At 44.0% G+C, this 123,474-nt stretch overlaps 1 protein-coding gene across 2 annotated transcripts; it reads left to right on the top strand.

Moving 5' to 3' along the window:
• The first annotated feature begins 12,546 nt into the window (after positions 1-12,546).
• On the top strand, positions 12,547-62,783 carry TMEM182 (transmembrane protein 182). 2 transcript variants are annotated; one of them, XM_015094483.4, is made up of 5 exons: positions 12,547-12,827; positions 13,065-13,164; positions 14,819-14,917; positions 44,301-44,438; positions 59,918-62,783. In XM_015094483.4, exons 1-5 carry the CDS (start codon positions 12,696-12,698, stop codon positions 60,136-60,138), a joined length of 690 nt encoding a protein of 229 aa, XP_014949969.2. In that variant the 5' UTR covers positions 12,547-12,695; the 3' UTR covers positions 60,139-62,783. The 2 variants fall into 2 exon arrangements, with proteins under 2 accessions (XP_014949969.2, XP_042102292.1); XM_042246358.2 differs by lacking the exon at positions 44,301-44,438.
• The last annotated feature ends 60,691 nt before the right edge of the window (positions 62,784-123,474 follow it).

The following is a 123,474-nucleotide window of genomic DNA, read 5'->3' as shown; positions in this document are numbered from 1 at the left end:
AGTTAGAGCAATTTTATTTTCTTTGTTTAGAACCAACTCCCTGATCTGTATCACATTCCTTCTTCCTGAAGCCTTTAACATTTCTAATCTGTGCTGGCAATGAATTCCCCCTGTTTTTATAGTATGGCTAGGCATGATTTTCCCTTCACTTTTAAAGGATGTAGAATCTGAGATGAAATGTGGGTTTTTAATTCGTTCAGTCCTTAAAAGGATGTCACTCTGTTGTCTTCATATCTGTATATTATCTGATGATGTGTCTGCTGTGTTTTATCTGTGTCTCTTTCTTCTCTGGGCTGTGCTTAGTTGCTCAGTCATGTCCGACTCTTTGCGACCCCATAGACTAGCCTGCCAGGCTCTTCTGTCCATGGGATGCTCCAGGCCAGAATACTGGAGTGGATTGTCATGCCCTCCTCCAGGGGATCTTCCCAACCCAGGATTGAACCCAGGTCTCCCTCTTTGCAGGTGGATTCTTTACCAGCTGATCCACCAGGGAAGCCTAAGAGTACTGGAATGGGTAGCCTATCCCTTCTCCAGGGGAACTTCCTGATGCAGGAATTGAACCGGGGTCTCCTGCATTGCAGTGGGTCCTTTACCAGCTGAGCCAGCAGGGAAGCCCACTTTTTCTTCTCTGGCAGCCTCTAAAGATTTTATCTTTTTCTTTGATACTCAGCAATTTGAATATGATCGGCCTACTTGTATGTTTTTTTCTTTCTTGATTTTAATCCTGCTTTATTTGCACCGAGTTTCTTTGCTCTGTTCTTTGATGTGTCTCTAGTTTAGGAACACTTTCAACCATTATTTCTTCAAATATTTCTTCTGCCCCATGTTCTGTCTTGTACTTCTGGAACTTCAGTGATATGATAACATGATCTAATGCTATTGCCCATTAGACCTTGAATGATGTGTTCTGTGTATTTTTTTCTTTCACCTTTTTTTACTTTTTTGCACTTTAGCTAGGATAATTTCTGTTGATTTGTCTTCATGTTCACTGGTTTGTCCCTTGGCTGTCTTTAGCCTGCTGGTGAAATTGTCAAAGACATTCTCCACCTCTGTGACTATGTTTTGACGTCTAGAATTTGCATTTGATATTTTACTTATAGTTTACATCTCTCTGCTAAAGATGCCTATCTTATCTTACACATTGTCTATCTTTTCCAATATAATCTTTAACATATTTATCAAAATCATTTTAATTCCACTGTGGTGTAGTTTCAGCATCTCTGTCATATCTGGGTTTAATTGTGATGATTGCTTTGTCTCTTCAGCCTGCATTTTTTCTTTCTTTTTTTTTTTTTCCAAAACAATATCGTCGTTTAGTGGCTTAGTCATGTCTGGACTGTAGCCCACCAGGCTCCTTCTGTCCATGGGATTTATTATTAAGATATAATTTGCATGCTACAAAATTGGTAGTTTTGATGGACATTTGGGTTGTTCCCAGGTTTGGATATTATGACTCATTCTGCTATGGACATTTGTGTACAGGTTTTTGTATAAATATATGTTTTCAAAGTGGGGCTTCTGGATCATTTGGTAACTCTGTGTTTAAACATTAGAGGAACTGTCAAACTATTTTCTAGAGTGCCTGCATCATTTTATATTCCTGCTGGCAGCGTATGCTTCTGCCTCTACAAGTCGCTTCAGTCGTGTCCGACTCTGTGTGATCCCATAGATGAAAGCCCACCAGGCTCCCCCATCCCTGGGAGTATATGGAGGCTCTAATGTTTCCACATCCTCTTCAACACTTATTTTCCAATGATGGTGGATTTACATTTCCTTGATGGGAAGAGAGTAGGATTTTGTGTAGCATTTCGTGATCATCTTTTCATGTGTTTATGGGTTATTTGCATATCTTCTCTGAAGAAATGTCTGTTCAGACACTTTGCCCATTTCTAAACTGGTTGTTTATCTTTTTATTACTGAGTTGTTAGACCACTTTGTATATTCTGGATACAAGTCCTTTATCAGATATATAATTTGTAAATATTTCTCCCACCCTGCAGTTATCTTTTCACTTACTTGGTAGTTTCCACTGGTGAACAAAAGTTCATTTCATTATTGTCCAGTTTATCTAATTTTTGTATTGCTTGTGCTTTTCCTGGGTTATGTAAAAAAAATCATTGCCAAATTCATGGTCATGAATGTTTATACCCACGTTTACTTCTAAGAGTTACATGGTTTTTGTTCTTACATTTAGGCCAGTAGTCTGTTGTGAATTATTATTTTTTGTGTATTTTGTGAAATAAGGAGAGAGTGGGTCATGGCTAAAATGTCAAGGACACTTGGTGTGCTTATAAAAATCTAAGTAGTCTTTTTTTTTTTTGACTAATGTTCTATTTGTCTTTAGGACAATTTCCTTAGACTTTAAATGTTCAGATGTTTGAAATAGATTTCATGAGTTACAGAAGTTTCACTGGGGAATGGATCCATGGAGCTGCCCAAGCTACCATTCTGGAAATAGAGCTCAAGCTGGTTTTTCTTGCTTTTTACATGTCCCGTGGTATTTTGTTGAAAGTTTGGCATGCTGTAGAGGACAGTAGGTAGTGAAGTGATGCTATTAAATACTACACGCGCACACACACACACACTCACACACACACACACACACTCACACACACACACACACACACAATTTTCCTTCGGCTAGTCATTCAGTGTGAGGGAGGTATGTGTTAATCGGGTCCAGGGTAGTGTGAGGGTGGTTTGTTGCCGTGGTTACCCCATTGCACCATAGGACTGATGTTTCTCTAGCTAAGTGCTTCTCACCTGAGGGTGACTTTGCTTCCTAGGGATATTTGGCACTGCCTGGGGCATGTTGGAATTCACGGTGTGCTTCTGACATCTAGTGAGTAGAGGCTACAGGTGCTGCTGAATATCCTGCAACTCACAGGGCAGCACCCCAGCTTCCGCAGCAGAGTGATCCAGGGTCTGACGTCCGTGGTGCCGAAGGTGGGAGGCACTGCCCTGGTGCTACCTCATGTTTAAGGTGCGGGCCAGTTTGCTTCACCTTTTACTTGCAGGAAAGGTGGCAGAGTGCTCTTTCCAGCTTTCTAAATTTCAAGATGGAAATGGAAGTCTTACTGATTTTGTCACATTGTGTGATTTATTTGCCAACTGATACTGAGCTGAGCTATGCCCAGACATCTCACTCCTGACTTTGTTTCCCTGTTCCGGGGTGATACATTAGGGCTCCTTCCTTATGACTTCGTTTAACCTTAATTACCTCTTCCACAAGTCCTAAGTCCATGGAGGTTCATGGATCAATAAACCCAAGGCTCCTAGACTAGTGTCTCGGACAAAGAGTGCTCTGTGTGTGCCCAAGGGGTCACTGTTTTGTTGCTGTGGTCACTGTTGTTATTTAGCTTTTGTGCTACTTGAGTATCCTGGTAGGTTCTGACTTTATCCCGTTGGCGTGCATGCCAGTTACTCAGGCATGTCTAACTCAGTCCATGGCGACCCCGTGGACTGTAGCCCGCCAGGCTCCTCTGTCAGTGGGATTCTCCAGGCAAGAATGCTGGAGTGGGTTGTTGTTTCCTCTTCCAGGGGATCTTCCTGACGCAAGGATCGAATCTGTGTCTGCTGCATCGATAGGCAGACAGATACTTTTACTGCTGGGCCACATGGGAAGCCAGCTTTATCCCTTAGCACATGTGTGGTCAGATTAAATAGGACTTAAACAGGGACTTGGCTGAGCAGGACATGAAGAGAAGGCTGAAATACCTGCAGCAGTTCTGACTGTGTTCATGTCAATACACCGCCAGCTGTTTCCCCAGCAGAGACCTGGGGACTCTAAGGTAACAGGGTTGTGTCTCCCCACCCTGCCACTCTCTCCTGAACTGGACTGTCTTTCCTCTGTGGGTCAACTTGAACTGGCTCACAGACCCTGGACTCATCTGAGCCTTCTATAAGTCTCTTCTTGGAAAAGTCTTTGGAATGGAAATTTTAAAAGTCCATCTTCATCTTGATAGGTAAAGAATGACCCAGTGACAAAGGTTTTTAAGGGGAAGGCAACATACCCCAGAGGCAAGGATAAATAAAAATGTCTTTCTCGAAGTTAAGACCCAAATCGTGTATACAAGATTCATGCAAGGCGCTTTCACAGCGTAGGGACCAGAGAGGGGAATCTTCTCATTCACAAGGCTTCTGGTATAGGGAGTATAATGTATTCCTTCAGAAAGAAATACAAGGAAAGAAAGGGATGGGTAAGTTAAAATCAAAATTGCCATCATCAAATCTGTATTTGTTTATATAATACATGCATTCCTATAAGTTACATTTTTTTTCATTTCTGCTTTCATATATCAAAAAATTTCTCCTTTGGTCCCCAGTTTTATTTCTGAAGTGGTGTGTGTGTGTGTGTGTGTGTGTGTGTGTGTGTGTTGATTTTAATCAAAAGCAGGTTTTAAGAAAAATAAGTTCCAAGTTTTTTTCCCCTTTCAAGAGTTAATGCACTTCAGCATACTAATGGAGTTCTTTGGGGAACTCAGCGTGGAGCTGGGCATCAGACCCTTTTTCAAAGTGGAAGATAGTTGTGTAATATAACTCCCTTTGTGTGAGTTCCTTGTGTAAGTAGCTCTCAATTCAGTGGAGTGTAAACTGCCCACATGAATGAGTGAATGAGCCTGTAGATGGATCCTGATTCGCTTACAATCAACGTAAGCTATTTATCAGAGCCTTAGTACTTGGATGGCACCATCTTAGTTAAGGCTGGTCAGCATCAAACTCTGAAAACAGCAAATCCTCGCATTGCAGTGTCTGTGTGATAAAAATCCCAAAGGACCTTGTGTACTGTGGAATGCAAACTTTACGTGCGGCCAGCAGATGGCACTGTTCAACCCAATTTAATTCAACTCTATCAGATGGATCTTTGGTCAGCCACGTTTTTACTGGGAAAGTGAAAGTTGCTCAGTCCTGTCCAACTCTTTGAGATCCCATAGACTATACAGTCCATGGAATTCTCCAGGCCAGAATACTGGAGTGGGTAGCCATTCCCTTCTCCAGAGGATCTTCCCAACCCAGGGATTGAACACAAATATCCCACATTGCAGTCGGCTTCTTTACCAGCTGAGCTACCAGGGAAGCCCAAGAATACTGGAGTGGCTAGTAGTTTATCCCTTCTCCAATGAATCTTCCCGACCCAGGAATTGAACCAGGGTCTGCTGCATTGCAGGCAGATTCCTTACCAGCTGAGCTACCTACTAAGAACCTACATAAAGCATTGTGCTAGAGTTAGGGATGTAGCAGTAAACAAAGACAGAACCTCTATCACTCCCCCCCCCCGCCAGAGTTTATTTGTTGTTCCTATATTATGTGCCTGCCCTCTGATGCCCTCTTGCAACACCTACCATCTTACTTGGGTTTCCCTTACCTTGGGCGTGGGGTATCTCTTCACGGCTGCTCCAGCAAAGCACAGCCGCTGCTCCTTACCTTGGATGAGGGGTATATCCTCCCGCCGCCCTTCCTGACCTTCAATGTAGGATGGCTCCTTTAGTCATTCCCGCGCCCACACAGCCACCACTCCTTGGACGTGGGGTTGTCTAACTCAATGAAACTAAGCCATGCCCTCAGGCCAACCCGAGATGGGCGGGTCATGGTGCAGAGGTCTGACAGAATGTGGTCCACTGGAGAAGGGAATGGCAAACCACTTCAGTATTCTTGCCTTGAGGACCCCATGAACAGTATGAAAAGGCAAAATGATAGGATACTGAAACAGAAACTCCCCAGCTCAGTAGGTGCCCAGTATGCTACTGGAGGTCAGTGGAGAAATAACTCCAGAAAGGATGAAGGGATGGAGCCAAAGCAAAAACAATACCCAGCTGTGGATGTGACTGGTGATAGAAGCAAGGTCTGATGCTGTAAAGAGCAATATTGCATAGGAACCTGGAATGTCAGGTCCATGAATCAAGGCAAATTGGAAGTGGTCAAACAGGAGATGGCAAGAGTGAACGTCGACATTCTAGGAATCAGCGAACTAAAATGGACTGGAATGGGTGAATTTAACTCAGATGACCATTATATCTACTACTGCAGGCAGGAATCCCTCAGAAGAAATGGAGTAGCCATCATGATCAAAAAAAGAGTCCAAAATGCAGTACTTGGATGCATCTCAAAAACGACAGAATGATCTCTGTTTGTTTCCAAGGCAAACCATTCAATATTATAGTAATCCAAGTCTATGCCCCAACCAGTAATGCTGAAGAAGCTGAAGTTGAACAGTTCTATGAAGACCTACAAGACCTTTTAGAACTAACACCCAAAAAGGATGTCCTTTTCATTATAGGGGACTGGAATGCAAAAGTAGGAAGTCAAGAAAAACCTGGAGTAACAGGCAAATTTGGCCTTGGAATGCAGAATGAAGCAGGGCAAAGAGTAATAGAGTTTTGCCAAGAAAATGCACTGGTCATAGCAAACACCCTCTTCCAACAACACAAGAGAAGACTCTACACATGGACATCACCAGATGGTCAACACCGAAATCAGATTGATTATATTCTCTGCAGCAAAAGATGGAGAAGCTCTATATAGTCAACAAAAACAAGACCGGGAGCTGACTATGGCTCAGATCATGAACTCCTTATTACCAAATTCAGACTGAAATTGAAGAAAGTAGGGAAAACCACTAGACCATTCAGGTATGACCTAAATCAAATCCCTTATGATTATACAGTGAAAGTGAGAAATAGATTTAAGGGCCTAGATCTGATAGATAGAGTGCCTGATGAACTATGGAATGAGGTTTGTGACATTGTACAGGAGACAGGGATCAAGACCATCCCCATGGAAAAGAAATGCAAAAAAGCAAAATGGCTGTCTGAGGAGGCCTTACAAATAGCTATGAAAAGAAGAGAGGCGAAAAGCAAAGGAGAAAAGGAAAGATATAAGCATCTGAATGCAGAGTTCCAAAGAATAGCAAGAAGAGATAAGAAAGCCTTCTTCAGCGATCAATGCAAAGAAATAGAGGAAAAGAACAGAATGGGAAAGACTAGACATCTCTTCAAGAAAATTAGAGATACCAAGGGAACATTTCATGCAAAGATGGGCTCAATAAAGGACAGAAATGGTATGGACCTAACAGAAGCAGAAGATATTAAGAAGAGGTGGCAAGAATACACAGAAGAACTGTACAAAAAAGATCTTCACGACCCAGATAATCATGATGGTGTGATCACTAATCTAGAGCCAGACATCCTGGAATGTGAAGTCAAGTGGGCCTTAGAAAGCATCACTACGAACAAAGCTAGTGGAGGTGATGGAATTCCAGTTGAGCTGTTTCAAATCCTGAAAAATGATGCTGTGAAAGTGCTGCACTCAATATGCCAGCAAATGTGGAAAATGCAGCAGTGGTCACAGGACTGGAAAAGGTCAGTTTTCATTCCAATCCCAAAGAAAGGCAGTGCCAAAGAATGCTCAAACTACCACACAATTGCACTCATCTCACACACTAGTAAAGTAATGCTCAAAATTCTCCAAGCCAGACTTCAGCAATACGTGAACCGTGAACTTCCAGATGTTCAAGCTGGTTTTAGAAAAGGCAGAGGAACCAGAGATCAAGTTGCCAACATCCACTGGATCATGGAAAAAGCAAGAGAGTTCCAGAAAAACATCTATTTCTGCTTTATTGACTATGCCAAAGCCTTTGACTGTGTGGATCACAATAAACTGGAAAATTCTGAAAGAGATGGGAATACCAGACCACCTGACTTGCCTCTTGAGAAACCTATATGCAGGCCAGGAAGCAACAGTTAGAACTGGACATGGAACAACAGACTGGTTCCAAATAGGAAAAGGAGTACATCAAGGCTGTATATTGTCACCCTGCTTATTTAACTTATATGCAGAGTACATCATGAGAAATGCTGACCTGGAAGAAACACAAGCTGGAATCAAGATTGCCAGGAGAAATATCAATAACCTCAGATATGCAGATGACACCACCCTTATGGCAGAAAGTGAAGAGGAACTAAAAAGCCTCTTAATGAAAGTAAAGGAGGAGAGTGAAAAAGTTGGCTTAAAGCTCAACATTCAGAAAATGAGGATCATGGCATCTGGTCGCATCACTTCATGGGAAATAGATGGGGAAACAGTAGAAACAGTGTCAGACTTTATTTTGGGGGGCTCCAAAATCACTGCAGATAGTGATTGCAGCCTTGCAATTAAAAGACGCTTACTCGTTGGAAGAAAAGTTATGAGCAGCCTAGATAGCATATTCAGAAGCAGAGATATTACTTTGCCAACTAAGGTCCATCTAGTCTAGGCTATGGTTTTTCCAGTAGTCATGTATGGATGTGAGAGTTGGACTGTGAAGAAGGCTGAACGCCAAAGAATTGATGCTTTTGAACTGTGGTGTTGGAGAAGACTCTTGAGAGTTCCTTGGACTGCAAGGACATCCAACCAGTCCATTCTGAAGGAGATCAACCCTGGTATTTCTTTGGAAGGAATGATGCTAAAGCTGAAACTCCAGTACTTTGGCCACCTCAAGCGAAGAGTTGACTCATTGGAAAAGACTCTGATGCTGGGAGGGATTAGGGGCAGGAGAAGAAGAGAACGACCGAGGATGAGATGGCTGGATGGCATCACTGACTCGATGGATGCAAATCTGAGTGAACTCCAGGAGTTGGTGATGGACAGGGAGGCCTGGCGTGCTGCGATTCATGGGGTCGCAAAGAGTCAGACACAACTGAGCAACTGAACTGATACTATGTACAGGATGAGAATGCTTATAAAAATAATCTCATGAGATTACAGACTGTGGTCCTGTTGTCATAGTGTTGGATGGGGGAGGGAGCAGGGAGGAGGACATACAAGAGACTCAAGAACCACAGCACAAAACAGAAACTTAAAGAGGTCCTTAGAGCCACAGAGACCGGCAGTGACGGTTCATGGGCAGTAAAAATCTGTCTCAGTAGTGATCAAAGGGGAACAATTGATTGTAGGGTCATCATTCAGCCTATTGTCTGTGTCTAGGACTTGGGACCACAAACCTTTATATAGAACCTTTAGGGCCAGGTGTGTTTAGAACTCAGAATTTGGGGGATTTTGAAAAAGTAGCAATATGTGTGTGCTGTACATTACCTGCCACCCCCACCACCACACCCCCGTGGAACCTGGTGAGCACTGTAACCAAACACGTTTGTTCTCGTGCAGTCAAATGTATAAGAACTCACAGTATCGTTTATTTGCATCCTCGTGCCAGTCAGATTTGGTTTGCTAAAAGCTTTTGTTTTTCAGAAATTTTGAATGTTGGAATGGCAGGTAAAGATTGTGGATCTATAACACAATATTCCAGGACAGAAATGAATTTACCCTCAAATCTGCACAGAACCACTTTGGTTTCTGAAAGTTAGACTTCTTTTTTTATTTACACATTTGTTTGCACTTTTGGATGTTAAGCATTGTCATTCCTGTATTTTTTAAGAATAAAGTAAACCAGAATTAATTTTTTTTGTAGAATGTTTAGATAGCTTCAGTAGATATGTTGAGATAATTAAGACTATTGCAATATCAAGATTGGAAACTATGACCTTAAAAAAAATGTTTTGCTCCTTATCACTCACAAACTAAACATGACTTGGGATTTCTGCTAAGTTGTAGTGTGTTTACTGATTAAAAAAAAAAAACACAGTTAAGTAAATAAGAAGACATTTAAACCAGTTAAATAGCTCAGGCTGTGTACTTACATTACAGCCAAGAGTCATAATACAAGTAGATTTTTATTTTACTCTGGTGCTCCATGTATGTCAACCACCATGATAAACACTGAGGATAACGATAACTGAGCTAAAGGAGTTAAGTTTTATGAAATCAGAACTAGTCTCTAGTATTTTTCTCAAATAGTTGCCCATGAATGAATGGTTGAAAACAATTAGATTGGTTAATTAGTAGCTGCTTTGATATACATATACACACTCACACGTGTGTGTGTGTATATATATATACATTTTTATAATGATGCTTATTCACTTTTGGATAAACCAAAAATGGTGAAAAAAATATTAGTTGATGAACCTCTTCCAGAAAGGTGATGTTTTGTGTGTGACAGAGATAAAAATTGAGATGAATTGTAGCAATAACAAAATCCTACACTCTTTTTATACTTATTTTAAAAAATCTAGTTGTTTGTATATATATGTGTGTTTGTGAATGCATATGCTAAAGATTTGGTATTAATGCATAGGTTTTTTATCATAAGCCATTACAATATTAATAAAATAAAGTAAACTTTTCCTATAAAGATTCCTTTTCCTTTCCAAATAACAACATCGTCACCTACAACAAAACTGCATGACCACAACTACTGTTACCTTGGGAGGGGGTGTGGGGTGACCAGAAGCTTATTACTACAACCTCTATGTACCTCATTCCAATGAATCATTTTTTCCCCACTAGCTCATGAACTCCTCATGGTCAGGGCCTGTGTATCTAATAAAATGCCTGGACAGTCACAAGCTCCCAATAAGCACTTCTTGAAGATGCGTTCTTCCTAGCCATCCCCCAAGAAAAACCCCTTAATTTGATCTTACATTGCATTAACTATAGAACAGCATCTTCAATAGTTTCCTACTGCTGCCGTAAAAATGTGACAATACAACGTTAGTGGCTTGAAACAATAAGATTTTCCTCTTCTGCCGTTGCAGAGGTCAGAAATCCCCAAAGTCAAGGTGTTGGTAGGCAGCATTCCTTCTTGAAGGCTCTTGGGGAGAATCTGGTTTTTTGTTTGTTTTTTGTTTTTACCTCTTCCATGCTCTACAAGCTGCCCACATTCCTTGGCTTGTAGCCTCTCTCCTCCGTCTTGAAACTGGCAAGTCTCTAACTCTTTCTGGAGTCACATTTCTTTCTCTGACCACTGTCAGGAAGGATTCTCTACTTTTCTTTTAAGGGTTCATGTGTGTAGATTGGGTCAACCTGTATAATCTAGGTCATTGCTGTGTAAGGTAATGTATTCATAGATTATGTGGTTATGTTTAGGATTAGGGTGTGGACATCTTTGGGAACCCATTATTCTGCCTGTCGGGGGCTTCTCAAGGGGCTCAGTGGTAAAGAATCCACCTAGGAGACACAGGAGACGCAGGTTCGATCCCTGGGCCAGGAAGATGAGTAGAGGAGGAAATGGCTACCTGTTCCAATATTCATGCCTGAAAAATTCCATGGACAAAGGAGCCTGGTGGGCTATAGTCCGTGGGATTGCAAAGAGTCAGACACAACTGAGTGACTGAATGTGCACACAGACACACACACACGCAGACACACACACACACAATTTCGTTTCTAAGGATCCATCCCATGTCAAACAAAAGTGGTGAAGGAAGCTGGCAGAGGTCAGATGCCTCTTCAGAAGATGCAGAAACCCATGTTACAACTGAATACAAAAGACAGTAATCACTAGAGACAGTGAAAGTTTTCAAATATTGCACAAATACTTAAAAAATTCCCTCTGGCATATTTAGACATGGAGTGAAAACAAAGAAATGAGCCAGAGATGCTAGACATGAAGAATGTGTAGACACATTGCTATTCGGTGACTTCTATGGGTGTCAAGTAAGACCCCCTGTTTTAAGGAGGTTGAATATTTAAAATGAAAGAAACAAAAGAAAATGTGGGCTGTATTTTCTTATTTTAATCTAGAAAATAATATACTTTTGAGACTTTTTTCGTGAGTCTACTTTGGGGATGATCATTTGGAATACCTTGTATAGCATCTGGGAACTGCAATTTATGTCATAGCATGTGCTACGTAAAAGTATTTTGTTCTACTTTAAGAGTTTATGTTACCATATTCTTGATCTTTTAAATATACTTATGAATTTCTAGGTTATGAACCTGAACTGTACTTGGTGTTATGTTAGATCAATTGACCCACTATTTTATATTCCAAAAATATCCAAAAAAAACTAATTGCGATCCTCAGAGGACCTCACCAGGCTCCGCTGTCCCTGGGATTCTCCAGTCAAGAACAGTGACTGGAGTGGGTGGCCATTTCCTTCTCCAATGCATGAAAGTGAAAAGTGAAAGTGAAGTCGCTCAGTCCTATCCGACTCTCAGCGACCGCATGGACTGCAGCCTACCAGGCTCCTCCATCCACGGGCTTTTCCAGGCAAGAGTGCTGGAGTGGGGTGCCATTGCCTTCTCCGGTGATTGAACTACTCACGCCTTTCTTCCAGTTAAATCCAAGAGAGGTCTTTGTGGTTCTTTACACCTGTGATTTATCTACCCTTGTAGCGGGTCTTCAGTGTCTCCAGGGTTGTCTCGGTCATTCGGGATCAAGGGGAGCCTGTTCAGACACTTAAGACTTTGGGCCAGTGTGGCCGTGACCTCACACCATTCTGTCATCTTTCCACTCCTCTGGATTGCCCCACAGCAATAAGGATGATTCTGGCCAGTTCCTGATACTACCCCCTCCACCGTCAGGGGAAGGTCAGCTATTTTTTGATCCCCTGGGGAGAGAGGCAACTCCTCAGTCAGTGTCCTAAAATAGCCTGCCATTCTCAGCTGCCGGACTGGAGGCCCTCCAGGGGAACGCAGAGGCAACACGAATCCACTGCCCGTGTGAGTGGGACTCCACTGAAACACCAGCTAAGAGCCGCTTCTCAAGAAGATCCTGCCTGCTCAGAAGTCTTTATTCTTTTTTTTTAACTGAGGATCTGGGTGTCCGCTCTCATTTATTTTCTTATTTTAGTTCAACAGAAACCAGTGAACTGAAAATGAGACTAAATATTGCCATCTTCTTTGGGGCTCTCTTTGGTGCTCTGGGGGTTTTACTCTTTCTGGTGGCTTTTGGATCAGATTACTGGCTTCTCGCGACTGAAGTAGCAAAGTGTTCAGGTGAACAAAATGTGCGTTTCTGCTTCAAAATATTGTTGTACTTGGTGGTAATGAGGATAGCCTCATGTATCTTCTGAGAATCCAAAAATAGGAGTGGAATGTGTACTTCTTCTCAGAAGAGAGATGTAGGAAGCTAATGATCATCATTATTTGGGAAACAATACGTTGCTTAAAAAATTTCCCAGATGTAATTATTCAGATTGTGTTCCTTGTGTTGATACCAGTTACTTCATTTGTGTTCTGTACAGGTAGAAAACGTCACTTTACACCATGAAGGATTCTTCTGGAGATGTTGGTTTAATGGGGTTGTGGAAGAGAATGATTCCAATATCTGGCAGTTCTGGTACAGTAAGTACAATTCAGCCTTATATCCCCCCCACCCCGACCCCTGGCTTGTCAATAAAAAAGAACAGTTTCTTATTTTGGTGCACGTCACTTACAAAACAAGATTGGATTCTTAGCTGTGGAATCTCAATGGGGTATCTTTCAAAGGTTCCTTTCAAAGGTTCCTGATTCTTTTTCAGTAAACAGAATTGGCTATAGAAATAACTATTTTATTTTCTAACATAAAATTGTAGTCCATATTTACGGCAGAATTGGACAATCCACTGTTTCCTTGCTCACATTTAAAATACATCATCCTTAACAAACAAATATTCTCTATAGTGTGTTTTTGGAATGTCTAATTATTGCTATGTTGCAAATAAATGTTTTTATTTTGGGAGCTATGAATCCTTGAAGTCACAAATTTAAAAATTCGGAATTAGAGATGTATTATTTTATAGTAATAGCTTCAAATTTTAAAAAAATCTTTTTTTATAATGGATCAGTTATGAGCAGTGACAGATGAAAGCTTGCTCTATTAAGGCTTAAACCAAGTTTGTGGGCAATATCAAGAAATGCTTTGCTTTTGATGTTTCCATTCTCTCACAGAAACTTTAAAGTTCTTTTTTGAAATAAAATAGCTCCTTAAAAATAGAGTTGCATTCTTTCAACTGTATTTTCTATATTGTTATTAATCTTTGAAAATCAATTCACTGAAAATAGCTAGCCTTTATCTTATTGCATCCAACAATGAAAGAACTGTTTATTACCTTCTGACTTACTGTGGGTTGAAATTATTAGTCTTCTTCTCAAAACTACTCCTGTGATAAATCAAAGTATGGCACTTAAGTCAAGATTATGGAGTATACCGTAAAAATTTGAGATCACAGAAGATAGGCCAATAGTAAATTGGCATATGTTAAAGGAACAAAGTTAAGATGAAATGGCATTTTGAGAGAAATATTTCATAGAGTTTCTGATTGTCATTTGGGGGAGGAGAATAAGCATGTGATCTGCCGATGAAAATTATCTAGGCTTTGGTAAAGTGAAGTAAGTCAGACTTTGCAAGAGGAAGAGTTTGCCAAGACTTAGAGAAGGAAAAAATATTTTACTCCTTAAAGGGTATCTGATGAAATCATCAAGATTTCAAACAACATTAAAGTTCTTTCTCGTGGTTTCTTCAAATACTAAAAATAAACTTTAATCATTAACTTGTATGGTCTATCATCTACATCTTTTCCCTGAAAGTAGAATATAGAAGAAAATTTGCATTAGTTAGAACCAATCATAGTTAGATCTAAATTTATTAGATTTTTAAACAACAACATTGTGTGTGTGTGTGTGTCTGTGTCGGGCATTATGTTGGGAACTGGAGAATACTGTTGTGAAAATGAATGAAATCTGGTGATTTCAACTGTAGGTGATATTAAGGGCATTCTCTCCACTGGATTAGGTCATGAGCTAGACGTTTTAGATGAATCCACTTTCCAGGTCTCCTGTGCTATTCCATGTGAGACTTTTAAGGAAGTTCCTCCCTGTTCAATAATTCTCTGAGCTTGTTGATCTGTAGTTTTATTTTGCTTGTGTACCCCCCACAGCCTGTATTTCTCTTCTACTGGGAACAAATCTTCAGGCAGCCTCTCAGTAACAAATACGTCTGTTTTGCCTTCCTTCCCAGCCAATCAGCCCCTGTGGAAGAACTGCACCCACGCTTACCTGTCACCATACCCCTTCCTGAGAGGCGAGCACAACTCCACCTCCTACGACTCTGCAGTCAGTAAGTACTCAGTCCTCAGGGTGCCTCCGGAAGGGTGGTCTTTCTGAAACACTCCCCCCATATCAGCTTTGTGGGCAATCAAAAAATAATTTATAATTTCAATGTGTTTTTTAATATCAGTCATGTATAAAATAGTAAATAAGATGTCATTTTTATTTATTTATTTATCTTTGATATGGACTTAAAAAAAAATCTTTATTGGATTTGTTGCAGTAGTGCTTCTGTTGTATGTTTGGCCATGGGGCATGTAGGATCTTAGTTCCCTGACCAGGGATTGAACCCACATCCCCTGCATTGAAAGGTGAAGTATTCTCCATTGGACTGCCAGGGAATTCCCAAAATGTCATTTTTTAAAATACCATTTATAATCTTAATAAAATACAACTTTGGTCCGAAATCAAAGCCCATTTGCTTGTTGCTTATCATGATAATTTTTTACAAGTGTGTTTGTTTTCTGATATGAAAATAATGGTATTCATCAGGAAGATGGGTTTCCCAGGTAGTCCAAATGGTAAAGAATCTGCCTGCAATGCGGGAGACCCAGGTTCAGTCCCTGGGTTGGGGAGAACCCCTGGAGAAGGGCATGGCAATCCACTTCAGTATTCTTGCCTGCAGGCTACAATCCATGGGGTCGCTAAGAGTCGGACACGACTGAGACACGCATCAGGAAGAACTGCTCTGGAAGATGTAAAACTTGTCCTACAATGGAAACCACTGTAATATACACCCTGATTTTAGAACATTTTTGCCATTGTCATACATAAGAACATGATTGCGTGCTAAGTCATTTCAGTCATGTCCGACTTTGTGACCCTGTAGACTGTGGCCCACCAGGCTCTTCTGTCCATGGGGATTCTCCAGGCAAGAGCACTGGAGTGGATTGCCATGCCCTGCTCCAGGGCATCTTCCTGACCCAGGGATTGAACCCACGTCTCTTATGTCTCCTGCATTGGTAGGCAGGTTCTTGACCACCAATGCTGCTATTGCTGCTAAGTCGCTTCAGTCGTGTCCACCTCTGTGCGACCCCATAAACAGCAGCCCACCAGGCTCCCCCGTCCCTGTGATTCTCCAGGCAAGAATACTGGAGTGGGTTGCCATTTCCTTCTCCAATGCATGAAAGTGAAAAGTGAAAGTGAAGTCTCTCAGTCAGGTCCGACCCTCAGCGACCCCATGGACTGCAGCCTACCAGACTCCTCCGTCCATGGGGTTTTCCAGGCAAGAGTACTGGAGTGAGGTGCCATTGCCTTCTCCGATGCTGCTATTAGGTTACTGTATTTCTACCAAGTGATGAAACTTCATTGTGTGTGATATTCCGCAGAAGAAGGAGAGCCCTGTGCTGTTAACTAGGAATCATGATTGCCCAGCTTCTTTCGTGTTTTCATACTACTTTTTCTATAGAAACTGTATAAACTTAGTTTCTGTAGAAAGTATACAATATTTAGCACATAAATCTAATTTTTAAAAGTATATAAGCTCAGTATGTCAACTCTATTCTCAGCTGGTTTCATGAAGTTTTTCATAAGAGAGTGCTTATCCTAAGCTTAAAACTAAGGGTTGGTACAGAATTTAGTGGTGTCATTAACAGGGCCAAAAAAAAAAAATCTGTTTTTCAAAGAGAATACGTAACATTTAATATTCTGGATAAATGTATATTAGTCAGGATTCTCCAGAGAATCAATAGGAATTGTATGTGTGTGTACAGAGAGGGAGACTGAGGTTAACTGATTGATTGACTGGGGGAGGGATTTTAAGGAATTGGCTCATGCTGTTGTTTGAAAGGCTGTTACATTTGAAATCTGTGGGGCAAGGCTGCAGCTGGAGATTCAAATAACAGCTGATGTTGAGGCCTTGACTCTGAGTGCTAGAGACTTGGGTAGAATTTCTATGGTACAGTCCAGGGGAGGGTTCTTTCTTCTTCAGGAAGCCCTTTTCTGTTCTTTAAATCCTTCAGCTGATTGCACGAGGCCCAGCCCCTCATGCCGTGGGATAATCTACCTTACTGATAGTCTGCTGATTGTAAACACTGACACATCAGAATGCCTTTATAGCTGTTTTTAGGCTACTGTTTGATCAAGCAGCTGGGCACCATCATCTAACTAAGCTGACACATAAAATTAACAACCACAGAACTCAATGAACTTTTACATCTGTCATCCATTTTTTCGTCTTTATGTACAATATGAATTTCCATACATTTTAATTTTGTTTTGAGTTTGTCAGAGGGGATAGCAGCTGCTTATATCACATTATTAACATGACGTGTTATGGAGCAGGTGTGGATCCGGGTAGGAAAAGGGGTGAAGCTGTGCTTGTCCACCAGACTTGCCTGTGCTCAGAGGGCCTGTGGCTGCTGGTCTTGATAATGAGTGTGGTGCAGATGCTCTTTCCCGTAAAAATCTGCTTGGCTGCAACCAAAAATAGATAAGTACAGTTCCCCCATCGCTTCATCATTGTTTTAAAAGACAGTCGTCTCAGTCACACTTGCCAAACCTCCTCTACACCATTTACGATGTGGACCTTCTCACTGATGATAGAGGACGTGGCGTGGGGAACAGGCAGATACACTGCTTTATGTTATAAAAAGTTACATTACAGAGAGTTACGGAAACGCTATCCCTTGCTTGTCATTCTTTCTAGGACATTAGCTATTTGCATAAATATTTGCATATTGCTGTTGCTGATACTCGTGTGTTGGGGTCCTGTGATAAGATAGGTGCGGTAGGCTCCATATACTTAAAAGTGAATCTGCATATTTGAAAAATTTGCACCTCGAAGAGATAGTGTGTGTGTGCTAAGTTGCTTCAGTTGTGTCGGACTCTTTGCGAGCCCATGGACTGTAGCCTGCCAGGCTCCTCTGTCCATAGGATTTTCCAGGCAAGAATACTGCAGTGGGTTGCCATTTCCTCCTCCAGGGGATCTCCCCAACCCAGGGATCAAACCCAAGTCTCTTAGTCTTCTGCATTGACAGGTGGATTCTTTGCCATTAGCGCCACCTGGGAAGCCCTAAGGAGATGGTGGCGAACTTGCAAAGCAGGGTAACGCTATCTGTGCATAATAATGATGGGGAAGGGGTGAGTGCATGTCAGCGAAATTGCGCTGCAATTATGTTTAGAATTATGCTGCGTTACATATAATTACTGTGTCACTTTTTGGATCAAGTGACAAACCGTGTTCCATTTTTTTTAAGTTGTCACACTCCTCTTTGGCATACATATTGCAACTTCTTACTTTAAGCAAAAACACTAAGGAAAAATGACCGAGGTGAGAAGAGGTATGTCCTATAACAGAAATAGTGTATGCAGGTGATACCTGACATTATATTCGGGTGATTATTTTATTGTTTCTTTTATCCAAGAGAAAGATACAGACTTCATCAAAAAGATTCAATCTGGTTGAAAGTGTGTGTTTCCTACTTGATAAAGCCACGAGATTTCACTAGACTCCAGAACTATCTGTCAACTTCATAGCTTAATAATTATCAGGCATTATACATTTGCTGGGATTTCCTGATGGCTCAGATGGTAAAGAATCCACCTACCGATGTAGGAGTCACAGGTTTGATACCTGAGTTGAGAAGATCCCCTGGAGAAGGAATTGGCACTCCTGTATTCTTCCCTGGGAAACCCCATGGACAGAGGAGCCTGCTGGGCTACAGCCCATGGGGTTGCCAAGAGTCGGACACGACTTAGAAACTAAACAACAACAGCGGTGCCTTTGTCAGCTTATCTTGGGAAAATTCAAAGTATTGTTTGTGAAATCTGATGTATTGTGGCCAGGCAAATTATTGGCAGAATTGCCATTAGCTAGCTACAGTTAGCTAATATTGAAATCACTGAAAATGATACAGTGGTGGATAGCTTTCTGGAAAGACTGTTTTAGAATTATTGGACATTACTGATGAAATTATTTTATTTCACGATAAGGGGGCTGAGACTCAGAGAGACCGTGTGATTTCTGTCTTCACACAGTTGATCACTGGCAGAACTAACCTAAGGTCCAAGCCTCTGGGTTTTGTTTATTGATGATCTTATCAACTACAGTGAATGAAAAAAGGCTGAATGAAAAAAGTTCTTATTATTAAATCTTTTAAAGTAAAGTCTTTTAGTTGGATCTCAATAAAAGAACAAAGTAAACTTATGTTGGCTTTTTTTACCTTTCTGTTTGATCCTGACTTGTATGTATGTACAGTCTGGTCTAATTCACTGTTTCCTTTATTTTTCTTTTAATCTGAAATGCATATTCTAAAATCCATTTATGTTCAAATCTTGTTATTTGGATGGTTGCCCAAGCTTAGAGGGGCTGATCTAATTCTCAGAATTGTTTTCTGAAGTAGGACTGTGTACTTCGAAGTCCATTAAACAATTTCATTACCTCTCGATATCTGTCAGAATTCAGATTTTCTGGTTTGTTTCATGCTTAAATTTAGTCGTAGTCCATTAATTTGCTAACATGGGGTGATGGTGTACTGAACGTAGATTAATTTTCAAGGTAACTCAACCCTTGAGCGACTCAGTCATTTCTGTATGGCGTCCCCTTGGCCTGTAACCACACCCACCAAGGTGCTCCTTGTACCTAACTGCAGCTGTTCATGAATACTCAGCTCTTTCATTGTTTATTGCAGTTCCCCGAAGGCACAGACTGTGACCTAGTCATGTTTGTATCACCAGCACTTAGCATAGTGCTGGATACTTAGAAGATCCTTCAGCGTTTGTATGACATGACAGTGCCAAATTGCAGTTTGTATTTTCAGCGATAAACTATTTTAACTTTATTACTTCCAAGTGGAAAGGGCTTCCTTATGAAGTAGAATATATTGAACATAATTTCTGTTTTTCCCTGATGAGTTGGAACAAATGTGCGGACACAGGCCGGCCACACGGCCTTCTTTGCGCTGCTCAGAACCAGCATTTGTGCTCTCACTGCAGGGCCCCAAGGGTGTCCACCCTTCTCCCCAGGTGCTCCTCCCTTCTCCCACGCCCTCCTCCCCGTTTCCTTGATGAAGCAGGATCACCCACCGAGCCAGTTCAGACTTCAGCTCCTAAGGAAGACGTCCTTGCTGCCCTTGCCCCCTCTAACACGGAGGCTAGACCAGGCTCTCCTTTATAAAACCCAGGCTTTCATTTGATAATTTATAGCGCAGAGTTTAAATATTTACTGCAGAATTATTTTATTCATATATCCCTTCCTGATTTAACTCTAGGCTCCACAACTGTAAGGTCTTTTATGTTTGACTCACCGCTGTTTCCACTCTTGACTGAATATTTTTGTAGAATTAGTTATTTCTTGAGAGTCTGCACTAACTAGACTGGACTGTGTGCTGACACTGATGCCTTGAATAACTACTGACGTGTGTAGGAATTTTTAAACCTTTACTCAGTGGACCTCGTTTACTCTGAAAATGGTTTTTTCATACTTCTGGTAAATTTTTTAGGTCTACACCATTGTTTTCATGAGTCAGCTCTCTTTTACCTTTATTGCCAATATTTATTTACTACTCTTTTCTGGTCTGCTCATTCTTCAGTCTTATAGAAAAAAGGTAGGGTGCTGTGAATGATACAAGACTAGAAGCAGGAAGGCAACTAGGCAAGGTGTTAGTCAGCAGCTCATGAAGCTGGAAGTAGCCAAAAACAAATAGCAACTGGAGAATGAGGGTTACTTTTGTCCCACAGTAAGAAGGTCAGAAGCAGCTGCTGTCGTGATGCTATCAGGGACCCTGGCCTTTCAAAGCCTTTTCTTCCACATCCTTGGCAGATGGACAGCCCCTGTCATCTTCTCCCATCTTTAGGAGAACAGGCGTGTCCCTGGAATTCTCCAGTAGATTGCTGCCGATGCTTCCCTTGTCAGAACCATGTCACATGGCTTTGCTGGGCTGGGGCTTGGGGTTGCTTGCTTTCCAGGCTCTGTGGCAGGGGAGGAGAGGAAGAGGAGAAGGGGAAGGGGGAGAAGAGTTCAGAGGGTTGATGGACCAACCTACAGGATCCTCCTCACAGACCAGCATCTTGGTCCTCCCTGGATATTATCAGGGCAGGACAAGGGATGGGGCAACAAAGGGCAAGAGGAACTTGGGCATAAAGGATATTAAAGAGTTAACATGTAAGTTAAAGAGTTAACATGTAAATTTCAGAACCAAACAGAAGAAATCTAGGGGCGTCTAGGCTGATAAAGAATCTAGGGGCATTTAGGCTGCTCTCTAAATAAGATGTAATTCAGTTTATATAACATCAGTTCAGTTCAGTCCCTCAGTCGTGTTTGACTCTTTGTGACCCCATGGACTACAGCACCCCAGGCCTGCCTGTCCATCACCAGCTCCGGAGTTTACTCAAACTCATGCCCATTGAGTTGGTGATACCATCCAACCATCTCATCCTCTGTCATCCCCTTCTCCCACCTTCAATCTTTCCCAGCATCAGGGTCTTTTCCAGTGAGTCAATTCTTCCCATCAGGTGGCTAAAGTTTTGGAGTTTCAGCTTCAGCATCTGTCCTTCCAATGAATATTCAGGGCTAATTGCCTTTAGGATGGACTGGTTGGATCTCCTTGCAGTCCAAGGGACTCTCAAGAGTCTTCTACAACACCACAGTTCAAAAGCATCAATTCTTCTGTGCTCAGCTTTCTTTATAGTCCAACTCTCACATCCATACATGACTACTGGGAAAACCATAGCTTTGACTAGACTGACCTTTGTTGGCAAAGTAATGTCTCTGCTTTTTAATATGCTGTTTAGATTGGTCATAACTTTTCTTCCAAGGAGCAAGTGTCTTTTAATTTCATGGCTGCAGTCACCATCTGCAGTGAGATTGGAGCCCAAGAAAATAAAATCCGTCACCGTTTCCACTATTTCCTCATCTATTTGTATGAAGTGATGGGACCAGATGCCATGATCTTTGTTTTCTGAATGTTAAGTTTTAAGCCAACTTTTTCACTCTCCTCTTTCACTTTCACTAAGAGGCTCTTCAGTTCCTCTTCACTTTCTGCCGTAAGAGTGGTGTCATTTGCATACCTGAGGTTATTGACATTTCTCCTGGCAATCTTGATTCCAGCTTGTGCTTCATCCAGTCCAGCATTTCTCATGATGTACTCTGCCTGTAAGTTAAATAAGCAGGGTGACAATATACAGCCTTGATGTACTCCTTTCCTGATTTGGAACCAGTCTGTTGTTCCACGTCTGGTTCTGTCTGTTGCTTCTTGACCTGCATACAGGTTTCTCAGGAGGCAGGTCAGGTGGTCTGGTATTCCTATCTGTTTAAGAATTTTTCACAGTTTGTTGTGATCCATACAGTCAAAGGCTTTGACGTAGTCAATAAAGCAGAAGTAGATGTTTTTCTGGAACTCTCTTGCTTTTTCAATGATTCAGTGGATGTTGGCAATTGGTGTCTGGCTCCTGTGCCTTTTCTAAATCCAGCTTGAATATCTGGCAGTTCATGGTTCACGTACTGTTGAAGCCTAGCTTGGAGAATTTTGAGAATTACTTTGCTAGCATGTGAGATGAGTGCAATCGTGTGGTAGTTTGAGCATTCTTTGGCATTGCCTTTCTTTGGGATTTTTAGAATGAAAACTGACCTTTTCTAGTCCTGTGGCCACTGCTGAGTTTTCCAAATTTGCTGGTATATTGAGTGCAGCACTTTCACAGTATCATCTTTTAGGATTTGATATAGCTTAGCTGGAATTCCATCACCTCCACTAGCTTTGTTCATAGCGATGCTTCCTAAGGCCCATTTGACTTTGCATTCCAGGATGTCTGGCTCTAGGTGAGTGATCACACCATCTTGATTATCTGGGTTATGAAGATCTTTTTTGTATAGTTCCTCTGTGTATTCTTGCCACCACTTCTTAATATCTTCTGCTTCTGTTAGGTCCATACCATTTCTGTGCTTTATTGTGCCCATCTTTGCATGAAGTGTTCCCTTGGTATCTCTAATTTTCTTGAAGATATCTCTAGTCTTTCCCATTCTATTGTTTTCCTCTATTTCTTTGCACTGATCACTGAGGAAGGCTTTCTTATCTCTCCTTGCTCTTCTTTGGAACTCTCCATTCAGATGGGTATATCTTTCCTTTTTTCCCTCGCCTTTTGCTTCTCTCCCTTTCATAGCTATTTGTAAGGCCTCCTCAGACAACCGTTTTGCCTTTTTGCATTGGTTTTCCTCGGGGATGGTCTTGATCACTGCCTCCCGTATAATGTCACAAGCCTCTATCCGTAGTTCTTCAGGCACTCAGTCTATCAGATCTGATTCCTTGAACCTATTTGTCACTTCCACTGTATAATCGTAAGGAATTTGATTTAGGTCATACCTGAATGGTCTAGTGGTTTTCTCCACCTTCTTCAATTTAAGTCTGAATTTGGCAATAAGGAGTTCATGATCCTAGCCACAGTCAGCTCCCAGTCTTGTTTTTGCTGACTGTATAGAGCTTCTCCATCTTTGGCTGCAAAGAATATAATCAATCTGATCTCGCTGTCAACCATCTGGTGATGTCCATGTGTAGAGTCTTCTCTTGTGTTGCTGGAAGAGGGTGTTTGCTATGACCAGTGTGTGTTCTCTTGGCAAAACTCTATTAGCCCTTGCCCTGCTTCATTCTGTAATCCAAGGCCAACGTTGCCTGTTACTCCAGGTGTTTGCTGACTTGCTACTTTTACATTCCAGTCCCCTATAATAAAAAGGACATCTTTTTTGGGTGTCAGTTCTAGAAAGTCTTGTAGGTCTTCATAGAACTATTCAACTTCAGCTTCTTCAGCATTACTGGTTGGAGCATAGACTTGGATTACTGTGATACTGAATGGTTTGCCTTGGAAACGAACAGAGATCATTCTGTCATTTTTCAGATTGCCTCCAAGTACTGCATTTAGGACTCTTTTGTTGACTATGATGGCTACTCCATTTCTTCTAAGGGATTCTTGCCCACAGTAGTAGATATAGCTACTAAATAACATACAGTCAAGGTAAAATGGTCACTTTCCTCCAGACAATAAATATTATTTTAGTGTATTTCTTTCCAGTCCTTTTTACATGCATATTGTACTTTGTTTTGATCCTTCTAAATAAAAACGTATATCTCACTTTTTAATTTTTAAGTTAGCTAATATTTCTCCATGTTTGTGCCTAATAGTTTCTCAGATTTTAAATGTTAGCTGCCACCTCCACATTAAAAATACTTTTATGTGTATAACATTTGTCATAATTTGTGTTAGTTCTTTGGATTATATTTGCATAAATGTGAATCAAAAGGTAGGAATAAAATTGCATTTTTATTATTTTGCCAAGGTGCCAAATTGCTTGCCAACCAGTACTGTACCGTGAAGTATTTCAACTAAGAACATGTGGTAGGAAGATGGAAATGAGAATCAGGAGGAGAGGGCCTGTTTTGGAATGAAGACTGGGAATTTAGTTTGGATTTAGACACATTAAATTTGGGTTGAGAGTGGAATACCAGTTTGAAAGAATTCAGCCAGTAGCTTGATGTGCAGGACTGATTTAAAAGACTTTAATTAGCATAACAGATACCAAGAATTGCAGAGATGGTTTTTGATACAATATGATCTTTAAGAGAGGTCATAGTAAAGAAGGTGGTAAAATATCAGTTATCTTTAGAAGGAAAGAAGCAAAGGCAGTCCAGGAAGGAGAAAGAGAGAGAAGCAGGGAGAGGCGAGGCGATGGCTGGCTGGTGTGCTGTCAGAGGGGTCTGCACAGGCAGCAGTCTTGGGAAGGACAATGCTGACCTCAGTGCAGGCGTGGAGTGAATGAGGATGAGAACAGGCAAGAGGGGTTGGCAATACCCTGGTGGTGCAGAGGTTCTGCTGAGCTCTGGCAGCTCCCTCGCCACCAAGGTGAGGCCCGTGAAGCCAGCTCCTTGGAAGTCTAGACCTGTAGGTACTGCTGGCTTGGCCTGAGACCCCAGCCCTTCTGCTCTGTGTCCTCCTTTCTGTGCACGGGCCATCCCTTGGGGCTGAGCCCAGGCCCAGCTCTCTCTCCCTGGCAGTGCTTTTTCTCCATCATTTTCCTGCACATTCTGACACCGGATCCTCCTGGGAGCCAAGCCCTGCCCCAGGCTTCTCCTCCTCTTCTCCTGAGAGAGAGGTCAGAAGGCAGTGATCCTCCTCATGGGGCAGGGCAGCAGAAGGACGGAACGTGAAACCTCACACCGGGTGTCCGGGGAGCCCGGCAGCGAGGAAGTGGAGAGCTTTGCCGTTAGCCAACCCTGGGCCTTGAGAGAGCAACTCAAAGAGCACAGCCTTTTAGAAAGCTGCTGCTGCTAAGTTGCTTCAGTCATGTCCGACTCTGTGCGACCCCATAGACGGCAGCCCATCAGGCTCCGCTGTTCCTGGGATTCTCCAGGCAAGAACACTGGAGTGGGTTGCCATTTCCTTCTCCAGTGCATGAAAGTGAAAAGTGAAAGTGAAGTCGCTCAGTCATGCCTGACTCTTTGTGACCCCATGAACTGCAGCCTACCAGGCTCCTCCATCCATGGGATTTTCCAGGCAAGAGTACTGGAGTGGGATGCCATTGCTTTCTCCTTAGAAAGCTGCAGGTCCCCACAAAACAGCCCCACGCTTTACTCTGCAGGGCAAACTAAACCATAAAAATGCACGCCCTTGTACTGGACAGCTTGAAGCAGTGAACAACTGAATTAAGGTTTCAGTCTAGGGTCAATATAAACGCTTAAACAATTGAGGAGACAGATCAACATGTCAGAGGAAACTAATCTCATTGGAATGTCTCGCCGCCCCCCCCCCCAATTCTAGTTGGAGTTCCAGTATGCTAGTGTAGCGTATCTTATTTGCCAATTCTTTTGTTTGCATACAATGATTCTGGACATTGTCATAAATTTACAAGATAGTTTTAAATACTTCTGCTCTGTGTTAGTTATGTAGGGGAAAAAAAGCATGCTCTGCAAAGTTTAATAGAAAATACAATTCAGTCTTTCTCTCTTTTTTTTCTTTTCTGGTCACAAATGTGAAGCACCTAGTTATTTGGAAATACGTTCTGTGCTCAGTTGCTCGGTCATGTCTGTCTCTCTGTGACCCCATGGACTACAGCCCGCCAGGCTCCTCTGTCCATGGGATTCTCCAGGCAAGAATACTGGAGTGGGTTGCCATGCCCTCCTCCAGGGGATCTTCCCACCCCAGGGATCCAACCCAGCGATAGAATCCGCATCTCCTGCATCGGCAGGTGCGTTCTTCGCCACTGCGCCATGTGGGAGGCCCCTATTAAACAGGACTGCTGGTCATTTACATCAGTGTACCTTGGCCTCCCTTCCCAGAGGACACGCTGCATGCAACCTGGACAGAGGGTGTCGGTCATATCTGTGACGCTGTCAGCTACACGCACAAGTAGAAACCCCCTCTAATGAAAGGGCACCTCCTGGCACCATGGACCAGGGTTTCTCAGCCTTGGCACGTAGACACTGGGGCCAGATGACTGCGGTGGGAGGACGGACCTGTGCATTGTAGGACATTTAGCAGCATCTCTGGTCTGTACCCACTAGATGTCAGAGGTACCTCTTGGTGTGACCATCAAAAACATCTCCAACCATTGCCAAATGTCCTGGGGTATCTGGATGAGCACAGAACCACCTCAGTGAGAACTACTAGGACACTTTAGACATTCATCCCCAAGATTCCGACCCAGGGCCCAAGCTCCTCTTCAGAATTATACCTGTATTATCCACACTCTGTGTCCAATTCCAAGTCTGGACCCCAGATAACGCTTAGTTTCCTCTGTCTTCTTTTGTATTGGATATTTAAGCCAGAAAGGAGCAAGAAGACCACCTTGGCCTCAATTTCATCTTTAACTAGCATCGCTTCTGCCTCAGGCTTCAGACCTTTTTTGAGAAAACAGTATTAAGTAGATTTGATGAAAAAAAAAATTTATTGAGTGTTTGCTGTATGTTGGGCACTGTTCTGGGTGCTCTAGAGCCAGCCCTAAATTTTTGCCCTCATGGGGCTTTCATTGCAGTGGGAGGCAAAAAATAAAGTAGTCACATACTCGGAGAGAAATAGAAGGAGAAAGAGTGTGTGTGGAGGGGACCTCAGTATTAACTACAGTGACGGGGAGTCTGCACAGAAAAGGTGATGTCTGTTTTGAGTTGACAGCTCAGAGTTGGATGGGGCTGCCACCAGCTAAACTGTCAGTTTCCTGACCCCTCTTTTGGGACCTAGGTAAATGCTGTTTGGAGTGCTCAGCACAGGGACTGGCTCTTGGCACAGGGTCTGTGGGCGTGACAAGCTGGGCTTTCGGTCAGCAAGTCTGTGCTCACTGTCTGGAGCCATGACTTCCTGTCTCTGGTCTCCCCCAGATTCACCTCACTTGTCTGTGAAAGGAAGATAAGCTTAATATCAATCTCATGCTGTGGTTAAAATAGAAAGAGAGAATAGTACAAATGCTTAGCATAACGGTTGCCATGTCTTTGGTATTCAATAAATGTCAGTCATTCTTAATATGCTATACTAACTTACAAGACCCTAAAGAAGTCATCCCCAAGGCATGTCAGTTCATCCTAGCTTCTCCCTAGTGGAATGCTCTCTGCTCTCTGAGTGCATGCGTGTGTGTGTGTGTGTGTGTGTGTGTGTTTGTGACCACATCAAGCATTTGGTACAGTTTCTGGTCAAGAATAAGAACTTCATAAATAAAGCTCATTATTAATGTCATGATCCCCATCATCCTAGTACATGAGAGTTAATATTACCACATGTACTGGCCAAGATTGGCTACTATTTATGTGACAATGTTGATTAAAATGGACTCAACAAACACTGTGTATTGACTGTTCTAAGTTCTGGGAAACAACAGTGAACAAAAGAGTTGGAAATCCCTGCCCTCATGGGGTTGCCATTCCAGTGAGGGGAGGCAGAAAAAGTGGCATAAAGGGAACCAATTTTGTAGTATGTTGGGAGATGACAGGTGTCCAGAGAAATGCAAGATAGGGAAGGAACCTGGAGACTAAGGAGCCTGGGGTTGCAGAGGTGGAGGAGATATGAGCTCTGTTATGTGAGGTGTCTATCAAGGTCTTTGGACCATTTTTTTTAAGGTGTTTGTTTTCTTATTGTTGAGTTTTAACAGTTCATAATCTACTTCAGATCAATCAGTGTTTTTATCAGTTGTCTTGTGCAAATATTTTATTCCAAGCTGTAGCTTGTCTTTTCATTCTCTTGCCATTGTCTTTTCCAGAGCAGATGCTTTTAATTTTAATGAAGTCCAGCTTATCAATTATTTCTTTCATGGATTGTTTCTTTGGTGTTGTATCTAAAAAGTCACCACTATACTCAAGGACATCTAAAAAGTCATCACCATACCCAAGGTTCTCCCTGTAATATCTTTTAAAGATTTTATAGTTTTACATTTTACTTTTAGGTCTGTGACCCATTTTTAGTTAATTTTTGTGAAGAGTATAAAGTCTGATCCTAGATTCCTTTTTTCCTGCATGTAGATGTCCACTTGTTTCAGGAGCATTTTCTCTGCTCTGCTCCTTTGCCGGCTGTCAGGTGGTTATACTTCTGTGGGTCTATTTCTAGGCTCTCTGTTTTGTCGTTGATCTGTGTATGTCTACGCCTTTGCCAGTACCACGCTATCTTGATTACTGTAGCTTCACGGTAAGTCTTGAAGCCGGGTAGTGTCAGTCCTCCCACGGTGATTTCCTTCTTCATTGTTGTATTATTCTAGGTCTTTTGCTTCTCCGTATAAACTTTAGTATCAATTGTCTATATCTACAAAATAACCTGCTGGAATTTTGATTGGAGTTGTACTGAATGTCTGCTGCTGCTGCTGCTAAGTCGCTTCAGTCGTGTCTGACTCTGTGCGACCCCATAGACGGCAGCCCACCAGGCTCCCCCGTCCCTGGGATTCTCCAGGCAAGAACACTGAAGTGGGTTGCCATTTCCTTCTCCAATGCATGAAAGTGAAAAGTGAAAGTGAAGTCGCTCAGTCGTGTCCGACTCTTCGCGACCCCATGGACTGCAGCCCACCAGGCTCCTCTGTCCATGGGGCTTTCCAGGCAAGAGTACTGGAGTGGGGCACCTGAATGTCTAGATCAAGTTAAAAAGAACTGACAGCCTGATAATGTTATCTTACTACTCTAGACATGGAGCATCTCTCCATTTATTTAATTCTTTTCTTTTGTTCATCAGATTTATAGTTTTCTTCATATAAATCTGATATATATTTTGTTAGATTTAAACCTAAATATTTATTTTGGAGGGCTCTAATGTAAATGATAAGGTTTTAATTTCAAGTTCCACTTGTTTATTGCTAGAATAAAAAAAATTTTTTTTGTATATTAACCTTATATCCTGCAACCTTGTTATAATCACTCCAACAGTTTTTTTTTTAATGGATTCTTTCAGATTTTCTTCATAGACAATCATATCATCTACAAAGACAGCTTTATTTCTTCCTTCTCCATGTTTACCTTTTGTTTCCTTTTCTTATCTAATAGCATAATTAGGATTTTCAGGGCAGTTGAAATGAGTGGTGAGAGGAGACATCCTTGTCTTATTGCCGAAGTTAGTGGGAAACTTTCCAGTTTCTCGTCATTAAGAATGATATCAGCTGTCTGTGTGTGCTTATAGGGTTTCCTAAATATACATTATCAACTTGAAGAATTTCCCCCTTGTTCCTAGTTCACTGAGAGTTTTTATCATGAACTGGTGTTGGATTTTGTCAAATATTTGTTCTACGTCTACTGATATGATCATGTGGTTTTTCTTTCTTAGCCTTGTTGATGTGGTGGGTGATGGGTCATAGTAACTGATTTCTGTATGGTGAAGGTGTCTTGAATACCTGGGATAAAGTCTACCTGGTCATCATGTATAATCATGCATTGCTGGATTCAGTTAGCTAATATTTTATTGATGATTTATGAGAGATAATGAGTGTAGTTTTCTGCCGGAGCCAGCACAAGGAGTCCCGCCCGTGGCAAAGGTCATGAGGTTAAGGGGCCTGACAGGCAAAGGCGAGTCGGGCCTTAAGGGAGCCTTGCTGGATCTGCTTCTGCATCTGCCCCAAAACCAGAGTCTGCCTGCCTTACTCCATTGTGCTTTTCGCCCACTCTTCTGACATTATACGGGGGGCTATTCCCCACCACCTCTCACTGAAAAGGAGTTAACTTAGGACTCCAGTTATTAAACCTCCTAGGCGTGACAAGGGCGTTTCAGTCCAAAAACCTCTCTGCTGGCAGACTAGCTTGTGTGACAGGATTATCCACACTCTTGCTACTTCTTACATGATTGTTTACAACCTCTCAACCATAAACAGCACAGAGAGTTTGGAGTATTTTGAAAGTCTTAGTTAGCATAGGGTTTCTCTAAAGATAAAAATCATGTTGATGAAGGGTTTCATTGCTGAGTTAATGATTGCTGCCAGGCCTCCATATCCTTAGGCACCTGGGAGTATGTTAATCGATGTAATTGGAATGTAGAAAAAGAAATATAGTAGTTTTGATGTTAGCAATACTAGACTTTTGAGTTAATGAATTTTCTCTTTTGTTATAGATCACTGTACTCCTCTTTCTTTGTTATAAATCATTGTGTCCTTGCTATGTAAAAATGTAACTTGATCACTATCTTAAGACTAAAATAGATCTTAAGGGGAAACAAGTTTTCTGATCAATTAACCTTTATCAATAGAAAGAAAGGTGGGGCCATAAAATGTTAATCGGTCTCCAGACCAGAAGGTATCGTAAAACAAATGTAAGACCCTTGTAAGAACAAAGATCTGCTGAGAACACTGTCTTTAGATAAAGGTCGGAGCAGCTGACCCTGCGGGACTCTGTTTCTTACATTTATCTCTATGTATAACTAAAAGTATAAAAGTGGACCTGAAAAATAAAGAAACAGATCAGTTCCTGGAATGACTGGTCTCCTCATGTTGTTCTTTCTCTCACCTTCTGGCTGAATTCCCATCTGGAGCGTGGAGGCTTGCCAAGCCTACTAATTTTGCCGGGGCTTCCAAGATCTGACCAGGGAGGCCTTTGTGTCTCCTCTCCTTCAGGAGAATGGGAAGACGCCTGTGGCCTACGTAGGTGGTGCAAACTCCTTGTCTCGGAGTTTTATTGGTTTTCCACGTAAACCAAGTTATTCAGCCTCTTGTCTCCACTAATATTTCCTACTACACTGTCCTTTTCTAATCTCTCTTTATATATGTAATCAAATAAGTTCTTTCCTAGGACGCCGACTCTGTCCCCGCTTCGAATTCCCTGGATCCACTGGGGCTGGACCCCAGTGGTTTTCTTTCCCTATAAATGTCTGGTTTTGATATTAGGATAACACTGGCCTCATAGAATGAGTTAGAAAGTATGACATCTGCTTCTTTCCCTCTGGGATATTGTAGAGAGAGAACTGGCATAATTTCTTCTTTAAATATTTGGTAGAACTTAACAGTAAACCCATCTGGATTGAATCCATGGATGTGGACCTGATGGCTTAGGAGGGACAACTGCATATTTATTGAAAAATTCCACGTATCAGTGGACCCATGCAGTTCCAACCCATGTTGTTCCAGGTTTCAACTGTGTATCCGGTTGACTGATGACCTTGTTGAGCCTGGCTGTGTCCTCTCTGATTTTCTGCCAGATGGATCTGTCCACTCTGATAGAGAGGTGTTGAAGTCTCCCAATTTAACAGTGTATCCTTCTTATCCTCTTCTAAGTTCTCTCAGTTTTTGCCCCACATGGTTTAATACTCTGTTGTTAGGTACATACACATTAAGGCAAAGTCTACACTCAACAGTGTACGGAGCTTCCCTGGTGGCTCAGATGGTAAAGAATCTGCCTGCAACTTAGGAGACCCAGGTTTGATCCCTGGATCGGGAAGATCCACTAGAGAAGGGAATGGCAACCCACCCCAGTATCCTTGCCTGGAGAATTCCATGGACAGAGGAGCCTGGCGGGCTAGTCCATGGGGCTGCAAGAGTTAGAGTGACTGAGCGGCTAACACTTCTACTGTTTTTCATGCTGTTTATACTTAACATTCTTATTGATCTTAACCCTGCCATTTCAATTTTCATTTTCTGTTTGTTCTCTCTGTTTTTCATTTCTCTTTTCTTTATCCTGCCTTTCTAAGGGTGACTTGGATTTTTAAAAATTTCATTCCATTTGAATTATCTGAAGTTTTTTTTAGAGTATCTCTCTTCTCTGCGCCATTTGACTGTCTAGATCATCCACTGCATTTTTATTTGGGGCTACTATATTTTTCATTTCTAGATTTTCCTTTTGGTTCTTTTTTATATCTTTCATTTATTTGCCAGTAACTTTTGTTTTCTCTTCAATTTGGTTCAAGCATGTACATCTTTACTCTTTGAGACGTTTTTATCATGACTCACTCAAAGTCCTTCTTAGATAATTCTAACATCTCTATCTTCTTTGCCATCTATTGAGTGATCTTTTCCATTGAAGTTGAAATTTTTCTGGTTCTTGGTATTACCTCATTTAAAAATGAAGCCAGATCTTTGACTTAACCATTGAAAACCTCAATAAAGTTAGAAGACTGAAAAAACACAGAGGGTGATTGCAGAGAAGAAAGCATTTAAATGAGAGATTAACATCAAAGATACTTTTAAAAAATCCCATGTATTTGGAAATTAAATGTCTGCTGCACCTGGTCTTAAGTCTCTGGATATATTCCAGTGTCTCCCAGTTTAAAGTCTATGGGAAGTTGAATAGAATTTGTATCCTACTGTTGTGTGAAAATTGTATAAATCTTAATTATGTCAAATTGGTTCATAATGCTCTTCAGGTCTACTATATTCTTCTACTTATCTGTACATTCATTCAGTTAACTTCTGAGAGTTTGATATTGAAACTCCAACTAAGAAATCTTAATTTATCTACTTAAAACAATTGTAATATATAGTGAAACTATATGTAACTTTGTTCTGTATTTTCCAAATCTCCTGTAAATGTGTCATCATATTTCACAATTTAAAAAATAAAAAAGAACGATAAAAAAAATGAAGCCAAGGATTTGGACATATTATGTTAGTAAACACGAGATCGTCTGGTTTTTTTTTTTTTCTTCTTTTTTGACACTGCTCCTGCAGGAGAAGGGTGGGCATTGCCTCAATAAAATCGGGTGGGATGGAATTCCAGGTTCCCCATTTAGACTGTGTTGACATAAGGAGGAGCCCTCTTTGGTACTTCTGGGGCATAGTGAAAGTTCCATTGATGAAAGTTCCGTTCCATATGCTTCCGTTGATGCCATCCTGACCAGGAGGGGCAGGACTGAATCATTACAACTTTAACTATGATTTCCACTTACATGATAGATTTGCAAAGGAGTCCTCATTACTATGGTTGGTGGGGAAACTCCTAAATCTTCACTGGCCTCCTCTCATATCGCCCCAGGGGGAGGGATGTCTAACTTCCACGTTGCAGGGGTAGAAGTCCAGGGTCCCCACTGTTAGGGACCAAACGACGGTCTCTAGGACCTGAGTCATGTTTACCAGAAAGAGACAGGATATGCACTCATCCTGCCTGGCCAATCATGTAATGCCAGCTAACTCCTATAACTGAGACAAAGAACTGCCTGTATATAAGCCGCCATACCGCTTTGTTCAGGGCTCTTGTCAGATTCCCTTGTGTGGGATGAGACTTGGGCCCTAGCGTGCTAGGAATAAACAAACTCCCTTCTTGGGTTTGCAATACTGTGGTGGACTTGCTCTCTTGGTTGGTTCGGAGATACAGGCTCGGAGCATAACACCCACGTGGTCTCCACTTTCACTGTGAATGGTGGCCCCGTTACTCTATGAAAATCAAAGTCTTGACCCCACATTCAGCTTTGCCTTCTGCATCCTTGCGTGTGAGTGGAGGGGGGAGGGCACCTTACTACAGCCTCTCGGGAATCAAAGACTAGGCTCCCCTCTTGGTCTTTGCTGATCAGAGTGGGGTTGGGGCCAGCATTTATTCTCTGTGTTTTTTTTTTTAAATTATCTTATTTTTGACTGCATTGGGTCTTCATTGTTGCGCTTGGGCTTTCTCTAGTTGCCTCAAGCGGACAGCTATTTTCTAGTTGTGAGGTGCAGGCTTCTCACTGTGGTGGCTTCTTTTATTGCAGAGCACGGGCTTCAGGATGCGTGGGCTTTAATAGTTGCAGCACACGGGGTCAGTACTTGTGGCTTGTGGGTTCTGGGGTGCACACTCAGTAGTGGTGGTAAAAGGGCACCATGTGGAATCTTCCTGGACCAGGAACTGAACCCGTGTCCCCTACATTGGCAGGAGGATCCTTAACCACTGAACCGTCAGCGAAGCCCTCTGTGGTGTTTGACTTGTGTCAAGTGGTTATTTTCTAAAAGTTTCTTGCTTTAATAGGCAGTCCCTTACCTGGTTCTTTGGTGGTGGTGGTGGTTTAGTTGCTCAGTCGTGTCCCACTCTTTTGTGGCCCCCAGGACTGTAGCCCACCAGGCTCCTCTGTCAACGGGATTTCCTTCTCCAGGGGATCTTCCCGACCCAGGGATCAAAGCAAACTGTTTTTGTTGGAAAGTGTTTTGACTGTGAATGTTGGCATTTCTGGATTGCTTGCTTTTGCATATGCGCTGAACGTTAGTGCCTGGTGGTGATAAAAGCCTCGCCTCCCTTCCCTCTTTGGCACGACCCCAGCAGGGGGCTGGTCTGCTGTGGCCCTTGCTGTTTCCCAGTTGTTGGCTCCCTGTGCTCTAAGTATTGGATGAATGAGTGAAAATAAAACCTGAACTCACTATCACATCATTCCTTGGACTCCAGGTTTCCCAGTCGGCCTTCTTCTCTCCCGTCTTTCGGCCTCTTCTGTTTGTTTCATAGATGATCACCAGGGATTTTCGTGGTGACTAAAAGAAGCAATAGGGGAAGGTACGTGTGCTTCATCTTCCTGGAAGCAGAAGTTCACTTTATCTAGTTACATTCTGAAGGCACAGCTGACCGGATTCACGGATGGCCTGGTGTGAGGTGTGAGGGAAAGAGCAGAGTGAATGAGGACACTTTCTTAGCAACTGGAGGGATGAAGCTGTTATTTTTAGTGACGGGGAAGGCTGAGATAGATTGCTAAGAGGAAGCTTGGGTAGTTTTCGGACATGTTGAGTTCAGGACACCTAGTGGAGATATTATGTAGGCTTTGGGGTCCCAGAGTTTGGAGTTAAAGTGGCCCTTTGGGCAGAAAGTGTGCATTTGGGAGACATTGCTTGGGGGTGTATTTAAACCATGAAGAAAAATAAGACCATTTGGAGAGTGAGATAGAGAGAAAGGAGGTCGGTCCAAAGTCAGAGCCCTAAGATGATCTGTTGTTCAGAAGTCAGGAAGAAGAGGAGAGACCCACAGAGGAGACTGGGGATGAGCAGCGAGGGAAGAGGGAAGAAAACCAGGAGAGCGTGGTGTTCTGCAAACCAGAAAGGGAGTGCTTTCTAAGAGAAGAGAGTGATACGCTTGGCCAAATGCTACCTGGAAGTAGAGTGAGGCGTGGATGGAGGTCTGACCCTTGAATTGAGCAGGCTGTCCACAATAACTTGACCTCGTGCTTTGCAATCTAGATTTATTTCTTCTCAGGCTTACTACCCCTATATCCCCTTTAACACATACATCACATTTTGTGTAATCTCTCTTTTCTTTCTTTTACCTTTAAATGAGAGTATATGAATGATGCATGTAAGTCTTGCTTGATAAATTTCAGTGCTGACATGAGGGATTAATTAGATCCAGTGAGTTTATCAATTATTGCAGCTGTTAATTGCTCAAAGACACCATCATCATTGCTTCAGAGTTGTTCACTGATATCCATATTTCTTCTTTCTGCGTATTAAAACCTACTAATCTGCTGACAAATATATAGGAAAAAAAGTTATAAAAATCTTTAATATCACAACAAAATGACTTATTCCATTTCCTGTGACAGGCTCCTATTATGTGCAGTCATTGAACAAACCCACCTACTTTATTTTACAAATACTGCCTCCCTGAATCTTGACCATACTGTCAAGTAGAATTCATTGCTGCCTTTTCAAAGCCAAGGAAACCTAGAGCATTTGGGTTTCTCAACTCAGAGTTCAGCTCTGCAGTGAGCTGCTTCCATTTCCGTAGTCACCTTCTTGATAACGTTGTAAGGGAAATTATGCCATATTTTTCTAACAAGCAATATATAGTTTAAAACAAAATCTATTTGTTATTTAGGAGAGAATTGGCGAGTTCTACTATATTTAGTTTTGGTATGGTGACTCAATGTGAGTTTTTTTCTTTTCTTTTTTACTCTTTATTGCTCTTTACAAACAAGTTTGGGGTTATAGAAATAAAACTCAAGTGATTTTTAAATGTAGTTATTTTAAAACATGACTGATTTTTATAAAGTGCTTTTTCCAGGACTCAGATCCATTGTTCCAGGACTGCCTGTGGCCGTGATAGAGCATTGATCTAGTGTTGTTAAGGGAAGTGTCACGTCTTGTGGAAAGCCAAGTGTTAACTTGTTCCCAAAGCAACAGCTGTTGCAACACACTGTGAAGGGCATTTGCCCTAATAGCTTGTTGTGTTGAGGAGCTCCAGAGGGAAGTCTTCCAAAGATATATCTTATCACTGCAAATAAATAAATAAAACCAGATCCCCCACTACATCATGTGCAGAGTAGCTATGGGAATGCTGTGTTTGAGCTTTTCAATGGTTTCCTGCCTAAAATGTGCAGTTTCAGCAGGCTGGTCTTCTCTAGTGGAGAGTTGGAAGTTCAGTCTATGCAGTTCATTATCAAAGGGAAATATTGACTATTCACTTGTTGAAACTCTAACCAGGGAAGTTGGAAGTGACTCCTGAGACTGCTCTACCTTTTCTTTTTAATCAGGAAACACACAGAAAACCAGGGAAGCTGGATAGTGATCACTTCTCAAAGCAAGCAGCAAATAGAAGATAAGTCGGTGAAGACTCAGGGGTGCCGATAGGCATATCTGCCCTGTTCCTTCAGACTGAGCCCCAGAAGAGGCCTAGTCAGTGAGAGATGGGGAGAGGGGTTTAGGTCCTTAGTGAATGCTGACTTTGAACAGCAACGACCAGTGGAGAAATTGTGACTCTGTTGGTGAATAAGCAGTGTGAGAGTTTGTTTTGGAGTGAATGAGGCAGGCTTGCCCTGCTAGGGACACAAGCCATCTTGTCTGTCCCCAGGAGACAGTCATTTCACACCTGCGAGCTAGCACTCCTCCCTTGGGGGTTCACATCCCAAACCGTGCAGGTCTGGGTTCCAAGCTGGCCAGCTACTCTTCCAAGGTGTTCGCTGACGGGGACCGGCCCCTGCTTGCCTGCAGGGCCCTCGCACCACAGTAGCCAACGGGCACTCTCAACTCTATTCCTTTATTTTCTTCCTAGAAACTTTTAAACTCCCTTTTGTTATTACAAGTCCTTGATAAGGTCTCTTGCCATTACATTTTACCCATAAGACAGGCTAGTTTCCATGAAGGATTGTTAGATCTTTTGAGGTGCCTTTATCTCTAAGTATTTTACCCTTTAAAAAAATCAAGAAAATGTAAATGTATAAAATAAAGAGAAGGGAGTATGTGTTTTACTTCCTTTGTTTCTCTTTCTCTCTGAACAACGACACCCCCCCCCACCCAAAACCAGACTGCAAACCTTCTGCCAATGGTGTGATTATTGATAGATTAAGGCTCTATGTGGATAAAACACCTGTTTTAATTTATCAATGATTTTTTGTATAGTTTGTAGGGAAAGTTTCATGTAATGTGGGCCGAAGTGTTCTGGTGAACAGCTATATTCTACAAGGACCCTTGTGACGTCCCTCCTGCCTCTCTCTCTCTCACCACTTCCCCAGCACCAAAGCTTTCCCTCTCTGTGCTCTCACACTAAGCTCCCTGCACACAGCTCTTTCTTCCTTGATTTTTGTTGATGCTTTCTTCTCTCTGCCTCCATTTCCTGTATTCCTGCGCTCCCGTTTAAGAAGCAATTCCTCCAAGGAACCTTCTGTCATACGCCAAGACTGGGTCACGTGCCCTTCTTTATTGGGCGCTGTACCATGGGATCCTGCCCTGGCACTTGGCATAGCTGCAGTCATCTGACTGTGGCTTTCCCTCCCAGTAGACTGCTTGGTAGCACATGTTGGACAGTCTTCATGGCATATCACCAGTTTGTACTTATCTAGCACAGTGCCTGGTACACAGTAGATTTCTCAGTCCGTGTTTGAGCGTGGGTGAAGGAAAAAGTGGAATTTAATTCAGTTGTTAATCGCTTCTTTTGTTGGTGTTTTATGAGAAAAATAGAGGAGAAATATCAAATCATTTTAGTGCTGTGCAATTCCTAAACTAACTTTTCTGAGAAAGAAGTAGAGAAACTACTTTTGAGTCAACTCCCTTAGAGAAAGATTCCTGGATGTACAGTTGTGACAAAAACCCATAAAATTCCTCAGAGAAATGTGTGTCTAGGGTATTACAGATTTTTGGAGGCAAATCATCTGAAAGATATGGGCTCAGGGGTCCTAAGAAACTTCCAACAGAATATTCACCATCAAATAAACAAGGATTTGCTATTTTCAATTGTCTGCCCAAAGATTTGGGTAAACAGGTTCATATTTAATGTTTAAAAAGTATGTGAATAAAGGGATCTTAAGATTGTTCCTTTTCTGGCTCAATATGAAGGACAGCAGGTCGTCTCAGGAATAGACCTGACTTTTTAAGAGGGACTCCATTAATGAGGAAATCTGTCTCTCTGCTAGCATTGTTGGAGTTCGGCAGGGCCACCTACAGAAGTTCCCAGTGTTCTTGGTCATTTCTGTGCACTGGGTGTTGAGTGTAGGAAGGACAGTGACACAGTCCTTGGTGCTCCCAGCATCTAGCTGTTCACATCTCCCCACTTGATTGCTCAGCTCTTCTCTTCCTGTGCCCGCTTCTCCCTAGGAGTGATTCCAGTGATAATGGCCCCCTCCAGTCATCGTGATCAGAGGCCAAGACCATCGAGGGGTTGCCATTGTGAATGAGTGTGCTTTGTTCTTTCCCATGGTCATTAAACATCTCAGCAACCTTGACTGTATATGTTGAGATTTCAGTGGGGACTGAGTGATAAGTTAGCAATCATCCACTTATTCGCGTTTTGTTGAGCATCCGTTGCATGTCAGGGATAAAGCTTTCCCTAGAGTAGGAAAGATGGGCCAGAGTGCGTCTTTGCCCTGCAGGAGGGCCCCGGCCAGAAGTGGATGTGGGAATGTCAAGAAGGACAGTGCAGAGTGCTGTCCAGTGGTGGGCAGGCTTCGGGAACTCTGACAGAGTGTGAGGCCAGGCTCCACTCCACGCTGACCTGCATCTGCTCTTTCAGTCTTCTTAAGGGCGTGGTAGGATGGCTGTCAGCATTATCACAGTATACAGACAGAAGAGACGGACTGACAGAGGAAAGCTTGACGATTATGTGTGCGCACGGAGGCCTTCGTAGAAAGGCGAGACCTGAAGAAGATGATAGGCCTGGGAACTTACATATCTTTTAGCAGAGTGATGAACATGGAGGTGTGGCAAGACAAAGGAAGAAGAAATTTGAGCCTGGGTTGTAAATTGTGGGAAAGTGACCAGGAGAAATATATGAGAGAAACTCACAGAAGACATGGTTTGTTTTGGTAGGTTTGTTTGGTAGGTTTGAAGACCCATCCTTATGCTGACTTGCTGTCTTTTTCATGGCCGTAAAACTCCTCCTCTGGAGGTCCTCATTTCTCCGAAGTTTCTCCTTCCTCCCGTCAGACAATAAAAACTACAAGTGCGTGTTGATTCTGTGTGCATTGGTCCCCATTTGACCCCAGCTCACAGTAACCCTGGTACCAGCCTGGCATGTGTGGGGTGGCCTGTTCTGATGTCCTTCACCTGGCTTCTGAGAACCTTGCCTTCCTCCCTGCCACGACCTTGAGGAAGCCAGAAGGGCAGCCCAGACAGTGACTAACGACCGTGGGTGTGCCCCTGCTCGACCGGTGAGAGAAGCCACGCTCCTCGGCGTCGGGGCCTTTCCCAAGGTCACAGCCGCCGGCCGGTGGCAGGGGCCCCGCCCTCCGAGGCACCTTCTGCCTCAGCTGTTCCTTCGCAGCCAGGCTTACAAGAGGAGAGTAAATGGTTCTCTTTGTGCTGAAAATCCACGGCCTGGGCAGAGCACGTGACTTGGCACGTCCTCTGCTGTGGCGCTCAGACACGGCCGCGCCGGGCAGCCTGTCTTTCCGCTCCGGTGCCGGCATCTCTGTATTTTTAGACCCGACGTCGCCACGGCAAGCGGTGTGTGGAGATGCAGGGCCGGCTCCCTGGCCTGAGCAGCAGAAGCCGCTTGCCCGAAGCTACCGCAGCATATGCCGCGGGCCCTCGTTTGCTGACGAGCACAGGGGAGGGGGTGGCAGTGCTTTGTTTTGGCTTCATTTTAGAATGGCTTATAGCACTCCACACTGTCTGTGCTCCAGGATGTGTCGAAACACAGGACCGGCTTTCTGAACTAGCTTCGTGAGGTGTCTGAGGCAAGATCGCAAGCTTTGAAAAAGGAACACCACTGAAGTTTATCTTGAAACTGCAAAGACAATATTTACATTTTTATAGACACAACAGAGTAATTAATCAAAACACTATAGATTTGGAATCGTCATTTGGATTGACTTTCCCGTCTCTGCGCTCTGTATGAAAGAGGGTTTGTTGTGTAAATTAAAGTATTACAAAAGCCAGTCCAGGTGTCTTGGTACCTTAACGGAACAGCCTGTGCAGCGTACAGACCGCAGCCATGAAGACAGCCTTTGTCCTGCTGGACTCTCACCACCCCAACAGCAGAATCACTAAAGCTCAGGGTACTTCTGCTGCCCGCCCCTCTCCCCACCCAGCCACAGCCCCCCGCCCGGAGGGTGTAGTAACTGCTTCACTTGTTTGCCTTGGTCTGTCCTTTCTCCTGCCAGTTCATTCTCTGTCCATCTACAGGAATGATGTGTGTGTTAAGTTGCCCAGTCGTGTCCGACTTTGCGGCCCAATGGACTGTAGCCCGCCAGGCTCCTCTGTCCATGGGATTGTCCAGGCAAGCATACTGGAGTGGGTTGCCATTTCCTTCTCCAGGGGATCTTCCCGACCCAGGGATTGAACCTGAGTCTCCTGCACTAGCAGGTGGATTCTTTACCATCTGAACCACCAGGGAAGCCCGTGAAAGTAATACTGTAAGGGTGAAAGTTTAATCGATTTAGGAAAATAAACTGAGTACTTCAGGAGAACCATTTCGTCTGTTGTTATTTAACAACAACGTCTATTGTTAATTATTCATCCTCCTCCTCATTACAACAGCCAACCAAGGACCACTTTGTTAGGTTAGTTCACCAATTATTTAGAATTAACAGAACTTCATTTCTTTGAAAACAGTAGTTAATTCTGGCCTCTCAGAGAGTGATTCAGATGAAGCTTTCCTTTAATTAATCCAATTGTGGTGATGTAGATCACATGTAAATCTATTCATATTGTATATCTTCTAAGTTCTAAGGAATTAATAGAAATTCAGTATTATTTAAGTTGAGCTTTGGGTTGTATTTAATGGTAGAAGTGGATTTTTAGAGATGTTTTCACTTGGCACAGTTCAGAGCTTTCAGAGACAGAACTTGCAGTTTTCATGGACTCATATTAAGAACAAGGAAACGGATCGAGTATTCTCAGAGATACATTCAAGATCCGGGAGTCTTAAATCACTAACCAAACAAGAACATACTTTAAACTTTTTAGTGTCTATGTGCTAGAACTGAAAGCTTGCCCTATCCTAGACCCATGAGGTTAATAGATATCTTTTAAATATTGACTACATTGTTGACAAGAGCATTTTATTACAAAGCATGTAAAAATAATAGTAGTAACAGATATTTTTGATTCTTTATTGCATGCAACTACTGTCCATGTATGTTTTCAATCCTTCCTATAAACTTATTTTAAGGATAGTGCTTTCTGGTTTAAGAAAACTGTTCTATCGGAGTCACACAGTTAGTAATCTCTCAAAACACATGCAGCGTAATTCACTTCATGTTGAAAATTCTCGGATCGCCTCAGTTTTACTTCAGACAGTGAAGGAACTACCCAATTCCGAGACAATTCTTCATTACAACCGAACATTTCCATTCTAGAATCGAAGAGTGCCACATATGCAAACTAGGTAATATAATTAGCTAAGAAATAGGAAGTTCCAAGAAATTCTGAAATAGACTGAGAGTTGCGCACTTTGGAACGCCGAAGCGCGGGCAGAAATAAAGACTGTGGTGACTGCCATAAGGAAGTTCACTTGGAAGCTGTGTCTGTATGGCCACAACTCTCCAGGCAGCCAGGACCCCCTCCAAGAAGCACCAGGCTGTTGCTCCTGCCTTTTCCCAGGGACTGAGAATCCAAAGTCAGGCGGTTGTGCTAGAGCAAACCAGGGCAGGAAGTAGCAGGTCTCAGGGTCAGCAGTTCTTGGGGGCGTTTACCCCCCATTTCCCTCTGGCTCTCTTTTGCTCTCACCCTCACTGGATACTTTCTCTCTCTGGCAGTCCCTCTGATATGGTTAGGAGTCATTTTAAGGGCTCCAAAGAGCTCCGGTACCCAGAGCCGTCAGTCCCAGTGCAGAAAAGAATCCAGCAAGAGGCAAAGGGATAGATAAGAAGTGATCTCTTAGAATAAGGTTAGTTGTGAGGTTTATAAGCAGACAAGTGAGAAATGCAGTACCCTGGAACTTACTGGGCTACAGTTTCATAATCAAAGGAGAGAAGTGGGGAGGGGGAGAAGAGCTTCTTTGTTTTTCTCGAATGGATATCATGCTTCCATTAGCAGTTACTCCTCGAGGTTGAGCGGGCGAGTATTCTTGTCTCTGCATGGTCAAGCTAGGTGCACAAATTATTGGTTTTTTGTGTGTACAGAAGGTGTCCTAACGGGTCGCTAACTTCCTGAGCTCACTGGACAGGATGTGGGGTGACTAACACCTAAGTTTAAGTAACTGTCAGTGGTGAATACTCAGGTCACTCTGATTCCAAAAGCTGTGTTTCTCTACTGTACTATGCTTTATAATTTGTCATGCCCCACTTTCCCCGGACCACTGCTTATTGACATTTACACCCCGCTTGCCACCAAACCACCTCCTAATAGTGCAGTGAATGAGGTGCATGAAAGTGTAAGCTGTGAGGCTCCTCTGTCACCTAGTAACTCTGGTTGGACAGGGAAGGCAAAGGTTTGTCTCAAAGCCTTCCCTCTTACTTCCCACAGTCAAGTCGACCAGTACTTTCCTGCCCTGTGCCCTGCGGAGCTGGAATACAACCACAGAGAGCCTCCTTACACAGTCAACCCAGCAGCCATGCTCCACGAGGCACATTGGCATGTGAGGTGAAAGCCTGCCCTTGTGTTCTTGCCTTCAAAACCCAGTTACACAAAACGTAAACTTCCTCTCCTATTTAACTACAGTGGCTCCTCTGCTCAATATTCCATCTTCCCATTCTCTTTCCTCTTAGAGATTCCAGCTGATTTATATATATTTTGCCAGGTGGACTTGTTGAGAAAAATCATTCTTTACTTTCTTATGAAGTTTCTGTATTTTCATAAAAAAGTATAATTTCCCCAGTATGTTGTGCTACGCTTTCCCTCATTTACACATGTAGGAATTTGTTTTTGTGTTTTAGCCTTTGGGAAATGACAGATTTGTTTAGTGGATCAGTAATTATCCCACTCAAAAATGGTCATTAGAATTCCTCTTTATTCAGTTACTGTATGTCACCAAATCTACTATTTATTTATCACCAGCTGCATCCATTAATTCAGACTTGTTGACCCTTGACTAAGAGATCACTATAACTTTTCAAATCTTTCTAAGAACAAATATTAATAGAAAGTAGTAAGTCTTAAAAATTTCTTATTTTAAGTCTCAGTCTATACAAACCTTTTTTTTTTTTTTTTTGGCTTTGCTTGTCGTTTTTATTACCTTAAGACTATTTTCCAATAGAGTCACAATCTAAATAAGAGCCCACTTTTTGGTTAGGAAACTTGGGGGACTGTTACCAGCTTCTCAGGGATCACTGCAGTACAAGCATCATCTGGGCAGGAAGTAAGAGGCAGTGTTTGTGGATGCGAATGCCTTTTTATGTCTTTGTCCATTTGGTGTAAACTCCTGTGTGTGACCCATCTGGGAACTTGCTCAAGAGGAGTCTTTCTAGAACTCTGAGTGTTCCCATTTCTAAATGGATAAGCTGGTCAGAAAAAGAGCTCCCAGAGTATGTTAAGCTTGCGCGTGGTGTAAATACCAAGCTTGTGTTGATAGAAGTTCAGCATCATTGAATCCAAAGTCATCTGGTGAGGCTTCGTTTCAAAGATAACTCAGGACCACAGCCTGGGAGGCTGCCCAGCAGTGCTGGGGCTGAAATTAGAAACATGGAGAAGAGAGAAACTTACTGTGAGACAGTCTGCCGTGTTCACAATCTAAGCGTGCCTTACTCTTCTCCTTTTCTCCTGGGACCTGCAGTTTACCGTGGCTTCTGGGCAGTCCTGATGCTTCTGGGGGTGGTCGCCGTAGTGACTGCAAGCTTTCTGATCATCTGCGCAGCACCCTTCACCAGCCACCTTCTCTACAAAGCCGGGGGAGGCGCCTACATCGCCGCAGGTACGTCCAGTGTGAAGGCTGTGATTTCTAGCTGTGGAATACGTCTTTGTATTTTCCAGTTCTGGTTTCAGAGGTGAGACTTCTAGGAGTTAGTAATATGCTAATATGCACATAGAGTATTTCCTGAGTACTGCCTAGGTGGCACACACATTTTCAGGGACTTTGTGTTTTCCATTTGCTCATTGTATCCAGGTTCTGTGAATGAAGACAATAGGCAGGAAAGCTCTGCTATAAGAGCCTTTTAATCTCCCTTGTCCTGTTAAAGTTCCACGTGTAAAATGGGTGTGTCGACACGTCTGTCTATAACATCTGGATGTTTGTGAAGCCTCTTGTGTGAGCCTAAGAAGATAGCCCATTACGATATTACAAACCCTCATGATTTATTTATCTCAGGTGAAAATCAATTTTTTTACAACATCATCATTCCATTTTCATAACTGTGGTTCATATGTGTTATCTAAGCACCTTCTCTGTAAAACCTGCATTTCAAATAAAATAGCTATTTTAAACTAAAATAGTCACCTTCTAAGTGAAGTCGCTCAGTTGTGTCCGACTCTTGGCGACCCCATGGACTGTAGCCTACCAGATTCCTCCATCCATGGGATTTTCCAGGCAAGAGTACTGGAGTGGGTTGCCATTTCCTTCTCCAGAGCATCTTCCAGATGCAAGGATCGAACCCGGGTCTCCTGCATTGTAGGCAGACGCTTTACCATCTGAGCCACCAGGGAAGTCCACCAGTCCTTCTAAGTGCCACTGAAATTATCATAGAAATAGTACAAATAGAAAAATAACCGAATAGGTGAGTTTTGTGAATTTTAAGACTTTTTGTGATTTTTAACACTTTTTCTCTTCATCAGGAATTAAAATTCAGAGCACTAACCTGAAAACACAAGCGCAATATCTTTTTGTAAACATAAGAATTCTAGGAATTTAGACAAACTTCAGCCTAAGAGCCAACTGTGGAGGAGGAAATGGCAACCCACTCCAGTACTCTTGCCTGGGAAATCCCATGGACAGAGGAGCCTGGTGGGCTACAGACCATGAGGTCAAAGTCGGACACAACTGAGCACTAACAAGACCCAGCTGGACCTGCCTTTGCTGTGTTGCAGGATCACATGAGAAGGTCCAGGGGCCTCACCTGAGACTGTAGTGGCCGTGGAGGGCGGGACAGGCTGGGCGGCTCAGCGGCCTTTGTAGTTGCTGCCAAGACAACTCATGTTGCTGCCCAGAATCACTTAACCAATGGTCAGTTAACAAAATGGCTTCTTTAAGCATTATGTTTGTATAAAAATTATACTTAATTTTGCAGAGGGAATAAGAAAAGTAATCTCTGCTCAACAAGCTTGAAAAACCCCACAAAACAACAGCAACAACAACAGCAAATGAGGCCAAAGCCCACCCTGGGGACAGGGGCCCTATGTAACCTATTCTGTCTTTCTATTCATCTCTTATTTCAACTGTTCTCTTCACTGAGTCTTCAGGGAGCCTTTATCAAGGGCCCAGATTTACCCATCTGAGCTCATGATTTTAAAAATCACTTTAAATATGTGGAATATAGTTTACATACCACAAAATGTACCATTTTGAAGTGTGTCATGCAGTGTTTTGAGTACATTTCCAGAGCTGGACAAAGATCAGCAGTATCTGATTACAGAATATTTTTTTTTCTTATCTTATTACAAAGAAACCTCATCCTCCCCTCCCCTTCTCTCCCCTCTAGCTCTGGTAACCACCAGTCCACTTTGTGTCCCTGTGAGTTTCCTCTTCTGGACATTTCGTGTCTGTGGAATCACACTGTGTCTGGCTTCTTTGACTTAGAGCTCACAACTGATAATCTCTCTATACCTCATAATTCCATTAGACCAAATCCCTTATTCAGATATTAAAAGATAATGCTGTGAAAGTGCTGCACTCAATATGCCAGCAAATTTGGAAAACCTACCAGTGGCTATAGGACTGAAAAAGGTCAGTTTTCATTCCAACCCTAAAGAAGGGCAATGCCAAAGAATGTTCAAACTCCGGCACAGTTGCACTCATCTCACACACTGGCGAAGTAATGCTCAAAATTCTCCAAGCCAGGCTTCAACAGTATGTGAACCATGAAATTCCAGATGTTCAAGGTGGATTTAGAAAAGGCAGAAAAACCAGGGATCAAATTGCCAACATCCATTGAATCATAGAAAAAGCAAGGAGAGTTCCAGAAAAACATCTATTTCTGCTTTATTGATTAGGCCAAAGCCTTTGACTGTGCGAATCACAACAAACTGTGGAAAATTCTTTAAGAGATAGGAATACCAGACCAGCTGACCTGAGAAATCTGTATGCAGAGTACATCATGTGAAATGCCAGGGTGGATGAAGCACAAGCTGGAATCAAGATTGCTGGGAGAAATATCAATAACCTCAGATATGCAGATGACACCACCCTTGTGGCAGAAAGTGAAGAGGAACTAAAGAGCCTCTTGATGAAAGTGAAAGAGGAGAATGAAAATGTTGGCTTAAAACTCAGTGTTCAAAAAACTAAGATCATGGCATCTGGTCCCATCACTTCATAAGGATGCAAATAGATGGGGAAACAATGGAAACAGTGAGAGACTTTATTTTCTTGGGCTCCAAAATCACTGCAGATGGTAACTGCAGCCATGAAGTTAAAAGACGCTTGCTCCTTGGAAGAAAAGCTATGACCAACCTAGACAGCATATTAAAAAGCAGAGACATTTCTTTGCTGGCAAAGGTCTATCTAGTCAAAGCTGTGGTTTTTCCAGTAGTCATGTATGGATTGAAAGTTGGATTATAAAGAAAGTTGAGTGCTGAAGAATTGATGCTTTTGAACTGGAGAAGACTCTTGAGAGTCCCTTGGACTGCCAGAAGATCCAACCAGTCCATCCTAAAGGAAATCAGTCCTGAATATTCATTGGAAGGACTAATGCTGAAGCTGAAACTCCAATACTTTGGCCATCTGATGGGAAGAACTGACTCATTGGAAAAGACTCTGATGCTGGGAAAGATTGAATACAGGAAGAGAAGGGAACAACAGAGGATGAGATGGTTGGATGGCATCACTGATTCAATGGACATGAGTTTGAGCAGTGTCAGGGAGTTGGTGATGGACAGGGAAGCCTGGCGTGCTGAAGTCCATGGGGTTGCAAGAATCAGACACGACTGAGCAACTGAACTGAACTGGAATCCCTTATATGCCTTAAAACTGAGCATCTTCTTCACCAAATATATTTTCTCACCCAAATCACACTCTACCCTCACTTCATTCAAAGGTCTAGTTATGGTGTATATTTCCCCATGATCCTCCCAGAAAGAATCTCCCTCTACTAAAATATGTAAACCTTTCTTTCTTCTTTTTTTTTGCTTTTCCATCTTCTTAAACCTTTCTGCATAAAGGGAATATGAACTAGCAGTAGTCCAATAGTTACATTATGGGCAACATGATTGTTTTAAACTCAGAGATACTGTGATCCTGGGTTTCATCTTATTAGAGAATTGTGTGTGTGTATGTGTGTGTATGCAGTGCTCTTGAAAAATTGTTGGTCATTTTTTTTCCATTCTATAATTTGTTTGAGAAAATTGTGTATCTAAAGAATTAGTTTGGTTGAGGACTTTGAAGAAAGATGAAGCATCTGATTAATATTTGACCAGTAGGTTTTCTCTCTTCAGTGGCTCTCTGGCTGCACTGGGTATGAGGCTGAGGTCCTCTTGGCTCAGGACTTTATGCGAAAGGGAGGAGTTAGTGTGTTCCAGGAGCCGGGTCCTGAAAGCCAGTCAACCAGATAGTTACAAGAAGACTTCAAATCTGACTTTTAATTTCCTTCACAGACCAATTATTTACTGTTTGTGCATGGCCGTTTATTTCCTAAGAACACAAGGAGGTATTCCATTGGATGAGATTTTTTTAAACTACTTTTTTTTTTTTTTAATCAGTTTGGACAGTAAAAGTGATATTCTCAGGAATACCTGAAACTTACTGTCTAGTAGCAATTTCCACCATGAGACACATCTTTTAAAGCAATTATGGGGCTTTAATAAATCATCCATAAGCCTGAGTGTTAGAGACAAATTAAAAAAGTTTTTCAGTTGTCTACTATTTCCACCCCCAGATATTTTAATAGGCAATTAATACTCTCAGAATTGGAAATGGAAACTTACAGACTTTTCTATTCTATAGGGATATTAGGAAAAGGTGCTCTGATCACTGGGTTTTGGGGGCAGCCAGGATTTTTCTGTACTATATTTAACATGGAACCATGCATGTAGTCATTTACTGAGTTAAACTGGATCAAATTTATCAAGCTTTCTAGTGGTTAGAGGTCACGTTTTCAAACGAAGAGTTCTCATTCCAGGGGGCAAGTATTCCAAAACTCCTCCTTTTCAGGGCTTGCTGGTCACTCCAGACCTCGCTGTCTCCCCATGCCAACTCTCCGTGCTGGGCCTGGCAGTCGGGAACAGGTGTGGCCCGGGCCCGCAGTTGCCGGAGCTACTTCATCCACACCACAAACAAGACACTCTCTTTATTTGGACAGACGGCCTTGAGAGGGCGGAACCACATTCCGACTGGGCTTGCTGGTGTGTGCACGCAGGACTCTGGCATCAGCACGCAGAGGACTCTGGCATCAGCACGCAGAGGACTCTGGCATCAGCACGCAGGCCGCGTGGGCACATCCCACGCACGGCCATGGCGTGCTGACGTCACAGCTGTCAGTGTGAGCAGGGGCGGGGTCTGCGGTCTTCCTCGCGCTCTGTCCGCGGCTCGGGCAGAGTCTGAAGGCCCTGTGTCGTCACTTCCCGCTCTGGGCCAGATGCCTCCTCTGGCCGGGCCATGTGTTCGCCATGGAAGTTCAGTTCCGGACCAAGTGCGAGGTGGTCGTTAGGATGCGACAGCCCCCGAGTCTGCTTAAGTGAGCCTCTGCCACACCACTCCAAGGCCTGAAGAGTTGCTGAGCCGCCTTCTCGTGTGAACTCCGTGGGGCAGCTATGGAGGGCTGACTCACGGCTTCTCCGCACCCTGTGATACCCGATATGATGGGAAAGACGTCGGAAGGCGTGGCATTAAAAACCATTTGAACTATGTGGAGAAAATCATTGTGTGGCTGAGTGTTCCTGCTGCTGCTGCTAAGTCACTTCAGTCGTGTCCGACTCTGTGCGACCCCATAGACGGCAGCCCACCAGGCTCCCCCCATCCCTGGGAACGCCGGCCAAAGCGACATCAATGTAGGAATTGCTGTGCATGAGTAAAATCCCGGAGTGTACAGGAAATAATGAGGACAGGGTTTGGGATGTTCTGGGACACTGACATTGGGTGAATTTTATCACCTTATCAGGGTATAAAGAAGGCTGAGTGCCAAAGAATTGATTGTTTTTCATTGTGCTGGAGAAGACTCTTGAGAGTCCAAGGGAGATCAAACCAGTCAATCCTAAAGGAAGTCAGCCCTGAATATTCATTAGAAGGACTGATGCTGAAGCTGAAGCTCCAGTACCTTGGCCACCTGATGCGAAGAGCCAGCCACCTATTTAGATAGGACCCCGATGCTGGGAAAGATTGAGGGCAGGAGAAGAGGGCAGCAGAGGATGAAATGGTTGGATGGCATCATCGACTCAATGGACATGAGTTTGAGCAAACTCCTGGAGATGGGAAGGACAGGGAAGCATGTTGTGTTGCAGTCCAGGGGGTCACAAAGAGTTGGACACAACTCAGTGACTGAACAACAGGGTAGAGAGATTTCTCTTCCGTAATTGAAATCACCTTTTCCTGAATGACAGCCTGGGATTATATTTTTTTCTGCTGGATGTAGAACTCCACAGAGTCTCAGCTGGGTCAAGAGGGCTGGGAAACTTCTGAATCTTGGCTAAATGCCTTGTTAGCATCTCATGTTAGTGAGACTACACGCTCGTCTTGTAAGTAAGAGGAACATCGAAGCCCACACTCCAGGCCCAGGGTATGTTAGCCAAAGGAAAGGACACCTTGGCAGTGCAGTGAGTCCTTTGGAAGGTGATGGAGGCCAAGTTGTGGCCTGAGTCCTGCCCCACTCAGTAACCGCAGGGCACATCCTTTCCTTGTCCAGACAGCTGTTTCACACGCTGCCGTGGCTCACCAGGGATGTGAGCGGAGTGAGTGGGGTGAGCTATACAAACCCTCTGTTACCTGCGGCAGACACCCTGAGCATGTCCTTCTAGTCTGGAGGACAGTGCCTTCTAAGAGGGTAGGGATGGGAGCCCCTTAAAACGGGTCAGGGGGTAAGTAAGTGGATGTGAAGGGAATATGACATTCTTCTACAAGAGGGTAAAACTGACTCAGAAGCACATCGGGTTTGCGGTGTGTTTTCTTATTCCTTTAAAAGGTCAGTGGAATTTGTAGTAGTTCATGGTGAACCGCACTCATTTCTAGAGAAAACACAGATGTGATGGATGCATACTGCAGGAGACGTTTTTTACTTTAATGCCAGAAAAAGTAGCTCATAGAATCCCAGGGACGTATGTCGGGTATTCACTCTCCTTTGGCTGAGACCAAACATGTGGCTCACAGGAGGCTTGGGGATCATGCCCAGCTCCTCACATCTTCCTCCAGATAAAGCCAAATAGTCAGAGCGGAGGAGAGTGTGGAGGAAACAGACCAAGAGCAGGAGGGCTCAGGGAAGAATTGCTGATGGCCTGGAGGCAGGCGTTCTCCACTTACAGGCACACACACCTTTCTGAGTGCCCCTGCCCTCTCCAGTCCCTGTAGTGAGAGACCCAGACTATAAATAGCCGCTGACCCAGGGGCAGCTGAGGGGACCTCCCTGTGAGGGAAACTGGCCTGGAGGGCCTGCAAGGGCTTGCCGGTGGCTTTGCTAACGCTTCTATCTTCTTAGCAGGCAAGAAGTGGGCTTTCAGAGAAAACCAAAAGCATAACTTCTCAGTATGGAACCAAATATGTACCAAAGTACAGGACTTGAGCATTTTATTCAGGGCTCTGGTCTGTTGGAGGTGGGCGGTAGAGGGAAATAGTCATGAATACTAAGTAGGCACTGCTGATCTGTCAGGCGGATGTACTGTTGAAGGAGAATTAGTGTCTTGGATTTTCCGGAAATGCAGGATGGCTGCTCAGCTTTTCCTTGTGCTCAGTCCAGAGTCTCAGGTGTACAGGTCTGCCTTCTAAGTAGGAACAGAGGAACCAGTGACTCTTATGTTTCTAAAAGTACCTGTTTTTGTACACTTGCTTTGCATCTTCAGTTGTCACATTTGGGGATTTGTCTAGGAAAATCATCATGTTGGATTCTGATACTATTCTCATGTGGAATTTCAATGTCCTCAATCTGACTTTTTTTTTAAATTTTTATAAATATCAAGTACCAGAGTGAGTCAACCTTGGCTGGTATTAAATAGGGAAGAGCTTAGAAGAGTTGTTATTTACAGAAGTACTTTAAAGTCATAGTGCTTTTCTTTCTCAGATGCATCTTTGAAAGTTGCTTTTTTCCTCCACATTGCTTCTCAGCTGAGATTCGTGGCACAGACTGTTAGAATCAGACTTGCCCTCTCTTGGTTTTGAATGGGAGTCAACGTGATAGACACAGGGGCACCTCACAGAGGTGGTGGGTTTGCTTCCAGACCCTTCTCTGCTGTAATCCATTAGTGTGCAATACCATTATGTCTGAAAAGCGGTTGGAATAGTGTGAGGACGGCCACGATGTGACGCAGAAACACAAAGTGAGCAAATGGCCTGTGGAAAAACGGCGCTGACAGACTTGCTCGGTGCAGGCTGCCGCAGACCTTAACTTCACTACGAAATGCAGTATCTGAGACGCACAGTCAAGTGAGCAGCAGTAAAATAAGAGCTGCCTGTATGTGGCACTAAAGCAAAGGGACAAGTCCCTGGAAGAGGAGTTCAGAAAGGACGCATCACAGTCAGTTTAACCTCTGAGCCAGGTGACGGCTGCAGAGGGGAGGCGGGTGTGAGGGGGAGAGAGGAGTAACCCCCGCCCCCACCACCCCAGCCTTGGTTGCACCATCCTTGCTGGGGACCATCTGGACTGTGGTCAACTCCTGCCCAGGTGAATCGAGGATGTGAGAAGCCTGCTCAGTAATAGCTTTGGTGAAACGTTTTTGAAAAAAAGCTTTAATTTGAAACTGGGATAAGTAAATGCTCCCCACCCTCTTTTAAAAGATGTGTCTGAGCTGAGAACTAGAGTAACAGGCCTGCAAACGAATGCATTGAATAATTAACCTCCAGCCTGAGGAGTCTTAAACATGTCAGGTGACAAGACTTTCTGGCCTATAAATAGGATCTCTGGTTTGGAGTGAATTCTGCCAAGGTGGACGGGCAGAGTGTGTTTCCATCTGCCTCCTTTTCCTCTTCCAAAGTTCGTGGATTATTAACATCTACTGTTTACTCGGTACTGTGAGGGGTTTAATTTGTTTGCAAATATTCTGTTTCATTCCACACCCTTTCCCCAAACTGTCATTTGCTGGAAAATAACTAGCATTGAGTGGACAAGGCATATTGCTTTCTTCACTAGATTATGTTATGTGTTTTCTGAGGCCTTTTTTCCCTTCACATACACTTTCTTATGTAGAAGAGAAGCACGTGAGGTATAGATTTGTCTGAATAATCAGATCGACACGGGCTGGATTTTCTCAGGAGGAATCTCTGCTTCCTATGACCAAGGGGCTGCTGTGGAGGGGAAGGAGGCTTGCTTGACTGGACAGTGGAAACAGAAAACGTCCTTAATACGACTAAGCACCAGTCTGGATTCACCTGATGCGCTTTCTGAAATATCCCCTAGATGGGGGCTGTGAGGTGACGGGCGCCACCTGGTGGAGGATTCCAGCAAGGCCCGGGCAGACACGTGAAACCACCTTTTCCCTCTCTGCTTCCATGAAGTCTCAGAAAGGAGAAACCAGGGCAAGCTGCTTCTCGTGCCTCTTGGCCCGTCCTGAAATAGTCCTGTCACATGAGAAGCTCTGACGCGTCAGAAGGTTTCAGAGGATGATATTTCTAGCCACAGCAAGAGCGCAGGCCAAAGCTCAGTGTTGGCTATGTGCTCGTCCTGTCTGGGGCATCTTGCTCCTGGAGCGCTTTCCTCTGTTCCTTTCTCTTATTGCCCTCTTCGGTGGGCACTTGTGTCATCTGTATTTTACCAGTGATGAATCAGAGACACAGAGACGTTAGAAACATGCTCAGTGTTGCTCAGCTACTAAAGTTTAAACTTTCTAAGCAGTAAACCTGAACCTGGGTAGACAGATTGCAGCCCTGTGCTCTTCAACCACCAAATACTTCCTGAAACTCAGTTACCACCAGCAGACCCTTCCTTGGCCTTAAATGAAACTGCTTCTCAGATCAAACCCCTCACTACTTATGAGTAGATATGGATATACGTGCACAGTCATTCTCTCTCTATCAATCATTGTTTCACAAGAGGGTACAGAGTATTGAGACTTCCCTGGTTGCCTAGCGGTTATGACTCCATGCTTCCAGTGCAGGAGATGTGGGTTCAATCCCTAGTCAGGAAACTAAGATCCTGCATGCCAAGGGGAATGGCCAAAAAATTAAAAAAAAAAAAAAAAGGAGAGGGAGAGAGAGAAAAAGTACAGAGTATTGAATATAAAGGGTGTTAGTGTCGGAAGTTATCATGCCAATCTGAAAAAGTAGTATTTGAAAAATCTGATAGATAATACCCAATACATAGGCTTCATTGACTAAAGACATTAGACCAGCAAATGACCTTTGTACAAAAAAAGTGCTCTCCAGGTCGTATTGGTGACATTTGTGACAGAAACTATGCGTAGTGATAAGCTTGAATGACTCCTCACCACACGGCCAATAAGAAACCCGCCTTGTTCATGGTATGCCATAATTATTTGTCCGTTTATTTGTTTTATTATGATCACAAAGCTTCATGGGCTTTGGGACCATATTTTGGTTATGCCTCCAGTAAGCTCTTTTATGAATTTGTATTAGACTTCAAAAAATAGAAATTATAAAATTCAATTGGAGATAAATTACACTTTCAAAATGTATGACCTAATTTAAATATAACTTCATTTAAAACAATTATTACCTGAATATTGGCAATACTTTCTAAAATCACTGTGGCAAGTGGGTTTGAAATATAATACACTTGTCTCTCAAGACAGCTATTGCTTATGTTTTTATGAGTTTCTTTTTGTAGTTAAGATTTTTCCATAGTATTAGTGCTTCACTTGGGGGGTGGACCAAATCAATAATTGTTGTTTTTCAGTCCCTAAATCATGTCTCACTCTTTGTGTCCCTATGGACTGTAGCATGCCAGGCTTCCCTGTCTTTTTACTATGTCCCGGAATTTACTAAAACTCATGTCTGTTGAGTAGGTGATGCCATCCAGCTATCTCATTCTCTATTGCCCTCTTCTCCTCCTGCCCCCAATCATTTCCAGCATCAGGGTCTTTCCCAAGTGTTGGCTCTTTGCATCAGGTGGCCAGAGTATTGGAGCTTCACCTTCTGCATCAGTCCTTCCAGTGAGTATTCTGGGTTGATTTCCTTGAGGATTGACTGGTTTGATCTCGTTTCAGTCCCAGGGCCTCTCAAGAGTCTTCCCCAGCACCAGTTTGAAAGCATCAGTTCTTCATCGCTCAGTCTTCTTTATGGTCCACCTCTCACATCCATACATTCTTGATCCATACATCAATAATGCTGCTGTTCATCAACAGTCACAATATCCCACCAATAGGAGATGCATCTCTCTGGCCGTGGACACACATCCTCTCCTCCCACCCACCCCCACCACATTCACTTTCCAGCGCAGGTAGCCGCACACTTCCACCATACTTTTTTTTTTTTTCCTCATTCATTTTGTTTCTGGTTTTGCTATTTTTTCAAACTTACAGAGAAATGGTAAGCCCCTTCACCCGGAGACTCCCTTGGGAACATTTGGTAATTTTCCCAACAATGCCTATTAAAGAAAGCGAAAGAATCAAGCCCTGGAACACGCCCTGTGTTTAGAGGTGTCATCTGAGTATCCATCAAACCAGAATAAGTCCTTCTTTGACCTTCATGAGCGGGGCTCTTTCGAAGAGTGCAGGGCTGTGGTTTTCTGGCACGTTCCTGAGTTGGTTTGCCTGATGCTTGCTCAGTACTGGACTTAGGTTCTTCCCTTTGCTGCAGCCGCATAGCCGTTACATTGTGTTCTCACTGAATCTCTTGAAGTGGTAAGTGACACCAGCCTGTCATGTCCCTGGTTTTACCAACTTTGATCCTTTGAGTAAAGTGGGATTTGCCAGGTTTCTTCAGTGTAGCGTTGATGTTTTTTCTTTATGACTAATACGCGTTTCGTGGGAGGAGACTCTGAGCCGGTATAAACATTTATTTCCCATCTAAATTTCATCCACTAGTTTTAGTATCCATTTTTGTTTCTTGCCTGAATTAATTCTGACTTAAATGATCGCCGAGCAGTGATTTCTGATTCAGCTCTTCCTTCTGTATTTATAAGTCAGCATTCTGAATGAAAGGCATTCCCGTCTCCCTACTGAAATTTATTCACTTGCTTATTTATATCTCTGTGGACTCTTGGATCTCTCTTTTGTTTGATGAGATGTAATGGGCTTCTATCATTATTTGTTTAATAGTCAAATGTTCTTAGAACTGGCTAGGAGAAGCCCCAAGATGTGTTTTCTGAACAGCCCCACACTGTTCTCTGAGCACATCTGTACTTTTTTGGTATAACATGATGTTCCAGATTCGTCTTATACTTTCTGTCCCAGCCTGGACTCAACTGTTTCTCAGAGATGCTCCGAACCCCGTGTTTAGAAGCCAAGATCTAGATGCCCAGTGTGCTCCGTGGAACTGGGGTGGTGTTGCTCCTGGACTTTCACAGGGAACAGCCAGGAAGTGTAGCTAGGCACACACACGCACAAAGGTGTGTGCACACATTTGCCTCCGTATTCATTCATTTATCCATCTATCTAAAGCCACAAATTCACACCAACACATTCAATTCTAAAAAACACCATAGGGTTCATTCTAGCTTTCCCCCCTTTCCAAATTTGTGACTCCCTTCTCAGGAGTGAAGAACTTGACTCCAGTTCGCCTGGATATATGTATGCGGACGATCAGTCCCGCTGGAAGCAATAGTCTCCTGACTCTTCTTTCAGCTACTTAACTTCATGCAGCCCCCGTCATAACTTTTTGCTGCCGTATTAGCTAATCTGTTGGCCTTTGGTGTAAATACTGATAGTTTCCCCATGTTTGTTTGTTAATTTGCCTTCTGTTTTGTCTGTCTGCATGCAAGCACACACACACACACACACACACACACACGGCACTGGCGGTGTAATGGGTTATGAAGAGTAGGGAAGCACTGTTTTACCTCAGGGGTATAATCATAAGCTGATCTGTTATGAAGTAAATGAACTATTTCTCCAACCAGTGAACAAGACTGTATTGATAGAAACCACTGTTATTCGTTGGTTTCAGGATGTAATTGCTCTTCAAAGAACAGCAATGATTAAATGTAACTGAATTCTTCCTTATTATGGATCATCTGCATGATGTCCTACAATACTTTTTAATAATTTTATTTATTTATTTGTTTATTATTCTCGGCCGTGCTGGGTCGTCACTGCCGCCTGGACCTTTTCTCTAGTTGCGGCAAGCGGGAGCTACTCTCTAGTAACGTGCGAGAGCTTCTCATTGCTAGGGTCCTCTCTGGTTGCAGAGGACTGGCTCTGGGGCACGCGGGCCTCCATAGTTGCAGCTCCCAGGCTCTAAAGCACAGGTTCTATAGCTGTGGCGCACAGGCTGCGCTGCTCCACAGCGTGTGGAAGCCACCTGGCCCAGGGATCAAAACCATGTCTCCTGCATTGGCAGGCAGGTTCTTTACCACTGAGCCACCTGGGAGGCCCTACAATACTTTAAAAAATATGGTCTAAATTCAGTAAGTTTACAATTCTTGAAGAAAAGATGTATAAAGCTACTAGTTTTTCACCAAGGAAATTTTTTTAAATAAAAATACCTGAAAGCAAAGGAGATCATGTGATGCAAGGAAAATTTAAAAAAAAATATATATATATATATTAACAAATAATAAAAAATGGTTTGCAATGTCTTTGCATAAGGCAAAGGGTATGCAGATGACCAAGCCACACTTTTACATTAGCAGAGCACACTGTCTGTGTATTTGCTGAAAAAAATGCATTGAGAGGCGCAGAGTTGCTAGACAGCACATGGCCTCACCATACTGTTGTCACAGTCTGAGGCGTGGCTCTGCGAGAAGCTTGCTGAACGGATCCGGCTTCACTGCCCCTTTGTGATCAGCTGTCGTGCAGTGATTAGACTGCTCTATTCTGTGCTGCAATGTTTACGTTCATGTTCAGAAGGCAGCGTGAAGGATGGTTCTTATTAGTGAAGCCGTTGTGTTGACCCTTCACAGCTCTGGAGCTTGTATCACAATCAGGGTAAAGTTTCAGCTCTGGTGATGATATACTTTGACATAACGTGTGGGCCCTTCTTCTCAAGATTCTTTATGAAATTGATGACCCAGGAGGGTGAGGACACCTAAATACTTTAGGAACATGGTTAACTCCACAAGAGCGATGGATGGCTAGGCTTGTAACCCACGTTAAAAGCTCTCTTCTCTCCATGTTTCCCAGCCTCTGCTCCTGATCACAAGGTGGTGCTTACCTTCCAGACAGACTAGCAATTAGAATGTGGAGCTTTTATACCCGATAGTTCAGTTCATTCATTCAAAGGGTACAGTAGATCCTTAACAAGTTTAGATTGAACTTTTGGAGAAACAACAAGTGACCTCAGGTATATTCTTGTTGTTCAGTTGCTAAGTTGTGTCTGACTCTTTGCGACCCTGTGAACTGCAACATGTCAGGATTCCCTGTCCTTCACTGTCTCCCAGGGTTTGCTCAAACTCGTGTCCTTTGAGTCAGTGTTGCCATCCACCCATCTCATCCTCTGCCACCCCCTTCTCCTCTTGCCCTTAATCTTTCCCAGCGTGAGGGTCTTTTGCAGTGAGCCGGCTCTTCGCATCAGGTTGGCAAGAGATTGGAGCTTCAGCTTCAGCATCAGCCCTTCCAGTGAATATTCAGGATTGATTTCCTTTAGGATTGACTGGTTTGATCTTCTTGCTGTCCAAAGGACTCTCGAGAGTCTTATCTAGCACCATGATTTGAAAGCATCAGTTCTTAGCACTCAGCCTTTTTTTTTTTTGGTCCAGCTCTCAATATCCACACATGACTACTGGAAGTATATTTTGCTTTGGGACAAATTCGTGTATGGGGACCTGTCCCTCATTCGGGGATGCATCTACTTAGCAGCTCTCGAGACTGCAGCTCAGTGCAGTGGTACCACCTCCTTCTGCTGTCACGGTAACAGTCACATGGAAACGCATGTGCCTGGTAGTAGCCTCAGATTTCCGCATTCATAAAGCTCTTCTGTCATGTTATTTGATAAAGTCCAAGGTCCAACACTATGACACTTCTCTGCCCTTATAATCCCAACAGTATTTTTGAATAGGTGGATTGCATTTTTATATTGAAATGGGTCATAAATTATGTTGCCTTCTGTTTAGTAGTTTTCCTTCCTCCTCTCTTTCTTTCTTCCTTTCTTTTATTTAATAAGGCTCTTGATCGCAAATCCACAGAAAGTTTGTTAAGGAGTCACGTGTGTTCTTTTATATTAGTTCAGTGCTCCCATCTCTGTTTTTTCTTTTCTGGTACTTATCTTACTTGGCTTCTGTTTTCACTGTCACATTTAACTGCAGCACCAGTTAGCTGTAATTATAAATGTTACATTGTTATAACAATAGTCAGAAAGACTTTGAACTAAAAATCAGCTAGGAAAGCTACCAGCTGAGTTTGCATAAACTTGAAACTGGGGGTTCAGAGTACCTGTTTCATGAGTATGTTGTATGTGTTGAAAGAAATAACATATAACAGTGCTCATCACAAACGAGACATAAAATAAAGACGGATAAATGTTGGAAAGTAAATTCTGCTAGGCAGGGCTTCCCTGGTGGCTCAGGCAGCAAAGAATCTGCCAGCCTTTCAGGAGACCTGGGTTCAATCCCTGAAGATTCCCTGGAGAAGGGAATGGCAGCCCACTCCAGATTTTTTGCCTGGAGAATCCCATGGACAGAGGGATTCCTGCCTGGCGGGCTGCAGGCCACAGGGTCTCACAGAGCTGGACACGACTAAGCGGCTTCCACGATAGCGCAAGGGGCCTTTGACTCTAGGGTTGGCCAGCACCTGATGCAGGCCCTCGCACACGGTACGCGCTCGGTCAGCGCAGGTCAGCCACCGTCCTCGTTCTTCTGCAGCTCTCGCCCCCAGGGCCCTGGACACTGAAGATAAGTGATGTGCCTGGGAAGGTGCAGCAGCAGGTCTGGCACCAAGTAGGCGGCTTAGCTAAAACTGCCCTCTCACAGTTTTATCACCGGGCGTGTGATTGGTCTGCTAGCACGCTCGGGCAGACATCTTCAGAAAGGCTAAAGGTGTCTTGTTTTGTCCCCTCAGGCGTCCTGTTTTCCCTGGTGGTGATGCTGTACGTCATCTGGGTCCAGGCGGTGGCTGACATGGAAAGCTACAGACACATGAAAATGAGAGACTGCTTGGATTTCAGCCCCATCGTGCTGTACGGCTGGTCGTTTTTCCTGGCCCCGGCGGGGATTGTTTTCTCCCTGCTAGCGGGATTACTGTTTCTGATTGTTGGACGGCACATTCAGATACATCACTAGTCAGACTGCTGCCTCCAGTGTCTCCCTGAATGATTTTAAAACAGAGCTTTTTTTTTTTTTCATTTTGTCTCCATGATCCCGGCATAGAATGAGTTGATGTAACTTGTTAGTTGCTATTTGAATTAGCCGTTGTGATTTTCTGTCATAAGAGGGTCCCAGGTGCTTCAGTCTTGTCTAAGTGCCCTCAGGAACCTAGTTTGCAGGTAACATGGGCCTCATCCCTTTCACCATACTTGTTGGAGTTTGCAGGTAACAAAGGCCTGAAAGTGCAAAATACCATCACCAGGGGCAAATCATGATTTGGTTTAAGCCTCCTTTGCATTCACTTCTGCTGCTCTTAAGAAAAACTCTTGGGAGAGTAGTTATGAACAACAAACAGATGTTGTCAGAGAATTAACTCTGCTTCTTTTCTCTGTACGTAAATACCCATGTACACAGGTACCAGTTCCTGTGAGCAGATTATTCACCACTTAAAGATAGATCAAAGTTGCTCCCTTAGCAGGAGCCACACAAACTCATCAGTTAGAATGGGCCCCCATAAAACCAACGTGTATTTATTCTGCTTTCTTAACCAAAATTAAGTTTGGTTATGTTAAGTTATTCACTTAATTGTGCATGCTTATATAAATCTTAGGCTATATTTAAAAGAAGCAAATCTCTATACCAAATCACAGATAATGCAGATTGGATTTTTTATGAACTGAAAGTGGCTTAATTGTATATGGAATATGGTTGAAAGTATGTAAAAACCAAGCGCCTGTGCTTTGTACATAATTCTATTTGATATTTTAAAATTTCCAGCTAAAAATTATATTGCTAATCTGTCCAGCATGTGAAGATTTACTGATGAAATGTGTTTTTAATATGCAGTCACTATAAACGCCCAAAATGCTTCCAGATGAGGGTGATAATAGTCTTGCTTTATTAAAGACTATGGAATGTTAACTTTCCCCAAGATCTTATGGGTCGTGGCTCTTCCCATCATTTGATGCCCTTCACTGTTGTCCCTCCCTGATTTCAGCTTTACAGCAAGTACATTAGCATTTACGGATCTGCTATTTGCTTTAACCTCTTGGAGGAAAACCTGGGGGGGTGGGATTGTAGGAATGATTATATTCACTAGAGTAGACATTTTGCATATCAAAGATGTTTGTTTGGCACTAGTTTTGATGGAAACCGCATCCATCTGAGAAGCCTAGGTCTAATTTGCATTTTGGAAGCCCCCTGGCAGAGGACTCGCCTAGTGAAGGCACAGAGGCCCTGCGTGGTGTGCAGACTGACGTGTTCCAGACACAGCACTTTACTCCGCAGCTGCTGCGGACACCAAGGGCTTGAGTCAGAGGCAGGCAGAAGGGTGACCCCTTAGGAGACGAGCCTGGGGTGGAGCAGAGGCTCTGGTCCCCCGGTGCCTCACCCCAGTTCCTAGATTGTCTCTTCTGTGCATACCTTGTACTTTCCGTTAAACCTGGTTTACTGAGAGGGTGCTCTGGGGGAAAAAATGAAGGTCTGAGGTGTGTGCAGATCACGGGGCATTTTAGGGGTTACCTACCGACCGGATTTTCCTGTTAAAAAAATAAAGAAAAGACTTCAGGGCCTTAAACTGGTTTCCCAGGCGGTTTCAGTTTTATCATACATGTTTTCCTGGTACTTTCCTTTGTGTTCTTCTGTTTCATTTTTATATTGCTTCATTTATTTCTTTGCTTTTGGCCTGATTATTACAAAAATAATTATGGGTTCTGTTATGCATGTTGACTGTGATATTAAGTTGTGGCATGCTATTAAGTTTTCCAGACGATGCTGGATGTATTTGATTAACTCATGGCATCTGTAAAAACAATTCCTTTTGGTAGAACTTTGGAATGGAGCCTTCTTCTAGTGTATTATACGTCATTCGAATTCCATGTGCAAGCTGTTTTTTTTTTTTTTTTTTTTTAGTAAAGGTTTGACTATTTGTAGTTTTCAGATGGTTAGTCTTACTTTCTAATATTTGTGTGACTACCATATATTTATCTTACGGCAACTGGCTGAATATCTGATCCACACTTTGGAAGTAATGGTTGTAATGCACTGATCCCATTAGTTCAAGCATATTGCCTGATCTATTTCAGCAACAATCCGTGGAGGAAAGGTGAGTTGTATTCACTATGTCAACGAGTAAAATACACTTATATATTCTTGTAACAGTCTTATATCTGCTTTGGGATAGTATGCTTCGTTTTATTTCTCTTATTTAGTGTATTGATTTATTTCCAAATCTTTCAAAGTTTTAAAAATCTTTTTTAAGAGGATTGACTTTGCGTCTTGAAGTTGCAGTTCAGTGAATAAGGTAGCTTCTTGGTGACACTTGCAGAAAGAGTGAGGTAAGAGGACAGTGAGGTGTGACCTTGGACTCTGGTGGAGACTGTGTTCTCTCCTTCTCCTCTTGGCCCAAGCAGTTTAGTTCAGTCCTGCGACAGAAAACACAGGAAACTGCTGGACAAACCCTGCAAAGGTGCTGAATGAAGGTGTTTAATTTGGGGTTGAAGGTATGCTGTTAGCTAATACTGTTACGTGTACTGTTACTGGACACTGACTGCTTTTATGACTAATCTATGAAATGTATTTACTGAATTTGAAGATTAAATCCACTTATAAGAGTATATTTATATGATGGGAGAGGTGTCGGTGCTTGGTAATTATTGATTATGTATGTATGTATGTGTGTGTGTGTGTGTGTGTGTGTGTGTGTGTGTATGTTATGTTTATAAGTTTGTCTTTGGGTTTGTTTTTTCTTTATACTGCTCTCTCTCCACTTGACCTGACTGACTACCAGCACAATTGGCAGACCATCTCAAGGCTGCTGGGAATAGGGGCCACATCATATGCTTGTAGATACTTAGTTTTTGATCGATTGATCGATATAGCATCATCAGTACAGTTTGTGATTTCTGATACTTTTGCCTGTCCATATGATAGCATGACGTTTCTAATTAATGCAGTTGCTTCATAATGTTGCTGTCTTAGTCATAAAATGGTGAACCCTAAAGCCTACCAGTTTACCACTTACCCAACTTCCAGAAAAACATGATTTCCAAGGTCTGTTACTTCCTATTCACAGACGCAATAAGACAGAAAAAAAAAGACATTAAAATTTGTTTACCTCTCCAAATTGTTTTTCTTTGCAAAAGTTATGAATATTCATTAAACCATTCAGAAAGTATAAATGAGTAGAAAGAAAGAAACTTCATCCATAACTCCACCAGTAGAGTCAAGCAGTACATAAATAGTTCTAGTAGGTCACTTAAAGTTCTCAGTCGCTCAGTCACGTCCAGCTCTTTGTGACCCCATGGACTGTAGCCCGCCAGGCTCCTCTGTCCAGGGGATTCTCCAGGCGAGAATACGGGAGTGAGTTGCCATGCCCTCCTCCAGGGCATCTTCCCCACCCAGGGATCGAGCCCACCCACCTCTCTTCTGTGGGCTCCACTTGCAGGTGGGTTCTTTACCACTAGGGCCACCGGGGGACATTAGACAACTTAAAGGGTCATACAGAAAAGTGCTTTGTAAACTTAGGTTTTTTACCGAATATGGCAGCCTGAACAATTCTGTGTCATTCGATATTTCAGAGATTATCTGCACTCTCAATAGCAGCCAAGCCCGCGCATCTCAGAGATGGGCCCGCCTGGTCTGTGTTAGTCTCTGATTCTAGAGATCCTGCTGTTTCTGAGTCACTTTGCTCTTCTTCATGTGGACATATTTTAAAATGGAGAAATAACAAGGCATGTCCACCCTAGGTTATGGGCTTCCCAGGTGGCTCAGTGGTAAAGAATCCACCTGCCAATGTAGGAGATGCAAGAGGTGGGTTTGATCCCTGGGTCAGGAAGATCCCCTGGAGGAGGAAATGACAACTCACTCCAGTATTCTTGCAGGGGAAATCCCGTGGACAGAGGAGCCTGGTGGGCTACAGTCCCTGGGGTTGCAGAGAGTTGGACGCAGGTGAGCGACTGAGCACATCCCCTAGGTTATTGAGTTAAATGACTGTGGACAATTGCAAATCGTGTTAATACTTTCTAGACGTCCACTGGACGAGAGTCCAGACAAGATCAAGAACAGGCTGACTCCGATTCTTGAGCACTTCCTGGGTGCCACTACCCATTCCTACGCCATTTGGTGGTGTCACTCCCTTGGGGAGCTGAGGGACTGAAATTGAGAAGGTGCGGAAGTCGGCCAAGGCCGCACAGTGAGGAAGGATTGGAGATGGTTCTCTAGGTGTTTGAACTCCATGCTCTTTCTATGACACCTCTTGGCTTCTCCCTAATAGGGGAGGAAAATATTTTGGACATATTTGAATGAAAACAGAAAGATTTCTGTGAATGATTAGGGTCGCATGTTGGTTTGTTGCATGAATGAAGAAGCACGAAGTGAGCTACTTCCAAATCCTCCACTGACCAGCCCCTCTGCTGCAGGCTTTGGGCTCCAGACATTAAACGGAGTGGTTCAGAGTTCAAGGATCCCAGGGCATACTCAGTGACATCAGTGACCTAAAATATGTGTGAGGCTATAGGAGTCTGAAGCCACTTGAATGGCTTATTGCCACCCTGAGTGCAAACTAGACAGCCCAGTATTAGAAAGCAGATGCCGCCTTGCAGAAGTGTCCTTCTGGCCTTATCTTTAGCGGCCATTGATCATGGTGGGGCTTTCCTGGTGGCTCAGCTGGTAAAGAATCAGCCTGCCACTGCAGGAGACACAAGAGATACAGGTTTGATCCCTGGATCAGGAAGGTCCCTTGGAGTGGAAAGTGGCAACCCACTCCAGTATTCTTACCTGGACAATTCCATGGACAGAAGAGCCTGGCAGGCTACTGTCTATGGGGTTGCAAAAGATTCGGACACAGCTTAGTGACTAAACAACAGCAACAGAGAAAATAGGACTGCCAAAGAAGAGAAGTTATCTCAGAAGTTCCTGGGGTGGGTGGATTTCTATATCTGGTGGGCTAACCAAAGGGGAAACACACACACACACACACACACACACACACACACACACACACACACAAACACATATATATACAAATTGAATTAGTGCCCATATATATTTTATATATATATATATATATATATATATATATATCAAGGAAAGCACAGAATGATAATGAAAAATGGCTCTTCTGAACATCAGCCCTACTTGCCCCCTTGTTATGTGACTTCACTTTGAATCAGATCGGTCTCCTCGCAACCCTAGCCTGCTGCCAGCCCCCGCATGGCTATTTGGCAGCTATTTAAAGCATAGCTCATGTTACTGCACTGCAGGTCTGGGCACCCATGTTCCAACTGGGGCACAACTGATCTAAACAGACATCAACCTCAGGTCTTCTCTGAAATTAAATGTGAAGGTGTGATCTCTATGATCCTCTTTTTCCTTTCTTTTGCATTATTTCTTTTTCAAACCATGTCTTACTTGCACCACAGGGGAACTTCTGTTTGATTGTCAGTCTGATCAACTGAATCATCAGAAATGTTAGCTTTCCTCCCTTCTCCATTTGCTTAAGAGCTCTGGAACTCAAAGATAAAAAGTGGTAAATGGGATGAACTGACCTGTCAAGGGTAGATCCAGCATCTGTGAATGATTTCAGAGAATCCCCCAGTTTCGAGACTTTCCAGCCTGAGCCCTTTTTATTTGGCTTTCCTCTCCTCTCCTCTTCTCAAACTGAAGTGCTTTGTGCATCATGGGATCTTGGAAGCTTGTTTCTTGAAAAGAAACCATTTTCCCCGAGCCTGAGAAGCCTCAGACAAGATTTGGAAGTGTGTGGTGGAGTGCTGAGCATTAGAGGAGCAGTGTAAAGCCTCACCTTCAATATCATACAGTGTATTTCACAGAATGGTCAAGAAAGACAAGCAACTTCCAAAAGATTTGGCTGATGCATACACAGAGGAGCAGTGACCTGTGGTTTCAGGATGAGACAAATAAAATTATTCTGGAATGTGACTTGGTTAGGAGACACCACTCTGTGCTAATCAGAAAGGAGAAATCCAGTCCCCGCCCAAAGGTGATCAAAGGGTGTTAACCTCTCAGGTCACTCATGATAGAAAGCTACCCTTAGTGGAAAGAAATAGTAAAACTGCTAGTGAAACGGGCAGGGTGTAACCTTTAAAAGGGTGACACAGCCCAAGGACATGACATAAATTGATTCGAACCAAATATGTCCAATATGGCAGACAAGTCAACTTCCACTAGACCTTGAGCCTCAGTTTAGCTCATTGTAACACATCAGCAAGCTAAATGACACGCCCACAGACTCCATGACAGTTCCAAGTTGGTTGGTTAGTGTTAGTAGTCACTCAGTTCTGTCCGACTCTTTGCAACCCCATGGACTGTACCCCACCAGGCTCCTCTGTCCATGGGATTTCCAAGGCAAGAATACTTGAGTGGGTTGCCATTTCCTTCTCCATGGAATCTTCCTGACCCAGAGATCGAACCCAGGTTTCCTGCATTGCAGGTGGATTTTTTACCATCTCAGCCACTGGGGAAGCTCTAAAAAAAGAGTGGTGAAGAATTTCAAACACAGAACTACGGTTCTTTGGATATGCTTCTTTTTTTTTTTTTTTTTTCTTCAAGACTTAAAAAATAATCACTTTAATTTTGTTTGCTGGTCTTCACTGCTGCGCTTGGGCTTTCTCTAGTTGTGGTGAGTGGGGGCTACCGTCCGCTTGCAGTGCCTGAACTTCCCATTGCGGTGGCTTCTCCTGCAGAGCACAGGCTCCAGCTGCGCAGGCTTCAGCAGTTGCAGAGCGTGGGCCCAGTAGTTGAGGCACAGGAGCTCAGTTGCCCTGCAGCATGTGGAATCTTCCCAGACCAGGGATGAAACCTGTGTCCCCTGAATTGGCAGGCAGATTCTTACCCACTGGACCACCAGGGAAGTCCCTTGGGATAGGCCTCTTATGTAAGTTTCCACCGTGACTTATGACAGACATGATGTGCCCAACCCACACGGTACTTGTAAGGAAAGGCCAGGCATGGTTTTTGCTATGGGTATTTTTTCCCCATAGGCTACACACCTACATTTTCTTATGTATTGTATGTATAAAGGTGAATGTATGTGCCAAGTAGAGAACGCTTAAGAAAAATGGAAAACGTGGACGTATTTAGTGTTTGCCTGCTCCTGTTTCCCTGTGCCCAGCATAGCAGAGTGACTGGGAGAGACACAGCAGTCACAGTTTTCAGCGGACTTCACCTGCCTTCGTCGTTTATGCCGCCAGGCTTCCACTTTGTACGTAATCAAGCCATCTTCCAAGGATCTATTTCTGAATTAACTCTTCTGTTTAACAGTTCTCCTCGATCTTCCTCCAAGTTCTATCTCCTGAAAATCCTTCCTGTTTTCACTGACATCATAGTTGTTGTTGCCCTTTTCTGCCGGATTTATATGCCCATGAGTACATTTCACAGTTTTCATTGGAAAAGGCCCCACTCAACTTGATAACACACAGTCACTTGAGCAAGTGGTGGCCCTTATTGGGTTTTGTTGTAGCATTCATTCCTAGGCCATGTTGACATTGTTGCTAAGATGTCTGAGCCAGCGGCAGCCTCGTACACAACTGTGTTCAAGTCCAGCACTTCAGTATAAGCCAGAAGTTGGAACTAGGACAGACGCATTTATAATATCATTTGAGGGACAGCTGGGGGTCAGTGCTAAATTTTAATTTATCTGATGCAGAGGCAACTCTTGCATAACAATGAGCCCTAGCTATCACACACACTGAATGGAAAATAACCACATTTTCACCTTGGAAAATATACTCCAAATAGAACAGCAGTTGTTTTCAGGAAGCTATTCATGACTTACTCCCCCTGCCCCCAGCCCCTTCCCTCTAGAATCATCCAGGAATAAGGTAAACTTTTTAATCATCGTTTGTACATGGTGGTAATTTTTTGACTAGTTGAGAATTTTTACAGCCTGGGGACGGATCTGCCAAATCCTGCACAGCCCTTGTGCACTGGCAGGGAGATGGGCTTGGATGACCTGCTAGGTCCTCCTTGAGTCTTTGAAATCCATCCCAGAGCTTAATTATGACAGCAGTCATCATTATTTGGAGCCCCTCATGGCATCCTTCATGAGAAAGATGTAAGGAGAGGAGAGTCAACATGAGAATCGGAACAGATGATGATCTCACGGAGGATTTTCTCTTTTCCAGGCAGGTGGGAGGTGGGAAGAGGGGTGGTGTGTTAGTAAATAAGAGGGCTGCTGGCAGGAGCTTATCAAATAAACCCTCAGTTATTTGTTCACAGTCTGGCATAAACTAGTTATGAATATACTCTTTGTATTAACTGAGATAACAGCCATGTTCATTTTGACCCTTTGCATCAAGCTAAACTGGGTAGCTATCATTCCCTTCCCCCACCACAGGCAATCCAGGCTCTAGAACCTCCTCAGAATTGTCATGCACAGGGTCTGGGGTACCGAGCACTGGAATATTTTCAGAACTTTTTATTTGTAAATAAATTTGAACTTACAGAGCAGTTTTAACTGTAGACAGAGAGAGCACAGAGCCACTTTTGAGAAATTAGCTGTGCTATAAAAAGCAGAGATACCACTTTGCCAACAAAGGTCTTTATAGTCAAAGCTATGGTTTTTCCAGTCGTCATGTACAGATGTGAGAGTTGGACCATCAAGAAGGCTGAGTGGTAAAGAATTGATGCTTTTGAACTGTGGTGTTGGAGAAGACTCTGGAGAGTCCCTTGGACTGCAAGGAAATCAAACAAGTTAATCCTAAAGGAAACCAACCCTGAATATTCATTGCAAGGACTGATGCTGAAGCTGAAACTTCAATACTTTGGCCACCTGAGGTGAAGACCCAATTCACTGGAAAAGACCCTGATGCCAGAAAAGATTGAGGGCACGAGGAGAAGGGGCAACAGAGGATGTGATGGTTGGATGGCATCACCGACTTGATGGACATGAGTTTGAACAAACTCTGGGAGATAGTGAAGGACAGGGAGGCCTGGTGTGCTGCAGTCCAAGGGGGTGCAGAGTCAGACATGACTGAGCGACTGAACAATAACAGCAACAAGAAGACCCCCAAGACTGCACACTCTTTTGGGTTCACCAGCCTTTCCTCCAGTGTCTGTCTGTGTCCCAGGATCCGGGGCAGCAGCCCACACTGTATTTAGTTGCAGGGTCTCCTGGGCCTCCTCCCATCAGTGACCTTTCCTCAGGCTTTCCCGGTCTGTCACGACCTTGACAGTGTTGAAGTGTACCTGCCAGTTACCTTTTCAGGTGTCCGTTATTTTGATTTTGTCTGATAGCTGGATGAATTGGAGCCAGGGCTTTGGGGAAAGAATATCACAGAGATGATGGAGTCTTCTTGGTACCTTGTATCCTGAGGTGCAGGACATTAATGTCCCATTAGGTGATGTGACATAATTAGAGTGGGATCTGCTAAGTCAGCAGCACATAACCTATTCCACTTCTGTGACTGGGTCCTGAGTTAGCAAAGGCGCTTAGCTACCCTTGTGTTAACTGCTAGTCCAGAAGACACAGTGTGGACACTGCGTGTGTGTGCTGGGAGAAGTACTCGGTGCCTTGATCGTTGGCTGGGCCTCGGGTTTTCATGTCAGTTCTCTGTGATTTGTGGCCAGCGTGATGCATAGATGTCTAAACACGTCTCTGATGAGGCTGTGGCTCTTTGAGGCCACTGGCAAGTCAAGCCCTCACCCCACTTGGCTGTGGTCTTAACTCTGGGGCCAAAGGGTCATCCGTTGATGAGCTTTAGGCACAACAGCCTGCTTGAAGGAAGAAGCACTGCCCCAGTTACACCTCAGGAGTTATCTCTTATCTGCACGTGTTAACATTTGTCTCTTTTCTTCTCGACCCGGTGAGGTGTAAAAATCAGAGAGCCTTATCATCACTCCACAAATTAAAAAAAAGAAAAAAACCAAAACACTGATGAACTGATGCTGAGGAAATTTCAGGTACTTGCCAGGGTGCTAGCACCTTGGCAGTGCCGCATCACTGATGGGACCCAGGCGCTCTGGTGCTTAGTCCACTAACCTGCCTGGACACTCCAGCCGAAGAGCCTGGGGCTGCCGCTGGTCCAAAACAGTCCAGCCCGTAAGCAGGTGGCTTCTACTCCGAATTTGTTACCAAGTAATTGTGAAAGCCAAGTAACGTTAGTTAATCACACTGGCTTTTCCGCTTGGTCGTTGTTATTTCAGGAATAAAATATTCCTGGGGTTTACTTCTAATTTAATGCCAAGATGCAAATTGTGCCCCACCTGTTTCACCTGAGGTGTTATTTATGCCCAAATAACACCTCCTCGATGAGGGCCTATTGTGCATGTCTCCTCCTTCGGAAATTAAAGATAATAGTAGTCATCAGCAGCACACAAAGAAATTGCAGGGGGTGGGAAAGGCGCAAAAATTATAGCAGCTCGGGAAAAACCAGCATCAGGGCAAAGTGCTGTGGAAACGCTCACTGCAGAAGTCAAGAATTCTGACATCTCTGCACATTCACCACCAGAGGCCAGGATAACACAAATACTCCATAAACATGAACTTCATCCTACAAATACATACTGGCTACATAGAAGGCCAGAATCTAAAGCTAGAGGCAATTTTATATAACAGTAACCACAGCTAAAAAGATTTTTTTTTTAGTAGATTAATTTGTTAAGAACAGTTTTAGGTTCATAGCAATACTGAACAACGGGTGCAGAAATTTCCCATAGAACCTCTGCTCGCACCCCGATCCCCACAGGGTCCCCCCACTGAAAAGGTACACTTGGTATGATTAATGAATCTGCACTGACATGTCATTATTGCCTGTGATTACATTCGAGTTCACACTTCATGCTGTGCATTCTGTGAGTCTGGATGCACACACGATGACGTGTACCCACCGTTATAGTACCATACAGAGTAGGGTCGCTGCCCTGAATAGCCTGTGTTCTGCCTAAGCATCCTTGTCTCCCCTTAACTCCCGGCAGTCACCCATCTTCTTCCTGTCTCCTTAGTTTTACCTTTTCCAGAGTGTCATATTGTTGCCTAGTTGCAATTATACAGTATGCAGACTTTTATGCTGAAGCTAAAGCTCCAATCCTTTAGCCACCTGAAGCGAAGACCCTGATGCTGGCAAAGATTGAAGGCAGGAGGAGAAGGGGACGACAGAGGATGAGAAGGTTGGACGGCATCACCGACTCAATGGACATGAATTTGAGCAAGGTCCGGGAGATGGTAAGGGACAGGGAAGCCTGCAGTCCATGGGGCTGCAGAGTCGGACATGACTGAGTGAAGAACAACAAGTCTTTTCAGATTGGCTTCTGAAACCCATTTAAGTTTCTTCTACATCTTTTCTTGATAGCTGATTTCTTTTTAGCACTGAATAATGTTCTGTTGTGTGGCTGTACCGCAGGTTTGTTTTTTAAGTCCACTCACCTTGATTTGTTGTTGCTCAGGTGTGTCCGACTCTTAGGAGCCCCACAGATTGTAGCCCACCAGGCTCCTCTGTCCATGGCGTTCTCCAGGCAAGAATACTGGAGTGGGGTGCCATGCCCTTCTCCAGGGGATCTTCCCAACCCAGGGATTGAACCTGGGTCTCCTGCATTGCAGGGAGATCCCTTACTGTCTGAGGCACCAGGGAAGCCCAGGTCCTCATTATTTACTATAAATTTTCAGCTCCCTTGGGTAAATACCAAGGAATGCCCTTGCTGGATGGTATGGTAAGAGAATGTTCACCTTTGAAGAAACAGCCATGGTATCACCCACAGTGTCTTCTGCTTCGCATTCTCGTTGTTTAGTCACTAAGTTATATCTGACTCTTTTGTGACCCCATGGACTATAGCCACCCCCCCCAGGCTCCTCTCTCCATGGGAAGAATACTGGAGTAGGTTGCCGTTTCCTTCTCCAAGGGATCTTCCCAACCCAGGCATTGAACCTGCAGCTCCTGCATTCTCAGGCAGATTCTTCACCACTGAGCCGCCAGGGAAGCTTCTCTACTCTCTACTTTGCATACCTCCCCCAACAGTAAAGAGGGTTCCCGATGCTCTCATCCTCTCCAGCACCTGGTGTTGTCCGTGCTCTGGATTTTGGACTTTCGAACGTGTGCAGTGGTGTCTCAATCTGCCGGGAGCTTCTGAGGGCTGACTATGCGGCAGACACTGGGCTAAGCACTTAGATGAGGCTCTCATTTCATCCTTACAAAACCCCTATTCAGCAAGTGCTATGATTTCATCTTCCCACCTCACAGAGAGGGAAGCAGTGGCTCAGAGAAGATAACATCACTTGCCCACGGCCCTGTAAATGATGAGTGTGTTCCAAGGAGCTCCCTGAGAATGAAACAGTTCATCTTGTGAGTGCTGCTGCATGCCTCCACAACCCCTTTTACAAGGACGTGGGCTCCAGATCTCTGAAGGGCCCCCTGGAGGTCATGGCCGCTTAGGGACAGTAAGAGCACTGGTCCTTAACAGGCCTCACCCTCTAGACCACCCCCAGCTTCTCAGCCATCAGTCATGCCGGGACTAGCTTCCAAGATAATGTACGCAGTCCTTGACTTCATGCTTCCTCGGTGGCCCAGTGGTAAAAGAATTTGCTTGCCAATGCAGGAGATGCAGGTTCGATTCCTGGGCACGGAAGATCCCCTGGAGGAAGAAATGGCAGCCTGTTCCAGTATGCTTGCCTGGGAAATCCCATGGACAGAGGAGCCTGGCGGGGCTACAGTCTATGGGGTCACAAAGAGTTGGACACAACTGACAACGTGTGCATACAGGCCTTGGTTTTATATAGAAGAATCCTGATATATGCGGCTATGCCAAGATCCTCAAATCCAGTGCTTATTTTGAATGTACTTAATTTAACGCTGAGATTAGAGATGGAAGACCTCTCTTGAGTACAACACATAAACTTACTGTCGCCTTGCTATCTGCTTGAAATATACTCCCTGCCCTGCACGGGAGCTCTAGGCCCAGATGAGCACTCTGTGCTATTACGGGACCTCCCTCCAAGGCTAATTGTCTTCTCAGGTGGTTTCCATCCCCAGCTCTATGCTACCCCGTGGTGTTTCTGATTTTTTCATATGTAATAGAGAATTCTTAGAACATTAGTTCCAACCCAATTCAATTTTAAAAAACAAATGTTAGACACAGAGTGACGTTTGTGGATTTATTTTCAATTTAGGTGGCTGTAATTCCCCAAATGTCAAGAATTATAAAGTTGCTCATTCAAATAAGAAACATCATAAAAGCCCTGACTGACTTTACAGATTTCTTGTGAATGCTTTGGTGTGGTTGACAGGATGGAGATGCTGTTCTTGCAAATATGAGAGCATGTAAAACTGATGGCAGAGTTAGGGTGAAAGAGGCTAGCGTGGGCCTTGGGAGCGTTACGTGCCGTGATGGTGATGCTGGGAGCGGGCTCTGTGGGGCCCCGGGGCCCTGGAGGCCAACTTGAGGGACCCCGGAACCCGCCTGAGTTATGGGGTTCCCGGAGCAGCAGGGGAGCTGAGCAGACAGTGGGGATGTGCTGGTGCAGGGCTGGGGGGTGGGGGCCCAAGTCATCTCCACACTAGGACTTGCTTTAGCTGCACTCTCCTGCTTGCTATTCATGGGTACAAACTCCTTCACAGTGAGATCAGTAGTAAGAAATGCTGATTCATATGCAGAGATGCTCAGTTGCTCTGTTGTGTCCAACTCTTTGCAACCCCATGCACTGCAGCCCACCAGGCTCCACTGTCCGTGGGATTCTCCAGGCAAGAAGATTGGAGTGGCTTGACATTTCTTCCTCCAGGAGATCTTCCTGACCCAGGGATCGAACCCATGTCTCTTGAGGCTCCTGCCCAGACAGGCGGGCTCTTTACCGCTGAGCCGTCAGGGCAGCCCCGGCAGCGACGTCTTGAGGTGTCAGGATCCTGAGCGCACTCTGGAAACTGGTGCAGAGGACGAGGAGGTCCCTGATGGGGTCTGCAGCAGGACTGGGTCTGCAGGGGAATTTTAGAATCGGGGATCTGTGCAGAATGGGGAGCCTGGGGCGAAATGACTGTGGGGACTTGAGCCCAGAAGAGTGTCTCAGCTGTTCAGGCAGACTCAGAGCCCAGCCAAGCCACTGGCGCATGAAGGGCAGCAAAGGATGAATTTAGATGCATCATGGGTGTGAGAAGTGAGGGGGGAGGGGTCCGGGATGGCTCATCCTCTCAAAAGTGCGTGAACCAAGCCCTGGATTCCACCTGAGGCGGGAACAGAACTTATTGTTGGGAGAACTCCATAGAAACTCAAAGAACCCAAAGTGACGGTGCTTCTGTTTCATGCTTCTGATGGGCTCGGCTTCCCAGCTGAGTCTCACCTGTTTATTTCTCTCTTTATCTGACCATGAGCACTTTGGTCTCCAGGAGTTTCCCTTTTGCCTCTGTATTTAATGTTTGTCTCACATGGCATGGGTGCCATGGTGGGTGCTAAATACATGCTGTTTTCTAACTGATTAGGATCCCAAAAAAGACCCCAGAGCTGTTTAAGAGGCTGCGTGGATGTACTCTGTTGATTGAAATGGTTTGGAGCGACCTGCAGCCCACCTGAGTCAGCACTGATTTCTGATTTCTTTGCTCCTGGCAAATTCATGTCATCCCCAGCATCCTGTCCTAAACCGTCAAAGTGCTCCTTTGCAGTTTGTTTGGAGCGCTCCGAAAGCAGAAGTGTTAACATATGACCAGCATGGCAGACGGTGTGAGTTTGGGGGTCAGTATCGGAACACCTTGAAACTGAAATGCGCGGTAGCTGTAGCTCATGGCCAAACTAGTCAAAGAAGGCTTGTCTAGTCTGCCTGCCAGTGCGGTGCCACTGTTCTCAGCACGCGGCTTGTGCAGTTAGAACACTAGCGATTCTCCAGCAGAGAAAGGCACAGGGACGGAGGACCCCAGACTGATGGGTGAGAGTGAGTTGCAGGGATTACAACAGGCAAAAAGATCCTCAGGGATGCTGCACACTAGGGAAAGGAGAGTAGAATTGTTTAGGGGGGTAGGGGAAGGAGTAAAAAGGAATGGAATTCCATCCGTTCACAGTGAGAACTAGCTCTGGGTGCTTCTTTAGAAGAAAGAAGAAATTGAACTCACCCCCTTGAAATCTTAAAATAGAGGCTGTAACTTGCAAAATCGCCACTAGAGGGCTCGCTTCATCTATAGTGAAAAGTTTACCTCGGAAACCCGGTATCTTTCCAAAAGGCTGTTGAGCCTGTCTGGAAGCGTGGTGCGAACTGGGGTGGGGGCAGGGGGACCCGGGAAGCCGGAGACAGCAGAGCTCTGTCCTTGTGTGTGTCTCAGTGTGAAGTCCCCGTGGCTTAAGAGGCTAGTTTTTCCTGATTGTTGTAGCCTCAGTACTCACAGCACAAATTTCAGGGACGAACTGCTGCTGCTGCTGCTGCTAAGTCGCATCAGTCGTGTCCGACTCTGTGCGACCCCATAGACGGCAGCCCACCAGGCTCCCCCGTCCCTGGGATTCTCCAGGCTAGAACACTGGAGTGGGTTGCCATTTCCTTCTCCAATGCAGGAAAGTAAAAAGTGAAAGTGAAGTCGCTCAGTCGTGTCCGACCCTCAGCGACCCCATGGACTGCAGCCTTCCAGGCTCCTCCGTCCATGGGATTTTCCAGGCAAGAGTACTAGAGTGGGCTGCCATTGCCTTATCTGCAGGGACGAACTAAAGGCTGTTTATTCCAACATAACTCTTCTGTGTGTGTTGGCAGGGGGGAAGGGGGGCAGTCCAGACCTGGTGACTGCTCCTGTCCTCCTAAGATGGGGCAGGGACCAAGTTGGACACAAGCATCTTTCTCAATCTTTCTGAGTTGTGTTTAGTCACTCAGTCATGTACAACTCTTTGTGACCCGGTGGACTGTAGCCCGCCAGGCTCCTCTGTCCATGGGCTTTCCCAGGCAATAATACTGGAGTGGGTTGCCATTTTCTTCTCCAGGATATCTTCCCAACCCAGGGATTGAACCCAGGTCTCCCGCATTACAGGTAGATTCTTGACCATCTGAGTCACCTGGGAAGCCCGCTTTCTGAGTTGGGAAGATGCTGTTTGGGCACAAAGAATAGGGTTAGTGTCCCAGCCATCTCAGCATCACACAGAGGCTGACATAGAGACCTGAAGGATAAAAGCAAAGGTGGGAGAGAGGTGATATAAAAATAGAATGTTTGACAGACAAGGTAAAATTCCAATTTCTTTCAAGGCAAGCAAACTATTCCCAGAAAGAAGTGAATTCCCGACAACAGGGGGAGTCAGAGCCCAAATAAGAGCTCCAGCTGTAGGCACACTCTGTGGGTAATCGCTCAGTCCTTCTAACATTTTCCAAATCTGCCACCACAGGAACTGCGTAACTGACAAATCTTCAACTCACATGAAATTTAAGTGGTTTCCCCCATCACCTCTTACAGTTAAAAATACATCACATAAATTACGATCCTGCCTGGTGAAATATGCAGCGACTCTGTTGTCTGCTGTGTATTTCTAAAACATTTTGGCACTTTCCGCGGAAGTCATCTTCTCAGTTATGCCGAGGGACTTCTTTTTTCCAATTTCACTTTGTTGTTAAGTACAGTATCCCGGAGACCCCAGGATGGTGTGACGGCTGGGGTGTGACGGAGGGGACTGATGTCTGCACACAGGGGCCAGGGAGACAGCTGCACAAGGACACACGGGTGTGTCCTCTCCAGTTGCCAGTCCTGGGGCGGGAGAGGGGTGGGTGGCGGTTCTGCAGATTTGGGACCCGGCTGGAACCCACCCAGCTCAGAGGGCACTGGAATGTGGGTGTGAATCATCATCCCCTCACCGATGAGCAGCAGCTGCTGGAGGAGGGGGGAGACCCCCCTTTCCTGTCCCCACCAAGGCCAGGCAGGACCTCTCATGGGAGGAGAGTGCGAATGAGCCACGGTTTCTTCCCAGCAGGGGTCACTGTGGAATTATTGAACTAGGGAGAGGAAAAGCAGCTGCATGTTAGCTAGCTGGGCCGCCAATCAAAGACCTTGAACCACAACCGTACCCAGGCCACGCAGCAGTGACTGGGAGGAATTAGAAACACTGCCTCTGCTGACTCTGAGGCTGGGAATCTGCAGTGACTGTTGTCTTTGATCTCTTTAGTTCAGCTGGATTTTTAAGTTTTAAGAAACACAGTCGTCCATAGGGACACTAACAAGGTAGATGCCTACATTTCCCAGTGTCTGTAACTGTGTTCCTCCTATTTGCTGATTGTCCATATACATATTTTGTTTCTTAATGGGAAGGGGTGATGATGTTATGGGCTTCCCAGATGGCACTAGCTGTAAAGAACCTGCCTGCCAATGCAGGAGATGTAAGACCCTCAGGTTCCATCTCTGGGTCAGGAAGATCCCCTGGAAGAGGGCATTGCAACCCATTCCAGTATTCTTGCCTAGACAATGCCACGGACAGACGAGGCTGGTGAGCTGGAGTCCACAGGGTCCCAAAGAGTCAGACATGATTGAAACGACTTAGCACGCATGCACAAAGATGTTACAGAGAGAACTCAGGAATTCAGAGTCTGGGTTCAGAATCTTGCTTCTCCACCCGACATGTGTGTTACTTTGGACAATTTACATAATTTAGAGCTTTGAGGCTCAGTTCCATGACAGGGTAATTGCGAAGGTTAAATAAGATAATATTCATGAAGGCACCTTGTATGGTTAGTTACATCTGAATCCAGATGCATTGCTGAGATACTGTTTAGATTTCATTATTATCTTAATACTTTAATTTCATTTTGAATAGATTCTGTTCATACGTTATTACCCATGTATAAATTACAGCCTCTGGGATGATAACATGCTTTGCTCATCTGGGTCCAAACACCTGCTGATGGTCTCTGCTCTGAAGTCCTGCTCGACACCAATGTAAGATCATTATCTCTGTGGGTCAGTGTCCTTTCTGCTCTCTCTGTTCCGTGTGATGGTGCTGTCCCCTTTCCCTGACTTTGGACTGTGGGAATCACCTCAACTTCTTAGTCACGGTCCTCCATTCCCAAACACATCCCTAAAGAGTCAGTGTCCTTTTCAAAGCCGGCACCGTCTCTTTTGTCTGCTGTGTTTTTTTGCATTGCTTGTTGGCAGGGTGACTGGTCCAGCTTCCTGGCTCAGAGACTCTGAGTTGCTGGGGAGTGCTCCCCAAACCCCAGTTCCAGCCGCCCGCACCTGATCCATGTCTTCAGAGTTGCCGAGTACGGGGGTCCAGGAGGACATGACTCTGCCATACACTCCGGATTTTGTTGGGGACCTCTGTCACATACACCTCTGACCTCGAGTCTGTCCTACCTTTAAATCCAAAGGGCGATTCACTCATAGCATGTCCTTCTTAAAGACGTATTTTTATCTTGTTCCTTCCCTCCTATGCATCTGTGTGTTTCATAGAGAATGGACTTAACGTCATAGTCAGGTGACGTCATCATGTAGCAAAGCACCTGGTACCTGGTCCTCACTTACAATAGCTACCTCTCCATGGTCCCCCGAGTCACCACCATTTCCTTCTCCAGGGACGACCCCGATACACAGGAGGGCCACTGGCACTGCCCCTTGGCCGCAGCTGCTGATGCAGAGGGCAGGTTTCTGGTGCAGTGGGTGCGGAAAGATGCTACTGCCAAGAAGAGGAGATCTGAAACAGACACATCGAGGCCTGATGTCATGGCCTCTGAGCCCCATGAATGGCAGCCCATCCCTTAAGATGCTGAGGCTTCCAGACACAGCTGGGTTCTGTCCCCCTGAGCCTCAGGTCAGCCCCTTATGAGACACCCTGGCATCTCCCAATCATGCTCCGTCATGTCCGACTCTTTGCAACCCCATGGATTGTAGCCAGCCAGGCTCCTAGGTCCATGCGACTCTCCAGGCAGGAATACTTGGAGTGGAGTGCCACTTCCTCCTCCAGGGGATCTTCCACCCCAGGGATCGAACCCTAGTCTCCTGCAGCCCCTGAACTGGCAGGCGGATTCTTTACTACTGAGCCACCCGGAAAATCCCCCAGTAACTAGTCTTTTTTTCTCTTTCTTATTCAAGTCTTTCAGAGTCAATCTCTCTTGTTAGCAAATTGACAGAGCATAATCTGATACATTATTGGAGATTTAATCTGTTAATGATATAGTTCCAATCATACTATTTCGCACAATCCCTTGAGAAATCTCTTCTCTAAAATTAAACAGTTCTCCTAATAAATTTCACTCTTTATGTGGAATTTCCAGTTTCTTGTCTCTCGAAGGCTTTCTGTCCCAATCCCTCCTGAAACTTCTTCAGTAGACAATGGTAACCCACTCTCCACTCTCTTCCACCATGGCTGGTATAAACCAGCACTGAACAAGAATTACCTTGGGGTGTAATGGCCATTTATCATTTCATTTGTCAATAATGCACCTTCCCAATTAGTTGCAAGTCACTTGAAGTGTGTGTGCTAAGTGCCAAGTTGCTTCAGTCGTGTCCAGCTCTTTGGGACCCTACATACTGTAGCCCTCCAGGCTCCTCTGTCCACGGGATTCTCCAGGCAAGAATACGGGAGTGGGCTGCCATTTCCTTCAGCAGAGAACAAATCTTGAATTTGTTTTAAACTGTTTTTCTCTTTAACGCCTAAATGCTTCCCTATCACTTTTATTCCTAATGCTTATTGTTCAACGGTTTCTCCCGTACCATATCATGTCTTATAAATGTTTCTTGAATGAATGGAGGAAATGCGTACCTGCTTATACATATAATTAAAGGGAGCTGGGGATTATAGTATTTGTTTTTCCAAAAATGCTTCCAATTATCCACTCCCTCAACAGTTCACATGCAGCAAGGAAATGCAACGTTCCCTCTGCAGCACGTCCGCTTTGTAATTGCTCCTGTCAGGGTGATTAATGGATGGCGCTTTGTGACCAGGAACCTCCATGCTGACCCAGTGGTCAGCAGAGGCCACTGGTCTCAGATATTTCTATCCATACATGAGGTGTTTTTTTTTTTTTTTAAAAATAAAAAAAAAAAGGAAGAAGAAAAGAAGAAGAAATGACAGCTTTAGAAAATAAGGAAGGCTGCATTACGGCACATTTGCATACCGATTCCCGGAGCCTGTCCCAAGCTAATTGTATCCAGGTGGGAGCCTCCAGACTGAAGCCAGGCCACTGCCCCGGGCCAAAGGTGCTTTCTAACCAGGGCTGCCTTCTGCTGACATCTCAGGCTGAGGCTCTGCCCTGGTCCAGCCATGGCCAGCGATGGGAGGCTGCAGAGCGTGAGGGGAATAGGGGTCCCCCACCCCTCTGGCATTGACCTGGTGTCCAGTTGTCCAATGCGAGGGGCTTCAGGGGTGGCTCAGCGGTGAACAATTTGCCTGCAATTCGGGAGACCTGGGTTCAATCCCTGAGTCAGGAAGATCCCTGGAGGAGGAAATGGCAACCCACTCCAGTGTTCTTGCCTGGAAAATCCCAAGGACAGAGGAGCCTGATGGCCTACAATCCATGGGGTCACAGAGTCGGATACGAGCGAAGCGAGTAAACACCACCACCTCCCAACGTGAAAGGGCACTTCACCCAGACATGTACACCCTCATGCTGCTGCTGTGAGTGGCCTTGTTCCCCTTCTTCCCAAACCCCAAAGCTGGTCTTGCCTACAGCTGCCCCCTGGTCACTTGGTGGAGAGTGACAACTCTCCCCCGAGGGGGTAAACAGAAGTGGCTGGAGTGAAGGGCCGAAGCTGCCTACGTCCTCGGAGCAGAGAAGCTGTGGTTTTAGAGGGTGATACGCAGAGACCGTGCTCCCTGGGAAGGTCTGAGGGCTGTCATCCCATGCTGTCCCATCTTCCTGCCGGTCAGGGTTCCTGGTCCCTGGGAGCTGCTCGTCCTAGCGAAGCCATACGCGTGTCCCAGGGTATGCGACTCAGTGATGGTATGTGGGATTATGCATGTATAATGGATGTTCCCACTTAACCCTCAGGACAACCATACAAGGGACTCTTACCAATCCCATTTTGCAGTAATGGAAACTCAGGCACAGAGAAGTTAAGTAACTTGTTCAAAGTTGCACAGCTTCTATTCTTATAAGAATAACAAGAGTACTCCTGTAAGTACTCTTCCTAATTAATTCTTTCCTTGTAATCATAGAGGGCTTCCCTGGTGGCTCAGTGGTAAAGAATCCACCTGCAATGCAGGTTATGCGAGAGACGCAGGTTTGATCCCTGGGTCGGGAAGAATCCTCCGGAGAAGGAAATGGCCACCCACTCCAGTATTCTTGCCTGGGAAATCCCACGGATAGAAGAGCCTGGTGGGCTACAGTCCACCGGGTCACAAAGAGTCGGACATGACCGAGATACTTAGCACGCCACTTGTACAACGTGCAAGCGCATAGGAGGAGCGCTGAACAGAAGGCAAGACTTCTCAGTCGGAACTGAGTCTGGGAGGAGTGGCATCCATTGTGAAATCACCAATAAGTGTCGAAAACCCAAGAGACACTGGGGATGGTTGGGGGACTTCACCTTCTCGGAAGCAAAGGCCAACTGGAGGCATAGAAACACTTCCGTAGGCGCTGACCGTGAAGCTGAGACTCAGAGAAGACGCGGGAGCCGGCGCAGGGAGCCAAGCAGGAAGTGGATGTCCAGGAAGAGGGGCGGGAAGGCGCAGAGCCTGGAGTCAGGGGGACCGGTTGGTGGGGAGGGAAGGGCCCTGACGCGGCGGAGTGAGCACGTGGGCGGAGCCCTGGGGGAGGGGGTGGGTACTGCACCTTCTTTCTCTCTGAGCACCGGGTGGTGTAGACTTGCCCAGATCCTCCCAGCAAAGGCATGATTTCTGCCCATTTTAAGACCGAGGAAACCAAGAGATGAAATCCGTTGCTCTGCTCAGCATCTTGGTAATAGCCAGCCTGGCACCTGCCCTCTGGGTGCTCACAAGTCTATCCTGTTGTTGTTGTTGTTGTTGTTTTTTTGGCTCCGCTGGGTCTTCGTTGCTGCGTGGGCCTTTCTCTAGTTGCAGTGAGTGGGGACTGCTCTCTAACTGCGGCTCCCGGGCTCAAGAGCACAGGCCCAATAGTTGAGGCTCACGGGCTTAGTTGCTCCGCAGCATGTGGGATCTTCTCGGACCAGGGATTGAACCTGTGTCCCCTGCATTCTCAGACCAGGGACAGAACCTGGTGATCCACCAGGGACGCTCCATCCGGCAAGTTTATGATCAGATGCAGAGACTTTTCTGAAAGCTGTGAAGCAAAACCAATCTCCTCTCTTAAATTGAGGGAAATTGAAATGTATCCAGTGATTTTTGGCATCTTTTAATCACTGGAAGTGATATTGATTCAGAAACAAAATACTTTATTAATAAGGAGAGTTACTATGACACTGGTTATATTTGGTATGTTTATACTTTATTTATAAGGAGATTGATGAGATACTTTATTATTAAGGAGCGTTACTATGACTGGTTATATTTGGTATGTTTACTTATGTTCCACCCACTGCCAACCTCAAGAAAAATAAAGCACCCACACTAAGAAACGTGTTTGGAGAAAAATATTTTTGTAGCTATTTTTAAAGTGGAATTTAAAAGGAAAGAAATCAGTGTAAAAAAAATACCTTTGTTATCTTTCTACCTGTTTGGAAAAATTTCCTTCTCCTTCAAGCCTCTTACCTTTTGTAAACCAATGGTTGCTCTGTGTTATAGTCCTTGTTCTTATGAAATTTAAACCAGAAAAAAATCGAAACTGACCTGATGCCCAATTTAATTGGTATGCTCTGGTTTGTTGTAATTCCTGTAGGAGTAGACGAGGCCTTATTGTGAGGGCGCAGCAATAAAAAAGTTGAATGCAGAATGGAATTTGAGTACAAATTTGACCTGAGTTCAGAGACTATGTTGTAGGTCTTCCCAGGTCACTCACGTAGTAAAGAACCTGCCTGCCAGTGCAGGAGACATGGATTCAGTCCCTGGGTTGGGAAAGATCCCCTGGAGGAGGGCATGTCAACCCACTCTAGTATTCTTGCCTGGAGAGTTTCATGGACAAAGGAGCCTGGCGGGCAGCAGTCCATGGGGTCAAAAAGGGTTGGACACGACTGAAGTGACTTAACACAGGTAACATATATGTATATAACTCAAAGTTATTGATATTTTTCCTGTAAATTAGCAGGTTTTTGAAATGAATTTTTATTGAAGTTACTTTCAAACCTATAAACATAAGGAACATAAGGGAATAACCCTGGATTCTAGGCACCAACATTCTCCCCATCTCCTTTCATCTACTCCCAACCCTGCTTTTTCTCTGAACGATTTTAAAATGAATCCTCCATACTATATTATGTCACTGATGGACACTGCCTATCTATAAGTTAAAGCACCCCTCTTTTACAAATAAACCTCAATATTATTATCAGCACAATGAGTCATGATTCTTTAATATCATCTGACAAACAGGCTATAACCAGTTTTCCCCATTTGGCTCAGAAAATGTCTTGTTACAGTTGATCTGTTTCACTCAGGATTCAATGTGCCTATCTAGTACATTTCATAGGTGTGTGTGTGTGTATGTGGGATCTTAGTTCCCTGACCAGGAATTGAACCTGTGCCCCCTGCAGTGGAAGCCTGGAGTCTTACCCACTCGACCACCAGGGAGGTCCTCATCAGTATATCTCTTACCTGCCCTTTAAAGCAGCTCCCCTACTCCTCCCTGCTTCCATACAAACTCCATTTCATTCTTCTTTTCTTCCTCCCATTAACAAGTTGAAGAGAGTGAGTTATTTGTCCTGAAGATCCAGGGTTCTGACTTTGGCTGGTTGAATCCTCCATTTGGCTGTAAACTGATGATAGATCTGAGACCTGGCTAGATCGTTAGCAGGAAATCATCAATCAGAGGGTTTTTAATTTTTTTATTTATGTAAGTCTCTCCCAGGAATGACCACCTGGTGGCAGTGTTGGGAACAACATCTCCTAGGGCGCTTCTCCACATTGTTCAAGTGACCTTGCCCGCCTCGGTCTTGATTTTCTGCATTTTCCGGGTGTCCGCCAGACGCAGTACCACGTGCATGAGCAAAATGAATAGCTCTAGGCCAGCTGGCAGCTCCTTGTGCAAACCCCTTTCCTTGGGGTCCACTCAGTACCAGTGCCTGTCGTGAGGGTGACCAATAAGATCTGACCAGCCTGGTTTGCCTGCCTTGTCATAGAAATCACCACTGCTCCTCCTGATCAGTTCAAAGTGTAAGAAAGTTTTTTGGTTGGAGGCTGAGGGTTTTTAATTTGAGTTGAAAGAAGCAATAAGACATTCGGGATGTTTTAGATAATTTGATTGGAAATTAAGGCAGCCACTTCTCTGGTGGTTGAGACGGTAAAGAATCTGTCTGCTCATGCAGGAGACACAGGAGATGTGGGTTTGATCCCTGGGTCAGGAAGATCCCCTGGAGGAGGGCATGGCAACCCACTTCAGCATTCTTGCCTGGAGAATCCCTTGGACAGAGAAGCCTGGCGGGCTGCAGTCCATGGGGTCACAAAGAACGAGGCATGACTGAAGGTCTAAGACACACACACAAAGGCAGCCCAAGGTGTTTATTTCAGCCACCATCACTTACCCAGCTTCCCATTTTCCCAGAAAGAGAAAAATGGACTTTGTTGGTTTCACCTTGAGTTACCAGATGGCTTCAGGGAAGCAAGAAGTGCTGAGGTTTTCATGCTAATGTTAGGTGCCTCCTAGATAGGTCAACATCTTTCCAAAATTGCTGCATCAGAGACCAGGAACAGAAACAGGCACAGCACAGGCAATGCCAGTGTTCACCTGGAGGGGTTCTCCGTTAAGGCTCTGGCACCAGATTACCGATTTGTACTTTGTTGTTGCTGTTCAGCTGCTAAATCATGTCTGACTCTTTGTGACCCCATGAACTGCAGCATGCCGGGTTTCCCTGTCCTTCATTATCTACTGGAGTTTGCCCAAACTCATGTCCATTGAGTTGGTGACGCTATCCAACCATCTCATCCTCTGTTGTTCCCCTCTCCTCCTGCCCTCAGTCTTTCCCAGAATCAGGGTCTTTTCCAATGTGTTGGCTCTTCACATCAAGTGACCAAAGTATTGGAACTTCAGCTTCAGCATTAATCCTTCCAGTGAATATTCAGGGTTGATTTCCTTCAGGATTGACTGGTTTGATCTTCTTGCAGTCCAAGGGACTCTCAGTAGTGTTCTCCAGCACCACAGTTGGAAAACATTAATACTTAACCTCAGTTTATTCACCGATACAGTGTGATCCCCTATCTGTAAGTGACAGTTTGAGGATTAAAGGAGTAGTCAATGTACCTGTTAATTTACAATAACACACAAGCAAACAAACTCAATTCCACCGGATCTTCAGAGTGGGAGTTTGGTGAATTTAGGGCCCTTTACAAATCTGAATGACCACATTGAATGAGCTGCCTGACGTTCAAATGGTAGCATGGGGCAGTATTGGAACTATTGCAAAATAAATAAATGAGGAGAAGGTAATTCACAAGTAGTGATGGCACACACTCAGCTTCTGCACCAGAGATCTACAATTGATTTGTTAGTTAACAACTGGCTAAGAGCTATTTCACCTGGAATATTTCCTTCCTTGTAATTTAAAAGTAAACCTTCAGCCAAGGCAAGTAACTTAAATGTCAAAGGATTTTTGATTCCTGAGGTTCTGACTTCAGTCTGCGTCTTTCTGGCTGGATATTCCCTGTGCTTTCGAGCATCTTTGCTGCCGAGGTCAGCTTGCTAAAGCGATTTATTTTCTTAATGATTCTGAATGTATTATTTAGAGCATTTAAACTGCTTTTAAGGAAATTACTGACAAGCATATATAAACTCAGACCCAGGTCACAGTGAAGAAGAGAAAGAGAAAGAAGAAAAGCACTCTTGTTGGACATCCAAAAACCATAATTATGGTCATAAATAATCATATGCTCCTCTAATAAATTGTTGGGTGTGAAGCCAATATAACTTGTACGAGATCATTTAAAACATTTCCTGAAGTTAAAAAAAAATGTAATCATATGGTTCTTTCTGTCACATCTTGGGTTTGAACTGATTTATTTGATGATACACCAATGATGAGAAGAAAACAGGAATATTTAAGGAATTAATGATAGAGTGCCATGAGAACTCTGCCAACCACATACAAACCAAAGCCAAAATATTAGCTGTATAAAACATGTTTATATACATTCAGAATTTTAATGAGATTCCTCTGATATGTTATACATTAAATGCCAAATTGATCTGTGCTTCAGCACAGATCACACAGGTATTAAAAAGAATTTAGGTAGGTGTAGGTACAGATTTAAAAGTTCGTATTTAGGGAATTTTAGGAAAAATGCCCTCCTCAGTTTGAACAGGTAAAAAAATTCTTAGAGATTATTCTGTTTGTATCCACTGAAAAACAAAAGCTGAGAAATTTTATGGTTAGCTGAGAAAAACTGTGGTAGTTTTTTTCCATAGATCCCTTGGCCCCATTTAGAGTATTGCTGGATGACTCTCATTTCTACACTGTAATTTCCAGCTTATCCTAAATATAGACACTGGATTTGAGCCATCCTAATTAAACTGTGAAATTCTTTTGTCGTGAGGGCTGATGCTTCTGAAATCAATTTCAAGGCTTACACAAGCAGTGTATGCCACCTTCCTGGTTTTCTTTCACTTTATGAATTTATCTAGAGATAATAAACTGCAAATAATATTTTAGTGGCAAATCTATGCCATCTTTTTGGTCCAGGCTGTATTTTCTAAAAAATATCGTTATCAGCTTGCTTCTGTGTAATAGAGATTGAATTCCTTTTTTCCAGTTTCCCACTCTAAAGTAACTCCCCTCTTTCTACACAAAGTTTAAGTCTTTATATAATAAGCCAAGAAAGTGAGCTAAAACGGTTTTGCCTAAGGCTACCTAGAAAAACAAGTATGGTATCCTTCTGTTGTTACACAAAATCCATGTCTTTTCTTGACACACAGCTGTTAGAGATAATGGGATTTTCACTAAGGGAATAGAGGTGAGAATCAAACACAAAATTTCAGCTCAAATCAACTCATGGGATAAGGCAGCAGGCCTGGTACAGAATCTGGCTCAGGAGTGCCAGTGGTTTCCAAGCCTTCCTGGGAGCTGGCCCCCAGCCTAGAGCTGCGCCCAGGAACTGTCTGGGGCTGTACAGTTCACCTTCCGGGCTAGCGTGTAGACCCCTCCCTGAGGGAGGGCACCCTTAGCCACGCCCCAGCTCCTACTTGGCGAGCTCCAGGCTGCAGTCACTGGGCTGGGATTGTTGGAGACCACATTTCCTCAGCTACAGCATGGAGCAAAGCAGGAAATACAGGAGGCAGGAACAGTTCTATAAGAAGATTGCAAACCATTGGTTTTTATTTGCCTGCGCTGGTTCTTAGGGGCTTCGTAGGGGGCTCCGTGTCAAAGGCGTCACCGAGAGTCCAATGCGACTGAGCACAGGTGCATGGCAGGCCTTTGTTGCGGCTTGTGGGAAGCTAGTTCCCTGACCGCAGATTGCACCCGGGGCCCCTGCATTTCGAGTGTGAAGTCTTAGCCGCTGGACCACCAGGGAAGTCCTGCAAATCACTTTAAACGTCTCTGGGGGTGCAGTCTGAGTGTAATTTTAAATGGACTCAGATTTGTTCTTGGACTTCAGCTTCCAGAATGTCATTTTACTAGAAGAAGTCTTCCTGATGGTTCTGAGGTATTAGTAGTGTGTTTGTTGTTTAAATTGCCTTTGAAAGGCAGAAATACTTGGAATCATGTCCTTGTTCTAGGGCTTCTGGGGTCAGAGAGCAAAAACCAAGCACTCTGTGAGCTGAAGTGGGCCTCACGGTGTTTCTCAATCCTAGAAAGCCACCTCAGGGCTTTTGAAATAGACAGAACCTAGTCCCACCTCAGACCAACTGAGTCATTTTCTTTGGGGGGAGGGGGGGGGAAGCGATGTATGCTGCTGCTGCTGCTAAGTCGCTTCAGTCGTGTCCAACTCTGTATGACCCCATGGACTGCAGCCCACCAGGCTCCTCCGTCCATGGGATTCTCCAGACAAGAGTGCTGGAGTGGGTGCCATTCCCTTCTCCAGCAATGTATGCTGCTGCTGCTGCTAAATCACATCAGCCATGTCCAACTCTGTGCGACCCCATAGATGGCAGCCCAATGTATGAGTCCATTTTAAAAGCTCCCAGGGCACTCTAAGGGCTATCCCAGGTGGTGCTAGTGGTAAAGAATCTGCTTCCTAATGCAGGAGATGCAAAAGATATGTGTTCATTCCCTAGAGAAGGAAATGGCAAGCCACTCCAGTATTCTTGCCTGGAGAATCCCATGGACATAGGAGCCTGGTGGGCTACAGTCCCTGGGATCACAAAGAGTCAGACACAACTGAGCGTACACACACACACACACACACACACACACACACACACACACACACACAGAGGACTCTAACTTGTCCACAAGTACTGACCAGAGAGGGGATTCCAAACTGTGATGTTGTCAGCAGACCATGGAGGTATCCTGGGGATTTCCTGGAGAGTTGCAAAAGTTTAAATATTAGTGTTAATATGCTCTATTTAAAACAAAGTTATAATTCTAGATGGCTATCTTAGAAGGTAGAAGAGCCAGAAGGATGCAACGAGAGGTAAAATAAACACAACAGGATGGTCCCAAATTTAGTTTTCTCTGTGTTGGTCTAAGTTAGGAAGAACCAAAATAAAGGGAAATGGGGGCTAAGATATAGAAATCATGACAAATTTTGGTATGCAGCATTTTTTCAATTGTAGTAGTAGTACCAGTCACTCAGTCGTATCCGACTCTTCTTGAGCCCGTGGACTGTAGCCCTCCAAGCTCCTCTGTCCATTGGATTTTCCAGGCAAGAATACTGGAGTGGGTTGCCACGCCCTTCTCCAGGGGATCTTCCCAGCCCAGGGATCGAACCCAGATCTCCTGCATTGCAGGAAGATTCTTTAACGTCTGAGCCACTAGGGAAGCCCATAATAATACTGGAATGGGTTTCCATGCCCTCTTCTACTTCTGGGTCATGTCATTTTCTGGACCACTGGAGCAGCCATCCTCCATGGACCTAAGCCTGCCAGAGGACAGATATGCCAGCTGGCACCACACACAGGCTCATAGGTCCAAAGGCTCCCAGCATGAGGGACCCATTCCAAGGTCCGGTCCAAGGTTTAGCTGTTGCTAGGGTAACTTCCACTGGGGGAAGGCAGGGGCGCCAATCCAGAGTAGGGCATGAGTGGACACTGTCAGTAATTAGTGCTTCTCAGATTATTTGCTGTGAATGATGTGTTTTAAAATTCTTCATTGACTCCTGGGCCGCTGTCTCAACAAGTGCTGCTGTACCAGGCTGGCATGAGCCTGGTCACATGTAACTCATGCCTGAGCTCAGCAACTCCAGATTCGGCCAAACCCCGTCCAGCTGAGGAGACCCTGACCACACAGCTGGAGCTCATGGAGATGCCAAATTGCCCCACAGGTCTCCGGATGCTGGCTTTCAACTCTCTGTCCTTCTCTCCCTGTGAACTGGTGACAGCAAACCAGGATGCCTGCAGACACCTCTGAGTAGCGCGGGTATAGATTACTCTAGATCAGATCCTACTGTTATGCTTCACACTTCCCTTTATTATGTACGTCATATATCATAAGAAGTAGAGAGAGCAGTTTATCAGAGGCTTAGCAAAACCAGAATAGTATCTAATGTTCAGTTCAGTTCAGTTGCTCAGTCGTGTCCGACTCTTTGTGACCCCATGAACCACAGCACGCCAGGCCTCCCTATCCATCATCAACCCCCGGAGTTCACCCAAACTCATGTCCATTGAGTCGGTGATGCCATCCAACCATCTCATCCTCTGTCGTCCACTTCTCCTCCTGCCCTCAATCTTTCCCAGCATCAGGGTCTTTTCAAATGAGTCAACTCTTCACATCAGTTGGCCAAAGTATTGGAGTTTCAGCTTCAGCATCAGTCCTCGGTGTTCATTGGAAGGAACTGTAATTCTAAGCAAACCATAACTATGAATCTTGCGTTTCTGTGCCAATATGTAGAAATAGGGACAGAAGAATTACCACTTTTAAAGTGAGTCATAAATTCGATGTCATATAATAAACATGTGCATTTAGAAGTTACTCACAAATGTTAGCTCTGGTCGCTTTGTCTCTGTACGATCCAGTGAGCTTCCTACTGATGTTTTAGTAATGACAGCAGCATCGATTTTGTGTTTTGAGATTAAAGGAAAGGCAGAGGTCCAAAAAATTGACGTTGGCTCTTGGCCATCTTTTCTCCAAAGGATAACTAATGGTTCATAAGGCAGAAGCTGAAAACGGGAGAGACTGAACATTGCTCCTGCCAATATCTAGGACCTAAGACACCAGGATTGGCATCCAGGGCCTGTTAAAAGGGGGCTTGCTCTGATGAACCACCTCAGCCTAGGGTTGGAGCTCCCAAGGGTTGCATTGCATGCATGCAGTCTCAGTCGTGTCCTACTATTTTCAACCTCATACACTGCAGCCCACCAGGCTCCTCTGTCCATGGGATTCTCCAGGCAAGAATACTGGAGTGGGTTGCCATGCTCTCCTCCAGGGGATCTTCCCAACCCAGGGATCGAACCCGAGCCTCTTGTGTCTCCTGTATTGGCAAGCAGATTCTTTACCACTGAGCCATCTGTTCTACCCGGAAGTGGCACTAACTTGGAGGCATCCTACCCTCTTCCCTCTGGCCCCCAGTGATTTCTGTCTCTTTAACCTATGAAACGCATCGACACTCTCCAAGGCCCACAACAGTTTCATCACATTCTAAACTCAGCTCAAAGTTCAGGATGCCATTATTTGACTCAGGTTCAAGTGAGGATGAGGTTTCTCAGGAATAGCTCTTAAGTGCAACTCTGATGGGGAGCTCATTTCTATCTGTAACTCTAAAGAGAGAAGTTATGTGTCCTCTACTTGCACATACAGTGGTGGGACAGACACAGGATAATCACTGTAAATATTCTTATTCAAAAATGGGGAAAATGCGGGCCAAGAAAATGTCATTGGTCCATAGCAGTTTTGAAATCTTGTTGGGAAAAAAAATCTTGGAAGTTCTGGGATTAGCTATGAAGGCCCAGAAAAAGGTCTCCTTGACTCTTGACTTCATCCCCCAAGCCATCCTCCTTTTTCAAGAAATGTAGCTTTTGTTTGCAGCTGAGTACTTTTCTTGACCTGCCTCCTGCCAGTGGAATTTCAGGAGTCCAAATGCCTCTTTTCATTTTGTGCTTTCTTAATATTTATTCCAGGCCAGTTATATTTCTCCTAACAAAATCCTCTCAAATTTTGTGGGCTGCCTTAGAATCCCTTTGTGGTTCATTCCATTAAACAAAAGCCATGCCTCCAAACCCCTTTCTAATGAAACCTTAGGCTTTTCAGGGTCTGGTTGTTCAACAGAGAAGATCTGTCACATATACCCCTACTCTTTTAAAGGCCCTCCTGTCTGACTAAGTAGTACTCGGGGGCATCGACTTCAATTGTTCTGTAGACGTAACAGAAGACTTTATACTCCTACCTTCAGCTTCGTCTCTGGGCCATATTTTGCTGAGAGTGCCCTGGATTTAACTTTTACCTGGAAACCATATTTAACTTTGAAAGTGCTAGTCACTTAGTCGTGTCCAACTCTTACTGACCTCATGGACAGAGGAGGCTGGTGGACTACAAGAATACCACCGCAAGAAATGCAAGAATTCTGGCAGGCTGCAGGAATACTGGAGTGGGTTGCCATTCCCTTCTCCAGGAGATCTCCCCAACCCAGGGACTGAACCTGGGTCTCCTACATTGCAGGCAGATTCTTTACTGTCTGAGCCACCAAGGAAGCCCTTTTAGCTTTAGCAATAGCTGTTTGTTATCTTGAGGGTCTGAGAACTTTCAAATCCAGTAAGTCCTGGCTCCTTTGTGACGAACAGTCCTTCCCACAATTTATGTCTTTTCTCTCGCATGTACTATAAACAGCAAAAAGAAACCATTTGGTACCTTCAACAACTTGCTTGGAAACCTCCTTAGTTCATCTGACATATGTTCTACTTTCCACGTTTCTGCAGGTGATAATGTTGCAAACCTTTCCACCGCTATTTAACCAAAATCCCCTTCCTCCGGTTTCCAGAAATACATTTGTGATTTCCTTGTAAGTCCTAACTCAGAGTCCTCAAAACCTATGGTGCTACTAACAGTCTCTGCAAGGAAATGTATCCTTCTCTAACATTTCCCAAAAGTCCAGCTTCCACCAACCATCTTATTCCAAAGCTACTCCCACATTATAAGGTATTTTTTCATCATGACATCAGACAATGCCTGCAAATGTAGGGGACCCAGGTTCACTCCCTGGGTCAGGAAAATCCCCTAGAGGAGGGAATGGCTACCCATTCCAGTACCCTTGCCTGGAGAAGTCCAGGGACAGAGGAGTCTGGCGGCTATAGACCTTGGGGTAGCAAAGAGTCAGTCATGACTGAGCAACTAACACTTTCACCCCATTTCCAGGTACCAAAGTATATGTTTTTTAGCTACATCACTTAGTCAGGAAGATGTCCTGGAGGAGGAAATGGCAAAGCACTCCAGTATTCTTGCCTGGAAAATCCCATGGACAGTGAAGCCTGGTGAGTTACAGTCCACAGAACATGCACCCATGCCAACTTCCACAAAATGTTACCTGAAAACTTAGTATCTTAGATCAGAAAAACGTTTCTTATTTCATAGTTTCTGTGGGTCAAGGGTCTAGGAGTGGCCAGGCAGGAGGGTTGTTGCTCAGGGAATCTCGTGTGGCTACATCACAATATTTTCTGAGGCTAAAGTCATCTCAAGTGTCAACCGGGACTGCAGAATCCACTTCTTAGCTCACTTCCGTGCCTGCCTTAGAAGATCTGCTTCCAAGCTCACTTATGTAGTTGCTGGCAGGCCTCAGGTCCTTGCCATATGGGTCTCTGTATAGGCTGCCTGGGTGTTGTCATGATGTGGTGGGTGCTGATGAGAGACAGAGAGAAAGAATCAGAGGCTAGGAGAAGGTGGCCACTAAGGAAGCCACGGTTGTTTTGTAACCTAATCTCGGAAGTGACAGCCCATCACATGTGCTGCGTTCTGTTCCAGGAAATGAGTCTGTAAATTCTCAAGGTGAGGAATTACGCCAGGGCATGGATTCCAGGAGGCATAGGTCCTGGAAGGCTGTCCTTACATCCCACCACCCTAGATTGTGCTTCGGTCACAAATGACCCCAAATAGCATTAAGAATGCTCTGGTTCTTCCCCATGTCTTCATTATATGACCCGACATAGCAGAATGATTGAAATTGTGAAAGACGGATAATGTGTTCCAGGAAAAGGAAGGAATATTAATACTTTCACACTGCTAATGATGGCAAATCTTAGTAGAATCACTTTGGAAAATAGTTTATAATTATCTAATAAAATTGAAAATTATCTAATAAAATTATAAAAGTTTATAATTATCTAATAAAATTTCTGACTCAGAAATGACATACCTAAAAATGTACCCCTGAAATGCATGCATATGTGCACAAAGAAATATCTATATCTTTCTGTATCTATCTCTTTACCTACACATACAAGAATATTTTAACAGCTTTATGACTATTATCTCAAGCAGGAAAAAAAGTTACCATGATCAATAAAATGGATAAATAAATTGTTTATCTACACAGTGGCATGATACACAGTACTGAAAATCAACAAATTTACAGCTGGATGAAAAAGCAGGTGAAGCTCACAAACATAGTGTTGAACAAATGTTCCCACACAGGTGAAGCTAAGCCTTAGTGTTTAGGAAAATGCATGTTCATATAAGACCCTGATGCTGGGAAACATCGACGGCAAAAGAAGAAGAGGGCAACAGAGGATGAGATGCGCAAACTATGGGAGATAGTGAAAGACAGGGAGACCTGGCGTGCTGCAGTCCATGGTGTTGCAAGGAGTTGGACACGACTGAGTGACTGAAAAACAGCAATTATACAAGCACAAAGAAAAACAAAAATGCGACTTCCATGAAAGTCAGGACAGAGGTCACTTTTGATGAGAGCAGGGAGGGGGCTTCCGAGAAGAGGTAGTGTCCTGTTTCATCATCAGGCTGCAGTAAACATATTTAAATTTATTAAACTCTCATGTTTAGTTCCTTGAACCCCAGAGTGGGGAGATGATGTCACAATTTCTCCTTCTAAACCTTTCACATCCCCCCTTAGAGAAAACAGAAACCAGAGGGAAAGAGGCTGATACAATATGGACCTTAAAATCTGGCCGTCATTCCCCTAGAAGCCCTTCCTCTCTGAGTGCATCTGGGTCCCTGGAGCTTTCTTGCAGCTCATGTTGCCACACTCACTGTCATCTCCACCATGATCTTCGTCACCAGTGGAGTTATTCTAATGCCCTGTGACCTAAAAGAGCTGATGCTTCCTAGTCTTTCATCACAAGCATAGAACATAGTTGGCATTGTTGTTGTTCAGTCGCCAAGTCATTTCTGATTCTTTGTGACCCCGTGGATTGCAGCATGCCAGGCTTCCCTGTCCTTCACTGTCTCCCACAATTTGCTCCAACTCACATCTGTTGAGTCAGTGATGCCATCCAACCATTTTGACCTCTGTTGCCCCCTTCTCCTCCTGCTTCAGTCTTTCCCGGGATCAGGGTCTTTTTATAAGAAAGTAAATATTTTATGTTCAGCTACCTAGTAATTGGAGAAGGAAATGGTAACCCACTCCAGTACTGTTGCCTGGAAAATCCCATGGATGGAGGCGCATGGTAGGCTATGCCCCATGGGGTTGCAAAGAGTCAGACACGACTGAGCAGCTTCACTTACTCACTCACCTAGTGATAATACATGGCTATAACTGAAGTCTTCAACTTCCAGATGGATAACTTCACAACCCATTTTTAGATGTGAAGGCTTTAAACTTAAATTCTTAATTTAGGCTTTTGCTGGTGGCTCAGCAGTAAAGAACCTGCCTGCCAATGCAGGGGACATGAGTTTGATCCCTGGGTCAGGAAAATCCCCTGGAGAAGGAAATGGCAACCCACTCTAGTATTCTTGCCTGGGAAACCCTTTGGACAGAGGAGACTGGCAGGCTACAATCCATGGAGTCACAAAAGAATCAAATACAACCTAGTGACTCTTGAGAGTCCCTTGGACTGCAAGGAGATCCAAACAGTCCATCCTAAAGGAGATCAGTCCTGGGTGTTCATTGGAAGGACTGGTGCTGAAGCTGAAACTCCAGTATTTTGGCCACCTCATGAGAAGAGTTGACTCATTGGAAAAGACCCTGATGCTAGGAGGGGTTGGGGCAGGAGGAGAAGGGGACGACAGAGGATGAGGTGGCTGGATGGCATCCCCGACTGATGGACACGAGTTTTGTGAACTCCGGGAGTTGGTGATGGACAGGGAGGCCTGGCGTGCTGCGGTGCATGGGGTTGCAAAGAGTCGGACACGACTGAGCAACTGAACTGAACTGAACTAGTGACCAAACGATAAGATACAACAATGTATCCTTTTAAGTCAGGAGTGAGACTGGTGCTCTGTGTAATAAAACCCTGTGAGTTTTAAGGAATATAACGAAATAATTTGCCCCCATTGTATAACTCTTGTGCATTGACTGGTTCCCTCATCTGTTAAAAAGGAAAGTTTGCCCTCGATCTTCAGGCCCTGAACACTGTGCCTGAAGGCAGGAGGAAGCCACGGTGCTGGATGCTCAGGTGGAGAGGAACAGTGCAAGACCGTTCCTACTCGCTCAGGGAGCCTCCAGTTAAGGAAACAGGAGAAGCGCAAATGAGGCTGGATCAGAGCAAGGCTGTGATGGCTTTAAAACTCTGTTTGGAAATAATCAAAGTACTTGGATGTCCACCCGTGTGGTCAGAGAAGCTTAGCTAGCCTTCATGGGCACAGTGACTGGCTTGCTCGGCACTGAGCCACAAGCTTAGGAATGCTGTAGCATCGTTCTTCATGGTCGCGATGCTCCTCTGCACGTTAGAAATTCTGATTCCATAACTACACGAGGGGACATTTTCTTTAATGATAGCCTGAGTGTGATGCCCTCATTTACACTGTGCAAATAAATGAACTTACTCTACAGGGACAAGTTGCTACCGCTAATGTCACATGACACCAGTATAATCCAATATTTCAAATAAATATTTGCAACACTCTGACAGGTGCTGTCAGGCTCTAATGCCTCCTGTTTTTGTCACGGTGCTCTAACAGACTAAAATGACGTCACATTCGTGTGACGGTAGATGACGGGACTGGAGGAGGTGAGGCACTGGTCCCTCAATCCATGTGACAAAAGCTGAGTGCAGAGAGCAAGTGCCGCACAGACATTCAGCCTCCCAGGCTGCCCATCCCACTGGAGTGCAGGTACGGGCGCAGAGTCCCATCGCTGGTGTACCTGCTGCAGCTGAGAAGAAGGGCCCACAGGGAAGCTGCAGGATGCAGACAGAATGGTTCCCCAGGGCGTATTTTTTTCCCAGGGTGACTCAAAAGGGATTGTCCTTGTTGCTGCTCAGTCACTCAGTGCAACTCTTTGCGACCCCATGGACTGTAGCCCACTAGCCTCCTCTGTCCATGGGGATTCTCCAGGCAAGAATACCGGAGTGGGTTGCCATTTCCTTCTCCAGGGGATCTTCCTGAGGGATCGAACCCATGTCTCCTGCATTGGAAAGTGTTTTTGTTTTTGTTTCACCACTGAGCCAAAAGGGAAGCCCAATTTATTATTTTGTTAAAGAAATCCTCATCACCACGTGTTTAATTTTGATATTAGAGTGTTTAGGTCATTTTCCATGTTCACATAAAGTGATTTTCTAATAGACATTTTCAGGAGTCACAAACTTAAGTTTTTCTTCCGTATCTTCAAAAGATACAGTGTCAGGAAGACGGAGGAGAAAACAGCACAAAACAAGCTGTCTGAGCCTGAGTAAAGAAGAGCAGTGGGTACTGTCTCCCAGTGTGATGTGTCTTCTGAACCCAGTGGCCTGGAGAGCTTTGAGAGCAGCCTCGGGCTAAAGCTGAGCATCTCCCATTCCAGAATAAGCAGACTTTTTTTTTAAACAAACCTGAGTTAGGATAGATTCCTCAGAGGTTAATTTGTCTTCAAAATCATTGCATTAAGGTCCTGTCTATGGGGTGCTGAAAATACTGGAAGTGGTTAGATTTTATCAGTAAAATATGAAATGAGTATTTGATGTCCTGTAGACAACCTACCTTGGGGACTCCCTGGTGGTGCCAGTGCTAAGGAGTCCACCTGCCGAGGCAGGAGACACAAGAGACATGGGTTGGATCCCTGGGTCGAAAAGATTTCCAGGAGAAGGGAATGGCAACTCACTCCAGTTTTCTTGCTTGGAAAATCCTGTGGAGAGAGGAGCCTGGGGGGCTACAGTCCATAGTTGGGCTACAGTCCATAGTGTCGAAAAGCACTGGAGATGACTGAGGGGACTTGGCACAAGCACCCACCTAAGGTCTCTGTGACTATGAAGAGCCCCAACGCTGTGTCATTGATCAGCTCCTAGCATCCAGAGTTCAGCCCTGACTCCCTGTAACTGTGAGACCAGCCAAGTCCCTGGTCCTCTTGAGATCGCACCTCTTTTTCTTCTAGAAAGACAGCAGATTAAGTCATTAGTAAGACCACTTCCTCACCTAAAATTCTGTGGTTCTTCTGTCGAATCGCAGATTACAATGAGTGAAGACTCAAGATATCATTTCTAGAAGGTTGCTGACCTCTAGTGTCAGCACAGATCTGGAAAGGAAATTCAGACCTCAGTGTTAATTTCCTGTTCCCTGGTGGCTCAGAGGTCAAGAATCTGCCTGCCAATGCAGGGGACCTGGGTTTGATCCCTGGGTCAGGAAGATCCCCTGGAGAAGGAAATGGCAACCCACTCCAGTAACCTTGCCTGGGAAATCCCATGGTCAGAGGATCCTGGAGGGCTACAGTCCACGGGGTTGCAGAGAGTCAGACAGGACTTAGTGACGGAGCACACTGCATGTGTTAATTTCACATTCCTATCAAGACTTCCCCACCCCTTTTCCAGTTTCCTTATGGAGGAGAAGAAAATGTAAAATGCTTCAAATTAAAGTTCTATTAACTAAAGCTTCATTTACAGAATAAATATTTCTGCTGACATTTGACAGATTATATCAATTTTGAACCTCAAATTTTAATAAGGTATTACCAAGCCCAAGAATAAACAAGCTAATCAGGCCCACTTTCCTATTTCCTCCTTTGTATTAAATGATAAGTGAATTTAAAGCTATGCTTTGTCTTATTAATATCTGCTAAATATGGATGATATACTGAATATATATTTATTCTTAAACTCATTTGGAGGCAAATATTTACAAGGCTTTTCTGTTATAATCTGATTTTAATATCTCAACTGAAACTGATTTATAGCACGTGACTTCAAATGTGGTGTTAGTTAAAGAGGCCAAGAATTAATTAGCTGATTCTATCAAGGGTTTTTTTGAAAGTTATTTTTAAAGGGAGGGGGGAGAAACGTCTTTTTTTTTTTAAGTCAAATTTTAATTGTAGGAATTTTCATGGCAAATATCAGAGTTCCAAGTAAACAAATCTTTAATAATCTGCCTGTGCATATTTGGTTTTACATAACATTAACTGAGTGAGCACCTCACTTTAATAGCCTCTGCATCCTGTGAAGACCATTTCTAGCATGCAAGCGGATGTTGTGCATGCTGGAATTAGCTCCTGAGGAAGTTAGTCAGTTCTGTTTCTTGGAGTTCTTTAAAACTTGCTGGATATGAACCACGGGTGGGTGGAAGCTGGTGACAGCCAGTCTAACGTCTCTCCTCTCTGGCTATCAGCTAAGGGATGCTGTACACCTGCCACGTTGTGTTTAGAGACCTCACATCTTGTCTTGTAGATGCATAGAGAGGATACAGGCCTCTTTGTCTAAACAGATTAGTTACATGGTATGTGTGTGTGCTCAGTTGTGTCCGACTCTTTGTGACCCCATGCTTTGTAGCCCGCCAGGCTCCTCTGTCCACGGGATTTCCCAGGCAAGAATGCTGGAGTGGGTGGCCATTTCCTTCTCCAGGGGATCTTCACGACCCAGGGATCGAACCCACATCTCCTGCGTTGGCAGGCGGATGCTTTACCACTGCGTCACCTGGGAAACCATATCCTTGTAATGCGGGAAGATTAACTGATAAACCTGAGCCACTCAAAGAGTGCTTGCTGTGTGCAAGGCAGTAAACAGATTGCAAGGCAATCTCAGTTTCTTCTTCCGAGAGTTTTATGCTGGTCAATTATGAATTTAACACAGAAAGTGAGTTTAAGAATTTAAAACAGAAGTGTTAAACTTTGTAACAAAGTTAAATAAGTGTTAATATATACATTGAAAATAAAATATAAGGATTCTTTATAGAATAGCACACCTATTTTAGAAAAGAAGTGTTTCAGATACTGGGCCCATTCGTGCCATAAAGCTCTCCACCACCGTATTAGTCATGGTCCTCCAGAAAAATACAACCAATAGGATGTACACACACACACACACACACACACACACACACACACTCACATCCTGTCGGGCTTCCCTGGTGGCTCAGATGGTAAAGAATTTACCTGCCATGCAGGAGACCCAGGTTCAATCCCCGGATTGGGAAGATCCCCTGGAGAATGGGGATGGAGTGGATTGCACTCTGGTGTTCCACTCCAGTGTTCTTGCCTGGAGAATTCCATGACAGAGGAGCCTGGTGGGCTACAGTCCATGGGGTCATGTAGAGTCTACCACGACTGAGTGACTAACATTAACACATGCACACACACACACACACACACACACATATAGAATGAGTGAGAAAGAGAGGGTGAGAGAGAAAGAGACAGAAAGAAAGATTTGCAAAAATGGGTGCCGGGGTCCAGCCCCGGTGGATCCAGGGTAATTCGAAGGGGAGACGGAGTAGGCGTCCTAGGAAAAAACGTATTTAATTACAGATATAAAGAGAGATTAGAAAGGAATAGTGTAGTAGGAAAATTAGTGGAGAAAAAGAGGCTGAATAACTTGGTTTACGTGGACTACCAATAAAACTCCAAGACAAGGAATTTGCACCATCTACTTTGGGCCACCGGCGCCCATTTGAATATAGGAGGGTGCCCCGCCTTGGGCTCCCTCTCTCACGGATCTTAGAAGCCGGGACAAGTAGACATGGTGAGTACCCACACTCCAGATGGGAATTCAGCCAGAAGGGGAAAGAAAGAATGACACGGGGGAATCAGTCTTTCCAGAAACTGATCTGATTTCTTTATTTTTTAGGTTTGCTTATATACTTTTTGTTATATATAGGGATGAATACAGAGTCACACAGGGGTCAGCAGACCTGACCCTTGTCAAAATCAGGTGCTTCATATAAAACTATACAAAGGTCTTATGGGTTTTACATCATCTTCTGGCCATGAGGCCTGCTGACATTTTATGGCCCTTTCTGATAATGGTCAGTCAACCAGAAAACTTATTTTTTCCAGAGGTGATTTTTTCTTAAACCAGGTGCCACCCTCCAAATAAAGTTGCATTCCTATAGGGTGAGGGTGTAGTGGGTTACAATCAAGAAAGGAATTTACTTAGCCTACGGTTTAACATGATTAATCTTAAAGGTCAATACTTATTTTTCCTATATGCTAGTTATATTCATTATAAGGGCAAGCAATAGAGAGATTTAGCAGCAAATATTGGCTCAACAAATGAAAACCCTTCACCAATATAATTTCTAATCAACCCACTATACTATACTAATAATTTTATAACTTCTCAAAAGAGTCTGTATTTAGAAAATTTAAAAGCATCTCGTGCCTCTCACGGTTGGGAGGCTGTAAACAATCACATGTGGCTGGACGAACCTGCTCAGGCAGGCTAGAGAACCTTCAGAGGAGTTTGTAAGTTGAAACACTCTTGTCACGCCCAGGAATTTTTATTAACTGGAGCTGCAAGTTAACTCCTTCTTTGAGAGAAATGGTGATGGGGGAGAGCCCCCGTAAAGTCAGAGGTGTAGGTGAGAGCATAAATCAGACTCTGGTTTTGGGGGTAGATGCTCAGGAACAGGGGGTTTGCGTATGCCAAAGCCTCCTTCCTCATGACCTTTGCCATGAGCGGACTTCCTCACGCTGGCTCCCGGCAAATGGGCTTGTGTGAATATGCTGCTGCTAAGTTGCTTCAATCATGTCCGACTCTGCGCGACGCCACAGATGGCAGCCGACCAGGCTCCCCCGTCCCTGGGATTCTCCAGGCAAGAGCACTGGAGTGGGTTGCCATCTGATGTATGGCAGGTGGGCAGGTTGGACATTTTAGCAGAAGTCACAGTTTCGAGTCTAAAAGCAGTCTGGAGGCAGAATTTTCTCTTTCTCAAAGGACCCAAGACTTTTCTCTTAAGTCCACCAACTGAATGAATGAGGCCCACCTGCATTATGAAGAGTTACCTGCTTTACTCGGAGTCTGCTGGTGTTAAGTGTTAATCACATCTGAAAATACCTTTGCAGCCTTATCTGGACTGGTGTTTGACCAAACAGTTGAGCGCTAGAGCATAACTAAGTTGACACATACAATTAACCATCACACCCTATAACACTACTATACATGGGCTTGATTTAATATTTTATTAAATGATCTTTTGCTTTTCTCATAGAGTTATTCACTTGACCTGATTTGAGAGAAGCTGAAATGATGAAATGATTTTACTTTGTGAAGAAATTGCTCATCATGATTAGTCCCACCTTGGCTTTTTTCTCTTCTTCATGTCTGGGACTTAGAAGAGTCCATTTTTATTTGCAGATTTATTTCTTGTATCTTTTCCCTATAAATGATGCTGTGGGTCCTTGCCCAGATAGTCAGTCAACTTGGTCTTAAGTATCAAGTCCATTTAGAAACCGTGAAGGTTGATTCTGTGCGTTAACTTGGCTAGGCCACTGGGGACAAATACTTAGTCCCACGTACTGCGTGTTCCTGTGAAGGTGGGTTTTGGATGAGATTAACATCTAAATAAGGGCTTCCCTGGTGGCTCAGATGGTAAAGCATTCAGCTCCAATGTGGGAGACCTGGGTTCTATTCCTGGGTTGGGAAGATCCCCTGGAGGAGGGCATGGCAACCAACTCCAGTATTCTTGCCTGGGGAATCCCATGGACAGAGGAGCCTGGCGGGCTACAGTTGGACTGTAAAGAGTCGGACTCAACTGAGCAACTGAGTACAAACCAAAAGCAAACAAACAAAAGTCTAAATGAGTGGACTTTGAGTAAAGCAGATGGCTCTATAATGAAGGTGGGATTCTCCCAGTCAATCGAAGGCCTGAATAGGACAAAGACTGACCTCCACCAAGCAAGAAAGAATTCTGACAGCTGTGAGGCCCTTGGACTTCTCCCCATCTACTCTTCCTGCCCTCCTCCATTGCAAGCCCTTGGAAATTCAGCATAACTACCGATTGATTTCCTGTTGCTTCCTTACCCTCCAGACCTACTTTGCTTGAAGAAGTCTACATTCTTTGTTCTTTGGTATGTCTGTTTCATCATTCATAGTCTTTATCACATAAGCTTTTTTGGAATCTAAGGAGTTAAATTAACCTGTCCATGAAAGTTCGCTTCCCACGAAAAGGCCAATAACCTCCAGAGAGGGCTTCGAAGACATTTTCCCATCAAATCTTTTTTCTCTATAAATAAAAAAATAATAATAAAGATGCTTGCTCCTTGGAAGGAAAGCTATGATAAACCTAGACAGTGTATTAAAAAGCAGAGACATCACTTTGCTGACAAAGGTCCACATAGTCAAAGCTGTGGTTTCTCCAGTCGTCATGTAAGGATGTGAGAGTTGGACCATAAAGAAGGCCAAGCACTGAAACATTGATGCTTTCAAATTGTGTTGCTGGAGAAGATTCTTGTGAGTCCCTTGGACTGCAAGAAGATCAAACCAGTCAATCCTAAAGGAAATAAATTCTGAATATTCATTGGAAGGACTGATGCTGAAGCTCCAATACTTTGGCCACCTGATGTGAAGAGCCAACTCACTGGAAAAGAACCTGATGCTGGGAAAGATTGAAGGCAGGAGGAGAAGAGGGCAGCGGAGGATGAGATGGTTAGATAGCATCACTGACACAATGGACATGAATCTGAGCAAACCCTGGGAGATAATGAAGGACAGTGAATCAGGACTGCATGCTGCAGTCTGTGAGGTCGCAAAGAGTGGGACAGAACTGAGCAACTGAACAGCAACAATAACGGTATTTTTTAATATGTTTACTTGGCTACGTACGTCTTACTGACCAGGGATCACACCTGGAGCCCCTGTTTTGGAAGCACAGAGTCTTAGCCACTGGGTCGCCAGGAAAGTTCCCCCTCCCACTTCTGTAGCCTTAGTCTTTCTGGTCTCTGACAGTCTTCTCCAATGTCTGCATCTATTTGAAATTTTTTGAAGAGCAAGTTAAGGAATTAGAAACAGCTCTTGCTGAGGCCATTAGAGAGGACCATGTGAATGACTGGATGATCCTGGAGACATAATTGAGACCTTGGCAGGCCTTGGTCTGTGAACACTCAGCCAGCAGGTGCTAGTGAGTTCCAATACCAAGCTCAGAGAGCATGCCTCCAGGATCTGTGATGGACACAATCCAATTCTAATACCTTGTGTCAGGCATTCCAGCTGCCCTCTAACCATTCTTAATAATAAGACAAAAGTGATATTTTAGGGTAACAGTTAATAAATAATGTGACTTATCCAATCACACCTTTCACTAAAATATTATTATCTTTTGGCAGATTCATTACTGTAGAGACATCAGGACCTGATGAAACATCCTCTAATTCTACCACTAGTACATTTTCCAGAGTTGTCTTTCTTTTAATTTAATTCTCCCACTCTGAAAGCATACTGTCCATTGCAATTACTGAATGTACATTTAATCTCACATAACTAAGGCATTTTAATCTTTTCTTATGGAGAGATGATTAAAAGGTCCTAATATTGCTATGATATGGATACATTTCATCCCAACCGAATGAATCAAAGTTTCCTTTGTTCTCATAACTGTGAGTGAAGACAAATGAAATCTCCAGACACTTTGTTGCGGAGGTGAAGCCACCTCTCAAGGTGTGATAAATAACTATTTGTAGACAGAGTCAATTGAATAGAAGGTTTCCAGAGCTTCCTTGGGCAGAGGTGAGCCTAGAGGTGTAGAATGGTAAGAGAAATTTTCATAGTTGTTACTGTAGCTTGATTTATAGTCTGTTATATTTTCCCAAAGCAATAAATCTCAGCACTTTTTAAAGGCTGTGTTGCACAAGAGAGCTATTGGATCACATTAAAACTTCAAGGGGATTATTTTGTTATACCATGGGGTCGCAAAGAGTCAGACACGACTGAGCGACTTTCACTTTCTTTCTTCCTCTTCCAATCCTAAAGGAAATCAACCCTGAATATTCACTAGAAGGACTGATGCTGAAGCTGAAGCTCCGAGACTTTGGCCATCTGATGTGAAGAACCAACTCACTGGAAAAAGACCCTGATGCTGGGAAAGACTGAGGACAGGAAAAGAAGGGGCAGACAGGATGAGATGGTGATGACATCATTAACGCAATGGACATGAGTTTGAGCCAAGTCCAGGAGATAGTAAAGACAGGGAAGCCTGGTGGCCTGCAGTCCACGGGGTGACAAAGAGTTGGTCAGGACTCAGTGACTGAAAAACAACAATATTTTCACACTGATAGTTTCAGATTTTAGTTAACATGTCAGTACACTAGTATAGAATAAAAGAAAGCTAACAAATTGTTTAACTTCTTCAAAATCAGCACCTTTTTTTTTTTTTTTTTTCTGATTCTCACTGTCCTATATCCTCAGCACACAGCATGTCTCATTAAAAAGATTTTATAGCCGGAATCTTTGCCATTCTAAACCTTAATCTATTATCAGCTCTAGTGAAAATACATAAATATACATCTGCAGTGTGTTATTTATCTCAGAAAGTAATCTCCCCATGACTCTTTTGCATGGCCTTTAACCATTGACATTGGTATATTCATTATAATTTTACTGGTCACTGTTTCATGAGGAAGGGCATCACACTGTATTATGTATTTTCATAATATCTTGTGCTTGGTTGAGGAATGTCATATCCTTTTTATTCAACCTCTGTTTTTCAGCCACATCCATTCATGACCTAATTCTTCCTTTCAGAACTGTGGTTTCTAAACAGGCTGCAGATGAACAAGTTTGCATTTGGGAAACAAAGCAACTCCAGTTGGACTTTTATTGTGCATTTATTCCTCCAGGATTATTTCATATGTATTGAAAGTTGGTAAACCACAGTCCTTTCCAGACTGATAGTGATCTGATACTCAGTGTGAAGTGTATTTGCAAAACAGGTCAGGAGTAACCTGTTTCTCCGTGAAAGAAACATTCAGATGGCTGAAACAGCCATTTTCATGGATACACTTGAGCTTTTAAAACATACTCTTTTTTTAAAAATAAATTTAATCCCTCTTCTTTTATTGGGATTAGGACTCTTTTGTTTGTTTAATTTTTATTTATTTAAATATTAATTTTTGACTGTGCTGGATCTTCGTGGCTGCACGTGGACTTTTCCCTAGTTTCCGCGAGCAAGGGCTACTCTTTGTCGACGTGTGAGGGGTTCTCCTTGCGGCGGCTTCTCTTGTGGTGGCCTGTGGGCCTCAGTATCTTCGGTGCACGGGCTTAGTTGCTCCACGGTACATGAAGTCTTCCTGGATTCTTCTTTGAGAAAGAACACATTTTCTTTCCATCTTCTGTGTATGCTGCTTCCTTACATTTTCTCATGAAGCTTCGTTTAAGCTTGCATGAAATGTTTATTAAATAAATTTGTAGATCATGAATAAATGGTATAAACGGGCATAAGAAACTGTTCAAGGATGTTTCACTCTTGTTTTGGGTCGGTGTGGGATATTGGCTGAATCCGAAGTTCGTAGAAAGAATATCTAAGAACTTTGAGCCATACATAAATTCATGAGGCTGTAGAAACACTTTGTTTGCATATTGCTTCTTTGTTATCCAGGAACTGCTTTGATTATTTGGGCTGAGGTGTTGACAGCTTGGGGTGTATGCCTTGATTACATAGGTAACGGAGTATACATTAAGCTGAATAGAAAGCTGATGGCAGTGTAGGCTAAGTGCATTTAATTAGCTTCGTATTCAACTACCCTATTCATTATTTCTCCCTCTAAGGATGAGATGGGTGTGTGTTCCGGTGTGTGCTCATGTGTGTGCTCATGTGTGTGTGCGTGTGGGTGTGTTTATGGTGGGAACAGAAAGTTGATGCTATTGGCACAACTTTTTGGATGGGCTCTGGGGAGTAAAAAAAAAGAAAGCTTTTATTTGTAAAATGTAAAGCTCCATTTACAAAAATGTAAACCCTTGAACATTTCCAAGGGGACCTCAAGGGTTGAATTGTTAATGCAGCATTTCTACACTGATAAATGTGAATTTTCTGGTTAACAATATTAGTACTACACCAGGGTAAATAGACAGCTATTCTAATACCAACATGTCACTACTAAGCTCTCCTGGGTGAGAAGAGCTTTGCTGCGGTGAAATTGGGGAGTGGCCAGTGTCTTTCTTAGTTATGCAGATTCCCTGTATGTGAAATAGAACTGGGAGAAAAACCATCATTTGAGATTTTTTGTATTGCCTTTTGAAATAAAACTTTTAATTTCATGAGACTCTTAGTAAAAGTGAAGAAACTGACAAGGCAGTAAATATCTAATATAGTGTTGTTTTTATTTTATTAAGTATTTTTTTGGCAGTTCCGAGTGGCTTATGGCATCTTTGTTTCTTAATCTGGGATGAAACCCCAGCCGACCTCAATGAGAGCTCAGAGTTTTAACCACTGGACCACTAGGAAGTCCCTAGTGTTGTTTTTAACTATTATCCTTTGACTGAACATGATAATAGGGAAGGAAATGCAAACCTCATTTTGTTATCTGAAGTAGTTCACCTCTGAAAAGCAATTCAATTGCAGAATTACTCAGTAATTAAGATAAAGAGATTTGAAGTCAAGACAGACCTGAATTCACACCTCAGCTCTGTGTCTTACTAGTAACAGGACTCCTGCAAAGGGTTTGAAATTTTCTAACCTTCAGTATGTAATCAGAGAATCGTAATGAAATTTCTTCATATGGTTATTGTGAAAAGTAAAACATATATAAAGTTCTTAGCACGATACCAGGCCTATAATAATAATAATCCTAAACATATGGCTTTTAAAAAATCACAAGGTGAAAAACTAATGAAATATTTAAGAAAAACAACATCCCCCCGCCATCATTTACCGTCTCTTCAAATTGGACTATTAGAGTTTTCCCTAAAGTTATATACCTGTTTCACTCTCTCTCTCTCTCAAAAAAAAAAAAAAAAAAAATCCCCAAACATTTTAAGAATAAATGACCTGTTAAAAGTACAGAAAAATCATGCCTTGACCTTGAGGCAGAGTTTATGAATTCTGAAAGGGTGAAGAAAAACATAATAATTAACTGTACCTAGCCATGCAAACAGTTATTGTGGAAGTCCTGGTCCAAGTGTTTTTATCACAGCTGTGCAGGTTTCAACAGGCTCTGCTACATTTAGTCACAGGATAGCCTTCAGGGATAGGATGGCAGTGAGCAGGATGGAAGGCATTTTTCCTTCTCATTCAGGGACTCCCAAGTCTTTTCTGGGGAAAGGAAGAGTCATTGAGCTGAACTGTCTGCTTCTTTCTGAATTAAAGTCCTCCTAGACGCTCAAGTCCTACTGTCTGCAAGAAACACTTCCTTCAACGCTGTTCTTGGCTGCTGGCTTGGTTTGCATCTTTTTATGATTAAATGTATACTGGATACCATATCATTATAAAGACTGACCCCAACAGTACTTACGTTTGACTGAATTATTGACTTGCTGTGTATTTATGTCAGTGTCCAAGATGCAGAAATAATGGGACTTGCTTTGCCCAATACTATAATTTGGCTTGCATTGTTGTTTTTGTTCAGTCATTAAGTCATGTTTGCGACCCCACGGACTGCAGCATGCCAGGCTTCCCTGTCCTTCACTATCTCCTGGAGTTTGTTCAAACTCACGGCCATTGAGTCAGTGATGCCACTGAACCATCTCATCCTCTGTCGCCCCCTTCTCCTCCTGCCCTCAATCTTTCCCAGCATCAAGGTCTTTTCCAATATGTTGGCTGTTCACATCAGATGGCCAAAGTGTTGGGGCTTCACCAATAGTCCTTCCAATGAATATTTAAGGTTGATTTCCTTTAGGATTGAGGGGTTTTATCTCCTTGCTGTCCAAAGGACTCTTAAGAGTCTTCACCAGCACCACAATTTGAAAGCATCAATTCTTCAGCAGTCAGCCTTCTTTATGGTCCAACTCTCACATCTGTACATAACTACTGAAAAAAATCATAGCTTTCTATATGGACCTTTGTCAGCAAAGTGATGTTTCTTTCTTGTGTACATGTTGCCAAATTAGAAAACATTTTATAGAAATTTCCTTCCGCTCTACCCTGGTTGAATAGGCAATGCCCATCATCCTCTTTGCATTTAGGATATCACAGTTCACCCTATACTCATAAAAATACCAGTGTCAGATTCTCCTTCAGACATATGCCCATCACTGCTTGCTGAATTACATTGGACTGATTTAACATAATGTTTCCTAAACATACATGGGAAGCCCACCACTAGATTGGAAAGGAGCTAGGGATCTCCAGTACATCAAGGTAGGGCAATTTGGTATGTGTGTGATTGTGAATATAGTTTCCCTCTCTTCTCTCGGCTAGAGGAAGACACTATAGTGATGTTTCTGCCATCTGACTTTAGAAACTTTATTGCTCCTTTGAGACAGCCTTCACATCCTTTTATTTCTTAAATTATAAACAAAAGATGTGTCATTTCTATGTATCTAGGCTTTTGTCTTTGACTTTAATATTTATTTTATTTATTTGGCTGTGCCAGATCCTCGTTGGTTCCCCGACCAGGGATGGAACCTGGGGCCCCTGCATTGGGAGTGTGAAATCTTAACCACTGGACCACCAGGAGAATCTCCTTTTGTCTTTGATTTTAAATGATTAGGAAGAGACCCTAACTGTTTCTCAAGTCATAATAGGGATATACTTGGGGCTTCCCTGTGGCTCAGCTGGTAAAGAATCCACCTGCAATGCAGGAGACCTGGGTTCCATCCCTGGGTTGGGAAGATCCCCTGGAGAAGGGAGAGGCTATCCACTCCAGTATTCTGGCCTGGAGAATTCCATGGACTGTTTAGTCCATGGGGTCGCAAAGAGTCAGACACGACTGAGCGACTTTCACTTTCAGGGATATACTTATTGTTAATAATATCTGTTTAGAAGATCCTCATTTTCATTTGACACTTTTTTTTTCTTATGGGCACTAATAAATGATAGAAAAATGATTTAGAAGAAGGGACAGTAACACGTAGAATAGATGACTTCTTTGACTCAGAAGATTCTTTCTTCTCTCTCCTCTTTCTCATGCTTCTCTTTACTCCCCTCCTTTCTGTCACACATACACACAAAACGTACAGGGTACTCAAAACTTCCCAATGAGTTAACACTGGACAACTCTATAATTAATTTGTGGTTTAAAAATAATCTCCATTATTTATACAACTTCTTAATACCAGACACCTGATATTAAATGTTGAGGTGAAATATAAAATTTTTATTGGCAGGGCAGACCAAAATTTTAATTCTATTTATTGTCATAAATTGATAAGTTAGTCTATACTCTTCAATTTTTTGCAATATTAAAACACACAAGCGTGGGACTCTCTTGCATGAATAGAATCTCTTGGTTTTGTAGAAGGAGATCAGTAGTGTTGTCTCCGGTCTCTGGGTTGAGCTGTGGTCTCCGGTCTCTGGGTTGAGCTGTGGTCTCTGGTTGGCCCAGGCCCCGCCATGTGGCTGGCAAAGTGGCACCTCTGACTCCGACCTCCTTGTTCCCTGCCTGCATCATCTTCTCTGAGCCTTTCCTTCCTCCCCAGCAGCCTCCTGCTCTCCTGTCCTTCCCAGGGCGATTCCTGGGAGGAGGAGGAATTTGGTCCCTGGGCTCCTTAGCCTTCTGTTTGTCTCCCCTCTTTCCCTTACCTTCTCTATTCTCTTGGTCCTTAGGAAAAAAAAGAGAAGCCAAAATGTGAAGAAAGTGACCTTCTTTCTCTGAGCCACTGGTCTTTTCTCTCTTCTCTAAAAAGAATGACTTCTCTTGGGACATGTACAAAATATTTCACCAATAATTCTCTTTATGTTTAGTAGTGTTTTTTTGTGAACTCTGGCACCTGAGTCGATTATGCAAAGAACAGCAACTTCATGGATGTAGAAGACGCTATAATTCTGGATAACATAGTCATGCCAGAAGTGAACTATACAGGTCATTCCCTGCCATCTTGGGAATCCCAGGTGGCTCACTGGTAAAATTATCTGCCTGCCAATGCAGGAGATGGAGGAAAGGCTGGTTAGATCCCTGGGTTGGGAAGATCCCCTGGAGAAGGAAAGGGCAATTTACTCCAGTATTCTTGCTGGGAAAATCCCATGGACAGAGGAGCCTGGTGGGCTATGGTCCACGCTGTCTCAAAGAGTTGAACAGGACTGAGAGACAGCACACACACACACACACACACACACACACACACACATACACACACACCCCGTCTAAAGACCACTGTAAAGAATGTAAAGACCATTCTTTTGTTTTCCTTTCTGTCTTTCTTTTTATTGAAGCATAATCGCTTCACAGTGTGTTAATCTCTGCTGTACATCAAAGTGAATCAGCCATATGTATGCGTATATCCCCTTCCTCTTGAGCATCCCTCCCATACTCCTCCCCGCTCCATCCCACCCCGCTAGGTCATCGCAGAGCACCGAGCTGAACTCGCTGTGCTGTACAGAAGGTTTCTGGAGCCACTGACCTTTAAGGTGACCTGAAATTCAATCCACTTTTCAAGAGAGAAAAAAAGAGCGTTTCTTTATACAAACACGATCTGGCCGGCTGTAGGTGTTCAGGAAAGAACAAGTACTCAAAATACTTGGAAAACTGCTTATAAAGGATTGAACAATGACCCTCAGGGTTCAGGAGATTTCCTGGGGGTTAATAAGTAGCTGGGAAGAATTGCTGGCCTTCAGCTGTACTCTGGGCAGTTAACCTCAGCCAGTCAGGCCTTGCTAAGAAACACCCTGCACGGTGGTGGTGATTGCTATTGTGAGATGTAAACACAGAGGAACACTTTTGGGCTGATTTTATTGCAATGTGCCCTTTGCTTCTGAAAGACCATGCTGTACTGCTTAAATAGAGCATGGGGTAATAATACAGCTCTCCTTACCCGACCACACGCACCTCATCACATTAACCAAGCGGATTGGAACAATGTTTAAAGGGGGAAAAAATTAATATTTTATGAAAGTTAAAAAAAAACCTGGAGAAAAACTGTTCAACTGCTTAATACACAGTCAAGATTGTACTGAATTTAGAGCAAACCAGTTATAATTGTATCCCACATACAGTTATAAGATTTTTCTAAAGAGAGAGGGTCTTTTCCTTTTTGCTGTGAGAGGATGACTTCAAAAACTTAAAACGGTTTCTGTCCTTTTCTGGCTAAACCTCCTGCTAGCAAAATAGTTAACTAAAAGATTCGTGAGCCAAGTTCACTGGGTTTTAATTTCAAGGGGGAAATAGGGAAAATTTATTTTAACCCTGACGCATTCAGATAGATACTTAGATTTTCCTCTTGTTGCCATGATTCTCAGTTGACTTCATCTTTAGAATACCTAGCCCAAGAGATTAGAGCTTGACTTTGTCATTTCTGTTATTTGCATCTTAAATGAACCAGCTGAGAGGTTGGGGTTTGGTGTCGTGTCAGACTGACCTCGGGGAGGACTGGGGCAGCTATCATGAACATCTCTACCTTGGTGTCACTGTTCAGGGTGCTAGGGAGTCAGCGAGCTTCAGGCTAGTTCCTGACACACCCGCACTCTCTTTACTTCCAGCCAGTGGCTTTACTTCAGGAAGGAAAGGGCTGGTTTGAGCAACAGCTGGGTGGGCGACCTTGAAGGTTTGTAGCACACCCTCCTGGTTGGAGTGAGAATTGCCGGAGGAACGCTTCACTCTGATCCTGGTGATCTGCTCACAGAAGCTCTTGTTTGGGATTTGCTGTTGCTGGTCTGAAATTCATTGCTTATTTTTTTGTTCTCCTTCTTTAGAGATTGTTTCTTTTACTTTTGATGCCATTATTTTTGTACATAAATAATTTTTTAAAATTTATCCTTTCAGGACATTGCACACTAATGAACAGGCTAGAAAAGAATAGTGAGTTCAAATTAGCCATTTTCATGCAACAAGCTAGAGGAGAATTCTAGGGAACACAGAGCTGCATATTCTACTGAAAAGCTATAAACAGACTGAATGTTAGTGATAATTTAAGAATTATTATTAAAAATGTTTAGTTCCAGTATTCTGAAGGAATGTCCCTTACCTTTTAACTTTTAGCACAATAATAAACATCAGGGTTGTATTTATTGTTTTTAGGGCAGTATACCTTTTTTTTCATAGTATTATTTCCTAATTGTATACGGCATTACAGGACTTATATAGTAAAAACCTACTGTTTCATGTTATTCCTTTTCTTTGTCTCTCCTTTCAATTTACAACCATGAATATGCTGCCAACAAATCAAACTAAAGAAATCTCTAAATAGATGGTACACTGCTTCCTCAGTAAAAGTTTGGAAGCTCTTTGTCATGGAAAAGAGGTTGGGATTTTAGAGGCGAGGATTCAAATTCTTGCTCCCCCATTCAAGATTTTGTTGAGGGGACTTCCCTGGTGATCCAGCGGTTAAGACTTTGCCTTCCAGTGCAGGGAGAGTGGATTCGATCCCACAGACCTCACAGCCAACAAAACAAAACAAAACAAAACAAAACAAAACAAAACAAAACATGAAATAGAAGCAATATTGTAACAAATTCAATAAAGACTTTTTAAAAAATGTTAAAAAGGATTTGTGCTGACTTGGGCAGATTCCCCAGGCTTCTCTGGTGGCTCAGCAGTAAAGAATCTTCCTATGATGCAGGAGACATGGGTTCGATCCCTGAGCTGGGAAGATGCCTGGGAGGAGCAGACTGAAGATTGTTTATACGGCTTTCGTGGCCACACTCTGCGAGGGCCTCGTGGAAAGACTCTTACCATCTCTGCATTTTGAATAGCTTTTGACTGAATGTAAGCATGACAAGGGCTTCCTAGGTGATACTAGTGGTGAAGAACCTGCTCGCCAGCCCAGGAGACGGAAGATATATGGGTTGGATCCTTGGGTGGGAAGATCCCCTGGAGAAGGGCATGGCCACCCGCTCCAGAGCCTGGGAAATCCCATGGACAGAGGAGCCTGGTGGGCTACATTTCCATGGGGCTGCAAAGCGTCGAACATGACTGGGCACGCACATCTTGGCTTGGTTAAAAGTCCAGACTTTACAAATGCGTTCCTCTTCCCCTCCCACAAGGCAAGAAGCTGTCTGCTGGCTTGGTTTTGCCAAGCTCTGTTGGAGGCCCCCCAGCTTGCCTGCCAGCGTGCCTGCATCCCGCCTCCCTTTCAAAGTCACTCTCTTTCACCGGGCAGGGGCCTTCCCAGAAGGCTACATGGAAAGACAAATAATCTCCCCTTTTGTAACGATTTCAGCCCTGTTCATCTCAGAAACGGGAATCAAGGTGGCAGATTTACTCACGTTTTTGTTGTCAGTCTTCCCCACTGGAGTGTGAGCTCCACAAACGCTGGGGTGTTTGACAGTTTCGTCTCCTGCCAGATCTGACGTGCCTAGAAGAGTGTCTGGCAGAAAATAGGCATTCAGTAAACACGTGCTCGGTGAATTAAGATCCTGTTCATCCACAGGAACATCCTCAGGAGTGGGATGCAAGGCTCACAGGTTACTGGCTAATGTGACGGGCGTTAGGGAAAACTAGTCCTGGGTTTGAATACCAATCCTCTCCCTTAGTAGTCATGTGCCCTTAGACATTCATTTAATCTATAAATGTCACTTTTTCCTTATAAAAGGCAGATAATCCTAGTGGATTATTTAGGGGGGGAAGTATAGGGCCTCCCTGGTGGTGCAGAGGTCGAAGCGTCTGCCTGCAATGTGGGAGACCTGGGTTCAATCCCTGGGTTGGGAAGATCCCCTGGAGAAGGAAATGGCAACCCACTCCAGTATTCTTGCCTGGAGAATCCCATGGACAGAGGAGGTTGGTGGGCTACAGTCCACGGGTTGCAAAGAGTCAGACACGAATGAGCGACTTCACTTTCACTTTCATAGGAGATCTCATCTATAAAATATCCAGTGCAGTGCTTGACGCAGAGCAGGTGATCTGTAGGCTGTAGGTACTGTTATTATTACTACCAAGTTGCGGGAGAAGGGGAAGCATGGCTCTTTAGGGCTGAGAGTGGGGGGGGGGGATACAAGGATAAACTGATGAATGGGGAAGTTCCTACCAGGGCAGGGAGAAGCAAGGGAGACCCAAGTACTTTTCCAGGTAGCTCTGGAGTTTTTTTTTTTTTTAAATAAAGGATAAAGGTATGTGATCTCCATGCATGCTCAGTCACTTAGGTGTGTCTGACTCTGTGATTCTGTGGACTGTAGCCCGCTAGGCTCCTCTGTCCATGGAATTTTCCAGGCAAGAATACTGGAGTGGGGTTGCCATTTCCTCCTCCAGGGGATCTTCCCCACCCAGGATCTAACCCGCATCTCCTGTCTCCTGCATTAACAGGTGGGTTCTTTACCCGCTGAGCCATCAGGGAAGCCCCCTGTAGGTACATTTACAAGTATACATATGCAGTTATATGTGAAATGAGTATGCGCAGTTACACCAGCATACATATATATAGGTCTATGTGAAAAGTGAATTCAAACTATTTGTATTTGAAGACATTTTAGGAAAATTTAAGAAAAGCCTCAGGTCTTAGGAGAGGGTAGAGGGCAGTGGGTTGGGAGGAGGGGATCCCAGGATGTCACAAAACCAGAAACAGGAGGCTCAGTGATCCGAACACTTGGCATGGTTTCCGAATATCTAGTCATCCTTATTTGCATGCCACAGAAGGAGCTGAGCCTGTTTCCTGCTCATTAACTGTTTATTGGCCTCATGACTAGGGACTGAGTCTGCAACAGAGCAGTCTCTACCTGGATGCAAAGCCGAAGAATGAATGAGGTGCTGGGGTGAGGAGGTTACCTGGAGAGATCTGGCTGTTCCACACCTAAGCCGTGTCCTCTGGGGAAGGAGTGCTGCCTGGATTTGCAGACTTCAGGGATGCATGCCATTGACCATTGCCCTCTGGGCTGCTGCTGTTTAATCGCTCAGTTGTATTCGGCTCTTTGCAACCCCACAGACTATAGCCTGCTAGGCTGCTCTGTCCATGGAATTTTCCAGACAAGAATACTGGAGTGGGTTGCCATTTCCTGCTCCAGGGCTCTTCCCGACTCAGGGATGGAACGTGCATCTCCTGTATTGGGAGGTGGATGAATTCGTTAAGACAGACTGAGTGACTGAGTGAGGTAACTTCATCTTATCGCCTCCACCGTTTCATTTTAATACCGTTGGTACTTAGACCCCTGGATCTGTGTGAGGATTAAGTAAGATGACAGATGCAGAAATACATGGGCCAAAAACTGTTGACTGTCCTGTAGAATTGTTGACTCTCTTCCTCTTCTTGTTCTTCTCCACCTTCTGTTAATAGTTCCTTCTGACCCCCTGCCTCTGCCTCCCTCTTCCTCTTGCCTCCTCTGTTGAGACCCTCATTCCTTGGGAAGGAGAAGTTAGGGAGGGTTGCAGTCAGAATCCAGTACCTCCTCATGGAATTGACTTTGTTCTTTCTGTTCCCAAGGGGAACAGCGGGGAAGGGAGCCTCAAGGTGGTCTAGGCAAGTGCTGCTTAGCTGGAGAAACTGTCTTTAACCCTAAACAATCCTTACCTAGAATCTGGTGTATAAAATAGATGTTACGACAGAGGCGCTATATTTTGAGTAGGAATACAAGGGGCTTCCCAGGTGGCACCAGTGGTAAAGAATCCACCTTTGAATGCAGGAGACGCAGGAGACCAGGGTTTGATCCCTGCATGGGGAAGAGCCCCTGAAGGAGGGAATGACAACCCACTTCAGTATTCCTGCTTGGGAAATCCCATGGACAGAGGACCCTGGTGGGCTACACTCCATGGGGTCGCACAGAGTCAGACATGACTGAAGCGACTTGGCGCGCACACACACACACACACACACACACACACACAAGGATGGAAGAGCCACGTTCTCCAGTAAGCTGTGTGAAGACAAAACCATCTCCAGTTTCCTCATTTTGTAAAATATAAGAGGACATAGAAGACCTGAAAGGCAACACAACTTGAGGGCAAAGAAAGAACACCAGTGGGCAAGCCTGCTTTCATGACTGAACGACCGTGAAAATTCACTGCTCGGGGCTTTGGTTAAAGGGGAAGCAGCCTAGACACGGTATATAGGAGCTCACTGTTCCATGGGAATCTCCTTAAGGCTGTGAAATCTTCATTGCTTAGCCTGCTCTTCACAGAGTATATCAGCCTCTCTCTGAGCCTCTATTGGTTTCTCATTTGCGAAATGAAGTGGTTGATGACATGAGTGCTTTTGTTGTTGTTATGCCATTGCTAAGTCCTGTCCGAATCTTTGCGACCCTATGAACTGAAGCCCCAGGCTCCTCTGTCCTCCACTATCACCAGGAGTTTGCTCAAATTCATGCCCATTGAGTTAGTGATGTTATCTAATCATCTCATGCTCGGCCACCCCCTTCTCCTTTTGCCTTCAATCTTTCCCTGCATCAGGGTCTCTTCCAGTGAGTTGGTTTTTCCTAGAAATGATAACTAAGATACTATAATTCAATAATTCCAGCATGCTTCTCTTAAAAAAAAAAAATTCATTTAGTTGCACCTGGGCTTAGTTGCAGCATGCAGGATCTTCTGTTGTGACTCACGGGTTGTGATGCACGGGCTTAGTTGCCCCATGACGTGCAATCTCAGTTCCCTGACCGGGAATCAAGCCTGTGTCCCCTGCATTAGCAGGCAGATTCTTAACCACTGGACCACAAGGGAAGCCCCGTCCTTCTTCCTTTTTAAATGAAGAAAGCTTTATATAGAAGCAATATACAGTGGAGTGAAAGGTGCTTTATGTTTTGACCATTATGGATTGGTCACTGTTTAGTTTTCAGGGAATGAATCAGTCAACAAAGTAGAAAAAAAATAAAAGCACAGGCCTCATGGGGTTGACAGTTTACCAGAGTGCAGCTGTGTCTGTGTGCATGGCACGCTCAATCGTGTTTGCGACCCCATGGACTGTCGTCCACCAGGCTTCTCTGTCCATGGGATTTTCCAGGCAAGAATAGTGGAGTGGGGTGTCCTTTTCTCCTCCAGGAGATCTTCCTGACCCAGAAATCTAACCTGAGTCTCCTGCATCTCCTGCCTTGGCAGGAGGATTCTTTGCCGCTGAGCCACCTGGGAAGCCTGTGCCATGGGTGTCTGGGTGCAGTTTACTCCAGGGAGGGCCTTTGTGTAGCCTGGCCACATGCGCACTGCTGATGGTGGTGATCTCCAATAAAAACCCCAGTGGCTTTTGATGAAATGTCCACTTGTGTTGGGGGCTTTCAACATTTTACTTTAATCCTTACCTCAGCCCTGTAAGGTAGGTGTTGTTATTTCCTTTTATAGGCAAGAACACTGAAGTCAGGGCTTTCACACAAAGCTGCCAAAAGTGAAAAAGTGAAAGTGTTAGTTGCTCAGTCCTGTCCAATTCTTTGTGACCCTATGGGCTGTAGTCCGCCAGGATCTTCTGTCCATGGGATTCTCTAGGTAAGAATACTGAGTGAATTGCCATTTCCTTCTCCAGGAGATCCTGAGTCTCCTGCATTGTAGGAAGATTCTTTATCATGTGAGCCACCAGGGAAGCCCTAAGTCTACTTTTTAAAAAGTGCAGAGAAGCTGGGATTTGCCCCAAATCCTATGACTCTTCCTCCCATGTCCTCCTTCTTGGTCCTCAGTAATGAATGCCCTCTTGCAAGGGAAAAACCAGAGAAACACTTTCAGGGAACAACAGGCCAGTATAAGGAGTTGTATTTGGGCTTCCCTGGTGGTTAGTGGTAAAGAACCCACCTGCCAATGCAGGAGATACAGGTTCGATCCTTGGGTCAGGAAGATTTCCTGGAGAAGAGAATGACAACCAGTATTCTTGCTTGGAGAATCCCACGGACAGAGGAACGTGGCAGGCAGAGTCAGACACGACTGAGTGACCGAACAACAAGAACAAGAGGGAAACACATTTAGTCATTCATTTAAGCTAATTCGACAAACACTCTTTTAGGAAGTCTAGGAATCACGCCGTGGCACTTAGACTCCTCTGCTTTTGGAGCAGTGCTGAGTAAATAATATTCCCGGGGGTGAAGGAGCCTGAGACTTGGCATCACTTGGTGTCCCCACTATGATAGCGCTGATGGAGTGTAAGGTTGAGCTGACCCACAGTGACGGTCATGCCAACCACGTGGCTGGTGTGCCCCGCCAGGACTTCAATACCATGGCCAGCCGCTCCCACTGCATTGTCTTGGAGAGGGGCTGCCGATGTGCTTCTGTGATCTCTGTGTCTACTGATCAGCCCCTGTCATCTCCGAGATGGTCCTCACATGCAGTTGAACCTTCCACCCTCCAGACCTGCCTCCCCGCCTCTGTACAATCTCCGGACAGCCTTTCACCTGAGCTGTCAGTATAATGAAGGCTTGATTTCAATGTGCTCCCTCATTTCTCTGTTCACTGCTCTGCGGGTTAATGCAGATTCCAAACTTCAACAAGCAGCTGTTAAACATGTCATTAACACTGCTTGGGCTGCAAATGAGACGCTGCTACTGGGATTACTCCGTGAGCTATAGTTTTGTGATGAGCTTTGTCACTCACAGCTGACCCACTGTGTACCGAATGGAACTCAGATTATCTCCTTTCTTCCTCTGACTCTCGTCATTTTTTTTTCCCACAAAGAATTACTATTCTACTCCCCGAAAGATTGATTACTTGCACAAATAAGAGAGTCTGAGACATTAATACAAAATTCACAGGCTTTTCTTTATCTCAAACCTGCAACTCCCTCCACATTTCCTCCTGGTAATTATATTAGAATTGTGTACACTAGGAATTGCCATCTGATTATTAGGAAACCAGTTTTGTCATGACAAAAATGAGCTTAAGTCTTGTTTTCCTGGAAAATGATCAGTGCAGTGCCCTGGATGAGAGAGAAGGAGATTAAATCCAACTGACTTTCATCCATGAATGCTTTCATCTCTTTTTCAAACACAGGAAATGATTACCACTGCTATAAGCTGCAGTTCATATGAGTGAAAAAGGATAAGGAAATATTGAAAATTCTGTAACCAACAGTAGGACATAATATAGGTCCTGGGCACCCGCTGAGCGACACGTACTTTATTTTTCCATACTGCCGATGTCAAGAAGTTTCATATTTTCAAGGGAGTCTTACCTTGAGGTGTGACATTACAAACTGAGGACTAAACAAATTGACTTTTCTCTCATTTGGACCATTTGGTTTTTCAGAGAGAATTAGAAGATAGTATTTATAAAAGCTAAACACTAGGTGCCAACGAGCACCGTTCGTTCATTCCTATAATTTACAAAAGAGAGAAGGCAAAACACGTATTTCATTATATTTTCCGACATGTCATCAAGTTGATAGAAGGGTCTTCAAGAGCAGGGACCACATCTTATTGTCTTTGCATCCTTGATGTCCTGATGAAAAAGTGGAAGTGTTAGTTGCTCAGTCGTGTCTGACTCTTTGTGACCTCATGGACTGTAGCCCTCCAGGTTCCTCTTTCCTTGGAATTCTCCAGGCAAGAATACTGGAGTGGATAGCCGTTACTTTCTCTAGGGGATCTTCCTGACCTAGAGATCGAACCCAGGTCTTGTCCCAACCCAAACAGGAGGGTTGGAGGAGTACACTCTTCCTTCATAAGGACTCCAAAGTCACATGACAAAGGGCATGGTGAGAAGGGAGTGTTGAAGAGTTTGGACACTTTTGGAAATTAAACATTTCCTATTAAATGGATCCCTTAAAGGGCTTCCCAGGTGGCACTAGTAGTAAAGAACCCGCCTGCCCATGCAGGAGATGTAGGAGACATGGCTTTGATTCCTGGGTCGGGAAGATCCCCTGGAGAAGGGAATGGTAACCCACTCCAGTATTCTTGCCTGGAGGATCCCATGGACAGAGGAGCCTGGCGGGCTATAGTCCAAGGGGTCACAAAGTCAGACACGACTTAGTGACTAAACCACGACCACATACATATAAACATTTTACCTATTGCTAAGTTGCTTCAGTCGTGTCCAGCTCTTTGCAACCCTGTGGACTGTAGCCCGCCAGGCTCCTCTGTCCACAGGATTCTCCAGGCAAGAATACTGGAGTGGGTTTCCATGCCCTTCTCCAGGGGATCTTCCCCACCCAGGGATCAAACTGGTGTCACTTATGTCTCCTACATTGGTGGGGAGTTCTGAGCCACCTGGGAAACCCTTTTACTTAGTAACATTTGGTAACTCAACTCCTTTATTGCCCTCAAGCCTGATCTTAGCACTCTATTTACAGTGTGTGTGTATGCGTGTCGGGGGGGATCCTATCTCTACAGATAACTTATGTTTAATGTCAGTATCATAGTTGTCACACATTGATGAACTTGATTAAACTGGAGTTTTACCTTTCGCTAGTATTGTCTTTTGAAGTGCTTTAAATATATGTGTTCGTTAAAGCTAAGGATTAACTATAAGTTACACATTTATTGTTCAAACAGAAAATAACATTTCAACCAAGTTGATCAGATGGTGTTCCATTATGCTCAAAATAAAAAGAGATAAATGGGCAAGTTAAAAGTAAAAAATGTAGAACTCTTTCCTGTTAAAAACAAAATTGGCATTTTTATTTTTGCATCATGTACCACATTAATTTTGCTAAATGTACTTTTATTGGTTTGTGGTTTTGTGTTTGATTTGAGCCTTCTACAGGTATGAGGTTATGAACATAAACAGTTGAGATCTACTTAGATATTTTTATGATTTAAATGACTTTGGGAGGCAAACATTTAATGGTGGTTGGCTGTCTGTGAGAATTTTTCCCTTCAAGAAGGGAATTCAACACCAATCTGCTGATGTTGTTAGGAGGGTACTGATGTTTTGGATCACTTTCTCTTGCTGCCTGGAAGATGTCTGTCTACATTACCATTGTCAAAAATATCTTAATTCACAGTTGTTTTTTTCTTTTCATCCAAAAAAAATCTATCTGCTTAGTTAAGGTTGTACTAGCTAATGAGAATATTCCCCCACATCCCCTGCCAAGTGATATTATATATGCAGTATCCAGTAACAACACAAGAAGTTTTCAGTCATGTACTGTTGTTTAGTTGCCAAGCCATGTCAGATTCTGTGACCCCATGGACTTCAGCACACCAAGCTCCTCTGTCCTCCACTGTCTCCCAAGAGCTTTCTCAGATTCATGTCCATTGAGCTGGTGACGCTATCTAACCATCTCATCCTCTGTCTCCCCCTTCTCCTTTTGCTTTCAGTCTTTTCCAGCATCAGGGCCTTTTCCAATGAGCCGGCTCTTCGTATCAGGTGTCCAAGGTACTGGAGCTGTACTAGGCACTGCTCTTCCAGAAAAAGTCTTCAATCTAATGAAACATATGCTTTAAAAGGGGAGATAGATTCTGTGTGTTTTAAAAACTACTAAAGTGTATTACGGTGTTAGATTGTAATGAGTTCTACAAAGAAAAATAAAGCAAGTGACACTCAGCGCTGACCTAATGAGCCTTGACTTTTTATTATTAGAACCCAAAGCCTGCCAGAGAGAGAGAGGCAGGCCATCCTGTTTGAGTAAGGAGCCGGGAGAATACTGCTCAGAATTTTGTCTGCTCCAACCTGGCTGCACACTGGGATCACCTGGAGAGCTTTAAAGACGCTGTGTCTGGATCCTACCCCCAGAGCTTCTTCTGTGATTAGTCTATGGTGCTCTGGCCTGGGTATTGGGATTTTTTAACAGTGCCCTAGCTGATTTCCAGAAGCCAGTCGCTGACTCAAAGTATAAAGCTCCCAGATGAGGCATTTGCAAATTCGTTTTAGCATGGATTGGAGGGTGCTGCATTCCTGCTTAAGGCCCTTCACTTGCTTTCTCAGGCTGCAGTGGTGTTTCTTAAAACTGCCTGATAGAATCATATGTGGTGTGTGTTAAATATCCAGATCCTCAGGACTTTCTCCCTATCAATCGAATAAGAATCTCTGGGAGCAAAACCAGGGGTGCTCTTTCTAATGAGCAAAGCACTCAGATAATTTCCTGGGAAGAACTATTATGATAATAGTCGATTGTTAACAATTTACCGCAAGCAGCAAAGGGCTTTTTTGGTAAAGGGTCAGGAATGGTTCTAGAGTACATCCTGGGTCATTTAGAGATAATTCACAAGAAGAAGGGTTTGTTGTTCCTGGTACTGTTCATTTTCTGTGTTATCTCTTGTTTTTCTTCTGAAGGTTTCCTTCATGTTTGCTCTTACCTAGAGTGATAGAGTTTTTGGTTCCATCTTCCAGTGCCCTAGGAGGCTCATCTGTAATGACAGTATAATAAGCTTACATGCATTAAGTTAGGTGATTCTTAAAAAGCACATTTTTTTTTTTAAAGCCGTGACAGCTTGTTTGATTTCCTCATTGCCTAAGCAATTTGGATTTATTTTTGGGGCTCCAAAACCACTGTAGACAGTGCATATAGCCACGCAATTAAAAGACACTTGCTCCTTGGAAGAAAAACTAAGACAAAACTACACAGTGTATTAAAAAACAGAGACATCACTTTTCTGACAAAGGTCCGTAAAGTCAAAGCTGTGTTTTTTCCAGTAGTCATGTATGCCTATGAGAGCTGGAGCATCAGAAGGTTGAGCACCAGACAGTCGACGCTTTTGAATTGTGGTGTTGGAGAAGAGTCCCTTGGACTGCAAGGAGACCAAACCAGTCCACCCTAAAGGAAATCAACCTTGAAGATTCATTGGAAGGACTGATGATGAAGCTGAAGCTCCAATACTTTGACCACCTGAGGCAAAGAGCTGATTCATTGGAAAATACCCTGATGCTGGGAAAGATTGAGGGCTGGAGGAGAAGGGCATGACAGAAGATGAGATGTTTGGATGGCATCACCGACTCAATGGACATGAGTTTGAGGAAACTCCTAGAGATAGTGAAGGATAGGGAAGCCTGGCATGCTGCTGTCCATGCGGCCACAAATAATCGGACGGGACTTAGTGACTGAACAACAACCGCAAAGCAGTTTGGAAGAGGAGGGACCATTACATCTGATGGAGAATCTCAGGCAAAAAAAAAAAAAAAAAAAAAAGGGAATCTGAG

Source organism: Ovis aries, chromosome 3 (genome assembly GCF_016772045.2).
Source record: "Ovis aries strain OAR_USU_Benz2616 breed Rambouillet chromosome 3, ARS-UI_Ramb_v3.0, whole genome shotgun sequence".
NCBI classification, from domain to species: domain Eukaryota; kingdom Metazoa; phylum Chordata; class Mammalia; order Artiodactyla; family Bovidae; genus Ovis; species Ovis aries.
Note: the sequence above shows the minus strand (reverse complement) of the source record. Positions and strands in the feature narration are given on the sequence as shown.

Coding starts and splice junctions, on each gene's coding strand:
- TMEM182 (XM_015094483.4), top strand. CDS start 12,696: ATGAGACTAAATATTGCCATCTTCTTTGGGGCTCTCTTTGGTGCTCTG. Junction 12,828..13,064: donor AGTGTTCAGGTGAACAAAAT/GTGCGTTTCTGC, acceptor TGTTCTGTACAG/GTAGAAAACGTCACTTTACA. Junction 13,165..14,818: donor TATCTGGCAGTTCTGGTACA/GTAAGTACAATT, acceptor CTTCCTTCCCAG/CCAATCAGCCCCTGTGGAAG.